Source organism: Pelodiscus sinensis, chromosome 6 (assembly GCF_052426305.1).
Source record: "Pelodiscus sinensis isolate ZL-2025 chromosome 6, ASM5242630v1, whole genome shotgun sequence".
Taxonomy (NCBI): Eukaryota; Metazoa; Chordata; order Testudines; family Trionychidae; genus Pelodiscus; species Pelodiscus sinensis.
In genome coordinates, this window is record NC_143057.1 from 64042239 (window position 1) to 64186417 (window position 144179).

At 42.5% G+C, this 144179-nt stretch overlaps 1 protein-coding gene and 1 long non-coding RNA gene across 11 annotated transcripts; both read left to right on the forward strand.

Moving 5' to 3' along the window:
* The first annotated feature begins 28670 nt into the window (after nucleotides 1-28670).
* On the forward strand, nucleotides 28671-103419 carry PJA2 (praja ring finger ubiquitin ligase 2). 10 transcript variants are annotated; one of them, XM_075932038.2, is made up of 10 exons: nucleotides 28687-28743; nucleotides 50821-51065; nucleotides 51456-51546; nucleotides 55788-56844; nucleotides 65864-66049; nucleotides 75738-75923; nucleotides 78372-78483; nucleotides 98768-98882; nucleotides 99199-99320; nucleotides 102752-103419. In XM_075932038.2, the coding sequence occupies exons 2-10, from the start codon at nucleotides 51057-51059 to the stop codon at nucleotides 102881-102883; spliced, it is 2010 nt and encodes a 669-aa protein (XP_075788153.2). In that variant the 5' UTR covers nucleotides 28687-28743; nucleotides 50821-51056; the 3' UTR covers nucleotides 102884-103419. The 10 variants fall into 10 exon arrangements, with proteins under 10 accessions (XP_075788151.2, XP_075788153.2, XP_075788150.2 ...); XM_075932035.2 differs by having other exon boundaries at nucleotides 28689-28743; nucleotides 51456-51656; XM_075932036.2 differs by lacking the exon at nucleotides 50821-51065 and having other exon boundaries at nucleotides 28671-28743; nucleotides 51456-51656.
* A 24922-nt stretch (nucleotides 103420-128341) lies between these two features.
* On the forward strand, nucleotides 128342-131408 carry LOC149524157 (uncharacterized). The gene is made up of 2 exons (XR_016349799.1): nucleotides 128342-128680; nucleotides 131361-131408. It is a non-coding gene; the product is annotated as an uncharacterized LOC149524157 (long non-coding RNA).
* The last annotated feature ends 12771 nt before the right edge of the window (nucleotides 131409-144179 follow it).

The window sequence follows — 144179 nt, forward strand, 5'->3', positions numbered from 1 at the left end:
CATTTGGTCTGACTCATTATGGCCATTCTATTCTTATGTTCTTATGTTAGTTTCTTGCATAACATTGTAGTATCAAATATGTGATACTTTCCATTTGAGGCAGGTACTGAATCTTGAATGCACATTCTCAGAAATAAACAACTTGCACATGTCAGCATTTTTCTTCACCATTTTTTTGTTTTTTGCAGACCTGTACAAAGGAAGCAAATTATTCAACAAACTGTGCACAAATTCACATTAAAAATATCATATTAACAGATATAATGATCCATACACTAGAACTGATGCCAACAGCAATAGCCATAAAAACAATTCACTATTTATATGGAGGTTGAAAATATAGCTTATGAATTTGGGTCTAGTGTCTTTTTCACTGTCTAAGGCATTATAATCTTGATACATTTACTGATTAACTGTATAGGTAGAAGGATATTTCCATGAAGAAAGGAATACAGATATCAGAAAAGATCTTTTAACATATTGATAACTGAAATATTAGCTGTGGATAGCTCTGGTAGCAAAATATATCAGTAATACTGTACACGAACACAAATTCACCACAACGGTGTGCTTTCTTTGAAATTTCAGCATGGCATCTAACATTAGACTGCTATGTAACATGAAACAATGCCAAACTATAAAGGGAACATAGCTGATAATACTAAACTATTTTATATAGCCTGCTGTCATGGGGGAGATACATCCCATTTCCTTTTGGTGAGGGGAAGAGATATATAGCATCCCCACAGCTAAGTCTGAAAAGGTGTCCCATGTCTCCAGATGGTGTGGTCTAGGGCTCGTGTCATTTACCACTTCCCTATTCCAAATCCATCTTGTTAGGTAGTGAGACACAGTGGCCAGAGTCACTAAATGGCAGGCCAGACCATCACCCCAAGTAGGTGGTGGCCAGCGTAGGGAAACCTAGACCTCCCGATTCAACTTAGTTCTGACTTCGGGCTCTATCAGTGGATTCACTTGCCACTGATTCAGCATGGTTCCACCCACAACATGCCCAGCCTTAAGCCAATCCTAATAGCGTTTCCCCACTAAATTCTCTTGGGCCTCTTCCTACCCAAGTCTGAAGTATATGGCATCTATGGTCTGATAGTCTCTGTAGCCACTGCAATGTCCCCTATCTCGATTCCTAGATCTGGTCTCATTTGTCTGGCTTTCAAGCCTTGGAGTCCAAGTGACTCACTTGCTGGAGCTCACAATGCATTTCCTTCTCCTCCAGCAGTCAGCCCAGACTGAGCTCCTCTCAGGCCTTCTATACTTTGGTTCCAACTGGAGGATACCTAGCAAGCAGAGAGTGTGTAGCTTCTTCTGCTAACAAAGATGGGTTTAACCCCTGGGCTACGTCTACACTGGCCACAATTTCCGGAAAAGCCATGCAAATCAGGTAAGTCAGGATAGTAGGAATAAGAGAGCCTCCGGAAAAGGGCTTTATTCCAGAGGATCGCGCCAGTCTAGATCGCGCTGGAAAAAAAGCAGCGGACATGTTTATTTAAATCCGCGGGGGATATTTAAATCCCCCACGGATTTCCCTATTCTGACTTACCTGATTTGCATGGCTTTTCCAGAAATTGTGGCCAGTGTAGACGTAGCCCTGGTGTGTCAGTGTGGGGCAAATACACCCCATCACACCTGCCCATACAGACAGTGTTCCTAACGTTAGTGCCTTCCCTGCCTGCAGAAAGATGCATAGAAAGCAACTTATTCCAGAAGGGATTGGTACAAACCATATAACACTTATGTAAGGGAGAAAAACTCTTGTATGCACCCCAGTTGGACAGAGTATTGGTGGACTGTGTGGCCAAAGCAAGGGATGCATGGAGACTGAGTAACCATGGGGAAAATCAGGCACAGATCACTTGGACTTCAGAGCAGCTGTGTGCTGCTTTCCTGATTCTGCTTAACCCCTGACCCCTTAGTCCAGCACTGGCAGCACCCTTGATAGAGGGGGTTATTACTGTCCTGAGCAGCAGTAATGTATACTCTGTAATATATGCCTTTTGGAGAGGAGTCCATGCAGTACATAGCAGCTGTTACCTGATCCATACTCCCAGCAGTTAGATCAGATATCCTTTAGAGATGATTAAGTGGTATCGAGGGGCTACTAATGGTTAATATAGTGACTAGGAGCATACTGCATAGCCAACTTACAACTACTTCTGCAAAGTTCCTTAGCCACTCCATCCAATTTTCCTGTTTGTAACATTTTATTTGACATCAGGAAGGGGGGTTAGGAAGGGGTAAGTGGAAGGATATGAGGGAGGAATGAGGCACAAGCCCCCAGTGGGGCAGACCAGGGAGGCTCTTAGTGCTCCTCATGGTGGAAACTCTCCCGCAGGTCCTCCTGGATACTGATAGCCCCCCATTGGACCTCCCGGATGGCAGCCTGCAGAAAGTGCAGCCAGGCTCTCAACAACGCGTCCACAAGAAGCACCAGAGTGCCCAGGGGCAGCTCTGGCTCCATGTTGCAGAGTGCTGTGGTGTTCCACCTCAGATAGCCTCAGGCAGCAGCCACACAAAGTAACTTCTGACTTGATGCCCTGCTGGACCAGGTTCCAGCTGGCCTTAAATGCGATTCAGCGTCCACTCAGCATTTTGCTATATCGAAATGTATTTTGCGTGTATACGTGTTCTTTTGAAATAACTTATTTCGAATTAACTATTTTGAAATAAGATATTTCGAAATAACACTGTAGTGTAGACATACCTTTAAAGAACAAAGTAATACAAGACAAGAAATATATTTAAGAAACAAGCATATACAGACATTGATATAAAGCGTTCCATTACAAAGCCAATAGTGGGAGAAAGAGTAGGATGCATAGGCAAGAGAGAAAAGATAAGTTTTAAAATGAGATTTGAAATGAGATAGGGAGTTAAAAAGTCAGGGAAACACAGATGGCCAGAAATGCAAAATAAATAAATAAATAAATCTGGCACCAATAGCTTGAAGATTGTAGGAATAGAATACAAGAGGAAGAAGCTTAAAAAGCAGAGGGAGGGTGGAGGAAAAAAGTCGAAAAGGTAAGCTGAAGTAAAGCCACATGGATTTTTTTTTTTTAAAAGGAGACATTTTTGAACTGGATTCTGAGATGAATGTGGAATGAAGTTGAGGAATCCCAGGATAGGGACGATAAGTTTCCACTTTGTCTAAATAATAAGGTGGGTAGCAACATTCAGCACATACTAGAGGGCAAAGAAATGGGAAGATGATAGAGATGTGAGTTAAGGAGTGAAGGAATGTCGAGATGAGGATTGCAGAAGAGCAAGACTCAAGGCAGTTGAACAGCGGAAGAGGTGATTGGGAGATTTACAGAACTAGGAGATGACAGTAGAAGAAGGAGAATTCAGAAGCAAAAATGATGTCAAGCTTAAGAATAATGGACTCATAATGAGTTCAGAGATCAGTAAAGTGATGGAATGATATTCCCAGATGTTTCTCTTATTGTTATATGGTGGAATATCTATCGGTATTTGTTCCAAAATGAAGGAAAACAAACAATGAACAAAAACAAAGTAAATTTTCAAGTTATCCATATGGTTTCTGACTGTGGATGTATTCTGTATTCAGCGAGGCCAAGAGCCACCACAGACCCAAGTTATGGAGTGGGGATGTTAAATTTTGATTAATCAGCTAATTGAGTAGTCGATGGAATTTCCATCAGCTACACGATTAGTCAATAAGGGGGTGCGCACTAGCCTACTGTGCCTCTCCTTTTGAAATGTACAAGAGCCGCGCATGGCGTTTGTATATTTCAAAGGGAGAGATGCAGCAGGTTCCCTCTGCCTCTCTGCCTCTGCCCCTCTGAAATAAACAGGTGCCATGGCAGCTCCTGTACATTTCAAAGGGAGAGAGGCAGCAGGAACCTGCACTAGCGGGAAGCAAAGCTGTCCACACTGGCATGGTGACTCTTGTACATTCCAAAGGGACAGGAGCAGCAGTGGGACCCACGCAAGCAAGACTGTTTCAATCCCTGCTGCCGCCATTTCCCTGATGCCCCTGCCTCCTGCAGAGATGGTGGGGAGGGGGAACTGCCTTTCTCTGATAGAGGCAGGAAGGGTTGGGGGGAAGTGACTAGTCGAGTTCCTACTCGACTACCCAATAAGCATTTGCTTATCAGGTAGTCGACTAGTTGCTTACAGCCCTAGTATGCAGGGGCCCAACTCTGCACCCCTGGAAGTGGTGGGGCCTTGGGCAGAAGGGGTGGTCTGAGGATAGTCAGCCCTTAGCACCGCCAAGCCCTCAGAGTCGCACAAAGCAGTGCTTCAGTGCTCTGGTGGCAATTCTAAAGGACCCAGGACTCTGGCCACTGTGCTGCCACAGTAGCGGCAACAGCAGCCAGGAGCTCCAGGCCCCTTTTGAATCTATTTGCCCCAGGGCAGTTGCTTCCTTTTCCTCCTTCTGTTGGCAGGCCTATCCCTATTAAGTATAAATGTGTAAATTAACTTCAAGTTATTGGTTATCAGCCTATCACATCTCTAACTTAAATACATATCTCTGATTGAAATGACAATGAAAAGCTAGAGCCTCTTTTAAAATAATCATTTACTATTATGTTCTTCCTTGTTTTGTTAGCGTAACCTAAGTAGTTTTGAGCTGAGGGTTTTATTTATTATATTCTTCGGTCCCATGAAGCCACGAATCCATACATTTCTAAAAGTCAATTAGCCAGAAAGCTGACTGGAGGATAAGTATTCTGTGGTTTAGAGAAGAGAGAGTTAACGTCCTGTTGCTAGGCAATAGGTTTCTAGGCCCTTCTCTCTCCCTTCTTAAAAGCCCAGGCAAGAGTGGTGTTTTATTTATACAATGAAATGTATTTTACTAATCAGAATAACTGTACACAGAAATTGCTCTTTTAAAAGATTGAAAAGTCAAAATAAAAAGCCTCAAATTGGTCCTTTAAGAAGAGACATTAAGTCCCCCTCCCTTCTCAGAAACAGGGGATACTTAGTCTTCTTTCAGCTTTCTGACTCAGTAACTTCTCAACATGTTGATTTCTTGGTCTTTCAGCCATATGTCTGCTGACTTTATGGAGTGTTGCTTTTATGACATTCGACCATGTGATTAGATCCTATGCTCAGAGCAGCAGTTCCCAGTAGTAGATTATTGTAGCAGCCTCAGAGACCTGCCGCTGCTCTCCATGTTCAGTTATACAACTAAACTCTCACACATCATAATTTCCTCTCTCTACTGTGTACCAAGAGTTCCAGAAGTGACCTGTTTGGAAGTCATATACGCTTCAGATATTTACTTCCCCAATAGCAGTTTTAATTCTAATATAAATTGCTTGTGTTAGCTATGTCTCTGGTGTACGGATAGCAGTAATCTCTATATGTAATCCTCTTTTTACTGACATGTGATTGGTACTTTATTCCCTACTCCAGAAAAAAACGTCAGTAAAATTGTTGTCATATCATTAAATTCAGATTATGTATGTTATAAATGCATATATGCCCTTTCTGTATTGGTTTATGCGAACCAAAATAAAGTGGGCTTTGCAAATCTTTCACAGGAAGGATATAGTTTAAAGTGATTTAAATACACTAGAGAATAGATTATCTACACATTTCTGGTGTACTTATCACCATAGCCTCCCTGTACCATGCTTAGAGAAACACCTATAAATAAATACCCGTTTCACATGTACTTGGTATCCTCATACCTTTTACTGCTCTTTCGCACAAATGCAATATTCCCTTGAAATGTCATACCAGGAACTATATAACGTTGTTTCTGGCACTGTACTAGAATCCAGTACTTCATAAAATTATATTACAAAAGAGTGAGGGGAAATTTCACCACCACAAGTAGGAAATGACAAAGCTAACAAATTATCCTCTGTCCCCTTAATAAAGAAACAAAACCTCCCAGTTACCTAAATATTTAGTAAGATTCCTGCAATATCCCTTACCTATCTAAACACTTTTATCACATCCACTTACCCTTAGGATAGGGTTTTAATTTTTTTCTTTTAACCTGTTCTAGTGAATTTTAGTGTTTGTGAAAAGTGCTGTACTGACAGCCCCAGAGACTGTTTACTCACATAACAAGTACCATGCTGAAAACTTCAGCAAAAATGCAAGTTGTTATGCATTCACACTTTCGTATCTTAAGCTTCAAGAACATGCATTGTCAGCTCCCAAAACTAAAGATGTTGAGTTTGTGCCCTTATCCTCACCCACACAGCAGATGGTATGTACACCCTGCTCTCTGAGCTCACAGCCCTGTGGTGTTTCAACTCTCAGTTCCTTTTTAAAAGCTGCTGGCACAAGAGCTCACAGTGATGGTTTCTCCTTCTGTTGTTTATTGTTGGTTAAAATAAATTTCTTGGGTATTTTCAGGAGTTTTACACTCCTTTGCCGTTAGGTAAAAGTAAACAGAGAGCACAGTGATATTATACTATATGTTAATATTCCCTCCCCTCCCCCCACTTCCTCCCTGCCTAAGGCTCTGGCTGCTGGGCAGGGGAATTGGGTGCAGGCTGTGGGAGGGAGTTTGGGAACTGGAGATGGTGTGCGGGAGAGTTTGGTACAGCCTCTGGGAGGGAGTGGGATGTGCAAGAGAGTGAAGGGGGAAAGGGTGGGGATTGCAGTGTTTACCTGGGGCAACACGGTGGGGGAGGCAGCGGTTCTCCATGTGCTTCTCCTTCCCAAGGGTGCTTGAGGTGGGAGGAGTGTGCAGAGGCACTCTTTGCCCCTCTCCCCACCGTGGGGCCACAGGGACGTGATGGCAGCTGCACAGAGCTAGTAGCAGGAAGCCATTCTAGCTCCACCGCACTACCATACGGGCAGTGGGGGCCTCAAGCCATTTTAAATCACCCAGATGTGTCAGGCAGGGCTGGGGGAACATCCCGGGTGGCAGGTGGGGCCAGAGGACATCTGGAGATGGGGAAGAGCATGTTGGGGCAGTAGATAGGGCCAGGGGAGAGACACAGCACCAAAATTTGGTGGCACAGTGTCCCCAGGCCAGGAATATTCCTGTTGCCTGAGCCCCACAGGCCCATATAACTTGCTGTCTATCTATTTAGGGATAGGAATCCCTCCTGTTGAAACCATCCTAGGGAGTATGAAATGCTTACAACCAGTCAACCATCAAGAGAAGACCAAGAAAAGGTATCTCAGGTGGAAAGTGAGAGAGTTGGGTTCAAAACCCTGCTCTGAATTAGGCAGGGTGGATGTTTGAATCCTGGTTCCCCACAGACTGGATGAGTGCTCTCACCATTGTGATATTAAGCTTAAGGGGCAGTAGCACTGCCTGCCTGTTTTTCTTTGAGAAAAGGGCTGACCAGTTTAGGACTTAATTTCAGGTGAGGGTTCATGGCTGAGAGAATCTGGAGCAAAGTTGGGCCTCTCTACCCCAAAGTTAATGCCTGACTCCCTTTGTGGGGCAAGGTTTCAGCCACACTCCTGTCCCAGGCATTTCGTATCGGCTAACTTAGATATGCTGGATCCTCTGAAACTGTTCTTTGGGCACATACATCTCCCTATGCATTGTACAGGGATCCTGGGCACCAAACTTGGACTTGTGAATTCCACTAGATGGCAAAGCTTCAAGAACCCCTTAGTCTCTTGTGAATGTAGCTCTTGAAAGCTTATTCAGTTCCACTTTGGTACTTTGATTCTCTTCTCTGGACTATGCCTGAACTCAGATTAGTAGATTATACTCAGCTATTGCCTCATTGTGTTTCACAAGATCTGAGAAGCAGGCAGAAACACTATCTCATTAAGGGGTAAAGCAGCTAAAATCTTTCCCTCTAGGTATTAAGACAACAGCAAAGATTCACCGACTGAAAGATATTGGTGAAAGTTTGATGCTTTGATTGGAGCTTCAAGACATTGGCTCAGCACCTTTTATGAGAAGCACTAGCACAGAATCACCATGATCCACTATTTAATGAGTAGTAGGTCATGTATTTTGACTGGTCTTCCAAAACTTTCAAAGAATTGAAATTTCAAACCTCTGTATATTCAGTTCTGCTGCCCCCCGAGTCTGAGACATTGACAAATATAGACCTTTGGTTCCACATTTGGGACATTACTTAGGACAGATATCAAAGCAGCCCCTTCTGTAGGTTCTGAGGCTTCAACACAGCAGCATCTTCTAACGCCTGTCATTTCCACACACTTTTATTTCTAAGCATAGAAGTCTTGAATCAGTTGCCTCCTGAGACAAATGTGTAGGTGAGGGTTTGTTGTACCTTTGCCTCCAAGTACAAGTTGGAGCTCCCTAGTCCAACACCCTAGTGACCTGACTGGTCCCAAAGGAGGGAGTTTGCCAGATCAGGGGAGGTTGGCTCCTCGGCTAATGGACTCCAGGTCTTCAGCAGATTGTCAGGCTCCCCTGCCCCAGGCAACCAGGCTTCTAGCTCTGTGGCCAGCCCTGGGGAGCCGGGCTCTGCTGCCTCAGGACACCAAGGCTCTGCAGCCCTAGAGCCACTGGGGCTCAGCTGCCTCAGGGCCACCAGCACTCTAAAGCTACTCCCGGGTAACCATGCTCCACTGCCCTGGGGCCAGAAGGGCTCCATGGCAAGCTGCTCCCTGCCACCAACTTCCTAGGGCTTTCTGGATGTTGCTGGACCAGAGAATCCCAAATCAAAGAGGTTCAACCTGAATGTAGGCTTCTATATAGCGATGAAGCCTTGGTGCAGCATTCTTTCCTGACTGAGATATGGATGGATTTCTAAGTTTGAAAACTCCAATGTACCATTACTACTTGAATCCCAAGCTCCAGCCCACCTTTGTTTCTAGGTATAGATCCTCACTCACATCATTGCTTCCTAACTGAGGCAGCAGGACACTTTGGTTTGTGCTCCTTAAAGCTGCAGAGAATTGTAGCTTCTTCACTCCAGTGCACTTAATTTGTTGTCTATAATGAAGTCTAATACAGGCTCTAGAACCAAGACACATGCATCATTCCTGCACTAAAAAGTCCAGCATAGCTTTCATTCTGAAACTAAAGCCCTGGTGTTCTGGTGCCCAATGAGAAAGACTCTAAAATTATGCTGGTTACAGAAATTGAAGCATTGATGTGTTTTGTCCCAGACATTGTGATTCAGTCATAGTGTAACCTCTGACCTTTAAAATACCAGACAGTGTTGCCTTCTGGCATTGTGATTAAGTACTGACATTGGCTCAGGAGGGCAAAGGCTTCCACACAGCTTAGTCTCTAATAAGGGATGCAGTGTTATCTCCCAACAGACATGCCCCGTGTAAGTTGTGCCCCATGTAAGACTGCAATATTTATCCCCTCCAATTACACTTGTATTGAATACATCCCGTCTAGGTGGGTTTTAGTTTGGAGGGGGGCGCACACTGTTTTGATTCACATATAGATAGCGGCTCAGCACATGGATAATGGACTGAGGCCTTAGGTTGTTGTTACACCCTAAGTTTGGGAAGACCAGAAGGATTTGGATTTTTGTGGTTATTTGACTTCATTTTTAAATGGAAACATTTAATCATATTCACAAATCTTTTAGAGGTGGATTGAAGTAGCTTCCTCTGGGATATCCTGCAGTATTTTCTGCAGGTAAAATATCTAAAATCCATTGCCCATTAAATCCTGCTTAGGAAGGATCAGTGTCTATCTTATATGAATTAATATTTTAAGTATATGTAATGCCAACAGGCGGAACCGAACCTGGGAACCTCTAAAGCTTAGTGAATGAGCTTCCGTTACATGGAGTAAAAGCCAGCGGAGTCCCAGCTAAGGCTGAAGAGCAGACTCATTACTCTCTCTGTAAGTAGTATCAGTACCACTAGACGGGACAGTGCACGACACTTAGAAGGTGTGTGGGTTACATATACAGTAAACTTACTGCTATGGTAGCTACCAAAGAGCATTGTGGAAGGATCTCACTTTGCAGCACAGCCAGTCCTATTGGCAGGATGGACTGATTTAAAGCAAGATTATTTAATCATTGATTTAAATTGTGATTTAAAGCCCCCCCCCCCCGAAAAAAATTAATTGATTTAACTCAAGTTTCCCACTGATACTTCACATATTTCTTAAACAAATCTGGTCATGCAAACATGTTAATTTACAGCTCAACACAGGGTTTTATAACATCTAAGAGGGCATACTTCGTGTATTTTTTTTAGATAACTTGATCTTTATTAATTCAGAAAATAGTACATAATACTCATTACCTGTGTCTAGTTGCAGGAATGGTAGAAATGGTAAGAACAAAATCATACATGCAAACATAACAGAACTTATATTTTAGTCAATGAAATCTTAAATCTTGTATATATAGTGTGGAAGCAGGACATTAACATAAGTGGAGGCAGGTCAAAGGGGAATACTGAGTGGTGGCAGGATAAGCATGTTTAGGTGGGAAAAGAAAAAGTAACTGTAACATGTTTGGCTCGCCAAGCATGGTAGCTGCTGTATCTTGCCCAGCAACAAGTTTGGCCATGACAAGTAGTGGTTGTTTACTGCACTGTATAAAAGAGTTCACCTGGCTGCGTCCAGTAGAAATCCCCTTGTGATTTCTCCACAGCGCTGTGTAATAAAGTTCGGTTCATCAGGTCTCCGGCCTCCATCTTGACTTTTCTTCAACAATAGTGAAGAGAAATCATGTGTTTACCTGTGAGTCTATCCATTTATCTGTCTGTGAGTCTGTTTGTTCAAGAACTCCTAAATGGTAAGAGCTAGGACTACCAAATTTGGTATGCAGCTTCCTCTTATCCTAACTTAATGCAAGGTTAGGGTTTGGGTGTGCCAGGAAAATAGGCCTTGTCTGGAATGGGATTATTTTACATGACATGGAAACAGAGGTAGCTTATCGGAAGACAGTAATACTGCAGAGCGATCACTGGAAGCAGCAAGCACCGGCAGGAGAATGGCCAGCTGGGTACAGGGCTTCACTTTGCTGGTAACTGGACCAGGTAAGTGCCCCCACACAGCTCTAAGGCTATGGCTACACTGTAGCCTTCTTCCAGAAAAGCTTATGCAAATGAAGAGCGGCGTGGAATATTGCCATGCTTCATTTGCATAATTAATTAGCAGCTGCTTTTGCACAAGAGGCTTTTGCGCAAGAGCCGTTCTTCCTCATTTTTTCCATGATATTCCACACCATGCTTCATTTGCATAAGCTTTTTCGCAAGAAGGCTATAGTGTAGCCGTAGCCTAATAGTGCTGGACTGGGAGTGGGTGTGAAGAGCCCAGCATCCTTAACCTGCTGTGACTACAGCCCCCCCATATCCAAATCCCTCCACCTCCTGCCCTGAACCTCCTATTCCCTTCCCAGCCCTCTGCCCTCACTCCTGCATTCCAACCCTTTTTTATTTTAGCAAACATTGTCTACCAACAAGCTCTACCTAATGTTTGACTATTTGATCTGAGGAAGTGGGTCTGGCCCACGAAAGCTCATCATCTAATAAACCATCTTGTTAGTCTTTAAAGTGCTACATTGTCCTGCATTTTGCTTCAGCTACCCCAGACTAACACGGCTACATTTCTATCACTATACCTAATGTTTGAATCACTTTTCTTCTTTTATTAATACAAACTTTATTCCTTCATTTTTGAAAATAGTCATTTACATAAAGCATGCACATTTTCTTTTTATTTTCCAAACACACCCCAAAACCTATTACTTTGCTTAAAGACCCAAGCAACACAGGAGACATCTGCTAGTATTACATAAATGTTTCATATTTGCAACTGAAGCAAATCTCCTGAGTTAGTGTCTGACAACTGTCCTTTAATTCTTTTTTTAAATTTTTAAAATGTTATTAACTCTAACAGGCAAGTCCTTGGAGCACTAAAACTAGTTCTCCTCTTCCCCACTCCCACACTGTCATTTTGATGCAAATATGATTCCAAGTAACTATAAAAGCTAAGACTGACTGTGATTAGGGTACAGATAATTTTGGAGTAAGACCTATTGAAAACAAGTATAGGATAGCAAAATGCAGGACTATGTAGCACTTTAAAGACTAACAAGACAGTTTATTAGATGATGATCATCATCTAATAAACCATCTTGTTAGTCTTTAAAGTGCTACATAGTCCTGCATTTTGCTTCAGCTACACCAGACTAACACGGCTACATTTCTATTACTAAGTATAGGATAGGATTCTTTTTGGAAAGCTGAGTTATGCTGAAGTAAAATAGGGAATAGATTTATGGCATCACTATTATGGTCTGTGACCATGATGTTCCAAAATAAAAAGTATATATTATGTATTATGTAATATAAAATAAGAAAAAGACACTCAGTAGCAACTGGCAACTCTAGATTTATCTTACTGCAGCTTTGTACCTATATACTTGGGTGATATAATCTAAAACTAGTTAACTAATTAAATAAACCACAAGGATTAGCTAAGCTAAACTTTTTTTCCAGCTTCAGAGGGGTAGCCGAGTTAGTCTGTAACAGGAAAAACTTGAAAAACAACAAATAGACTAGTAACATCTTAAAGACTAACAAAACATGTAGATGGTATCATGAGCTTTTGAGGGCTCAACCTACTTCTTCAAATGACAGGAGTATTAGAAGTCCAGGTCCAAGAATAAATAAGGAAAGGGAGCAGTGGAGAGAAAAAAAGAGAAAAAAAAAGGAGGGGGATAGGAGAAAAAAAAGAGCGAGACAGTGAGTAGATGGTTCAAATAGTTACAACAGGCTGATAAGAACCATTAGCACCTCCATTGTCTGGTTGATAGTTTAAGTCATAGGATGTGGAAGGTAACGTGTGAGCCAGCCAATGTCTTTGTTCATAACGTTTCCATAAGAATTAAACTTGTAAATGAAGTTAAGTTCCAATCCTTCTCTGTGTATTTGGCTTTTGAAATTGGCCTGAAGCAAAACAGTGACTTGGAGATCCATTAAGGAGTGTCCAGGTAGATTAAAGTGTTCTCCAACAGGTTTTTGTATATTGCCTTTTTGGATATCTGATTTGTGTGCATTAATTCTTTCCCGTAGAGACTGTCCAGTTTGGCCAATATACATGGCAGTGGGGCATTGTTGGCATGTGATGGCATAGATCACATTAGTGGCTGTGTAGTTAAATGAGCCTCTGATATGGTGGCTGATGTGGTTGAGTCCAGTGATGAAAACAACATCCAATATAGCAAACAGCTTAGAATTTACTTGTTAAATTATACTTATACTAAAAGGCATAAAGAAAATCTTGAAGAATAATGAATAGCAAAGTTGATCCACATTGTTCTTCAGACATATCCACATCTTCATCTACCTCATTTTCTCCTAATAAGCAGTTTTCTTTATGATGTTACACTGTTGCTGATAGACCCTGCATCTTCTTCTTGTATGGCTTACACTTGATACGCTTTCCTTTTTCACCCAATGAATGAATTTCTTCAAAATATTCCTAGTTTCTTTTATACCCAGAAGCCATGACAGTTTTTCTATAGAAAAAGTGTAGGGCTGTGGTCACCAACCAGTTAATTGTGATTAAGTGGTCAATTGCTGGGGCACTGCCAGTCGATCACGAGGCAGTATTCCCAGCCCCCTCTTTGTTCTCCTATCCCCAACGAGGAGCCTGCACTGGCGCTATATCCTCCTGCAAAAATAGAGCTAGCTTCGGCTTGCTGAGGCATGGGGGGGGCGGGCAGTCCTGTGGCTCCATGCCAGATCCAGAGCCAGATCTGGCACAGAGCCTCAGGACTTCCCCCACCATGCCTCAGGAAGGAAGGAAGGAAGGAAGGAAGGAAGGAAGGAAGGAAGGAAGGAAGGAAGGAAAGACAAGAAAGTGCATACTCCTCCCCTGCCCACAATAGTGTGCATGCTTTCTTGTCTTCCCTTCCTTTCCCGTGTTCCAGGGAGGCGGCAGGAGGGCGGGGGGTGGTTTAAGATGGTGGCACAGGATTCGGAGCAGCTGGATTTCTTAAAGAAGCCATATGTGCACGTCTTTCAGTGCTGCCTGCAGATCTTTCCCCAGAGATCCTTGTCCCTGGAGACCCTCAGGTACCGGCCGATCTGCTCCTGCCCTCTCTCTCCTGGCTAGACCTCCACCAGCACCCTGCCCCTTGGCCAGACCCCCGCCAGCACCCTAGCCATTGCCCCCTGGCCATACCAACCCCCCCCCACCAGCACCCTGCCCTGCTGCCTGGCCAGACAGCATCCCACACCCTGCCCAGACACCAACTAGCACCCTGTCCCCTGGCCAGACACCATCCAGCACCCTGCTCCTGCCCCCTTGCCAGACACTCACCAGTGCTCTGCTCCTGCCCCTTCCCTCCTGGCCAGACACCTACCACCAGCTTGCTCCTGTACCCTACCTTCCACCCAGATTCTGCACCCTATCCCTATCCTACTCACTGGCAGCTCTGTCCCGCACACTGGATCTCTCATTTTTGGCCCCACCCCAGAGCGTAGAGGGGCCCACAAAATCCACTAATCCTGGAACTCAGAAGAGTTAATCTGACCTGAGGCCTTGAAACTCAGTCCTAACTACCTCCTCCTTCCCCCATGGGACTGGAGTGCCAGGGGAGTGAGGTGTATCAGCTGGGGCCACATCAGTGAGGCTTGGGAGGGTTTGGCGAGGTTGTTTTTTGGTCCCTGATGGGATTTTTCTGTGGATCAGTGGCCACTGACCTAAAACAGGTCCCCCACATAAATAAAGACAACGCTGAAACATTTTGTGTTGGACATAATATTTTATTTAAAAACGAAGCCTGGCCAACAAGCCCCCAATTGGGGCCAACCCTCCATTTGTCTGAAGCATCATAACACTCTTGCACCTCCCACAAACCCCAACCCTGAGTCCATCATACACCTGAAACTCCTGTCCTGAGCCCCTCACATCTCCAAACTCCTGTACCTCCATATCCTCAGTCTTCCGCCACAATGCTTCTACACCACCCACACACCACAAACCTGTGCCCTGATCCCATCATACACCCAACCCCCTGCCCTGAGCCCCTCATACAGCCCAACCCAAACTCCTGCACCCTCACATCCACAAGCCTCCACCTTACTCAGCACCCCAACCCTCCACCTGACCCCAAAACTGTCCAGCCTGGAGCCCCTCCTGGAGCCAGCATTTCCTTCTCCACCTCCTCCTGCATTCAAATTCCCTCCCAGAGCTTGCACCTCTCACCCCTTCCCACACCCAAATCCCCCACCTCTTGTCTCAACCCAGTGAGAGAGAGGCAATGTCTAGGCAAAGTCTAGACTACGGAGTTTTTCCGGGATACCAGAGGTATCCCGGAAAAACTCTGCCGCGTCCAGGGAACGCGTCTGCTCTTCTGACATTTTTTGTGGAAGAGGAGATGCACTCTTTTGGAAGCCCTGTATTCCACAGTTTATGAGGAATAAGGGCTCTTCCAAAAGAGGAGGTTTTTCCAAAATTTGGCCCAGCATAGATGGGCTAAATTTTGGAAAAGCCTCTTCCGAAAAAACAATTGGAAAAAGATACGCAAATTGCGTAGTGCAATTTGCATACTTTTTTTTTATAAAACTCCATAGTCTAGATAGAGTAAAGGCTGGGGACAGCAAATAATGAAGAGGAGAGGAATGGAGAGGGCGGAACCTTAAGGAAGAGGTGGGGTCTTGGGAAAGAGGTGGGGTATATATCTTGGCTTGCCTTGACATTTAAACAGTGGTCTTGGGTGTAAAAAGGTTGAAGACCACTCGTATAGGGGAATATAGGAAGCCGTGTGTGTTCTGAATGTCTTCTCCTTTTTTCACAGTCCACTCCACCATTCCTTTCTCTGCTGTGTCTGTCCTTTCCTATATATTGTCTTTTTGTCTTTAGATAATGTCCTAACTAACTCTCCTGTGATTGGCCCAGGTCCACCACCACATAAACACAGAAGAAAAACAGTCCTATCCAGCCTGGCTCTGTATTTGCACGTTAGTCTTCTGAGAAACAGAAATTGAAGACCCAGACTTTCAAGAAATAAGAGCTGGTTGTTAGGCTGGACAGACTAGAACCATTAATCCATTATTATGAGACTATTAGGGTAGGTGTTTGTGATAACTTTTAATTGTCACTGTTATTTTTAAATGAGAAAATTAATATTTTATCACTGATTTAAAAAATAAAACACCAGATTTAAATTTAAAAAGAAGAACATAATTTGTTGGACAAAAGTCAGCATGGTTTCTGTAAAAGGAAATCATCAGGGCTCACCAAACCGCAGCAAGCCCCGCTCGCCAGCCGCGCTGTCCAGCATTCTGCGCATGCACAGATCTCCTGAACCCGGCTCTTCTGGGTTGCAATCTACTCACCAATGGCAAGTAGATTGCATTATTTGTCGAGCCCTGGAAATCATGTTTTACTAATCTATTAGAGTTCTTTGAAGGGGTTAACAAACATGTAGATTAGGGGGATCCACTAGATATAGTATACTTAGATTTTCAGAAAGCATTTGACAAGGTCCCTCACCAAAGGCTCTTGTGTAAATTACATTGTCATGGAATAAGAGGGAAGGTCCTTTCATGGATTGAAAACTGGTTAAAAGACATGAAACAAAGGGTAGGAATAAATGGTACATTTTCAGAATGGAGAGGGGTAACTAGTGGTGTCCCCAAAGGTCAGTCCTGGGACCAATCCTGTTCAACTTATTCATAAATGATCTGAAGAAAGGGGTAAGCAGTGAGGTGGTAAAGTTTGCGGATGATACTAAACTGTTCAAGATAGTCAAGACAGAAGCAGACTGTGAAGAACTTCAAAAATATCTCACCAAACTGAGTGACTGGGCAACAAAATGGCAAATGAAATTTAATGTGGATAAGTGTAAAGTAATGCATATTGGAAAAAATAACCCCAACTAAACGTACCATATAATGGGGACTAATTTGGCTATGACAAATCAGGAAAGAGATCTTGAAGTTATCGTGGATCGTTCTCTGAAAACTTCCACACAGTGTGCAGCGGTGGTCAAAAAGGCAAATAGGATGTTAGGAATTATTAAGTAAGGGATAGAAAATAAGACACAGAATATCTTACTTCCCATGTATAAAACTATGGTACGCCCACATCTTGAATACTGTGTACAAATGTGGTCTCCTCACCTCAAAAAAGATATTTTGGCCTTGGAAAGGGTTCAGAAAAGGGCAACTAAAATGATTCGGGGTTTGGAACGGGTCCCATGTGAACAGAGGCTAAAGCAACTGAGACTTTTCATTTTAGAAAAGAGGAGACTGAGGGGGGATATGAGAGAGGTCTATAAAATCATGAGTGGTTTGGACAGGGTGAATAAAGAAGTTATTTATTAGTTCCTATAATAGAAGAACTAGAGGACACCAAATGAAATTAATGGGTATCAGGTTTAAAACTAATAAAATAAAGTTCTTCTTCACACAATGCATAGTCAACCTGTGGAAGTCCTTGCCGGAGGAGGCTGTGAAGGCTAGGACTATAACAGAGTTTAAAGAGAAGCTAGATAATTTCATGGATGTTAGGTCCATAAAAGGCTATTAGCCAGGGGATAGAAGTGGTGTCCCTGGCCTCTGTTGTCAGAGGCTGGAGATGGATGGTACGAGACAAATCGCTTGATCATTTTCTTTGGTCCACCCCCTCTGGGGCACCTGGCACTGGCCACTGTCGGCAGACAGGCTACTGGGCTAGATGGACCTTTGGTCTGACCCAGTACGGCCATTCTTATGTTCTTAAAAAAAGAATTGTTTTTTATCTACCCTGCTTGCTGGGATAATATTTTTGCAGTGAATCAGCAGTTATCAGCATGTGCTTTCATGTAACTTTAATTTAACTGAGCATGAAAAAATTGCCAAGTGATTTCAAGTCACTGACTTAGAACCTTTTGCTGTTTTGGCTTTCTGTGTTGTCTGTTCCTTAAATTCCCCCAATGGAGTGTGTTTTTTCCAGTACATAGTCACAGACACAATTTAGCTGAGTATACATTTTCCTGGTATGGGTCTGGTCAGCTGAGTTGCTTTGAATTTTGTCCTTTTCCTTCCCTAAGCTTGGCTGACATGGCTTTTCAGTTTGGTACGTCTACACAGCAGTGCTATTTTGGAATGACTGATGTTATTCTGAAATAACAAAGTGCATCTACACAGCAAGCCATTATTCTGAAATAATGGCGAGCTGTAGTACTTCTTACTCCAACTCCTGTAACCCTCATTTCACAAGGAATAAGGGAAGTCGAAGGAAGATTGTTCTTCCTTCAACTTCCAGCTGTGTAGACAGAACCAAAAGCCTAATTAAGCTATTTCGACTTCAGCTACACAATTGATGTAGCTGAATTTGCGTAGCTTAATTCGACTTTTTCCTTGCTGTGTAGACATGCCCTGCATTAAACTGTGTGAAATCCATCCAAGCTGTGGGGTTTGTCAGCCTAGCACAGGACAGCTCTGATCTGCCTGATCTCTTCTGGCTGAGAAGATGGAGTTATTTTCTTCTTGCCCTGAAGTCCTTTGACGCTCTTTGCTGATTAAAGTTGTCTCTGTAGAGAAGAGCGTCAAAGGACACTCAGTATATATTGCCTCTTTTCTCTTAGCACCTATAAGTTTTTAAATTCTGAGAATATTTGCTATTGAGATATTTGCTCATCTATGATATATATATCTGATCTTGTCATTCTTTAATGCTGGATTTTTTGGCTCATGGGTAATCTCTGTGGTTTAATGTAAGATGTTTAATTTTGTGACATAGCATTATGATTTCTCCTTCAAAATGGAAGAGGTAAAATATACACGGAGGTTTTACTAGAGGCCTCCAGGATTTCCTTCAGACGTAGTTGAGTACTGGGCCTATTAGGGAATGTTTACTAAGAAATTATTTTGAAATAACTTATTTTGAAATAATAATTCCCTAAATAACTATTTCAAAATAGTGCATCCACACAACATGGAAGTCTTGAAATTAGTATGAGAAAGGCTCCCTTAATATGAATGCGGTACCTCTACTTAGAGCCCCAGAAAGCACTGGCGAGTAGTTACTTTGAATGACTCTGGGGAGTAGTTATTTCACAATAGCATCAGTGAAAAGCAGGTGTTATTATTTCAAAATAACCAGCCCCTTATTTCAAAATAATAGGGTTGGATGCTCTGCTTGTTATTTCCAAATAAAGGGAATTATTTTGAAATAACTCCCTAGTGTAGATTATGGCTCAGAGATTAATGCAATCTTCAGGTTCTTGATTCAACACCAATTTGTAACATGGAGGAATTGAGGAAAATAGGTTTTTTTCAACATTTTGGTTGGGATTAGCTTGAATCAAAGCCTACAAGCAGCTGACTTTTAATGACAAGCTTCAGGAGTAATTGAGAATAGATTGCCTGTTCTATTTCTTTAAAAACATGTTTGTGTTTACATAACCTTAGATTAGGTATGATGTTATCACACACTATCTCACTTCACTTGTCTGACTGTCAGCTCTTCAGAACAACATACTGCACTCTTCAGAACAGGGACCCTCTTTTCTTTCTGTTTAGAATAAACACTAAGCAATTATGGATGCTATTGTATGCTTGCCATGGGATTAACATACTCATTAGAGTTCCTACAGGTTATCTGAATCGTGGTGCATGCTGGACTGGCTGTTGTTGCTTTGAATCTGATTAGAGGCACAGATGCTTGTATTCTCCCATATGCTTGGTAAAGGGCAAGAATCTCAATATTAACAACTTGTTAGCACTGGCTCTCCACATAATAATGTAACTCTTTCACATTTGCATTTGTGTATATATCTGCCAACAGCAGTGATGCGAGGGGGCCCAAGAGGCAGCATGCCCTCCATCCCAAATGCCAAGGGTGGGAGGGCAAGGGGCTGGCCATCAGCAGGGTCAGAGCCCCTGGGTCGCCTGGGGACAACTGGGAGATGGGAGGCCTGGAACACGCAACAAGAATCCAGTCCTTCCGCCTGCTACACACACACTCACCGGCATGACAGGAGAAATGGAGCACTGTAACCCCAGCATAGCTCTGTTTTCCTGGCATACTGCTCAGCGAAGGAATGGGACCACCCCCACATTCACTGGTAGGAAGTGGAACTATATGGCTGGTGCAGCAGAGAGAGTTGGGGCCATGTTGCTCTACTTCCCCTGCCACTGCCAGTGAATGCAGAGGGGTGTGTGTGGACTCCCAATGCCAGTGATGGCCCTGCTAATCCCCTGGGCTGTATCAGTTGGGGAAGGAGGCGGGCCTGGATAGGGCAAGTGTGGGGAAGGGACGGGGAGAGGGCAAAGCAAGGACAGGGAGAGGTGAGGCCTGGGATGGAGAAGAGTTGTCCGGTACTTCCCTGGGCTGGGGAAGACACATAGTCAGTGCCCAGCCCCCCGTCTCCCTTCACCAGTCACCCCTCCTCCAAACTGTAGTTTCCCTTTCATACATCTGATGAAGTGAGCTCCAGCCCATGAAATCTTATGCCCATTATAAGTCTGATAGTATTTAAGGTGCCATAGACTCCTTGATGTTTTTGCTGAAACAAGCTAATATGGATACCCCTCTAACTCTCAATATTAATAATGATGGGAAATAGCTGTTGGCAGATTTTTCTCCTATTCAGAAATAAGTGAAATGTAGCTGCTATGGAGACATCCCTTGGCTGTTTTCTTTTCAACCCTGGGACTATTAAAACTTGTATTACTGAAAAGACACCAGACACCATTTTAAAAATGAGGGGAAAACAATAAAAAGAGATCTATAGAAAGGTCACATGTTAGAACAGGAGTTCTCAAACTTCATTGCACTTGGCCTCCTGACAACACATTTTAAATATCCATACCCAAGGTATTGCATTGCCAGTAAAGGCACTGCCCATGATGATAGTTTTGACCTCCACTGTCTGGTTGAGTGCCTCAGAGTAATGTGTTTTGGCATGGTCCACAGTTCTCCCTATCTGTGTTTATACCTCAGATGGCCAATCCTGATATGCCTTTGGGCATCGGCCACCAACTCCTCGATCTTTGCCTGCAGGGCCAGTAGGCCCTCCTCTAGGTACTTACTTCCACTATGCCACTCAGGATCCCATGTTAGGTTACCCGTCATTGCCGAAGTGCAGTACAGCCGTGTCCCATCAACTGTCAGGATCTCCTGGTGAGGGTCCGTTATGCACATGGATGGATATGTAGAGGGGCAGGACCTTCCATTTAGTTCAATGGAGTGGTCTGTCTGGGCGGTCAAAGACCAGTAGGTATCATTCATTTGGACCTGCTCTGCATGCATTTGTTTCTCTGTGATGACCACTTCAAACCTAGACAGATTTGTCATGATGTTATATAGGCAGATACATAAGATTTCCTTATCAGAGTGGGTGGAACAGTCTCTAGGGTACAGGGTGCCCCCTACACCCTCGGAATAAGCGATACCCTCGACTCTAACAATATGTCCCTGCTTTTGAACAAGCAGGGAAGTTACCATTCTGGCTTGCTATGAGTGGGAAATACCCAAGGGAGCCAACAGGCAAAAGATTATACTATAGCTTGTCCAGGTAGGCCTCTGAATCCTCATAGATTCTCTGCTTCCACACTCCCATGGATGGGTACGAGGGAGATGGGGACTCACCACTTTCATGAGAGCTGGGTGTACTCAACCGTCCAAAAGGTTTGTTACTATTCCCATGGTAGTTGTGGCTAAAGCTTGCCCTGTTCTCCAACACTGGTCTTCTAACTCCTTTAATTTAGTACCGTTAATTAGCAACCTAGGGCAAAGCGCACCTCGATCTTGTAAGTGTGGAACACCACCGAGGTGAGGACTGGCAACACTGGTCCTATAATTACCAGCCCTGGCTCTGGGACATGATGCACAATCGGGAGGCTCTATTTTGTTGATGATATCCAAATGAGGGCAAGTTAGCGATGGCCATTGTTGAATGAATGATTGCCATGCCTTAGGAGTTACCTCTGTCTTGGCGTTAAGTGGTAAACCCCAGTGGGAGTCCACAGGTCTTATCTCGAAGGGTACCTTGTCAGTGTAGTTGGTGCATGATCTGATATTAGGATTTGGTTTCTCCCCCCACAATATCCCATACAAATTCTAATACTGAGGACTGTGTGTTCCTTGTTCTCATAGTGTCCAAATTATGTGTGAAGGAGGGGCGGCCCATTGCCTTGTATTCCCCATTGCTATTAGTGTTTATTTGTCCTTCTACGTATATGATTTGAAGGCAGGTTACATTGACTGGAGTCACTGTTTCTCTTATGGCACCACAACATGGTTCACGGATGGTTTGATTATTAATAGGAGCCCATGCAAATCCATGATTCTTTCCAGGTATTCTTGAGGCCTTTTAAGGCATCAGGTACCTGGCACCAATTGGTAGCAGGGCAATTGGCTATTATTACAATGTTGAGGTTACTAGTATTTTTATTGTTGTGGGCAATGGTGTTTTGGGCATCTTTACTTAAATATTCTGAAGTCCTTCTTGCCCGTGTTGTTTCAGATTTCTTGTTATTTCTGGCCAAACCACTTTCATTGGTTTGTGTGCAAGTTTGCAAAGACTAAATATTTCATTTGTGTGGCCATTAAAGCAAAGCGAACCCAGTGGAGGAAGGTTGGTACCCCACTCCGAGTCCTCCTTTTCACATGGCACACTCCTTGCTCCCTTTCTCCAGCTCCATAGGAGTAGCAGGAACAGCCCCACGGTTACCTTCCAGTTCCTTTTTATTCACCTGTGGAGACATCGTTAGCATTTACCTAGCATAAACAATTACCAAACTATTATCCTTCCACTAGATTTTAGAGTTGCCAATTGATTGGGCTCAATTATTAATTTTATTTTGTTTAAACTCACGCTTCTTGGACAGAACACAAACACAAACTCATTATGTCATGAGAGCGGAACCATGGTTTTTTCTTCAGTTGCTCTTCAGCTGGTACCAGCACTTTCTGATGTTCTGAAAGATAAAGAAAACATTTCTACCCCTGTGGGAGTAGCACATTATATTTTAGAATACTTTTCTTTTACAGATGTTCTTGCAGATTTTTGATCAGCCTGCTGTTACTCAATGATATGCTTTTATTTTGTACACCAATTTCAGAGAGTTTAGGTGAATTACTTCATTATTCAATTATTAAGTTAAAGGTGATATGCCTCAGTTTCCCTTTTGTACCGCGGACCAGGTTTTTAATGTGTGAAGCATCAAATTATTCATGGGTGGTAACTGAGAGGCTTTACGGCTATAGAAATGTTCCTTAGTACTAGGTGTTTGCCAGTTACCATTCCAACAAACAAAAAGGTTTTCTTTTCCTGAAAAAGAATCATATACAATGTTACAGGTTTACTTATTAGATCTATGTTAATAATATTAGCATTAAAATGTTCAAATAGATACTTATGAATATCTTGTTTTTATTCAGATAATTTACTTGAGGGGACAGTGGGTGGTTTTTGTTTGTTTAAATAGCCAGGCAGCCTGTATTCATATACAACTTTAGATCTGAAAGCAAGCCAAAAAGTATTATCAATCAGCCTTGAAAAAAGACACAGTGAAGTTCCAGAGCTTGGATTCTTAAAATAATAATTTATTTTCTAAGAAAGCAATTTTAACCTTAAGGGTTAAATGCTCCAATACAAGCAGCACTAGTCAATTTGTGCCTTGTCTGATTGTAAATTTGTAAATCTGTTTTGCAAGTTTCAAATGAATTTGTTTTAATTGTTTTGGACAATGCCCTCTCACTTAAAATTCCAATGTATAGATTTTATTCTTTTTATTCAGTTAACCAGTTAAGTTTCAGCAGAATCCCTTATTTCCCATTTCTTGTTTAATTATTAAATTAAACCCTATTTTCCCCTTAGCAGATTTAACAAGTATCCGAGGCCAAATATTTAAATTTGGTTGTTTCTTTGCCTGGATTATTTACACATTTCTTAAGAAAGAGGCCGCAAGAAACAAGGAGTCTTTTTTTTTAAGAAGGTTTTCTCCTCACACACTACAACGATTGCTTAATTCCTTCCACATTCCCAGGGAGTCAACTTTTCACCTCGCATACCCTTAATTGCTTGCTTTGTTCTTCAAATGAAAACTTTCCTCATTCAAATTAATTTAACTTTCCAATGCCTGTATTACTGCTTTCCTTATTCCTTCTACTTTGCCCAAACCTCTTACCCTCTTTTCACATGCTTTTTCCTTCTTATGGTCTGTCTTGATTCCTGCTAAATGGCTTTTTCCAATGACACAGGTTTTGTTCATAACTAATTTAGCAAGCAGGATGTGCTTCTTAATTATCCATCATACCTTCTGATTCCTTTACTTGGGTAAAAATCCAAATGTTTATTATTGCAGTCAGCTAATAATAGTTATTTTTTAAACTCCTCAATACAGGGTTTTTTATAACAGCGAGACTGAAGCAGTATTTCTTTTAATTGAGATTAAGGGTTTGTAAACCAATAAATATTTCATCAATTTGCTTAAAACCTCTGCATGGTATTGTCAGATCATGGGTTGTGCTTAAACTCTTGCAATATTTGTTCCAAAGATATAGTATACCTTTTCTACTTTTCATGAGGGGTTTGTAAATGTTTGCCAATTTGCATCAAGGTCTGCTGGCTATGGGGTGGATTACTCCCCCAAATTCTGTAAAGAGATCTATGCCGCAAATTGTGTTTCCTCTCCTCGTTTGGGGCAGACAGTGATTACCTTTTTAAATTTTGATTGCCACTAGCTGGCTTATGGTAGCTTTTAATTTACCTCCCCCCATGCTCTCGAACCAAATATAATAGCGTGTGAGGGGAAGGTTTTAGTATTTATCGATACTGAGGCACTGGTATCAGTTAACATTTTGCCTGGCTGCCCCTCCCCTTCATGTTCACTCAAGTGTTAAGAAACATCCTTGGGTTGCCTGCGGTTCCAGCCACAGAGGCTGTTGTTTTTATTTGCTAGCCAGGAGCTCAAGAATCTCCTGGAGTTGCTTGAGTTGCTTGGAAGCTTTCTCCTGCTTCTGCGTGTTGTTCTGTGTGTCCGGTGTGCTAGGGGTGATGGGTTTGTTCTTTTTGCTCGGCCACTGCTCTGTCTTACCCCCTCCAGGGTGGAAGCATTTTGTCTTAGTGTGGCCAGTCTTTTTGCAGTTGGTATAAAGTTTGAGCTTCCTTTTGTGCCCACAGTCCCATGTTATGTGCCCCGGCTTTCCACAGGTATAGCAGAGAGTAGCCTGGATTGATACTTTCTTTCCCTTCCTGTTCTCTAAATCTGTAGCCCACTTCATTATGTCTCTGTAAGTGTTTCCAATCGAGATGCCTAGGGCCAGTATGGTTTGGTGGTCAGCAGACATTCCTTCCTTCAGAATTTGGAAGAACACTTCCCCAAAGCTGTTAAGCTTATCCCAAAACTCACTGTTGCACTTTGGATCAGGCAGATCTGTTACTAGAGCCTGTTTTTCAAGAGGGAAGAGCTGGTCCCTTTCAATGATCTTTTGTGCCTCCTCTCTATCTTCAATTATGTGTGGCAATGGTCCATATGGGGCTGAGCATAGAGAGAGGTTGATGGTGTTGCATTATGGAGCTAAATCCTCCCCTAAGTTAGGGAGAGGTGGTGCAGGTATTATAGGTGTGCCTGCTTAGAGATCCTTTTCTCTCACTTCTAGTGTGTTTTCTTGGCACAGAAGTACTGCTGCTGCTTGTGGTTTACATTTCTCACTGCGGGGAGGATTTTTGCTCTTCGGAGCTTCAATCTCATCCCTTAGAGCTTTAATTTCTTTCTCTTTTAATGCGAGGTTTTTTAACAATATTATTACTGCCTTCTCAGTTTTTCCACTTTCCTTTTCAGTCCCCCACTTGATCAAATCCTTCTCTGGTGCATGTTTGTAGTTTAGATGTTCCCATGGACTAGCTCTCCCTTCTCCCTGTGATGTCATGGCTTCTGTCTGGCTTAGCCCTCAATCTCTTCTTCCTTTCTTGTTTTTATTTTTTTGTTTGTTTGTTTTGTGTCATTTTTTTCTTTCTGGGAATGTACATCTCCACCTTCTTTTCCCTTTTCTTTTGTTTTCCAACCTTGATCATGTGGGCACAGGCCACTCCGGATCAAGCGTTGGGGTTTTACAGAGGTTGCGCGCAGCTTTCCTCCCTTGGATGTCACAGCCACTGACACCTCACTCACTGGGAATTTTGGGAATCTCTCCCTCCTTTTTTTGCATAAAGGTTTGCTGTCCCACGTCCCAAAGGGCACATCCACAGATCAGCTTTCCCACACTTCTGTATACGGTTTATACCACTGCGGTTCTCATGCCTCTTGGTACCCTTCCCACTGTCAACTGGAATGGGGACTTGCACTATTCAAAGGTGTATACATCACATGCCTGTTGGGGGGCTTCCATCAGGTCTTGCAATGTTACATGCAATGAGGGAGTGGACCACCAGTTTGTACTGCCTGCCGCCTTGCATACCCAGCCAATTCTGAGCTTAACATACGGCTCAATAACTCCCTGGTGGTTTATCCAGTCCCTCCGTAAGAGCCCCTTAGCTAAAACAGTATACTGCCCTCTTGTGCTTGTCCCCACATGTGTCCCCCCTCAGGCCTGCCTCTTATGCTTGGTTCACACATGTCCAGGTGTCTTGTGTCTCAAATGGGAATGGACCCAGGATGTGTCTGAAGGGAATGAGAGACTTCAACCCCGGCCTAATGAGGTGGTATAATAAACATACTCACCTCTCTTTGGGTAGCAGTCTCCGATTCCCGAACAGCTCACAAGCCTGGATCCCGGATGAGCCCCCAAACTGTAGGGAATAATTCTGAACACTCTGGATGCAGGTGAAAACAAGTCAGAGGATTTATTAAACACTCTGTGCTGGTGAAGTGGTTAACCTGGTGAACACTGGTTAATCAAAACATTACAATAGATTATATAGGTGGCAGATGGACGGAGGAGAAGCAATTTGATAGGGTCTGGTGGCAAGACGGAATGTGCACGTAAGCCAATCAACTACGAAGGTTACATAGTATCTCCGCCCATCGCCAATTAAACACTTTATCAATATTACAGGTAGTTATTCCTAACAAGCTAAATAAGCCAACATAAACAAGATAAGCATTTTAATAGCAACTTTGTTGAAATTATGACGCATCTACTGTGAGATGATACTGCCTCGTATTGGCGTAGTCCTTGGATCTCAGGCTTAGTATCTAGGATTAAAGGAGACAGTGAGAACAGCTTCTGTGAAGTTTGTTTTGGTACCAGCCAGGTTCTTATCGGAGTGAGGCCCTCTTGGAATGTGGTTGCCAGGGCAACCAGGGTCATGTTAGCTGCTTGTTCTGTGTGTTCCCAAGCCTTGCCTCAAATTTAGGATTTGAATAAGAGTTCTTAGCAAAATACCATGGACTGCCTCAGTTTATCTCTACAGTCAGTATCATCTTTGAATATGCAGATTAGCCTACTATCACTCAAGCCATCTTCCTAGTTTTGTAATGGACAGTCATGGTTATTGGATGAAAATATGGAGGCCGAGTTGAGGTGTGCTATCAGTGAAAAGTTTTTGCCCTGATTTCAGAGGTTGAGCAGGGAAACAAAATTGTTAAGTGTCCCACTAAGGGAATGTCTACATTACAGAGTTCTTTTCAGAAAAACGGACATTTTTTCAAAAAAACTTCTATTACGCCCACATTGCAATTGCGTTCCTTCGAAAGAAAATCAAAAGAAAAGAGGAGTTTTTCCAACATTGGTAAACCTCTTTCTACGAGAAAGAAGTCTTTTTCCAAACAAACTCTTTCGGAAAAAGGCATGTGTGGACAAGGGAAGAGGCAGTTCATTCTTAAGAAGAGGAAAGAGGAAAAAGCACAGATGCCCTGGTGGCCACCCATAGTAATCACAGCTTACATGTGAGATAGCATCCATTCAGTCTGGACACTAACTTGCGAAAAAACAGATCCTTTTTTGATGAGCTTTCGCAGTGATGCTCTCTTTCGGAAGAAGTTTTTTTGGAAGCTGTTTTCCAGAAAAGCTTCTTCTGAAAGAAGCCTGCAGTCTAGACATAGCCTGATTTAATTTATGTGAAATATGATTATTTCTGTTGATTAAAACCAATGTTGAAGCGTTCTGTTGACATTAAAAGACAAGTATTGGTATGTTCAGAGAGTATTACAAAATTATTTACATTTTTGGAATAATGTGGCTAGTGGCTACTGCTTTGGAACTGGTTGGACACAATAGTTGTAGTTGTGTGAGCCTAGTTCTTGGAAAGTATATAGCTGGGTATGTAACCCAGGAGCGGCCTGAGGCTGGCTGCGGCAGCTGGCACCCCAGCCAGAAGGCGCAATTGGCGCCCCCACCTTCACAGCCGTCAATGGCCGTGACGTCATCATCGGGTGCCTGGGCCGGCAGCACCCTAGACAAATTCCTAGTTTGCCTTGGCTCACTGGCCGTCCCTGATGTAACCTTGTGTATAATGGAAACCACTTGCAGGACTACACCTGTAGGTGTGTGTGTGTGTGTCTCCAGGACGGAATGTCATTGTCTCTGTTTTGGGGGCTAGGGAACAGTGTAGTTCTGTGTGTATCTCAAGGGAGGGCTGCTGGGGGTGAGTGTTGCTGTGAGTGTGTGCGTGTGGCTGGAGGGAGAGCTGCGGCGGTACGGGAGTGGGAGGCTGTGTAGGAAGAACTGCAGCTGTGTGCAGTGCTTAGCTCAGTTATTTCCCATCCCTGAAGCCTGCAGCAGCCAGCGGAGGGGCGGGGCCATCCGTGCAGAGCTTCTCTCCTCTCTGCCAGGATTGGCTGGCGTCTCCTCAGGGCGGGCCGGGATTGGCCGGCTCTGGCGGGGTAGCCGGACGGGATTGGCCTGGCCGGCTGGCGCTGAGGCCGCGGGGTGGGCGCTGGGGTGCCGGCCCGGCCTGGAGGCGGCGGGTGACACGGGACCGGGGAGGGGTAAGTGCCAGGCCCGGCCTGGGCGCGGGGCAGCCCCCACCAAGCGGCATCGCGGCTCGGGTCGGTTGGGTCCAGCGGCTCCGTGTCGCGGCCTGTCAAAGCGGCGGGGGGAGCCCCGGCCCGTCGCGCCCGGCCCTTGCTGGTTCTCCCGGCGGGGACTCTGGCCCTCGGCCGGGTCTCCGGCGGGGCAGCCTGGGCCGGAACCGCTCCCCGGGGACAGGCCCCCTCCCCCGGCCTTGGCAGCGGGTCTGGTCCGCGCCCCGCCAGGCTTGTGCAGGCCCAGGCGGGGGACGGGCCAGTGCTGCGGGCAGCGGTGGGCTGGGGGCTGGGGAAGGTCTGTGCATGGCCCAGGCGATCCGGGAGGGATGTGGCAGGCAGCGGGGCACTAGTGGCCCATTGAGTGGGCAGTAGGTAAGCGGGGGGCCTCGGCAGGCGTGGTTGGGAACAGGGGCCGTGGGTGGGCGCATTGTGTAATGGGTGCCGAGGCTTAGCCCCCATCCTGTAGGCTGCATGGCAAGTTCACAGCACTGGCAACGGCAGCGTTGGGCTTGCTGCAATAGTTGTGAATGTTTTAAAAAAAACCTGCTCGAGTCTTGGTATCTGAATGCTTGAGGAGAGGACTGGCACCTCTTTCGTTACCAGTTAAGCCCCGTGGGGCATTGGGTTGTCAAGTCTTGGTGACAGTCAGTGAACACATTAGGGCCTCCATTGTGCAGACTCTTCCCTATGTGCCAGGAATCACTTTACTCAAATGGTGCTGCTCTTGTAAATAACGTTAACTATAGAATCATAAACAAGTAGGGTTAGAAGGGGCCTTGAGTTCATCCAGTTATTTCTATACTTCCAGCATATCCTGGTGTCTGCAGAATTAGGGCCATAAGCACAAGCATATTCATAAATGTGAAGGATTATATAGTGTCTATATAAATCCAGGGGTGTAGGCCCACATTTTGAATACTGTGTGCAGATCTAGTTGTCCTATCTCAAAAATATATTGGAATGGAAAAAAGGACAGAAAAAGACAAAAATTATTAGTGAGGAAGAGTTTCCATTTGAGGAGAGATTGATAAGACTGGGACTTTTCAGGTTGAGAAAGAGATGATTAAGGGGAGATATGAAAAAGGTCTATAAAATCATAACTGGTATAGAGACATTAAATAAGGAAGTGTTATTTATTCTTCGCATAACACAAGAACTGAAGAGTCACCACATGAAATTAATAGGCTGCAGGTGTAAAACAAATAAAAGGAAGTATTTCTTCACACAATGCAGAGGCAACCAGTGGAAGTGTTGGCTAGAGGATGTTGTGAATACCAAGACTATGACAGGGTTCAGTGAAGAACTACATAAGTTCATGGAGAATGGTTCTATCAGTAACTGTTAACCAAGGTGAACAGAGATGCAAAAATGTTCTCTGAAGTATTGCAAGCCTCTTCGCTGGAAGGTGGGAATGGGTGATGGGGTGAATCATTTGATGCTTACCTGTTGTGTTAATTCCCCATGAAGCACCTAGTATTGGCCACTGTTAGAAGATCATATACTGACTAGATGGTCATTGGTTAGACTCATTATGGTTGTTTTTATGGTAATAGTCTGTATCCATGGTATCTAACCAGTTCTGAAGCAATAGCCATTATAGTGGCTACTGCTATAGCAAACTAGCCACACTCAACTGACCAAATAGCCACATTTGGCTAGTGGTTAGCTTGTTGGACACCCACAGGTCTATTCGTACTTATGTTATGCCTGTGCCAGGGGTGGCCAAACTGAGGCTTCTAAGCCACATGCCTCTCTTACTGTTGGGCTGTGACTACATTGGCATGATTTTGCGCAAAAACATGCTGCCTGTCTACACTGGCGAGGAGTTTTTGCGCAAGAACACTGACATTCTAATGTGCGAAATTAGTGCTTCTTGCACAAGAACTATGATGCTCCCACTCAGGAATAAGCCCTCTTGTGCAACTGTTTTTGCGCAAGAGGCCAGTGTAGACAGACAACATTAATTTCTTGCGCAAGAAAGCCTGATGGCTAAAATGGCCATCAGAGCTTTCTTGCGGAAGAGACCGTCTACACTGGCATGGATGCTCTTGCGCAAAAACACATCTCTTGTGTAGACACTCTCTTGCGCAAATACTTTAACGCAAGAACTCTTGCGTTAAAGAGTATTTGCGCAAGATCATGCCAGTGTAGACGTAGCCTTAAAGTTCAGTTCATGGAGTCCCTCACGGCCCGTCTTATTGTCCACTGGGGTGGAGGGGAAGCTCAGGACCTCTACATGCAGTGGGGTGGTGGAATAGGGGCTTCTCCCCAGTGGGAAGGACTTTTGTGGCTTTCTGCTCCATAAGGTGCACCTGCTGGGATTAGAATTTTACCAGAAACAGGGCATACCCTGGAACTGCAGACCCCTAAAAAATTTTGAATGGAAGTGTGGATTCTTTTGGAAATCTGAGACCTAGTTTGTGGTACTGGATACTCAAGGGTTCCCAGACCAGAGTTTGAAAATCATTGCTATGTTAGATCCACCTGCTTGCTCAACAGGAAGTAACTGGGTCTATTGGGGTGTCAGCAGGTAGACGAATACACAATTAACCGATAAATCTAGGCTTATCTGTTAATCCTTTTGACTACGTGCATCCTCTCCACCCTTGCTGCCTCTGTAATCTCGCCTTGCGGACTGGCTCCACGCTGCTGCTTCGGATACAGAGGCAGCAGCGCTGGGTGACGGGGCTTGCCAGGAGTGCACTGGCTGCCAGCACTGGTCCCAGGGACTATTGAATAGTTGTGTAACTGCTAAGAATTCATGTGGTTACACGACTATTCAGGTACACAATATCTAATACCCCTAGGGTCGGTGGAAGAATTTTTCCATTGATTTAGTGATGTCTGTATTGGTGCATACATTGGCTTAACTATGTCTTTCAGGGGTATGATTTTTTTTTTTTGTAGACTTCTGGGCGTAGGCTGTAGCTCTGACTCTAGGATCCTTCAGGGTGGGTCCAGCCTGAGCCCTGGGATCCTGCTCAGCAATGAAACAGACCTGGAGCCTGAGTCCCCTGAGCGTTGGTTGGCACAGGCTAGCTGCAGGTTTTTCTTGTCTGTATAAACATATCCTATTTATAGTGGAATTAAAGTTATTTTAAAATAAAAAACACTTCAAATGCTTAAGTTTATAATATTTAAAATTCATAATTTTAGACCAACTACCACTAAGTGTTTTAACAGACTTGAGTTGTACATTCTTGCAAATACACATTGCACAATCTCTGCATATTAATATTCTGAAAACAATGTTTCAGAAAATTCTAAATTGTCAACAGATTTAGTTTAGTATCCAGGTGATACTATATAATTCATATAGGAGCCAGGTCTCTCTCAGTTACTCACTTGCATGGGTTTAAGATGCAGCTCTGTGTGTTTAGTGGCTCTGCAGACACAACAATTTTCTGGTGTGGCTCTTGAACTGTTAGCAGTTTATATATACTTAGCCCTCAACTTTACTACCTTTGGGACTAAAACTGTGCTGCATGTGAATTTCTTTTGTTACGTTTGATAAAATTCTGTTTGATCGTCGGGAGCAGGGGGGTAATGGTGCCTTCCAGCAGCAAAGAGAACTTTGAGATTTTATTTTTATGCTCTGATGACTTTTTTAAAAATTCTGTACTTCATGGACTTGATATTCATATAAATTAGTGACATGATTGAAAAAATTATTTAATAATAAGCTCTGCAAATATTGATGCATCTGTAATGCAGTTCACCAAATACAAGCCATTTAGTTTATTGGATTGTACGTGTATATGCAGATTGAACCTCTCTAGTCGGGCACCCTCCGGAACCTGACTGACACCAAACCAGAGAATTTGCCGGACCACAAGAGGTCAGTGTTGTCTCGCAGTGTTATCAAAACTTCCACTGCTTACTGGGCTCTTTTAAGACATTTAGGGGTAAATAACAGTACAGAACATTGCAAGCCAGGTCTGGTGGCTGTAAATAAACTTTATGGGACTGGGGAAACTTGACCACACCCATAATCAGTGGACATATGGCTAGCTAAAATCATGCTGGACCAGAATAGTGCTGGACTAGAGAGGTTTGACCTGTATTTGAATCGGAGATTGTATAGAAGTTATTTTCCCTAATATTGCTAATGCACAATAAATATTAAAAATTAACACATGTTGCTCTGAAAGCAACAGTATCTCCACCTTACCAGTAGAGTGCTGCACAGATACAAACTTAAACCAGTGGATGCAGATAACAGTAGATGATAAATTGGTATCTATGGAACTGCAGGCCTCTCCTGGGAACTGCAGCGGTGAAAGGAGCAGAACATAGGGCTGCTGCTCCCAGGAGCCAGTTCCCCATGCTGACTGCTCTTCTGATGCAGCTGCACTGCACCCCACCCTGCCTGCTAGGGCTGGTACCGGGTTCACTAGCACGGTCTTGCACAGGAGACTCAGACAGCTGCTTGGAAAGGATGGGGGCAGGGCTGGACCCAGTACACCCGCGCCAGAGGATCTCGCTCTTGGGAGCCATGGCCACACGTTCTGCTCTTTTTGCCACTGCAGTTCCTAGGAGAGCCCTGCAATTCCACAGACAATGATTTATATCTGTGAAAATCCACATCCACAGGTTCAAATTTGTATCTGTGCAGGGCCCTGCTTTCCTCTCAGATCACCTTTCTATTTAACACACAGCATTTTTTTCTCAGTATAGACATCTGTAAAAATGTGTTTGACAAGGTCTACAGATTCCTCCCTCCCCCTTCCTGTATCGGAGGCAGCAAGGGGCTGGTGAAGCAGGAGCCAGTGCTCTGGGGTATCCAACTTAAAAGATGGCTCGATGGTGCCACCTGCCTCCACTTGTGTTGCTGCTTCAGAGAGGCAGCAGCATGGGGGGTGTCGGTACGCTGCCATGAAGCAGCTGTTGCCCACAGCAGACCCAGGCTGGCCGCAGGCAGAGGCTGCTTTTCAGCAGCAGCCCAGGTCTGCGGGGGATCTCAGAGGGGAGCTGGAAACCCCCTCCCCCATGATAGGGGCTGCTTTGGCCAGACAGGCAGCCCAGCTCAGTGTTGGCTCATGCCAGGTCTGGAATGTACAAGAGCCCCAGTGGATGACTCGAAGTCCCCCGCTGACCCCCAGACTCCATGCTGTACTGCCAATTTGAAATGCCACGTGGAGGCGGGGTCAGCTGAGGACTCGAGGGGGGGCTCTTGTACTTTTCAAAAAAGGATTGTGTAAGTCCCTATCAACTAGTTGAGTAGTCGATGGAAATTCCATCGATCACTCGACTAGTCAATTAACGGTTACTTAACATCCTTACCAGGGGAGTAAGGTGTTGCAGTTGGGGGACGACATCAGTGAGGGTTGTAGGGGTTTTTTTTTCTCACTTTTCTGTGGTCCCTGATTGATTTCTTTTTTTCTGAGAGTCAAGGTCCAAAAAAGGTTCCCCACCCCGCCATAAATAAAGACAATATTTAAACCTTTCGTGTTGGACATATTTTATTTTATTGAAAATGAAGCCTGGCCAAGAAGACCCCAATCTGACAGCATAAAACTATGCAAAAAGTCCCCATCTGGCTGCAGCATCCTGTACCTGGCCTTGATCCTGGAGCGGGCCCCACGCTCCAGCCCCCATCTGGCCACAGGGCAGGGCGTTTGGTGGTGGCACCTGTCCTGTTGTGGCCTGGGTGGGGGGAGAAGCCATGACCTAGCTGAGGTGATCCTGGCCCAGCCCCTTGCTTGGTCCATCCCTTGGGGCAGTACTCTGGCTGCTCCCGGGGTGCGTGGAGCGACTTGGGCCTACAGCTCTGCCTTCCCCAGGCAAATGCCCTATTCCCTAAGCCACTCAAGAACCCACTCCACCTCCTTACCTTCAGAGGGTCCCTTATCCTCCCTTCCTAATACAGAACTCAGCTCCATCGCTGGGACAACCAGTGTTGGCTGCCCCGGTGCTGCCTGAGTGGGATCTAGTTCATTGGAGATCCCACCTCATCTCCCTACCTTCAGCGGGTCCCTTATCCTGCCTTCCTAATACAAAAGCCAGCTTCATCCCTGAAGCAACCTGTGTTGGCTGTCCGGGACTCAAGCCCCCAACCCTGCTCTCCCCGGGTGCAGCAGCCCATCTCTGGCCAGGTAATGTAATCCAACTCCATCCTCCCCGTCCCGCTGGCACTCTTTCCCACCCCCATCACCCTGCCCTGCCTCCTTCCACACACTCCAAACCCCTGCTTTGACCCCCTCATATACTTCTACCCTGACTCCTGCACCCCCAGCAGCAGCAGAAGTCCCATTCAATAAAGTCTGCGACTACAGTGTTTCATTTATGCTATTACGAATCATCATACGAATTGTCAATAATATTAAATTGTATATTTTCAGTTATGCAAATAGGCATTCTTATACTGGCTCTTTGTTGACCACTTGTTCTGAATTTTGATGTAGTTGGGCACTTTGGTTTGAAAAGGTTGCCGACCCCTGTCCTAACTACACCATCATAAACCCTACAACTTGTGGAGGTGAATTTAAGTCCATATAGAAGAGCACTTATATCAACAGGTGCATGAGTACACTGACAAAATTAGTGTACATGAATTATCTTGTGTTGACCTAACTCTGTAGTGTCAACCAAGCCTATATTCACAGTTGATGGAGTTCAGAGGCAGTCTGCAAGGTGGTGTCCTTTCTGATTAAACTGTCATCTGGTGGTCTCTTTGGGGGAAGATAGTTTTCTCAAGGGCTCTTGCATGATGTAATGATGTCACCATCAGTAAGATATTTGTGCAATATAGTCACAATTTTAACCAAGATTTTAGGAAACTTCAGCTTTTGTATATTTTCCTGTGGCTAATGGACAATTTTGCCTGACGGATTCAAGCATCACTATGATACTGTTTTTGAACATGCTTTTTAGACTTTTTGCATAGTTTTATGCTGTCAGACAACTCTGTAGTATCATTTTCATGTGGAAGGTGCTCTGTTAACAATAATACTATACTTAGTAGACAACTTTTGGTTGGGAGTAACAATTCTGCTTGGGGTAGAAGCTGTTGTATCTTCTACAAAAAGACCTTGGTTGAGTAGAAAGGTGATGTTTGTGTTGTGGGTATCCTAATGGAAAATATTTGTGAAGTTGGTGAAAAAGCATGCAGAAAAGATTGTCTGATCTCTATGAAAGACCCACAGCTTCTGAGGATCATTTTTCTTTCTGTAGATACAGAAAGAACTTGGCCTCTGTTGAAACAAAGTGTTAGAGATAGTAGAGGAATACGTAGGCAAGAGGCTTGACACAGGGCCACCCTATTGGTGCACATTCCAAAATTCATGTAGGGTAGGTGGAATTGAGGGGTTTGTAGTGCTGGAGGGGACTCAGCGCTAGGGCAGAGGGGCTGGGTTGCAGGGAAGTGAGGTTTCTGGCTGGGGGTGTGGGTTCTGGGGTGGGAATGAAGATGGGGGGCTCCGCATTGGGGCAGAGAGTTGAGGTGTGGGGGTCTGAGAGTGCCCTCTGGGCATATGAGCTCTAAGGTGGGGCTGAGGATAACGGGTTTGGTGTGCAGGCTGTCCCGGGAATACAGCAGGGATAGAGGACTTTTCCCAGTTCCCTCCCCCTGCAGCGGTACCTGGAGTGTGGGGAGAGGGAGAGAGGCACCTCTTTCTCCACTATGGCAGTGCAGAGCTAAGTTGGGGCTGCGAGAGGGCAGCTTCATCATCCCTTATGGTAGGTCTGGGCTGGGGCCAATAGGGAGAGGCATTTTTTGTGCTGTCCTGGGACTGGAGGAGAGGCATCTCACCCGACCACAGTCCTAATTGCGTGTGCTGTGCTGAATAGCTGCTGTGCAGGTGCACAGCTAAACGAGAACTTAGGTCAAGGTTTTAGAAAATACAATTGAATCCATTAGATGAGTCACCCTGTCAGTAGGTTGATATATCTGTCATGTTTAGGGTGTGGGTTTGGTATTCTACAGTCCCACAGTCTCAAATACTCCCATGTTTCAAGCTTTGGTCCACACCATAGTCTCAGATACTGGGATAGCATAGCCTGGCAGCTAGAGTCATTAATGCAGCCCTCTTTCTCAGGACAGGATGGCCTAGCTGCCCATGGCAAAGCTCCTTGTGTCAAGGCAGCAGAGCCTAGTGGCCAGAGCCAATCGTCCAGGGTGAGGGGCCACCGCCTCAGAGGGACTGATGGTGGCAGGGATAGGGCTGGCTTCTCTACAGGGTCCCAACCCTCCTCAGCTACGAGAGTGGCACTAGCTCTTGCAGCACCAGTACCTGTCATACACCCACGTTAATTAGCTTCAGTTATGGGGCAGGATAACATTTTTAGACTCTAGATAAAACTTACTGCAGACTGATGGATAACAGAAGAAGATTACACAGATTGTACTTTATCCCCTAAACTCCTTGAAATTAAAAAAGGTGGTGTCCTTTCTGAAATGGAAAAAAAGAGTGTGTTGACCCCTGTATAACTTCCTTGAAAGGAGTGCAGTAAGACCATGTGAGTGGCATTTTCTGTTGTGTTGGAACACAAGAACTTAAATAAAATGAAGTTGTTTTTGTTCCTGATATTGCAGTAGCACCTAAGAGTCCCAGTTTCCTAAGAAAGGGATAGAAAGGGATAGAAAATAAGACCCAGAATATCTTACTGCCCCTGTATAAAACTATGGTACGCCCACATCTTGAATACTTGTACAGATGTGGTCTCCTCACCTCAAAAAAGATATTTTGGCCTTGGAAAGGGTTCAAAAAAGGGCAACTAAAATGATTAGGGGTTTGGAATGGGTCCCATATGAGGAGAGGTTAAAGCAACTGGGACTTTTCAGTTTAGAAAAGAGGAGACTGAGGGGGGATATGACAGAAGTATATAAAATCATGAGTGGTGTGGAGAGGGCAGATAAAGAAAAGTTATTTATTAGTTCCCATAATAGAAGAACTAGAGGACACCAAATGAACTTAATGGGTAGCAGGTTTAAAACTAATAAAAGAAAGTTCTTCTTCACACTGTGTGTAGTCAGCCTGTGGAACTCCTTGCCAGAGGAGGCTGTGAAGGCTAGGACTATAACAGAGTTTAAAGAGAAGTTAGATAAAGTCATGGAGGTTAGGTCCATAAAAGGCTATTAGCCAGGGGATAGAAGTGGTGTCCCTGGCCTCTGTTTGTCAGAGGCAGGAGAAGGATGGCAGGAGACAAATTGCTGATCGTTGTCTTTGGTCCACCATCTCTGGGGCACCTGGTGCTGGCCACTGTCGGCAGACAGACTACTGGGCTAGATGGACCTTTGGTCTGACCCAGAACGGCCGTTCTTATGTTCAGTTGTTCACCAGAGCCCTGTTGTGCTAGAGATTATATAGTTTGGGCTACAGTTGCCCACAGTGCTGGGTGTGACTGCTGACACCTCCAGGAGGGGGTAAGAATGGAGTGCTGGGCAATGCCAGAGGGCAGTGACCTGAAAAGGGTGCCGTGGTTGAGGTGGCACTATGGGTCCAGATAGTGGCGGTAGTGGAGAATGATGGGCAAGATGCTGTCCAGAAGATGGCGTTCTCCAATTGACAGAACTAATTCCCAGTGTGACCAGTAGGAAGTGCCACGCTGGTGAGTCAGTGCAGTTATAGGGAGACATATGATAGGTTGTCTGTTAATTGTACTCCTCCAGACTTCTTGACCCAAATTAGCTCAGGAGAAAATATCAGTCAGGAGTCCAGTATATTTGAGGAAAATATACTATACTTGTTTCTTGAGATCGGTAATAAATCCCAAATCTATAAATAGTAATGTAATAATTATGCTTCTCAAAATTTACTGCAAAACCAAAACAATTTTTTTAATGTTACAGTATAAGGCAGATTTTTACAATTCCAAATGCTACCAGAGTTAATAGATGTGAGACTGAATTAATGGTCTAATCTTCAGAGATTAGTTTAGCAAACAGCTTAGGGGAACCTGCTGGCCTACAATATAAGACTAGATGAATAGTAATTTAACACAAGGGTTTTAAAGGCATTTTAAAAATAGCAGAGTAAGAACTACCCTGTAGTTCTTTGTGAAGTACATGTGCCTATGTAGTTTCAAACTTCTTAAGGTGGTTTTATTATTTTTTTAAAATAGCATTTCTTAGTAAATACATTTTCTAGGAGCAACTTGGAGGAGAAAGTTGCCTTCTTCGTATAAAATTGAAATAATTGTGATACCTTTTCTTGCATTTATATTAAGACATTTATTTATTTATTTCAAAAGTCACAGGAAATATACCTGTCATCTTCCAAGAGAAAGTATGGCATACTCTTTATGGTAGAATAGTGCTTACAAGGTGGAAGAGAACTGAAGAATTAAAGCTAAACTGTGTCCTTATTTTCCACTTAGAAACCAGAGCAGTAGAGGTTCACAACTCATATATAAGTGCATAGAAAGATTGTCACCATGGGGGAGAAGTGCTTGCTTATATTGGCAAATGAATCTGAAGAGCAGTACCATTCTAACTTTCATACTGTTTTAATAACCATGATAGTGGATCTTTTGTTTTCTAATACTGCTTTTGAAAGAAGAATTCTAGACATAGTGGAAGTGGAGGAGTTACTCTGTCCACAGGAATAATTGCAGATGAACAAAATTATGAATCTGATGTCAGAATATAAACCCTCTATGGTCTACATAAATTCTTATTGACATTTATGAGAGTCAAGACTTCTTGTTAGTATGGGAAATTCATCTGAGTTTCTCATGCATAGGCTTATCTAAAATATATTTGAGAAGGATTAAAGATATTTGTGAGATGAAGAAAGTCCTTTGATAATAGTTTAATGTCTATAAGGACAAAACTGATCTTCCAAAAGTTACTGTTTTGTGGGTAGGAAGGAAAGTGTCACAGCCTGGAGGTGCAATAAAGACCAGTAAGGGGCTGTGTCACCATTTGTCCTGCAGCCCTGAGTGCCTTATAATGTTTTACTGCTGTAGCTTCCAGCCTGCTTTCAAATGAAACTATATCTAGAAGAATAAAACTCAGTCTAACAAGGTACTGCCTTTTTTTAAGATGGTTTCTCTCAACAATCTTTCTTCCCAGCCTTGGCTGACTTTCACTTTAGTCAGGACAAAAGTACAAAGATTCTGGTTCCTTTTATCTTCCTAGGTGAATGATGTTTCTTTAAGCAGGTTTCCCACCTATATGCAGTTCTCAGAGACTTCTGGCTTCCCCCTACTCCTCTGTTTAGTTGAAGGACCCCTCTTTCTCAGCTTGCCAGGGCTGTTTACTTGTCTAATGATGGGTGTCGAAGATGACTTCTGCCTTTGCTTAGATCTTCCTAAGTCCAATAATTGTGTTTCAAGATGCTGGATAACCTTATGAGATTTTTCCCCTTTGTGTGGGCTTCCCACCCCTCTCTATGTAAATTGGGTTTCCATTGTTTTGATTCCTCCATGCTTCATTTTCAGAGGAGACCGGTGAATAGTTGTGGTGATCCCTTGTTTGTGGGAGAGACCTATTTTCCATTTGTTTAGACACAGAGGTATAAAGTCTAATATCTGAATATTCATAATTCCATGTAGAGTATTAATACATACATTTTTCCAGCGTGGGGTGCCAGGTGGGAGTTGGTCCTCAAGGGAAGCCAGTTTATAAACTGGCTCCCTGTCGTCCTGCACTGCTGCCTCTGATACAGAGGCAGGAGCACAGGGTGGCAGCATCCCCTGTACAGGGGAGGGGCTGAGCTCCCGGATCCAGTACGAGCAAGAACTGAGCCGGGCTGCCTGTCCACCTGGCTCATAATTCACTTTAAATACAGAGCCACAGCGGGAGTAGGTCTAGGACCCGAAGCGAGTCAGGACTTAGTTGGGCTGCTGGTCAGCTTGCTAAAAATTTACTGGCAGGTGGTGGAGGAAATGCATGTAGTCTATAGCATTAACCTATAAGCTTTACCTTAGTAGTTAATGGATTAATTGACTATACTATTACATCCGTAACAGATACTATAAAATGTTTCTCTATCAGTTCCCCTTGAGAGAAAATATGTGACTTTGTGGTGGGAGGAGCAAGTCTAAGTGTGTAATTTAAGATCTGATTACAACATCTAAACCAACCTTCCCTGTGCCCATTTCTTTCTTCAGACCTTGCTGCAGAAAGATGGCAGAGGCCTGTTGTAGGCATGGGGAGTGAAAGATAGTGGGAGGGAAATATGACCAACCTGTAATTCATGTTTTTGCTTGAATTCTGAAGGCATCTCCCATCATGTTTTGTATGCGATACAGCCTTTTGCAACTCATCTTCATTGTAGAAGGATAACTCTGTTCAGGCCTTTTGACAGAGATGGAGTAAATGGCTTAGTCTCACAAAATCTTTATCACTTCTGTTGAGATTGTAGGCTATTTATCTCTTTGGTGACACTGATTGAAACTGCACAACAATATAATTTCTTAAAACAAGATCTGTTCAAAACAGAAAATGAATTTAAAACAAATTTCGCATATCTAGAGCTACCCTTTTTATAAACTGAACAAGATTATGCCTTCTTAATGTAGGTAAGGGAATAAATCAGATTGTCTTCTAAGAGCAAGTCCTGTCTTTAACCTGCTGTATGAAAGTTCTTTCCCCATGTTCAGATTTTTTTCCATCCCAAAGTCGGGTTACTTGTATGCTAATGACTTTCCCTATTTCTGAGCCAAAGTAGAGCACAGGAGATCTCAAACAGGTTTGTGAGGTTGTTATGAGGAAGACTACAAACTGTCAGCTTCCACCCCAAGCCCTGCTTCACCTTCAGCATTTCTAATAATGTTAAATACTTTTTAAAAAGTGTTTCTAATGTATTTATCACATTCAGAGGCTTGCTATGTGAAAGGGGTCACTAGCACAAAAGTTTGAGAACCACTGGCTATAGCACTTTACAGCTTGTTCTGAAAATATCTACCTGACCCATCAAGTTGATTGCTTTTTGGTGAGCATTTATGTTGGTTTTCAAGGAAGATAGTTTCATTTGCCTGGGTGAAGCTGTTTGTGGGAGCTTCTCTATGGTTAAAAGACTGTGCTACTATAAGCCTCAGTGTTGATTATACTACACTGATGGAAGGGATTCTACTTTCAGCATAGGTAATCTGCCCTTCCAAGAGGTAGCAGCTAGGTGGATGTAAGAATTCTTCCATCAAGATAGTGTTGTCTATGCAGGGATTTAAATCAGCTTAGTTATGCAACTCAGGGATGTTCATATTTCTGACTGAAGTAGTTAAGCCAAACTTATTTTCTGGTGTAGATCAGGTCAGGGTCTAAAACTTGCCTTCTTGGATATGAAATATTAATTTACTGATTATAATCTCTCAACACAAACTGTTACAATGGAAGAAATGTGTCTTTAATTGTTAAATAATGTGGTATTACCTAGAAGCTCTGACTGCAATCCTAGTTCCCATTTTGCTAGGCATTATACTAACAGGTAGTGAGAGATGATCGCTACCTCAAACAGTTTAGTCTAAATACAAAAGACAGGCAGATGGGTGGGGGTGTGTGTGTGTGTGTGTGTGTGTGTGTACACATACACGTACACATGTGTACACACAGAGAAAGGGAAGTGACTTGTTCAAAATCACAAAAGAAGACCGTGACAGAGCCAGGAATAGAATATACGTCTCCTGAGTCCTAGTTCAGTATATCAGTAAGTACTAGCTGGAGTTACCCGGCGTTGCTCGGGAAACTGGAGGAACAAAATGTAGAAAAACAGTAGTCCATTATCTTTTTTTGAACGGTAGAAAAGTTGCACTGATTTTTATAGGGATTAAAATATAGGTCTGCGTCATCCCTGGAGGGGGGGGAGCAACCTCGGGTGGAGGGGAGGTTACACGTGGGAGGGGCGCCCCAGCTCACGCCCGGGGCTGCAGGTGCTGCGGGGGGCAGGCAGGTGCCCAAGCTGTTGTGCGCGTGGGGGTCTGGGCACTGTGTGCCAATGCAGGGGAGAGGGGGAAAGAGCGTCACTTATGTAACCTCGCAGGCAGGAAGGGGCAAGTCCTGGATGGCGCTGGGGGCTGCAGGTGGCGGGCACGGAACCTAGGGTGGGTGGGGCGGCTCGCGCAGCGTGGCTGGTTACTTCTTTATTTTTACAGCTTGAGCTCGGGCCCAATCGGGTCCAAAAGTACCTTAAAATCTTTTCCTGGATGAAAGGTTATCCCATGCAACGTTTGGTCACGGTAGCTCTTATAGTGTCCAAGTTATTAGAGCACAAACATACAAACATTCTCCTTTATATATTTGATATATAACATCATCATACTATGTGCTGTTATGTAGATTTTAAAAAGACAAAGTTCCTTTTCCAGAGAGCTAAGTGTTGTTTAATTTTTTATTATAGCAGACGTAGGAATGATAGGGAAAAGAGAGAGGACAATTAAAAACACATCATCTTACATACAGGAGTCTTATTTTTTATTTTTTTTTTTTAGGTAAAATGCATCCATCACTTCAGTCCCCATTTATTATCTAACTTTCAGTTGCAAAAGCAACATGCAAGGAATTACTAGTTGAGCACACTTTAGTTAAGTTTTAATCTTTTGTTTATAAAAGAATTCTTCTGTCAGAATTGGAGTAAGGAGCAAAGCACCAAAAACTTAGCTAGTGTTTGAGAGCAGTTATGGCTGCCCCCAAATTAGCAAATTGTACAGCTCCTCTGTGGTGACTGCTGGGCAGCCCACTCTGCATTTTTTTTCTTTTTTAGAATTTTTTATAACATGTAGACTGGTTTTCTGATAACCAAAACCAGTCTATATTTAGACATCATAATTATTGTATATGCACAGTAGTTACTTCTGAAAGCTCTCAGTACTTCAATTATTTAATCGCCTTTCTTTTCCTGAATAATAGAACAGGTTTAGTCTAAAATGTTTCACTTTCTAATCTGAGTAATTTTGCTTTATAAATGCAAAAATCCTACAGAATATTTTTGCACTTACTGACTCTACCAGCTTTTAAGAAGCAAGAGGTTTTTTTTATATACACTGAAGTTGAAAATTTGTATATGCAGTTCTCTTCCCGGAGCTATTAAAGATGTATTGTAAGTCTCTCTGGTGATTATTTTGGGACAAATTTAGGATTATACAAAAGTTCAATTATTTTGCAGTTCACTTAGATAAAAAGTGCATGACTGCCAAATGAATTAATCATAGGGGAGAAAAACTGTAATGATCAGTGATTGTGAATTTGTACTTTGGGGTTAAAATGTGCGGTAGGAAAGCAGTGAGATGAATGTAATGTTCATGTATTTAATAACACTGACGATAAATGCTGAGCTCACGTAACTTGATTGCATCACATATATAGACCATAGGTTGAACCTCTCCAGTCTGGCACCCTTGGGACCTGAACGGTGCCAAGTCAGAGAATTTGACAGACCATGAGAAATCAATATTGTCTAGTAGCATTATTAACACTTCTATTATTTACTGGGCTCTTAGAAGACATTTACAGGTAAATTAGAGCTAAATAACAGCAAAGAAGACTGGAAGCTAGGGCTGGTGTGTGTAAACAAATTTTATGGGACCGTGGGAAACTTGACCCAACTATGATAAGTGGACATCAGGCTAACTAAAATCATGATGGACCACAGATGTTGCTGGAGTAGAGAGATTTAGCCTATATTTATCTTGAATTGTGTTAGACATTCTAGAAATGTAATGCGACAGTGTTTATAAGGGTACTGATAATCTGATATTGGAGCATTTCTATGTTTTTTTAAGTTCTTTTTGTCACTTGGTACTAAAAATCTCTGTTCATCAAAATGGAGTTTCACCTGCTAAGAAGAGGAAAAGGAAATGTGTTAATGTAATCTGGTAGGATATTGGATTATAGAAATATTTTTTTCTGAAAGTGTAAATAGGGGAAACTTGTATTACAATAATCTTCTTTGACAGGAAGGGAAAAAAAATAACCTTTTCTGGACAAACCATTTCAGGGAAAATGTGGTTCCTGCCTATTAGCAAGGAAGCAAGTTTTCTCTACTTTTACACTTCAACTTCTTTTCTTTTGTGCTAATAAAACTCCTTTAAACCAAAACTCCTTTTATTTTGTGTTAACAAAAGTCTAATAATGGACTTTTTAGGAGGCGTTCTTTCCTATTACTGAAAAGCATTTAATGGCAAACCCTGTATTATGAGCCTTACCCAGAGCCACAGAAATTTATGAGAATCTTGCCATTGACTTCACTGGCTTCTGGATCAGGCGTTGTATATTTCTGGAGAAGATGCAGACAAGTCCCCAAACATGGTTTGTCCCACAGATTTCCTGTTCCTTTTGACAGGGCATCAGTGGATTTGTTGGTGTAATGCGTATGAAGTAACAAACCCCCACTGTGTGGCCAGGCAAAAGGGTACTTACGAAATGTACTGCAAACTAACTCAGCAACAGTGTCATGTCCAATGAAACTGACCAAATGGAAATATCCCATGAAGCATGAAACCTACAGTGGAGAGGGGCAATATTGTGGAGTTACAAATAAAAAAGATTAGTTTATAATGGTCATAGTATGTGTTTCGTCAAAATTCTAAATTTCTGTTTTATGCCAAAAATACATACGATAATCTTTCTTGTACCTATGTTTGAAAATGAAATTGTTATCCTTAGTAACCCAGACTGTCAAGAATTAACAAAACGAAGTACCCATAACCTTTCTTGCACCAATACTGCTGTTGAAATTACAGCTAAAATAATTCCTAGAAAGAACATGCATTTAATTGATATTAGTAATGACAAGGCCTAAGTGGAACAAACATGAATAAGTTATTAGATAGAGCAGATGAAGTATTAGCAAGACTTTTGTGAATGAAAATTGGATTAAAAAGAATTGTCCAAGGTAGTGTGATAATGATGATTGTTTGTGTTGTATGGCAGGAAGGATTATAATATAGTCACCATATCAAGAAATACGAAAAAATAAGCCTCAATTGAGTAATACTATACCTATTTTTTTTCAACCACAATTGTCAACTGTATAAACCATCCCAAGTTATGGATAGGTACACACCAGCAGAATAAAAGATTAGAAAGCACCAACATATTCATGTTTTCATCCAGTGGCAACAACCAGTTAAAAACAGTTTACCAACCACTAGAAACTCCATTTAAAAATGAAATACCACTATCAATGTTTGTCCACTAATGTATATAATTGTGTTGCATGTAAAGCTGATACATTGCAGTATATTTCCCATTAACCCTATACCAATAAAGTGTAAGATTATAGTAGAAGATGTATTAAGTGCTGCTAATCTGGAAACTGACAATGCTCTGGAAAATATGCTGAAATGTCTTAGTTAATATCACAATATGCCCGATAACATTTTTTGGGATTCTGTAATAACTTCAAGATGCTATGGTAATACATTGACAGGTATTAATGAGAATAAGGGAAATTTAAGCGGGTAGCCAGTGAGAAATGGGGCACCCATAAATTAGTGGTATAGAAATTGGAATAAGGAAAACTGGTTAAAATCCTAACTCATATGCATGAACCTTAGCAGGCATAAGCATAACTCAGAGTAAAAATATGTTGCCTGGCTAGCGTAATGATGGAGGAGGAATGTACAGAGAGCCTCAGGATGACCGTGAGATAAGACAACTAACCTTTCAGGGTCCCATAGCAGACGATATGAAATGTGAGCTATAAGTGGTTGGTGCCAATTGTAGGAGTAAACATTTTGCACTCTCTCTGTTTACTCTTGTATTGTAGTACTTGTGGAATTGTTTACCTGAGTAATGGATTTGTTAGTAAATGGACTTGTGATGTACTGCAATTTGTTGTGCTTCTAGGATTTGTTATTCTAATGATACTGATGATGATATTCCTGATTCTGTAGCTCTGGGAAGACCAAATGTTTATTGATGACTATGATCTAAAAGATTGGTAACTTATTAATTAATATCAATCTGTTGTTAAAGCTACACTAGAGTCTATCAGTTAATGCAGTCTGACTCTTCCTCTGAGAATGAGCCTGTCACAGAATGTCTTATTTGATATTCCATGGTCAGAGACGAGGGAATATTTCTTTCCATTTCCCTAGAATGCACTAGGGATGTGAACGACTATTGGATAAGCAAATGCTTATTCAATAATTGAGACATGAATCACTCCTTTCCTCCCCTGCTGCCTCTATCAGAAAGAGGCAGCAAGGTGGAGGTGGAGGGGAAAAGAAAGGGTGCTTCAAAGTGGCACGCTGCGTGGGGCCTGCGAGCAATGGGGGAATGTTGAATCCCCCACTGGCTCTGTGCTCCCTGCAGTGCTTTTGCCTTTGAAGTGCAACAACAGCTCTGGGGCCGTGGGCCTTTATCAACTAATCGAATAGTCTCTGCATGTTGCATCAACTATTCAGTTAGCTGATTAATCTAAATTCAACATCCCTAGAATGTACAGTTTGCACTCCAGAGCCCAGGAAGTGGCCCCCGGGCCATATTTTGCCCAGGCCTGATGTAATCCCTAGAAGAGGCCCATCACAGAGCAGAATTAAGGCATATTAAGAGAAAAGTATAGGGAAGTTGGCTCTTTGCACTGTTCATGCTGCACATCACTAGATAAACAGAGGACCCCAGCTTCCATGACTTCTGATTTAGTACCTTCCCTGAATGCTAAAGTCACTTCAGCTCTGAAAAATAGGCAGAGGAAATTATCCTGAATATCTGTCTCTGTCTTCAGGAATTCTCATAAAACTCATGAAACTTGATATGAGTTTAACGTAGATTAAAGTATATGTAAGTTGAAATACTGCTCCAAAGTGAGACTAGGTCACTCCTAATGGCTCTCCGTTAATGAAGCATAAATAATGTCTTCAGTAATGAAGCATAAATAATAAAATGATTCCTTATTTAAATAGTTTATTTAATATGTTGTTTGCTTTATATAACTTGTCAGAAAAAGCACAGGTAACAAGATCCAAACTCAATAATGCCTTTCTTAAAGATGATGTTCAAACACAAGAGCAGTCCTTAAATTGAAAGAAAATCTCCCAGTGTCTTCCAAATTTATATCTTTCCCAACCTGACCTGAATAGTATATTATATTTATCAATCTGTAATTGATGCTCAACCTGGTTTTTCTTTAAGGCGCTTTATAGATGCGTTGTAACAAAGTTCCTAATTTATATGAAATTATTCCATTAATATTTACTTTGCATGCGCTGTGTGTGTGTGTTCAACGTAAATTTTATTAAAAGTTTGACTTTTAATACTGAAAACAATAGAATCATTTTTTCCACAGAAAAACTTCTAGTACCTAGATTACACTTTAAAATCAATAGTTCGTTTTTGAGAATATTGACATATCTACAGCTTTTAGTAGAAGCTGTAGTCCTTAGTTTATAATAGTCGTTCTATATTCATTTCTTCAAATAAAAGTTTTAAAGGGTGATATCTTAGTTGAGAGAAGCACCAGGAAAAAATATAATTTTTCTTTTTTTTTTCGTCTCTCCACATTTTTCCTAAGTGCAGCCTCTGGCTTCATCGTGCTTGGGGGAAAAAAGAATTGCCTCCTTTGGTGTAATTGGGTTGGCAAAATTTTACACACATCAGCAACTATGCGGGTTTTTATGAAAGAGGTAAAAACACCAGCATTCAATCTTCTCAATATTTATGCTACTACCTATGCATTTGTACCATTCCTGACTGACGTTATAGAGGTACTAACTTTGGTAGTGGAAAAACTGCTTGAGTGCATATGTTTTCTCCCTGGTATCAGTGGCATTGTATGTTTAAACAAACAACTTTATGCTGCTTGTGTTCACTGAACTAAGCATGATTTTTAAACAAGCTTGAAAAAAATAAAACTTCCATTTGAACTACAAAAATATTTACTGTTTGTGAATGTGAGCTCTCAGAAACACTAATCTCCTTCTCATCCTTGCCCCATTGACATTTTATTGACTTTCAAGATTACAAAAGCTAGTGTTAATTGACTAACCAGCCAAGTTAAAGATGACCTATGGACTAGAAAAATTGCTTACGTTGACCCTCAAAGAAAGCGTTGAACCTCTGAAGTACTAGACTTTTAATTACGTTAATTGAGGAAATTACTGAATGCCAGCACTTCTACCACAGGCAGACTGCATCTGAAATTAACATTGCACCAGAAACTTTTGTATTATCTACTATATCAGCATTTTTCCTATGCCTTCAACTGTATCTTCTTGGTAAAGTCAGTAGGACTCATTTAGCATTGCTCTTGTTAACCATACTAAGATATCACATAGATTATTACCTTGCATGGCTGTGCTTAGTGAAGTTACCTAAAGCAAAGAATCCATTACTACCCTGTAATGTTTATTGTAGAAAATGTGGTTTGGCTACTGATATTTTTCCCAAACCAGAGAGTAACTAACTTTTGTGTTGTTACAGTTAAAAATAAGCCCAACAGTATTTGAGCTTGTGGTAAAACTTCTTTGAGTGGGTTGTGCAGTGTTCAGTTTTGCCCTTTGACAGTGGTTGTCTGACCTCGCTCATGCAAGTAAATTTTTTTTTCTCTTTGAGGCAATTCTTAAATCAGCACTTAAGAAATACTGGATGTGCACTTCGGTTGTTCTTAACATTTTTCTTAATTCTAATTGTGTAGCATATATTACACCTTTATGACAAAATGTTAAGTTAACTGACACTTTTATATAAACTTTTCTTCTGATTAGTGTGCTACTGTAACTTCTGAACCCTTTTTTATCTACATTAAATAAATGTAGACTGTTCTTTCAGCAAAGCTGTTTCATGTTTTCTTCTGAAAAATAAGTAAAGGTTGGACTTTTCTAGTTCGGCACTCTCTGGTCTGACAATATCCAAGGCCTGGCATGATTTTAGTTAGCCAGATGTCCAATTATCATGGATGTGGCCAAGTTTCCCACAGTCTATAAAATTTGTGTACAACCACCAGTCCTGGCTCTAAGGGTACATTTACACAGCAGTGTTATTCCAGAATAACTATAGTTATTCTGAAATGACATAGTCTGTGTCTACACTACAAGCATTTATTTTGGTATAATGTCAAGCTGGAGGACATCTTACTCTGTTGTAACCCTCATTTTACGAGAAGTAAGGGAAGTCGGAGGAATAGTGTTCTTTCTTGGACTTCCTGCTGTGTAGACCGTGCCAAAAGCTAAAATAAGCTATTTCGACTTGAGCTGTGTCAACTGCATAGCTTAAGTTGTTTAGCTTATTTTGACTTTAGCTGTGTAGACATGTCGTAAGTGTTCTGTGCTTGTATTTAGCTCTGTTTTCCCTCCATAAGTCCTCTAAGTGCCCAGGAACCAGTGAAATAATGCAGCTACACAATATTGACCTTTTATGGTTCAGCCAATTCTCTGATTCAGCACCAGTCAGGTCTCGAGGGTGCTGGACTAGAGAGGTTCAACCTGTATATGTTCTAAATAAGTCTGAATTAAAGCGGTCTTTGGTGCTTCCATCCATTCTGAAGATAACAAGTTCCCTCCCCACTTTCCCGTGCCTTAAATATTTATTTCTCCTTATTGACTTATGAGCAACAACATTACCCTAATATATACTCCTATTTTAATTTATAAGATTGATAATGTGGAAAAATTTAAACGGATAAATAAAGTTTTAAAGGAAAAATTCACAGAAAAATAATCTTTTGGAACATGTACAGTTGAAAAGAGTTTCCTGGGCTCTGCAGTGCTTTGGGTGTCTTATCAAATAATCACCCTCTGATTTTTATGGTGCTGAGCATTCTAGATGGAGGCATTCATGTCATACAGAGATATGAAAAGGCTGAGGAATGATAGTTTTACAGTAATTTTTTCTCTATTCCCTATTTCTAATTCCTGATTTTCTTTTGAACTACACTAGAGATTAATTTGGCCTAGTATTAGTTTTTTAAGCTTTTATTTACTGCAGAGTCTCTTTTTTCCTGACAGACTCTAATCAATAAATATTATTTAAAATAAGGAGAAAAGTCTGATTAAGTATAGTTTTATATGCCATTAGCATCAAAAGAACTAAAATGTAAGTTGTTAGTCTTGACTGATTACCATATATTTAATCATAAGCCAATTTTTTTGGTAAAAAATGACGCTGTAAAGACACATCTGCTTATGTCATTGCATTTTACTATTTTTTTTAACTTTAAGGGAGGTAGTGAGTTCCTAGCCCAGCAGGGCAAACCACTGGTGTGCCGGGACGTTTTAGTACCTGGAGTGTCTGCAGGCACAGAGCAGCTCAACTCCCAGTGAGTGCCATTGACTATTCGTAGCCAATGGGAAGTGGCGCGGGCGAAGGGATGTGCTGGCTACCACTTCCTGACGCTCCGGCTGGCCAGACATGGTGAATCACAGAGAATGAGAGCTGCAGCACTGCATGCCTGCAGATGCTCCAGGTAAACAAAATGTTCCGATATGCCAGTGGCTTGTTCTGACAAGCTGAGACTGGAAGTTTGCAAACTGTCAGTATAGAGTTGGCTTATGAAGGGTCATTGTGATTTTACAGGTTTTTTTTTAACTTGGGGAAGGGGCAGAGGTTGGCATATGAACGAATGGGCTTATGATTGTGTGTATATGGGTGAATATATACATAGATTAAAAAAAAAAATCTTCATGACCATGCACCTGAACATTTTAAAGAGGAAAAGTGGGAAATTTATAGTGGAAAATGATTGCTTACTCAAAGAAATCTACCTTGCATCAAAGCGTGGAGGGGAGGGAATGGATTTTGTTTTCTCATCACTTTTATCTAATGGATTCAGTTTTTCCTGCTTTATCTCTTGTAGCAATGGGTCAAGAAGCTGGCAAACCTTCCTGGCCCAAACCAGCAGGAGGATATCAGACCATTACAGGGAGAAGATATGGAAGGAGACATGCGTACGTCAGTTTTAGACCATCTTTGATGAATCAAGACAGCAATTCAAGCCAACAGAATGGAGAATGTGAAGGATTAGAATTAGACGATGTTCAAAAAGAGAAGTCCTTATGTGCGTGCTCTGTAATTTCAAACAGAGACATTTTCCTTTTGGCGGGAAGGGAGGTATAAATGTAGAGAATGTTTTATTTAATTCATATGTTCTTAAGCAAAAAACTTAATATTGAAGTTTAATGAGAAGTGGTATTTATCTTGAAATGTTTAAATTTAATTGAGAAAATAAAGTACCATAACGAGAGGTTTAATAAAATCTTATAAAATATGTAATTGAAACCTTAAATAAGTCACAGAAATTTTACCATATTTACTAATTTTACCATATTCTTTAATTCCCATGTAAGAGGAAAATACCTAGTGTTTATATGCTGCCTCAAATAGAACTAGAAAACAAAACAAATGAGCCAAATTGTTACATCATGTAAGTCAGTTGACTGAGCAGAGTTACACCCGAAAATGATTTGACAATGTATGAGTATTTAGAAGAAAAATGAGGGAGAAAAAGAAATATTGAAATAGCAAATGGTCATTATTTTCCCTTTGTTCCCATGAATATTCAGTTTTTCTTTGTATGCTAATTTTTAACTTCATCAGTAGTTCATGAGGTTAAAGTAGCATTTTAGAATAATGGAATCTAGAAATTCAAAATGACTGGTTAGATCATGTGTATAGTTCTTTCCCTTTTGAGTCTATTGTAGAGTAATACATGTTTTTAAAAGTCTAATCTTAAATGTTCCAAGTAATGGGAACATTTAAGAGACGATTCCACAAGCAAAAAAACCCTCACTTTTTTGTAAAATCTTCACATAATTTCATTCCATTATTCATGAAACCTTTTTTATTATGCTAAGAAATTCCTGTTCACCTTTTTGTATACCTCTTTTAAATGTTCAGTTGTATGCAAATATTTACCCTATTTTCATTTTAATTATCTGGTAAATCAGTGCTAATCCCATGACTATTTTTATTGTTTTTTTGTCTCAACTCACTTTAGTTTGTAACTATAATAAAGTGGCCACATTTAACATTTTTGGGTATTCAGAGGCGGTAGATGGTAAAATAAATATTACTTCCCTGTTCAGTGATGTGACTTGTTTATAGATGTAGCTCAAAATTTCATTGACTTTTTTGCTGCTTTATTGTCTTTTAAACTTATGTCTAATAGTCATGTGCTGTGCCTTAAGTCTCTTCTTGACATATCTACTTTACATGTTTTTCCCTGTCACTGATTATTTATGTTTTGGATTATTTTATTCCTAGATGTATGAGCTTGCATATTTCCAAGCTGAGTCTCATTTTATACTGGGAGTACTGACCAAAACATAGGTGTTTTTCCCTGGTAAATTCCATGCCCTCTTCAATATCAACTTAAACAATCACAAGAGATAGATGGAAATTGCTTCAGTTTAATGTTTCTTATAAGATGGTCATTCTAACAGTACAGTATCCTTTCAATATTGCAGCAACAACATGACATATAAGCCCAAATTCTAGTGTGGAGAAACTACATCATTCTGTTCCAGAAATGAAAGGGCTATCAACTTATCCATTCTGACATGCCATGTCTATTTTCAGACAACACTTAAGAGAGAAACAAAAATATTGGACGATTATAATTAGAGGTGACATTATCTGTGCCACCTAAATACAAGTTACTGCAGAAATTTGAATCCTATATGATACAAGTATCCCAAGTATCTATCTTAATTTTTATAATAGAAATGTAGGGCAGTCGTCATGTCAAGCCCCTTGTACTGTGGGAGGATCCAGTAAATCTAGCCCATGTCTGGCACGTGTTTATCCAACTTTGGTTTTTAAAGCTTCCAGTGATGAGGAGTCCACTGACCGCCTGTTCCAGAGCTTAACTACCCTATGGTTAGAAAGTTTTTCCTAATATCTAACCTAAATCTCCCTTGCTGTAGATTAAGCCCATTATTTCCTGTCCTACCCTCAGTGGACATGGAGAACAATTGATCACCTTTCTAACAGCCCTTAACATATTGGAAGACTTAACAGATGACTCCTCGGTCTTCTTTTCTCAAGAGTAAACAGGCCCACTTTTTTCAACCTTTCCTCACAGGTGAGGTTTTCTAAACCTTTTATTATTTTTGTTGCTGTCCTCTGGATTCTTTCAAGTTTGTCCCTGTCTTGCTTAAATTGCAGTGTCTAGAACTGGAGTCTCATCAGTACCAAGAAGAGCAGGACAATTACCTTTTGTGTCTTACATACTATACTCTATTATTACTCCCCAGAGTCATATTAGCCTTTTTTGTAACTAAATCATATTGACAGCTCTTACTCCGTTTTGGTCCTCTATAACTTTGTGAGTCTTTCAGCAATACAGGCATTCCCCAGGTTACATGGATCCGACTTACATCGGATCCCTACTTACAAATGGGGTGAGGCAACCCCGCACTAGCTGCTTCCCCCCAGCAGACCAGGGAGACGCGAAGCTAGCGCCCCCCGCCCCCCCCCCAGCAGACCAGGGAGACGCGGAGCGGCTTTTATCAGCAGACACCTCAGCTTGAGAATAAAGGACTGAGGGCAGTGAGGTGTGGGAGAATAAAACTGAGCTCTGGACAAATGTTTGGCTAGAGTTTCCCCTACAATATGTACCAGTTCCGACTTACATACAAATTCAACTTAAGAACAAACCTACAGTCCCTATCTTGTACGTAACCCGGGGACTACCTGTACTATATAGACAGTTATTCCCTATTTTTTGATTTGTGCATTTGATTATTTTTCCTTCCTCAAGTGAAGTACTTTTCACTTGTTTTTATTGATTTCCATCCTACATCCTTCTGTTCAGACCAATTCAACTTGCCAAGGTCATTTTGAATTATAAACCTGTCCTCCAAGATGATTTTATTCCCTCCCACCTTAGTGTCATCTGAAGATTTTTTCAACATACTCTCTATTTCATTATCCAAGTACTTAATTAAATTATAGCATAATTGTACTGTACCCACAACTGATCCCTGTGGGACTCCACTAGATATGCTCTCCCTATTTGACAACAAGCCACTGATCAGTACTTTTTGAGGACTCTTTCAATCAGTTGAGTAATGACGTTATAGTAATTTTCTCTGGACCACATTTCCCTTGTTTGCTTATGTATTTTCACATTGCATAACATTTAATTAGTGAGAGCTTTTTTTTTCTTACAATTTACACCTTATCTATTTGTATCACTCCTTATATTTTTTAAAAAGAATATACAGGAGTACATCTGTTTAACCATGCATATTTCATTCTTCTTTATTCAAAACTCTTTTCTCAGATAGAAGCACAGAAAGCATATATGTATATCACAGTGATTCATTAAATGCACTCACTGAGTTTTCCATGCATCTTGAGGTTTCCATTGCTAACTTGAATATAAATGTGCCAAGCCTGATTTGCATGTGCACCAGTCAGAGGTGTGGAAAAATATATAAACTTCTGAAGATTTGGATCCCAGTTCATTTCAAAACTAACTGGATGCTATACTACTTCAACCTTTTTCTAGTTTTTTCCCCCTCAGTTCTCAAAGTCTGCCATTCTTGATGTTCATTATCATGTTACCATCAAAGGAGTCTAGCCTCACTTTTACTATTAAACCTAACCGCAGTGAAAATCATTGTTGCCAATTGGAGCTTTTACATTTACTTATTAATTTCTCCTTGTAAATCAAGACTGACATTCTTGCTTGCTAATAAAAGATACGCCTATGCAAAAATCCCATTTTTATAGTACTAATAAATGACTTTTTTTAAATCCTTGCAGAATGTGCATTTTAGCCAGTTAGTATCTGGGTAGTCTTATCATTAGCAGCACATTTTTAATTTTCTTAAATTTTGAAACATGCTAAATTCCTATAATTCTCATCCCAAACTTCCATTGTGAGAAAGCAATTTAAAGAGGCTTCCTGCAAATGTGTTTTTGTCTTAGGACACGTAGTCTTTCTTCTCTGAGTGATGCTGAAATAGTATCATTTAGGTTTGTTTATTTGGGCTTAGTTAATAAATGCAACCACAGATATTTGCTGTACATAAGCCCACCTGTGGTAAATTATACCTGATCATTCAATTGCACTTTTGTTCTAGTCAACTGCCAGCTTTTTAATGAGCCAGCATTGTTAATGAGAAATTTTATATCTAGTTTGATCACCCCAATGTATTCTTTCTTGCAATTGTCTATGAAGGTCCCAGTCCATTGCTTCAAGTTTGCTCTGCTTTATCAGACGAGCCTTCATTACAGAATGGTGGATCAGAAGTTCCTGTTTGTAGAACTGTATTGAGGCAAACAGTCGAGACAAACGCATTACCATATTCTCCAGCATGCTACAATCTGGAAGGCAACCAAACTTCAAGAAGCAGTATGAATCCTGATAAAATTCCCGAGGACTGTTCAGAGTATATTTCTGGCAAGTGTAGTGATCTGAAAGGTCAGAATGGAATTGCTTTTGTAAATATTGACTCATATGAGCCAGATAGCAGTGATGGAGAGGACGACGGTGGACAAGTTGATCTTTCCTTAGCAAAAGAGGAAGAAGGCTTATTTCAGGAAACTCTGGATCACATGCTTTCTGAGTTGGAGAAAGAGGTAGAGTCGTTCAGTGGCATACAATCACAATTATCTGCTTTTAATCACTGTACTTCCAGAGAAGTTTTTGAAGAACCAGGGCCAGTGCCTTCAATGAGAGAGTCTATCATAGACTTGGATTCTGGCCTTCAAAATAGGGTATTTGAGAAATCATCTGCTGAAGATAAAGCTGTAATAAAAAATATAAGTGGTAGTGCCAATTGTGAAACACAACAGGGAAAAATTATAGCTGATGTTGCAAGGGCATCTGTAGAGATTTGTAATGAACTGGGTATCAGTGCCGACAAGACTGACCAAGGAAATTCACCTGAACTGGTAGTGAGACCTAAAATTAGAAAACAAAATGCTACAAACCCGTTGGATAGAAAAAAGCTTACTAGTGATGATGAAGAGAAAAGCAATACTAGAAGGAGTGAAATTTTGGAACTACAGCAAGGCAGTGGAGGATGTATCTTGAGAAACAGCAAGGAAAAAATGAATTCCAGTATGTTCTTTGACCCAAGAGACTATGAAAGTGCTCAAAAGAACACAAAAAATGATCTTAAAAAAAAGGTAACCATTCAAGAAAAAACAACTGTTCTAGATGATAGTGCTTTCTGGGATGAATTTGAAGATTGCACCAGGAATTTACCTAGCTCCAGTAAAGATGAAGACAGGTGAGATTTAATACCTACATTAATGTATCATCTTAAGTGGTAAAAATAATGTACTAACTTGAATAACTTTAAATATGGGGTGGTAGTGCAAATGAGTACATGTTGAGTACCTTGTCATGAGTTACCATCTTTTTCTTCCTCAAATTGTGGTGCGATATTTTATTACCTGCTGCTGTACTGAATGCCAGAAAGGCCATATTTCATACAGAGATTTTTAATGCTATAAACTATTAACCAACCATTTTTCTTTCCATTAATGTATAAAGTATTTGTACTTGTCAGAATTGATCACTTAAAACTTCCTTGAAGTATCATTTTCTGTATACTGCAATTTGTAGATAGAGATTACTGCAATAATGACAAGTAAATACTATCTGTAATTTCCTGATGAAGAAGCATGTATTTTACAAGATATGTAGGGTATGCAGAGAGAGAGAGGCTTAGCTGCTACAAATTGTGTATTGAATTAGTTGGTTTTAGATGTCTGAAAAACTGACATTCTTGCTATGCTTTAATGTGTCCGTTTTGCATTCAGCCCAAAGGGTACTGTAAGATGAAGATCTCCACATACCAGGAGACTCCTCAGAAACATGGATTATCATCCTACGTTCCAAAAGAAAATATTTTGAACATTGGTTTGTGGGAATGCAGTTGGGTGGAGTAAGCTTTTTGTTTTTGAAAGCCTATGTAACACTAATATAAAGAGACATTTTTGAAGTTCTCTGTAGTAACCTATATAAAAGGGTGGCCAGACGGCTGCTTGTGAGCCACACATGGCATTTTTTACCATCAGAGTGTGGCTCATAAAGCTCCTTGTAAGTAGGTATTATCCTCATGTTGCAGATGAAGAATTGAGTGACTATGAGTAACATTTTTTCAAAAGCATTTTCATTCTATTAAAAGTGAATGGGACTTAAGTGCTTTTCATAATTTTACCCAAAGAAGCAACATGGCCAAAATGACACATCTTTTTCAGAGATGGAAATGGAAAGCAATTGCAATTTTCAGTGCATTGAACCACAGATCTAATCTTCTCTCTCAATATATAATTGGCCTTGTAATTTTTTACTACTTTATGCTCCTTGGCCAGACTCATTTACCAGTTCATGTTTTTACCACTTATGAGGGATTTACTATACTGTATAAAAAATTACCTGCATAAATTCTTGTAACTAAAATATTGCAAGAAGTACTGATTGAAAGGGGGAATAAAATCTTCAAGGCCTTATAAAATGGATTCATAAGGTCAAGCCTTTTAAATAATGCCTTTGGGTGGATTTATGAGGAATACTAATATGAAGGTGGATGGGAATAACCTCTAACGGTTATTCTTCTTCAGTTGTGTGTCTGTGTAGGTCCCACTCTAGATACAGATGTGCCTCATGCATGTGAAATGAGGGTTTTTAAATAGCATCTGTTAAGGCTGTGCATGTGTCCCCTGTGGCTTCACGCTCCCATAGTTGAGCATAAAAGGTGAGGCATCTGCTGAACATGGCAGCAAGATGGATTTCTAGCTGATGGCTGACTCACTATACTTGAGGTCTGGCTAATTTTCTCTAATGATACTTCAAGCACTCTGAAGTTGTTCAGAACTATCTTGTCTGTTCTAGCATTTGTCCAACAGAAGTTGCTTGCAGATGCTCCTGTACAACTATTTTCCCATAGATAACCTTGTGTATGGACTCTTAACACAAGTGGCTCAAAACTGCAGGCTAGTAGTGGGCTAGTTCAAATTAAGGACAGGTACAGTAAGTAACTTTTCTTGAGAGAGTCTTGCATTAAACCAGGTACTTTGTCTGCCTTTCCTTTTCTGAAAGCATCTGCAAGTTGAAGAACGTGAGGCTGAAGCTCCATCTTCTGGAGCAGTCTCAAAGTGGGCCTGGCTCCAGAAAAGCCAAGCTTGAAGATCTTTCTAAAGCAGGAGTGTGCAATAATTTTTGAGTGGGAACCACTTCAAAAAATTTTGAAATGGTTACGCGCAGCCCTGGAAGGTGAGGAACCTCGGATGGAAGGCATGGAGCCTTTAAATAGCAGGAGTAGAAAGGGCTTATGCCTCCCCTATGGCTCCAAGGCATCACGTTAACTGGAGACGGGAGCTGCAAGCCCTTTCAGTTACTACTATTTAAAGGCCTTGCTGCTCCGAGCCTCACTGCTAGTGCATTGCCTGGGACACGTGAGCCCTTTCAGCTGCTTCTATTTAAAGGGCTTGCCCTTCCCCATGGCTGACAGGCAGTGCAGCCGCCTGGGAGGTGTGAGCCCCTTAATAGCCGGCTCCCCATGCATACTGGCACTCACCAAGACAACTTCCCCATGTTGCTGCCTCTGTATAAGAGGCAGAAGCATGGTGATTGGGGGCAAGCTGGCACTAGCAGGGAGCTCTGCCAGCCTCCCGTGTATAAACATGTAACCATTGAAATTTTCCAGTGGTTATATGTTTACAAAAATAAACATATTTTAACATCCCTGATATGGACCACCTGTAAGTGCACATTTCCCGGTCTCAGAACAATCTGAAACTATGTATGAATATGAAACTGAGAGTCAGCTTGTTGGCTTATAAAGTGATCTTACGAGTCCTTTGAAAGACAGTGGTGAAGATCATGGAATGCAACATATCAGCTACACACTGTATAAACAAGCAGGAACTCACTTAGTCATCCATTTTCAGACTGTCAGTATGAAATGACTCTCATAGCTTTCCATTTATTGGAAGTTAACAGTGACCTAGCAGATTTCTATAGCAAGAATTTAGTTACCAGCAATGAGTGGTCACTGCAAAATCAATCCTGGAATTATGTATCAGAGGGGTAATCATATTAGTCTGGATCTGTAAAAGCGACAAGGAGTCCTGTGGCACCTTATACACTAACAGATGTATTGGAGCATAAGCTTTTGTGGGTAAAGACCCACTTGGTCAGATGCATGTAGTGGAAATTTCCAGAGGCAGGTATAAATATGCAGGCAAGAATAAGGCTAGAGATAACGAGGTTAATTCAGTCAGGGATGGTGAGGCCCACTTCTAGCAGCTGATGTGGAGGTGTGAACACCAAGAGAGGAGAAACTGCTTTTGTCGTTGGCTAGCCATTCACGGTCTTTGTTTAATATTAAAATGATGGTGTCAAATTTGCAGATGAACTGTAGCTCAGCAGTTTCTCTTTGAAGTCTGGTCTTGAAGTTTTTTTGCTGCAGGATGGCTACCTTTAAATCTGCTACTGTGTGTCCAGGGAGATAGAAGTGTTCTCCTACACGTTTTTGTACATTGCCATTCCTAATACCTGATTTGTGTCCATTTATTCTTTTACGTAGAGATTGTCCAGTTTGGCCGACATATATAGCAGAGGGGCATTGCTGGCACGTGATGGCATATATTACATTGGTAGATGTGCAGGTGAATGAACCAGTGATGGTGTGGCTGATCTGGTTAGGTCCTGTGATGGTGTCGCTGGTGTAGATATGTGGGCAAAGTTTGCACCGAGGTTTGTTGCATGGATTGGTTCCTGAGTTAGAGTTACTATGGTGCGGTGTATAGTTGCTGGTGAGAATTTGCTTAAGGTTGGTGGGTTGTCTGTGGGTGAGGACTGGCCTGCCTCCCAAGGCCTGTGAAAGTGAGGGATCGTTGTCCAGGATGGGTCGTAGATCACTTATGATGAGAGGTTTTAGTTGAAGACTGTTGGTGATGGCCAGTGGTATTCTGTTGGTTTCCTTTTTAGGCTTGTCTTGTAGTAGGAAGCTTCTGGGTACACGTCTGGCTCTGTTAGTTTGTTTCCTCACTTCATTGTATCGGTATCGTAGTTTCAAGAATTCTGGGTGAAGATCTTGTAGGCGTTGGTCTCTGACTGAGGGGTTGGAGTAAATGTGGTTGTACCTTAGTGCTTGGCTGTAGACAATGGATCGTGTGGTGTGTCCGGGATAGAAGCTAGAGGCATGAAAGTAGGCATAGCTGTCTGTAGGTTTTCGGTATAGGGTGGTGTTTATGTGACCATCATTTATTTGTACCGTGGTGCCCAGGAAGTGGACCTCCCATGTGGACTGGTCTATGCTGAGGTTGATGGTGGGGTGGAAGCTGTTGAAATTGTGGTGGAATTCTTCCAGAGTCTCCTTCCCATGGGTCCAGATGATGAAGATGTCATCAATATAGCGTAGGTAGAGAAAGGGCATTAGTGGACAAGAGCTGAGGAAGCATTGTTCCAGGTCAGCCATTAAAATGTTGCTTCTAGGTCACTGCAGAACTGTGTCATGTTGTGGGGGTGGTGGAGCAAAAAGAGAGTCCCCGAGATAGGACAGACTCTTCTGCCGGGCTGAGTGTGTAGTTGGATAGATTGACGATATTACTGGGTGAGTTAGGGATACAACTGTTGTGGCCTCATGTGGCAGGTAGGATTCTAGACAGCCTACAGTCCTTTTTCCTCTGTAGAGAAGTGAAGTGTGTCTTATTTTAGTAAAGATCCTGGAATTGTTATTCTACCAGTGGAAACTTGCATTGTAGACCTTTTCAACATGGTGTATAGTACCAAGCATAAGGACTTATGCCTTTCCACCAATCGCTAGGATTGTTATCTAAAACCAGATAAGGCAGAGCTATGATCATCATGATACTAGTTTGTCTGTGTGGTTGTATTTCCACATCTCCATCAACTGACCTGCCAACCCCCTTCCCCAATCCCTTCCCATCTGTCCAGAAATAGTCTGGCAGAAAGAGAGTTAAATATTGTACCTGGACCAACAGCCATTGCATCTGAGAGCCAGACTGAAAACTGGTCATTGTAGATCCAGGAGAGAGTTCTATAGATTCAGAAACCCTCCACCAAGAAGATATGTTCTTCAAAGTAAAGATTTTCCATATGGGCAGTACAGAATGAACCCAGTTGAGTCCCTTGTAGCCAAAATACTTGACTACAGTATTGCTTCTGAATCAAGGAGGAGTAACCTTCAGGTCCCTTAAAGTCTACCTGGCAGCAATATCGGACAGCCACACTGCAATACAAAAACACTTGGTCTTTCACACTCTGTGATGTCAAGATTCTTCAGGAACTTTCTCCATATCTGACATCTAGTTTGAGACTGTGTTTCCATGTGGAAGCTTAATGTTCTCTTATAACTCATTTGAACCATTAGTGAAATGTTTACTCTATCATCTCCAATATTAGGACTGCTGTCTTCAGAGCTATCACATCTGCATGGAGACTCTGTGAGCTGCAAGTTCTCATTCTGCCATTCTTTCACATGGGTGAAGTGGTGATGAGACCACATGCTAAGCCTTAAAATGGCTTTCAGAATTCCACCCAAACTAGTATGTTATCTTGTCAGTATGCTACCAAAGGCTGTGCTTAATGCCAGGAGAAAGACACTTCCAAAGTATGGAGCTTCTTAAGGCCCTGCTTTATTCATCAACAGGACCTAAGAGTACCCCCCTCATTTTCTTCACACCTCTTTGTGTTGGCCAAATATAGTGCATTAAAAGGTCAAGCTGCCTTTGTCTCAGAATCTGTGGGTGGATTTTATAATATGTTTCTGTCTGCTACAAGTTGACCAGCAACCCTCTTCCTCCAAATATCAAAGCACCATCTATCAGGGCACAGGAAATGTCTCTGGGCTCTTTTAGAAATATGATGATCTCAGAAATTTGTCAGCCAGCCATGCTGAGCAACCCTAGAGACTTTTGTGAAACATTGTGCACTTGATATAACTACATGACTGCCAAGACAGATGCCAATTTTAAAATAGCAATACTTGAATCTGTTTGATAGAGCCGAAATCCTGATTATCGTTATCTGGGGAGTATGCACACTAATGAACACTCAAGAATACAGTATCAGAGGGGTAGCCGTGTTAGTCTGGATCTGCAAAAGCAACAAGGAGACCTGTGGCACCTTATAGACTAACAGATGTAGTACGCTGAATTTTTTTCCTATGTAGTTTAAACTTCTAAAATCTGGGACTCACGGGTCCAGTTGGCCAGATTCAGGGGCTGGGCTGCTGGTGGGAAGCATAGTCCCGGCGGCAGTGGGCCAGTGTGGTGGTGAGCGAAATGGGGCTGGCAGCATGGAGCATAGTCCCAGCACGGACGGAGGCAGCGGGGCTGGGAGACCAGCTCAGACTGGCGCTCTCAGCATTGGGGAGCAGAGCCCCAGATACAGGTAGAAGCGAAGCCCTGGCAGGGATGGATCAGTGGGGCCGGTGGTGGGGAGCAGGGCTGATAGCCAAGATGGGGAGCCTTGACCTCCCCTGGTCTGGCAAACTCTGTAGCTTGGGACACTCAGTTCCTAAGGGTGCTGGACCAGGGATGTCCCACCTGTAGTAACTGTGAGGTTCTTTGAGATGATGTATTCAGTGTCCATTCCCTGACCCACTCTCAACCCAGTTTTTCCTGAGTCCTCTGCTATACAGGCTTTAAATTGCATGGGCATTGAGGGAGGGCTATGACCAGCCCACTCTTTATGCTCTAATATGAGATCACAAGGAGGCAAAAAAATCCAGGTGTGTATGACGCTAGAATGGGATCTGCACTGACTACAGCATCTCAAACCACTCTTATTGTAGAGTTAATAGTTGTATTTTATTTTGAAGGTTACATTGTTGAATATCCTTTTTCAAGCACCATGCTACTACTGTAGATGTGGGGAGGAACTCCATTTATGTACCTTAAGCATGTGTTCTTAAGATGCAATCTGTCTCTTTGCTGTAAAATGGTAAGGAGGGAAAAGTATATAGACCACATACATGTAAATGTTGTCTTAGTGATAGTGGTAATAAATGTACCATTTAAGTAGTAAGCACAGGTGGGTTAAATAACAAATACAGCTTACTGTTTCCTCCTTTGGTCTCAGTTCTGCTGTTGCTGTTACTGATGAGCACCCTTTCATAGGGCTTGGGAAGGCCACATGTTTCTGTTTGCTATGGTGTCAAATATTTAAATGGTTTTGCTGTGATATTTTGTGCTTGTAACACTAGTGGATTCAAACTTTTCAGATGGGATTGCAATTTTGTTTCATGTTGACATTTTCCCATTAAAGCCATTGAATAGACACCAGAGCCATGGGTCAAGCCAGAACCAGGTGTAGAAGTCAAAGCTAAGTGTCAAACCAGAGAGTAGGAACTGGATACTAGCCCACAGGGGCATACCGAAGGCAATGGTCATAAGTCAAAGCCATTGTCAAGCTGAAGGTCAGGAATTGGAGTGAGGCAGGGAAGGACATAGGCAAGACTGGGAGCCAGACAGGAGTAGCAGGAACAAGGTAATATAGGAACAGGTATGGTGGATGTTGGTGGATGTTGAGGAGCTAGCCTGCAGCTATTGCTGTCTCAAGAACCAGCTTGCTGGCTCCTCCAGCCAATCAGGTGGCATCCCAAATCAGGCTGCCTGCAGCTGCAGGATAACTATATTGATGAGGCTACTGCAGGCTTCATTGGTAAGAGTGTCAGGCTCAAGTTGTCCCTAAATATGGTAAAATATTTATTCTATTACGTTCTATTATGTTCTGCAGGTAAAAATTTTAACTTTTTCACTCAACTGTTAAGCTTTGGGTTGCCTGTGGAATTGGACTATATGCTACAAATTCAAAAAGGATACATTATATTATGCAGTGAAAAGATGGAAATAGATAACTGACTGTGGAAGCTTGGGAATAGATTAGTTGATGTTACTCATCATAAATTCATATATTTGTTTTTAATGTAACTTGTGTTTACATTAGCATTCTATTATGGATATCTCAGATTTCTTTCTCAAATGGAGTCATATTGAATTTGATTGCTTTTTTATTAGTGACTCTTAAAGACAGCTTGAATTGACATTCCCACTTTATGGAACTATTTCCTTTGGGAAATAACTCATCATATGGACAATTGGGAGTATTTATGGCTACTCCTGAGGGACATCTGACTTTACTGGACACTTACTGGATAGCTATTATTTATCTTTATAGTTTCACTACAAATGATGAGAGCCTGGAAAACTGTTGATGTCTCTCTCTTTGGGAGGAGAGGAGATATATAAATGTACGCATTCTGCAACATTTTCCCCTTAGCTCACGTTTATCATGTGTAGCGTCCAATGTACTGCTATTTGGTTAAACATGTTCTTCAGTAAATTCTGTTAGTAAATGTATGTAATATTAGAAGGAAAATTAATTTTCCATTTCACCAAATAAGTTCTGAGGGTGGGAAGAAGACAATATGTCATGTTATATAGCCTTCTGGAAGGTATGTAATATGAATATTTTGAAGGTATGTAATAGACCGGGGTGGGCAGAAGGGTCTCTGTGGGCCAGATTCAGCCCGGTAAGCCAGTTGATCAGGGAGAAGCACATGAAGTTTCCTCCGCCCTGCCCCCATCCTGCAAGGAATGCACGGTGCTTAGAAGTGCCACATGCTCCTGGCAGGGTGGGAGGAGACTTTGCGTGCTCCCCGCCCCTACGCCCCAAGTCCTGATTGGCCTGGGGGCAGAAGGCGGAGGGCACAAAGTCTTCTCCCACTGCCAGGGGCATGGATGCCTAGGGGGAACCTCTGGGAAAAGTGGGGGCAGGGCAAAGACTTCACTCACTGCCTCGCCACCACACCAATCATGGTCTGCAGGTGGGGAAGCAGGGAAATGTCTTGGCCCCGCCCCTTCTGTCTGAGGCCCTGCCCCTTCCGGAGTGGCCTGTGACCACTTCAAAAATTTCGGAAGTGGCCCTTGGTAAAAAATTATTGCCCACCCCGTAATAGACTCTGCAAACATGGATGGAGGAGGGGAAAATTAAAAATTGTGCCAGATAATACAGACATCGTTTTTAAAAATCATATTGTTACACCAACATAAATAAACCCTCCTTTTTACAAAGAAGCATCATCTTCTATTCATGATGGCAAGATACATGAAATGGTACACAATTAATATATTTCAGAAATATTGTTTGCATTTAGAAACCATTCTCTCTCCTTATAGTGAAATAGCAAATAATGGATTTTAACTTTTGGCTTTATTTATTTTGAGGCTGTTAAAGCTTTAAACACAACATTGGCTTGTCTCAAATTGCAGTTCTGAATGCAGTGATGGGGAGTGGTCTGCATCTTTGCCCTCCTATTTTGCTGCTACAGAAAAAGACCAATCCTCCAGCGATGAAAGCTGGGAAACTCTGCCTGGTAGAGAGGAACGTGAACCTGAAGTGCAGAGCAACAGCAGTGGCCTGGAAGAGGAAAACACAGAATTCTGTTTCCAAGGCGGGTAAGCTTTTTTTTTTTTTTTTTTTTTTTTTAAATTTCAGAAAGTGATTTCTACCAGTGTGTGAGAACTAATATGTGTACCAACAGTGTATATAATTGTTGCCATTTTTAATAAACCTTAATTTACCAGCAATTACTATGGTTATATCAGAATGTAGTATTTACCTATATTTAGAACAAGAAACAGCTCTGGTGTTTCATGTAGACCCACTGTTGGTAATTGTTGATTTCTGAATGGCAGCCATAGTAATACTATTCTATGGAGGGAGGGGGGGAACACTGATTACACAAGCAACAACAGAGACTTAATTGACTAAACAGATTGGATTTTGTATCATCTTTGTCCAAATTCATTGTAATGAGCACTCGTTCTTTACTATGTATTTACTATTTTCAGATATTTTCTCCTCCAAATCCACTTCCCTGATTTTTCTTTCCGATTAGTCTCTTTACCTGGCTGCTCTTCCTCCTGTCATGGAATTTGCCATTATCAGTTTTGTTTATTCAGTCTTATGTATTGATGGCCATGATAACTTTTCTTCAAAGCAAAATGGGAAGACTTCCAACTGAGAACCAGATAAAACTTGAGCCAGTCAGTATTGTTTCTTAATTGGCTAGAGAGTTTGTGAGTGCTGATCTAAATGAAAAGGCAGAATGCTTAAAATGGGGGAGTGTACTTAAAGGAGCAAAACATTTGTCTGGGTCTCTCTCTCTCACACACACACGCACACTACCCTTCCAGCACATACTTTTATTACTATTGTTGCTTCTTCATGATTTTTCAAAATATGTTAGGTTTTTTTTATTGCTCTGTGCATTTCATAATTATTTCTCTGTGATGTGTAAATGTAATTCTTTGAGTTGTAAGTTCTAAATGCCTAACCTGTCCTGCATATACCTATGGTAAATTTTAAAAAAATATATCTAGTTTTAGTGTATATATTGGTGATCCACATCCGCACATAAGCTTGATATGTTGCACATAAAATTCATTCTGCACATGGATGGGAAAAATGAGAAGGAACGCTGTTATTCAGTATATATTTTGAGGATGAAAGTATGTGGCTTTCCATGACTCTTTTTAGCCTGTTTGTGTCAAGAATTTTGATCATGAGTACCTAAATTTTATTACTTATATCTATTTTAGGCATCCAAGTCAGAAAAGCCTTATTCCACAGACTCTGAGGATTAGAAATGTTCAACATTTCAAACAATAAAAAAAATCAGACCTGTCTCATTTAGGTGCCTAAATAAGAATACAGATGACCAAATATAGTCACTGATGTTTGAAAATGTTGATTTTGATACTTGAAAAAAAATGGTACACCTTACATACTACTAATATATTAGTGACAATAATATAGTGGTGGTGAATAATTTTCTAAGTCAGCAGTTGCTAAATTGATCTACAGAGCTTCTTCTGTCACAATGGTTAAGCATGTGCAATTGAAGTAAGAGGTAATTCTGTATCTTGGAAAGTTTTGTGTGTGTCTGAAAAAGTCTTCAGGCATTGTAGTCTGTTTCGTTCCTGTGTGAGATCTCTTGTATGACTCTGTGTCCAGGTTGTTGTGCAAGAATCTGCATATTAATTTGTTGTGGGTTTTTTTCCAGTGCAAACTCAGCTGTGTTCAAATTTCATCAAGTAGGACAAAAAAATAAATTGCAAGACTTGAAGAACAGTAACAGCCTGGAGAGATTAGAGCAGAGCGGAATGTAGACAATAAAGGGATATTTGGTACTAATAAAGGCTCTAAAGTCAGAAAGAAGAAACAAATAGCAAATTATTGTATCAGATTAGGAACATAAATCAATTTTAATACTACTTAGTTACATTATTTTGAATGTTGTTGCAGAATTTTTTCTATTAAGCAAAAACGAAATGTGTTGAAAGTATGTGATTTGAAAGTTGAAAGGACAGTGTACCCTCAGGTGGATATTTAGCTTAAAAAGAAGTCTATAATGTACAATCTCTTCAACAAAACTGTGATTTTTCTCTTAGGGGTTGTTATTCATGGCCTGGGCTGGGGCAGAAGGAGAGGGGATTTTTTTTTATAATTAAAACACAAATATCTCATGAGTGACTGATTTTGTATTTTCCCAATATGGCATGGGCTTTCATTTAGTTGTGCTGTCTGTCAGAGTTGGAAGATTAGTAAGCATTCAGGACAAGAGTAGAGAGGTCATTGATGATGCCTAAGGAAATGGATTAAAGTAAAACTAGATTGTTTTATCCAAGACATTTACTGTAGTGTGCATTCAGTTACCTTACTGAATAAAAGAACTAGTCTTATAAAAGCCATTAAAATGTGTTCTTGAGGAGGGTATCATCAATAAACTCTGATTTAATTATTATTTTGTATTCCTTAGAGTATTTTCTGTATTTGTTATATAAAATAGAATTATCTGAATATACCTAATGTTTTTAAAATAGCTTTTTTTCTGACAAGCACTAGAGTGCCATCGATTTGTTGCAAAATATGGTTTGTGGCCAGCATACTGCACACGCTCTGACATGGTAAATTGAACATCTGAATTTTGCTTTTCATCAAAGTAGTGCCTATGGCTTATCATGTTCCATAGTGTTGTGCTCAACAGCCACACGATACTCCTAGTCTAACCGGTGCTGGTGGTCTCTACAGGGCCTCTGCTTTCTCTTGTGAATGAATAAAAATGTTGCTTAACTAGCATCAGAAGAGAGGTAAATAACCTGTTACAAACAACTGCTGAGATTTAGTGTGATAGATCCTCTTCATATGTTGAATTTTTTTATAAATAGGAATAAAAATATAGACTTAAGTGCTTGTATCTTTTTCCTGACTAAACTGTGAACAGTTGAAAGAGAATTTTGCATTCTCTTTAGAAATCATGCTGTTTTGCATTGCATAGCCAAGTAGCTGTGACTTCTGCAGTGTGTGTCAGAAGTGAAGGTCATATTTTCTAAGAACAACATATAGTACAGATTTAAAAGGGCAGTTACCCTTGATAATTTCCTGATACGCATGCAGCACACTCAAAGTAGGTCAGGGCCAGTATGGCTGCTATTTAAAAAAAAAAAAAAAAAGCCATGAGATTGAACACAATTTAAAAATTTGAAGGGCCCCTCTAATCCCCTAATTGCAATGGGAGAGAGTGCACCTGCTGCCCCTAGAATGGAATTCCATCTAGGTCTGTGAGCAGCAATTGAATGATAGCAGAGGGCAGGATTACACTCCTGTATACAGGCAGTCCCCGACTTACGCGGATCCGACTTATGTCGGATCCGCACTTACGAACGGGGCTTTCTCGCCCCGGAGCTCACAGGCAGCGGTCAGCCACCTCGACCTCCGGGGCGAGAAAAGCTGCGCCCGGTGCCCCTGGTCTGCTGGGGACCGTCTCCAGCAGACCAGGGGCATCGGGAGCAAAGCCACAGCCCCGGCGGGTTTGCTCACGGTGCCCCTGGTCTGCTGGAGACGGTCCCCAGCAGACCAGGGGCACCACGAGCAAACCCGCAGGGGACCCCGCCGCGGCTGCGGGTTTGCTCGCGGTGCCCCTGGTCTGCTGGGGACCGTCCCCAGCAGACCAGGGACACCGCGAGCAAAGCGGTCCCGCGCCAGAGCAAAGCCTCAGAGGCGAGGCACCCCCCCCCGCTGCCGCTTTGCTCCCTGTGTCCCTGGTCTGCGGGGGGGGGCGCAGCTAGTGTGCTCCCCTCCCCCCAGCAGGCCAGGCTTTTGTTGTGGACCCTGGGGCAGAGCACTACTGGACCAACCCGGCAGCACCCCAGCTGCTCTGCCCCAGGCGTCCTGATTCAGCCGCTGCTGGTCAGTTTCAGTAGCGGCTGAATCAGGACTCCTGGGGCAGAGCAGCTGGGGTGCTGATGGGTTGGTCCAGTAGCGCCGAGGAGTGGTGCTACTGGAGCAACCCAGCAGCACCCCAGCTGCTCTGCCCCAGACGTCCCCAAGTCAGCCGTTGCTGAAACTGACCAGTGCTGACTACAGGAAGCCCGAGGCACAGTTGCTCTGCCCCGGGCTTCCTGGAATCAGCTGCTGATCAGTTTCAGCAGCAGCTAACTTGGGGTTCTTAAGTTGAATCTGTATGTAAGTCAGAACTGGCGGTCAGTTTCAGCAGCGGCTGAATCTGGACGCCAGTCCCGACTTACATACAGATTCAACTTAAGAACAAACCTACAGTCCCTATCTTGTACGTAACCTGGGGACTGCCTGTATTCCAAATGCTGTAGCACTGGGGAACAGCATTTGCAAAATATACTAATAAGGGGGAAAGAGAGTAAGAAACTGAAGCAATAATCAAGGGACCCATTTCTCTTCTGCCCTCTTCCCTTCTGCCAGACATCTCCATGGGCACTAATAGCTTTGTGAGAATGTTAAACTGTAGCCCAGTGGGCCCAACCTTTTGGAGCTGCCAGGCACCCCGGGGCGGGGCCACTCGTGTGCCCGGGGGTGGCGGCCCCGTGCGCTGCACGTCCTGGCGCGGGGCCGCATATTCGCTGTGCGCCTGGGGCCAGCGCCCCCCAAAGCCGCGCATCCAGGAGCAAAGCTGCAGATTTGCCGCGTGCCCAGGGCCGGTGGTCCCCATGCACCGTGTGCAGAGCCACCCATGTGCCACGCACCCAGGGCCGGTGCTCCCTATGCGCAGGAACGCCCATTTGCTGCGTGCCCAGGGGCTGGGGCTGCCAATGCGCTGCTCTCCCGGGGCCGGGGCCATCCATGCGCCTGGGACCAGTGCCGCACATGCGCGGCACGCCCGGGACCTGCACCACGCATGTGCCGCATGCCTGGGGGGGGAGGCAGCCCCAAGCACTTGGCGGGTGCATGTAAATGCCCCAGTGGGCGCCATGGCACCCGCGGGCACCGCGTTGGGGACCACTGCTTTAACCTCTGCACGGAGTTTAGAGAGTGCTGTAGCCTACCAAATGCATGAATTCAAATATGAATTGCTCGCTGTCTTCTGCTACAAACATGGTTATCCCATGGTTTTCACTGCAGTGGAACAGCCTATTTGAAGTGTAGTATATGGTGAGCAGAGCTGTGGCTTTTATTTACCCAGAACAGGCAGTCCCCAGGTTACGTACAAGATAGGGACTGTAGGTTTGTTCTTAAGTTGAATCTGTATGTAAGTCGGAACTGGTGTCCAGATTCAGCCGCTGCTGAAACTGACCAGTGGCTGACCACAGGAAGCCCGAGGCAGAGTTCAGCCTCTGATCAGTTTAAACAGGCTGAATCTGGACGCCATTTCTTACATACAGATTCAACTTAAGAACCCCAGGCGTCCCCAAGTCAGCTGCTGCTGAAACTGATCAGCGGCTGATTCCAGGAAGCCCGGGGCAGAGCAACTCTGCCTCGGGCTTCCTGTAGTCAGCACTGGTCAGTTTCAGCAGCGGCTGACTTGGGGACGCCTGGGGCAGAGCAGCTGGGGTGCTGCTCTGCCCCAGGCTTCCTGATTCAGCCGATGCTGAAACTGACCGTCAGCGGCTGAATCAGGACGCCTGGGGCAGAGCAGCTGGGGTGCTGCCGGGTTGGTCCAGTAGCGCCCAGAGCAGCGCTGCGGGACCAACTGGCAGCGCCCCAGCTGCTCTACCACAGGCGTCCGGAGAAAAGCCTGGTCTGCTGGGGGAGGGGGGAGGGGCGTACTAGCAGCGCCCCCCCCCCCCAGCAGACCAAGGAGACGCAGGCGGCGGACCGAGACGCACCGCGGTCCCACCGCCCGGGTCCTCCGCAGCTTTGCTCCGCGTCTCCCTAGTCTGCTGGAGACCAGCAGACCAGGGAGACGGGGAGCAAAGCCTCTGAGGACGCCGGCAGCGGGACAGCCGCGGCGCGTCTGGGCTGCCCGCGTGCTCTGCGGCTTTGCTCCCCGTCTCCCTAGTCGGCTGGTTTCCAGCAGACCAGGGAGATGCGGAGCAAACCCCGCTTGTAACTGCGGATCCGACATAAGTCGGATCCGCGTAACTCAGGGACTTCCTGTATACCTTCTCTATCTCTACTCCTGTCAGACACAGATTCCGCTTCACCACCCTTTTGATAGGGAGGGTAGCTGAGCAGTGTTTTCTCCCTTGTTAAAAGGGATTACCAGATTGCGACAAGAAGCCAAGATAACTGTGAATGTAACAGAAAGGAGAGAATGGGGAAGATAAGATCACGGATTATTATCCTGGACAGAGCTGACCATTTCCTCATGGCACAACTTGTTTTGTTTTTTTGTAAGTTCTAACAGTGCCATCATTAAGGTAGCATATGGGGGAGTTAGTTCTCAGGATGGAGGAGGAGACTATAGGCAAGTGACATTTCAGGGATTTTGTTGGTGCCTGTTCTCTTATATTCAGGTACTAGTATTAAGCCCAGCATGGCAATATTGGAATGTCTGATGATGGCTCCTGGATGCCCATGACCCTTATCTTCCATTGCAGAAATACTTTAAAATGCTCATAATTGACAATTACAGAACTTGACCCTTGTCTGGCAAAATAAGTATTCCAGTAGAACCAAACACAAACACTTGAAAATTAATTTCTTTAAACGCTCAGAAGACTATCTTATTTATCTTGAAAGAACAGTAATTTACGTGATGCTGCTCTATTCATTTTGCTTTTGTCCACAGTTATGGATCTAGGAATTTATCAAATTTAATCTTGGTGTCCCTTTGAGAGAAAAATTAATTGAAAACGTATAGTTCTTTTTTAAAAGTGAGAAAGGGTTTAATCACTCTCTAGACCGGGGGGGAGGGCACCTTTTATGGGTCGGGGGCCACTGACTCTCAGAAAAATTAGTCAGGGTGCCCCGCACAATTGAGAGGCAAAAAAAAAAAAAACCAAAGCAAACTCTCACTGGCATGGCCCCCAGCTGAGAAGGAGAAAAATATTCCTCACATCCCCCTAGCACAATAGAGCCTAGGAGGGACCTACGCTAGTAGACTAGTGCACAAACACAGGCTCCCCAATACTGGAGGGGGAGCCCTTAGCCTTGGAAGCTAGATCCAGGTAAGCCAGGGCCTGCATCTGGCCCCCAGGCCTGAGGGTCCCCACCTTTGCTCTAGACTAAGCCAAAAAAAATTCAGTTTTTCACCTTTTTAACTCAACTTCACTTATAATTTGACCTTCTAAAATCAAGCTGAAGGTGTGTATATATTTGTGTTACATGAAGTGATCAGTTGGACTAATTTGTATGAAGAAAGTGTCTACTTCTCTACACTAAGCAAGGCTTTAGAGGCCAGTTGTGATAACAGTTGGCAAATGATAATTCTTATTAGCTTCTTAAGTAACTCCACCTGTCATGCACCTCCTGCTCAGTGTCACATTGTACTAGTCAGGCACAGTCCAGCCAAGTTCCCGTTGTCCAAATTGCAGGGTTTCCACCACTTATCTTGTGAGATGAGTGCACAGGTTGAACTATTATGTAAAAAACTTCCTGAAATTTAGCCTAACATTGCTTTGTTGGTTTCACCTCATTTCTCTTTGTTGTAGCGGTACTGTCCTAATGAACTTTTCTTTCTTGATTTTTACATCCTTAACATATTGGCTCTTTAGTCTTAAGTGAATTTCTGATTGCTGAGGTTGATTTTTCTCTGAACTTTCTCCAAATTGTCACTATCTTTCTAATAAAAAAAAATTCAGGATTCTGTATGATGCTAAAGGTGAAGTTACTTCAGAACGTAAAATGCAGAGTTTAGTTATCTCCTAGCAGATGAAACAATATCAGGAGATCTGAAATTGGCACCTATTAGCTCAAGTAGCTATACACTTGTGGCAAAAAATGAGAACAGACACTAAATCCTATGCTTTTCCTTTTATTGTGTGCCAGACTATGATGAGATGTGTGCCAGTTGTTTAATTGGGCTTGCTTCTAACAGCTGGAGCTGGTGCTTTTCCTGTAGTAGCCCCATCTTGATTTCCAGAATCTAAGCTTTCATTTAAAACACAGTTTAGCTTTTCTACTCTAAAGGCTGGATATTTAATTTTGAAAAAGAGGGTAACCAATGCAGTTTTGCATCCCTAGGTCTCTAGGTACCCTGAAATAATAGCACTAAGAATTCTGAGCACCCTTTCTTCATTTAACTGGTGTGCTAACTCTGGAGTTGCTTGATTTAAATGTTAGTTTAAGTATTTCATTACTGATGAAAACATGCAAGAAAGGAGGGCAGTCCTATTATTGTTATCCTCTCAATTTAGTATGCGAAGCATCTCACTTTGGCAACAGTAGTATGTAGTTCTTGGACTAATAGTGAGTGGAGCTTGGGAGAATGCTGTATCCTTCCATTCCCCATCTGACTCCTACTTAGTATTTGGATTCCAGAATCATTTAAATGTATGGAAGCTGTTTTCACAAGAGATTTGCCAAAGGAACAGCTATATTAAAATAGTATATTAATATAGCATAGGTATGGTAGTGTATTAATATCTGTAGCTGATGCATTTTTGCATGTCCACTACAGTAGATTTTAGGTCCCCAAAGATAAGCATATTATTCAGTCAGGTGGAAATAGAAGAAGAGAAACATCAACAAGTTTGGAAATTGGAATGCAAGTGTTTATAAAAGATAAACCAAAAGTGAACATGACACAAAACATACTGTTAAGAAGCTGAAAATACTAGAATATATTTGTACCTTAAATTACTCAGTATCCATCTCTATGTGAATCACACTTCATTCACTTATAGCAATTTTGATCTGAAAGCACTTTACAAATATCTCAAAATAATTCCATATTATCCCTTCTAGGAGTAGGTACTTTTAATCTCAGATAAAGGACATCTGAAGCATAAAGATAAAAATAAGTTCACTCATGGTCATTCAACAAGTCCAGTAGCAGAACCAAATAGACCCTTAATTCCACTCCCACATACTGATGACTGCACATATATATACTTTGTTAGCCAGTTCAATTTTGAGGTTTTTGTAAACATATATTATGCTGATTAGACATCACACAATCAATCCAAAAGAGTTATGATCAAAGTATCAATTTCCCCCCGTTATTAATCCTGTACAAAAGAACACATTTTGGGGAAACAAAGTGTAAATTTAAAATTATTAATTTTTGATTTTTCCCTTAGAACCATAATTTACCTATGATTTTTTTCCCCCGATTCCTATAGAACAACATATACAAATCTGAGAAAATGGAGTTCCTCTCTCTGTCTGCTTGGTATTAATAGCAGCAGAGGAACTGGAATGCTATTCTCTAGCATCCCATTGACCAGCCTACCATTTTGGTTCTCTCAGTTCCTCTGTTGCAAGCTTGGTCACTCTCGCTTCCTGGCTCCATGAAACATTTAAAAAAGCATGCATTGTAATCCAGTTAACTGCCCTCTTCTAGGGACAGTTGAATAGCAAAATTCAGCAGGATAGCAGGTCCTGGAAGGGCAGGGAGATAGACAAATGCCTGATTCTGGCTGCACCAAAATTGCAAATTCTGCAGCAAATATGCTAATTTCTGTAGCATCTTGGGGGACCAGCCTAATTCTACGAACTCTAAATTGTGCCTCTTACAGGACTGATTTTTGGTAAATGGATCAGGGGGTACTCTCAGAGCTGTTGTTTTAGGATCCTGGCAGTCATCATTTGATTCAGAGTCTAAATCTTCTGAGTTGGAGAGAGGTGCATTTCCAGCCCTTAAGAGTAAAATAAGTATTCTCCATTATTTATATTTACTTAAGTAATTATATTGATTATTACAGTTTTTCTAATATTTGTTTGTAGGGAACAGACCTCTCTAGAGGAGGGAGAGATTCCTTGGCTACAGTACCATGAAGAAATTGAAAGTAGCAGTGATGAGGAAAATGATCCAGTTAGCCATTTTGTGCATCCAGGATTTTTCATGTTGGATGGGAACAACAACCTTGAGGATGACTCCAGTATGAGTGAAGACTTAGACATGGAGTGGAGGTATGCATCAGTACCTATTAACAATCTGTGCAAGAACCTATTAACAATTAGTTATTCTGTCATCTTGCACTTCATGGTATATTTAGGAGGCCACAAATTGAGCATCATTTCTCTGTTTAAACAAGCTGCTGATACTGCAGTTTCAGGCTTTTCTTGCAATATGTACTGTTTCTTCCAACAAGAAGACTAAGACATCGTGTCTTATTGATCAGGTTAAAATTTAAGGTAGTTCTGATACACCACATTTCAAATTGGGAATCCTGGAGATATAATTTTGGATTTGTTTCCAAACTAATAAATGCCCTCTATAAATCTTTCTTACGCACTTTTTTGATTACATAAATATTTGAATCTAGTTGAATGTTGAAGTATATATGATCTTAGTAATGTTTATGTTGCCATTACTACTTTGCAATTATAGGGATTTAGATCTACATTATAACCTTCTCTTATTTCTCTCTTCAGTGCTAGGCACGTAGAAGTCATTTTTATGATGCTCTTTTAACAAGTTTCTTCTTTATTTCGAAATATTGGAAAATACCTAGATAATTCAAGTAGGAGTAGAGAGAAGACTTTACCTCCGTACACCATTCATATGACTAATCCATATAATCTGATATCCACATTTTTAAAAGAACATTGAAAAAGTAGAGTGCAGAAAAGAGTATTAAAATTATTTGAGGGCTAGAGAAAATGCCATATAATGCAAGACTTAAGGAGTTCGATCAGTTTATCTTATCCAAAAGGAGCTGAGATATGGCTTGATTACAGTGTATCAGTAAGTTCTGGGGAGAAAATAATAGATGCCAAAGAGCTATTTAATCTAGCATAGAAAGGCTTTAAAAGAACCAGTGGCTGGATCTGAAGCCAAACTAATTGAAAATAAAAATTAGTATCCATTTCTCACAATGAGGGTAATTAACAAGTAGAACAAACTATCACAGGAAGTGGTGCATTTTTTATCTGTTGATGTCTAAATTGAGACTGGCTCAAGCGTATCTTCTAGGGATGCTAAAATACGTTTATTTTTGTAAACATGTAACCACTGAAAAATTTCAGTGGTTACACATTTTATATGCAAGGAGGCAGGTGGGGAGCTTTCCACAAACACCGGCTTTACCCTCCCTCCCCCATACTGCTCCTCTATCAGGAGGAAGCAGCTCCATGGGAGCTGGCACTCCTGGGGAGCCAGATCTAAAGCTGGCTCCCTATGTGTACCGGCTCCTGCCTGCCGCCCCCATCCTCCTGCGATGCTGTCTGTAACACAGAGGCAGCAGTGGGCAAGGGGGCAGTCGGTTTGGTGGGAGCCAGTACCCACAGGGAGCTGGCGTACCCACAGGGAGCTGGCGTGAAAGTCAGCTCTCCGTGTGTACTGGCTCCATTTGTCTCTCTCCCTCGCCCCCTCTCCCCCACCCACAGTGCTGCCTCTGTGGGATGCAGCAGCACAGGTGAGGAAGGGTGTAGAAGAGGTGCTGACACAGAGGTAGTGGGGGGGTGTATGTGTGTGTGCGTGCATGTAACTGTGAAGGTTATCTGATGCGTCCACGCATGTACACGGGTACATGTTAACATCCTAATTTCTTCCGGAAAGGCAACCAAACACAAGTTATGCTTGAGTGAAACACCCTTGTAATAAGCCCAATAAACTGTATCTGGATTCAATTCCATGGCCTGGGATGCATAGGAAATCAGATTAAGGCGAGGGAAAAAAAATTAGATCTAAACAGATTCATAGAGTTTCATGGAGAATCTGGTAACAGTCATAGGGTATGTGGTTTTGTGTTCAATTTTTTTAACCTGAGAATATCATCCAGTTTGTTATTGCAAAGTTTGTCTGAAGGATCACTTTGTGAGGAGGAGTCTGAAAAAATACAATTAATTTTCAGTCCTTTATTGAAAAGACAGCATGTTGAATTTTTCAAATAGTCTTCATTAAAAAATTACAAGTGTTCAACATGTGAAAAAACAGAATTTTAAGCAGAAATTTTACAAATCTGATCTCTTCAATAGTTCATTTTCCTTGTTCTGATGATGATGTAAGTACCTTGCAAGCAAGACAGGACACATTGTTTTGTCTGTCTGAACGTCTGTATGCAGAGACATGAAGCATAACATTTTCAAATGGTCTCACTCCTAACTGATTCACAGACATCTTCTAATTGACGTACATTATCCCAGTTGTTATGAACGCCTAAGTATTTTTATACATTCGTTCTAGCTGTGTCAGGTCTAGGATATTAGGGAGACAAGGAGGATGGGTTAATTTGTTTGTTTGTTTTGAATCAATGTCTTTGGTTCAGTAAAAATATATTACCTCACACACCTTGTCTCTCTCATTGGGGTTTGTTTGTTTTGTCTAACAAATGAAAGTCATTTTTAATTAAATATTATTAAAACAGCAGTTAAAATGCAGGCTCCATTTCCATTTTGTATTTTTGATATTTTCAGACTACTTGATGAATTTGGTGATGGCCTAGGAGTAGCTCAAGCCATTTCTTACGTGGATCCTCAGTTTCTCACGTATATGGCACTGGAGGAGCGCTTGGCACAGGCCATGGAGGTATTGAAATACTGTTTCTAAGATCTGTGTAAAATGAAAAACTGAGCATGTTAAATAACTAAAACGATGTCACTATGAACTGCAGACAAACTTAAAGGCGCCTAAAGGCAACGATTTTTTATTTTGTTTAGAGTACATTTAGAATAATTAGTCTGAAATCAAAAGGATGAAATTCAGTAAAGAAAAATGAAATGCACTACACATAAGAGAGAGAAATCCCACACAAATACAAAAATGGTAAATAATTGTTTAGGTGACAGAACTGCTGCATGCTATCGTGGACTGTTATAGTTTGTTGTCGCCCTTATCCCCAGTTTGGAAAAGAGTCCTCCTCACACCTTTGGTACTAGTCCCGAAAGACCAATGCTCTGAGAGGGAAGGGAGACCTGGGCCTCCCTCACTCCAGGTCTCAGCCGAGGACCCTAAGAACAGGTTCAATCGTTACCTGTTCGGCCGGTGGGGTCCATAACAAAACTCACCGGCCTGTGGGCAATATCCTGCCCCGTCCTGAACTGCTTCCTTCCCTCTCGTTGGCTTCCGTGGCTCCACTGCCCCTCTCATCCTTAGTCCTGCTGCCTCATCTGGCTTGGGATGCCACCTCTTCTCCTCCTTCTGGCTCTCTGTTCCCTCTTCCCTCTCCTGGGCCAGGATCCTCCCTTTTGAAAGCTGGTGCCCTCTCTTCAGGGGCCGGTGCCTCCATCCCCACCTGGAGTGGCAGGGCTGGGGCTTCCTGCTCATGCGCATGCCGCGGCTTCCAAGCAAGCCCGGCATAGCCACTTGCTCCCCGCCGTGCTGGAGCCAAGTGCGTGTTTAGTGCGGGGAGCAGGGGTTTTCCCTTCAAACCCCACCACCCCGTCACATGCACCAAAAATTGAATATGGGCCAGCAGTGTGAGACAATTGCAAAAACTCAAATATAATGCTAGGGTGTATTAACAGGCATGTTATATGTACTGTAAAAGTCCCATCTGCAGTGTTGCATCCAATTTTGGGCACTCAAACATAAAGATGTGGAAAAATAAGAAACTCCAGAGGAGACGTGCAAAACTGATACCTTGTTTAGAAAACCTGACTTTTAAGGAAAGGTTTAAAAAAATGTAGTATGTTTAGTCTGGAGAAAAAGATTGAAGAGGGACACGATGTGTCTTCATATATGCACAATGATTGATGGCGCTTCATGTCCAGGATGAGAAGTAATCAATTTAATCTGTAGCAGGGAAGATTTGGGTGAGATATTAGGGAATACTTTCAAATTCTAAGAGTAAGTCCTCAATTACCTTTTGTACCTCAGCAGCTGTATCTGAATTCTGAGCCAGCATGGGCTGTTGTTTGGCCAGGTTTGAAGCAAGCTACCAAGGGAGGTTGTAGAATCCCTGTGTCTGGAGGTTTTTCTTAAAGTTTTTGCATCCAGGTATTCCACTCAGGTATGTACTAGTCCAGCACACCAAAGCTAGAAAACTTGGTTAGCAGTACCTGTACAGGTGATATTCCTACCCCTGCCTGCCTCAGTTCCTTTTCATTGCCTGGAACTTGATTCAGAGCACTCATAATGGCTTTTATCTTATGTCTTGTTCCATAGTGCTATCTGTGCAGCTTTTCCTGTGTCCAGTTATGAGTTGAACTTTATTTGGTAGTACTCCTAGGTTTAGTTTACTAATAGTAATTCACCTGGTGTAGAGCCATTACTGAGATTAAAAACTTTCTGTGGAGTGGTGAAGGGAACCTGTATCGTGACCCCAGACTTGTTGGGGAAGGACATGTTAAAAAAATCTTCAAGTCATTCAGGAAGAGAAACACAGCTGGCCAGAAGCTTTTAATTTGAACCAGTACCTCTTCTGGAGCAGTCCATGAGTTCTGTTTCAGCAGTAGGGACCTCCACAGATTGTCGGACCCCTTACTGGGCATCTGACCATCTGAAAGAGTCTGCACCTGCAGAAAACGAAGAAATGGGGAATGGAAACGCATTATCCAGTCCCACAGTGCTTAGGGCTCACTTGTTCATAGATGTTGACTCCCAAGATCTGAAGAGATGGGATAGCCCACCTCCCCAAGTGGAGGGGAGATGACTTGAAAAATGATGACTGGAATGCTGATTACAGAAAGAGATTCACATTGACTGCCTGCTCAAAACAGAAGAAAGATAGACTGCCTAGGTGCAATTAGGACCAGAAGACCTTTTGCTTGACTTAAGCCCCTTTCTGGAGAAGTCCTGATTGATTTTTAATGGCATATTCTGACATGAAGAACTGCTGATGGCGATTGAAGTCTCTTTACTGCTGGAGTTACAAAATACCCAATGAGCACAATGTAGCTTTAGTGTTGTTAAAGGAATGTAATGTTTTGTCAGTTTTCTGAAAAAACAAAAATTGGCCATCGGAGGGTAAGTCCACAGTTACCCATCGGAGAGTAAGTCCTAAGTTACCTTTTGTATCTCCACAGCTTTATCAGAATTCTTAGCCATCATGGGCTGTTGTTTGGCTAGATTTGGATTTCTCTTCCAGGAGGGAAGAGACTGTCTCTCTTCCTCTGATTTTTCCCAGACAAAGATATCATAAAATATGACCAGGGCCATTCCAGAGCTAGGAAAGGTTTCTTCTCCCTTTTTAAGAGGTTTGCAGACCAGCACCATGATTCATGTGGTGCAGCTTCCTGTATTAGGCCACATATGCGATCCATATGTCCATAGAGGTTAGAGCAATTCATCCATAGCCCAATTATATTGATCACATTGCTCAATATTGTTTCAGTATTGGACATTTGCAAGGCAATTACCTTGCAGTGTTTACTTTTATCACACACTTTGGTATCTTGTCTGCATCTAAGTCAGATGCAAACTTTGGGAAGGTGGTCCTGTAATTGTTCTTAAAATAGACTCTGATCCTACATCCTACTGCTCATTTGGCTTGTGGGTCAACTGATCTGCCGCTACTTAAAGAATAAAAGAGAGTTTACTGGGTACCGAATAGCATTTTGATTAATACATTTGAATGATATAAAATGAACATGGCATACATTAAATTGATTAATAACTAGATAATTGCTAGGTCTCAATGTAATTATAAGTGGGAAGTCATCATCAAGCATCTGTTTCCCTGGGATCCCACAGGAATCAGTTCTTGATCCTCTGTTGAACCTTTTTATCAATATCCTGGAAAAAATATTAAATCATCTCTAATAAAGTTTACAGATGACACCCAGATTGGGGGAAGTGGTGAATGAAGAAGAGGACTGGTCTTGAACAGCCAGAATCACGTGATAAAATGGACACACGCAAATAATATGAGCTTTAATGGGAGTAAGTGTAAATATGTACATCTAGGAAAAAATTATAGAGCATACTTACAAGATGGAATACTATATCCAAGGAAGTAGTGACAGAAAAAGATTTGGAAGTCATGGTAGATAATCAGCTGAACATGAGCTCCAAGTGTGTCACTATGGCCAAAAGAGCCAGTATGACCCTAGGATGCATAAACAGGGGAATCTGAAGTAGGAATAGAGGCATTACTTTACTTCTGTATTTGGCACTGTTGTGTTTCCTATCCTAGTGTTCACAATTCCAGAAGGAAGTTAATACATTTCAGAGGGTTGAGGGAATAGCACCAGAATGATGAAAGGTTTAAAAAACAAAAATTCAAGGAGTTCTATCTATTTAGCTTAACATATTATGGGGTGACTTAATGCCAGTCAGTAAATATCTACATAGGGAACAAAATTACTTTGCTGTTCCTAATTAAGAGTCGATAATCAATGATACATTCATATACATACAGTTTAAACTATTCTGGGAATTTAGGCAAATTTGTTATATTCACAATCTGAGATGGACTCTGACCAGAAAGATATAAGAAAGTAGTAGAAGGCAAAACTATCCTGACTCCAATTAACCTGCAAAGAATCAGTTGAGGTTGTTAGCCTAATGGAGGTACCTGGACCCAATGAAGGCCCCACTCATACTATTTAAAAACTCTCCTTCCAATCTGTCTTGAGGGAAGGAGCTAGAGGACAGGCAGTGTTACCAGAGAATTTAGAAGTATAAATATCAACAAGCTACAGGGAAGGAAGCCCTTAGGTAAGGGCGAAGGAGGTGTGAATGAGGGAATCATGGGAAAGTGGCCCAGGGAATTGTATCGGTAAAGATGCATTAACAAGAGTGTTGTGAGCAAGGCATGAGAAATCATTCTTCTGCTCTACTCTGCGCTGATTAGGGATGTTAAGGAGTAGTTGACTATCCGATAAGCAAATGCTTATCAGATAGTCAGTTGCCTAATCGACTAGTCAATCCCCCCCCCCTTTTGCTGCCTCTATCAGATAGACACAGCAAGGGGGTGCGGAGGAAGGGATATTTCAAAGCGCCAGCGCTGCAAAGCTAAGCCATGCATTAGCTGTGCGGGGCTGCCCATTTAAAATACCAAAGCGCACGGAGCCTGGGGTTAGATAGGGATTCCCCAGCTGACTGCAGGGCATGCAGCTGGTGTGTCAGTGGGGGACTCTGAGTCCCTCACTGGCTCCATGGCTTTGAAATGCACAAGAGCCCCAGGTGAAAGACTCTTGTACATTTCAAAGCAGGCACCGCACCAGCCCTGGCTGCATGCAGAGTTCTGCATTCCAGTGGAGGCTCTTGTACATTTCAAAGGAAGAATGCAGAAGTGCCTGTTGAGTAGTCAATGGAAATTCTATCGACTACTCGACTAGTCAGTTAATTACAATTTAACATCCTTAGAGCTGATTAGATCTCAATTGGAATAGTGTGTCCAATTATGGCACAACATTTCAAGGAAGATGTGGAGAAATTGGAGAAGGTCCAGAGAAGAGTAACAAAAATGATGAAAGGTCTAGAAAACATGAGGGAAGACTTATGAGGGAAGACTGAAAGAATTGGGCTTGTTTAGTGTAGAAAAGAGAAGACTGAGTGAGGACATGATAGCAATTTTCAAGTGAAATGCTGTTACAAGGAGGAGGGAGAAAAATTGTTCTCCTTGGCCTCTGAGGATAGGACACGAAGCAATGGGCTTAAATTACAGCAAGGGAGGTTTAGGTTGGACATTAGGAAAAACTTCCTAACTGTCAGGGTAGTAAAACACTGGAATAAATTGCTTAGGGATCTTGTGGAATCTATCACTGGAGATATTTAAGGGCAGGTTAGACTAACACCTGATAGGGATGATCTAGATAGTGCTTGGTCCTGCTGTGAGGACAGGGGACTGGACTTGATGATCTGTTGAGGTCCCGTCCAGTGCTATGTTTTTGTGATTCTGTGAAGGGAAAACACTGCCAACACCTGCTGCCATTAGGGTCCTTGGGATAGAACCTACAGTACAGGGTGGGCCTGGGTTTCCTCCAGTCCCCAATTCACTATAGGAAAATGCCCCTGAGAAGGAAGACAGACTGCTGGTGGGATAGGAAGTTGAACTGCTCCGATTAACCCTCAAGGGGCAACAAACTGTGAATTTTCTCACCAGCTCCCTTTCTGGCCTATGATAAAAGAGGCTCAGTAGGCTTTGACCATTAATGCTAGAGAGAGAGGGGTTAGGTTAAGGGTCATAGCAAGCCCCTGAGGCAAATGTAATCCACAGTCTTAATTACCTTGCTCTAGTAGACAATTATATGTATAAATCATGATCATAAAAAATTGGATGAGATGGAGCTTGATTAAAGGTTAAATGTTAGAGGTCAGGATGAGACCTAATGTGAGAATATCCCACACTTGCCTGCTGTGGGCTTCTTCGCTTTTGCAGGATGGGGGGCAGCTGATGCTGGTCACTGTCAAACAGGATACGGAGTTACAAAGACTGAGTCTCACCCAGTATAGCAATTCGTGTGGTCCTAGGTACCTCAACTTTATATTCTACAAAATAAGTGCATAAGTGGTGCTTTTAGATGTGCAATGTACTGTTGTAAAATAATTACTGTAGTGAGTACTTGGTATGTGATCCTGTAGAGCAGGAGCAATATCATTTGAGTATCGATCCATTAATTCAAAGGGTTGAACTCAATAGACTTCTTGATTTGTAATCCACATTGAGTCATAATACCAAGGAGAATGTTTTAAATCTTTAGAGCTCACTCCTTAATTTATTGATCATGGAGCTCTTCAGTTCTCTCCTGGGTATATCATGGCAGGAGATCTGAGAAATGAAAAACCCAGGACCCCTTCATGACTATTCTTCACATCATTTCATCAGGGAGCAGAGGTTGTAACTCCCTTTATATCAGCAGTGATTTTGTTCCCATGCCATCCTGAGAGCCACTGGAAATTAGGATCATACAAACAAGTCATACCTGTGCATCTGCTTCAGGCCCTCTACTGCTCAGCTCCACCCAGGTCCTTGACACCTGATCTCAGTTGGAGACAAATTGTCAGGGCTTTGCACAAACATTGTTCTTTAAGGGGTATCCCCTAATGTATAGGGAGCTGCAGAATAGTTAATAGCTACCTTAACTTTCCATCAGTGTTTTTCTTGTGTGTGTGGTATGAGAGAGAAGTGCATCTCCCCCTCCTAACTTAGTCAGTCTTTTGCCTAGTCAGAGGTTTTCTTTTTACCAGGGTTGGGGGTTTGGGACTGGGGAACAGAGGTAACTTGAATTGCTACTTTGCTCAAAAATAGGGGGAGCCTGCATGTAGAGGGAAAATCCTTCATGTTGATTATATTTGCCAGATGATCTTGTTGTATCTGTAATTGTATTCATTTGCCAGATGATCTTAATACCTGACCCAGAAGTCTGGGGATGTTGAGTCTACAAAAAATTGTCTGTAGTACTGGTGTGCAACAGATTTAAGCTCTTCTGTCAGGGGAGAAAAAGTATGAGCCCTTTAAAGGCAATCCTTGTGGGGCTGAATGCATGGTTGACTAAGAGCGCTGCTATGATTATGGTAGTATCCTTGGGAGCTGTGTTCAGCATTCTGTCCATTTAGTAAATCATGGATGACTGTAAACAAGTTCTTATTTAGTCTGAGAGCGACACAAGTCCTATCTAGTCAATTTGGATATCTGACAAAAGGGAAAGACAATTCCCTTAGACTGTATCAGTGTTTAAAATTAGGTTTAAAATTAGGTCTCGGTTGTCTGAAACCTTATGGCAAACAAAAGAGCCTGGTACAATTGATTTTTGTCAGCATTACAGAAATGCCCAATAGGGTGTGTCAGCAGCATAGAGGTCTTTAATAACTGGTTGACACTTTTAGGGCACGTACATTACTTCTCTGTTTCTTCAAATACCCCATTGTGAGATTTTATTTTTCTCATGTATAAATTCAAGTACCTCTTTAAAGATATGGACTCTATGCTTCTGGGTACACCAAGTTAGCAATCCTGTATTATGTTGCCAATTTTGACATAATGTATGTGTTGATACAATACAGGTTAAACCTTTGTGGTCCAGGACTCTCTGGTCCAGCATTGTTTCTGGAATACAGTGGCAGAGGTTGCCGGCAGCTGGGAGTAGAGCACAGTCAACAGGGCCAGCAGGGCTGCTGAGCCTGAGAGACACCAGAGCCCACAGCTGGCTGGGCAGAGAAGCCAGCGGGGCTGTGGAGGTAGCGGGGCTGCCCTGGTTGACGGAATTCGTGGGGCCACAGAGTCCACAGCCCATGGGGCTGCTGTGAGAGCCAGCAATGGCCACTGCAAGGGCTGCTGTTGCAGCTGGGGGGTTGGGGGCAGCAGTGCTAGGTGACTGGGGAGAGGACCCCAGCAGGAAGACTGTTCCCTACTTTTCCACTCCCTGACAGGTCCAGCAAACTCCCTTGTTCCAAGACCTGTAAGGTCTCAACGGTGCCAGACCAGGGAAGTCCTACCTGTACCATATTCACGGAGCCTCTACAATAGTCAGGGTTCAGACTACCCTCGCTAAAATATCAACACCTTTTTCTAGTTTTATGTTATCAGGGACATCAGGATTGTTCTGCATCTACAAGCAAGTCTAGAACTAATGTAAATGCATCTCCTGAAGGAGGAAAAAATAGCTTATAAGCTATTAAATAGCTTATTGGAGAGCTGATACGTTTGAAACTTGCCATTTTATCTATTGCACTTTCTCTAGTCAGTGTTCTCTTTATTGTTACCAGCATACTTCTAGGTGTTGCCATATTTATGATTCTTTGTTTTCAATAATTCCATAATCACATTCTTTGCCTATTTTCACTAATTTCATAATCTTGTCCTAATTTTATTAATGCCAAGAATCAACAGTACATGTGCAATATTTGCCTGCCAAGCTGGAACAAAGATGGCTTTCACTATCAAAGGAAGCAAACTTTCACACATAATTAACATCAGTACAGAGAACCTGATTTATTATAAACATGATTATAAAGTGGTGTAAGGAAAAAACAAAACACAACAATTTCTGCATTCTGATTAATAACTGAGCCTAATAAAAATTAGTGATTTTGAGTCCTAGTATACACTTACGCCTTTGCATTAAACATTTTATGATGTAAAGAATAGCTGTCCATGCAAATCACTTGTAAAACTGTATTGACATATCCAGTTAAGATTTGTATTTTCAGTAATCATGAAAGGGAAACCATAGGAGTCATATTTTTAAAGATCTTTTCTTTAAATTCTGTGACTTGATTCAGTGCACTTCTGCCCATCTCTGTCCTTCTAAGAGCTGCTTCCTTTTAATATGGCTAATGTTAGTGCCTCTTCCTCTCCAAACTTAAATCCAGGATGCAATTTGAAAAAAAATATTGCCAATTTCTGGTTATTCAGCTGTATTTGCTTCTTTTATTGGATTGAACACCTGGCATATATCCAGGATTGTAATTTGCTACCATCTTTTCTTCTTCGAGTGATGTCCCCATGGGTGCTCCACTGTAGGTGCTGGGCTTTCCCTGGCACCGTAGGACAGAGATGTTCAAAGCTGTACCCCATGTGTGGCAGGGCATCTCGCGGCATTTGCAATCTCCCATGCTGCGCGATCTGGTCCCAACCAGTTCCTCTTCCACCGCCTCAGGCTGCAGACAGAGCAGATCTTCTCTCCTTGTTATCCATTGTTTGTGAGACAAAACTGTTAAATTCTTCAACTTACCTTTAGTTAATACCTGTACGGTTTTCTTCTCCTTTAAAAAAAATTATCTTCTTAATAGCTTGTTCGATCTTTTCTACGGCTAAGTTCCCGTTCTCCCCTTACCAAGTTATCCATTGTTGTATATACTTAAAAAAAAAAAAAAAAAAAAAAAAAACACAAAGAAAAGAAGTTTTTCATTCTTGGCTAAAATGCCTGGGTCCCTGGGTTTTGAAAAATGCTTCCTATGTCATGATGCCATGCTGGCCTTGGACCTCTGTGAGGCATGTATCCACTGCCTGGGAGAGAGCCACATGCCGCAGAAATGCATGTATTGCTCTAAGCTAACGGCTAGGGCTTGCCACGATCGTGAAATGCGGCTGAGGATGTTTTTAATTGACAAAGTCGTTCAGCCCCAGGGATCATCCTCACCGCTGAGCACAAGTCAACAGCCGCAAAAGAGGAGTGCCTTCTCCCCAACTCGGGCACCCCCAAAGAAGTCCAAGCCATCCGCAACCAGATCGCTGCCCTTGACATCTCAGGGCAAGCCTAGCTCAGGAGTGAAGTCAGCCGCTTCCTCCACCAGTGCTCGACCTTCCTCTAAAGTTCCCAAAAGGACAGAATTGTCTGGAACATCGAGCCACTTAGCTGCTGCTTGCACAACGGCGGCACCGACAGTTTTGGCACTGCAGCCATCAGCACTGTCCGCGGTGACGGAACCACAAGCACAGTTGTCACTGACCAGAGCTCCTCTAGCACCAGAGCTGGACTCGGCACCGACTCGGGCACGGGAGCAAACAAACTGGACGCTGGCACGGGAGCTCATGGAACTGGGCCCAGCGTGAGACCACATGGCACCGTCTACAGCACGGAACCGAGAGCCGCTAACTCCTCTGCAGCACTGTCGGCATGCGGCCCTGATGCATAACGAAAACGGGATGCACTGTCTCAGCCTCATTACCCCACACACACACACACACACACACACACACACACACACACACACACACACACACCCCTCAGTGCTGGAACACACGGCACCGGCTTCAGCACGCCCAGCACCCTTGGCACCGAAGACATGGGCACCGGCTAAAGCATGGGCGCAGACTCATCACCTCCGTAGCCCATCGCCGCCTTTAGCATTCTCGCCAGCTCCATCTAGTAGGAGATCTCCATGGCTTTCCCGGTGATAGGTTACCATCACCGTTCCTAATGTCTCCAAGGGCTCCCAGAAAAGACTCTCATTGTTTCTCTGCATCACCATCACTTCTTCCCAAACAATCTTTTTCTCCGTCTCAGTCTCCGTCACTTCATTCTTGTAAATCCTATTCCAGACATGATTATCCCAGGTACCACCCCTATAGGCGCTCTCCATCATGGTCCTCACACCATCATCAGGACAGCCGTGACTATTATTGACATCGCAGGGACTACTCACCTCATTACCATCATTCCCACTATTCGCCCACATCCCCACTGAGATCCACGACGGGCTATTCATCCTCCAGCACTCTCCACACTCAACTCCTGAATTCTCAGAACAAGATCCGTCTCCCGCCCATCCTCCCCCTTCTGATCCAGGGTCAGATGCAATTGAATACAGCGGATGCACAGACACCAGAAGCGTCCCCAACGGATCAGTCTTCCTCACCGATGAGGCTGTTATACCTGGTGATGTTTCTCCACCAGACAATGTGAGGCAATTTCAAGACCTTTTTAAAAGAGTTGTGGCATCACAACAAATACAATTACAATCACAAGAAATTAAAGAAAAACAGAATTGCCTGTTAAAAAATTTACAAACAACCCAGAGCGCCAAACTAGCTATACATCTGGATGAGGCAATATTAGAGGTGGCAAATGAATTGTGGCAGACACCTGCTTCGACCCTCTCAAGTAACAAGCACGCCGATAAGAAGTACTTTGTCCCCCCCAGGGGCTCCGAGTTCTTGTTTTTTCACCTATAACCTAACTCCCTTGTGGTTGATGTGGCCCATCAAAGGGCAAAGCCGCCTCAATATAAAACTAGTGCATCAGACAAGAAGGTGAAAAGACTTGATATATTTGGTAGAAAGGTCTACACTTCTTTGAGACTATTCCTAAGGATAGCGAATTACCTTGTTCACCTATCCAACCATAATTTTGACAATTATACTAAATTGACTCCATTAATGGAAGCGTTGCCAGAGTCCAAAAGGTCGCATCTTAAATCCATCGTCCAGGAGGGTTATGCATCTACACGAGCAAGTCTACAAATGGCGATGGATGTTGCCGACACCGTAGCTGTTACTGTGGTTGAGAGACGGGCCACTTTCCTGCAGTCAGCTGGAGTTCCTAGAGAGTTACAAACAAAAGTAGAAGATTTACCCTTTGATAAAGACAAATTATTTGGTGAGTAGACCGATTCTGTGCTACATTCCAGTAAGGACTCTAGAACAACACTTAGATTACTAGGAATGTACACCCCACCATTCAGAAGAAATTATACTCCCATTTCAAAGATGTTATGATTACTTTCATACAAGACAGCAGTGGCAGCATCAGCCATGACAATTTGATCAACCACGTCACCCCCAATGTCCGAGACCTCTGAGACATAGGAATCTGGCCAACCGTGTGCAAACTCAATCGAGTAACAAGCAGCACATTTGACGTGTTAGTCGAGAGCAGGCAGACAATCCCACCAAACCTCCATATGTTTCACCACCAGCTGAAGCCTTTCTACCATCAATGGCTCAACATTACCACCAACAGATGGGTTCCAGAAATAATTCGGTCAGGATACGCTGTCCCATTCCTATCTCTACGTCCCACAAACCCACCATCTCCATCCCTTTTCAGGGACTCATCTCACAAGGACTTATTACACACCAAGATTATTCACTTACTTCATATCGGTGCCATAGAAAAGGTTCCTCCTCAATTCCAAGGGAGAGGGTTTTACTCCCGCTACTTTCTGGTTCAAAAGAAAACTGGTGGATGGAGACCTATATTGGACCTCCAACAACTAAACACATACTTCCACAAGCAATGCTTCAAGATGGTGACCTTGGTCTCTATACTCCCCACTCTGGAGTGGGGCGATTTGTTTGCTGCTCTCGACCTCAAGGACGCTTATTTTCACATAACAATTCATACCGCCCACAGGAAATTTCTATGATTCACAGTTGGTACAGATCACTTTCAGTACCGAGTCTTGCCCTTCGGCCTTGCGTCAGCGCCCAGGGTCTTCACAAAGACATTAGCAGTGGTTGCTGTGCATCTTCAATGCAAGGGGGTGATAATATACCCTTACATAGACGATTGCCTTCTGAAAGCAGGCTCGTCAAGGGAAGCATCAGAAATGCTGCAACTTATAATCGAAACCTTCCTTCTCTTGGGCTTCCTTATCAACAATGACAAATCCATTCTTCAACCAACCCAAAATATAGAATTCATAGGGGCTCGTCTGGACTCCATTTCCGCAAGAGCTTACCTGAATGCCGACAGATTTCAAGCAATACAAACACTGCTGGACAGTGTACTACATAAATTGTCAAGGCGGTGCATGACCCCACTCACTCTACAGAGAGTCAACCCGATTATGGAATTGGTGCATTGCCAACAGCATAGCCCTTGTGACATCCTACTTACCTGGCATCACCAACACAATAGCAGATTCCCTCAGCAGGAATTTCGCAATAGACCACAAATGGGAGATGCACCAAGGAGTCTTTCATTCCATATCTCGGCAATGGGGCACTCTTCAAGTAGACCTATTCGCCACCAATACCAACAAAAAGTGTCTCCGCTACTGCTCCAGAGCCGGTCTCGGCCCCAATTCTCTGGGAGACGCCTTCCTACACGACTGGGGGGAGGGGTCCCCTCATGTACGCTTTCCCACCTACACCTCATCTCCAAAGTCCTCAAAAAGATCAAAATAGACAAAGCAACCATGATATTAATAGCACCTGTGTGGGCATGCCAACATTGGTATCCATTCCTCCTACAACTACCCTCCATACCATCTCCCGTTAATTCCAAACCTCCTCACTCAGGAGCAAAGCTCTCTTCTGCACCCACAGTTACACTCCCTGCACCTTGCAGCATGGTACCTAGTTGGCTAAACGCTTCTGAAACCCTTTGCTCTGACCAAATAAAGAACATTCCCATTCACAGCAGAAAGCACAACACACAATCTACTTACCTTGCAAAGTGGACACGATTTACTTCTTGATGCTCTCAGCAACGTGTGGATACTCAGACATCTCCCATCCATGTTATCCTGGACTATATAATGCACCTGAAAAGGAATGGACTGGCCTTAGCATCTCTTAGAGTTCATCTTGCGGCACTCACAGCCTTTCGCCATCCGATTGATGGCGTGTCGGTGTTTTCCCACCCTCTCCCTAAGAGATTCCTGAAGGGCCTAATGAACATAGATCCACCCACACGGCCTCCCCCTCCTTTGTGGAATCTAGACTTGGTCCTTTGGGCTCTTACAGCACCACCCTTTGAGCCTCTAGCTACGATTCCTCTTTAGACCCTCACAATGAAGTTGGTCTTCCTCATAACCATCACCTCTGTGTGATGAGTGAGTGAGATTTCAGCTCTTATGGCAGTACCTCCATATACCATACTTCAACAGAGACGGTGTGATCCTCAGACATCACCCCAGCATTCATCCCTAAGGTGTCCTCAGAATTCCACCTTAATGAACCAGTGGTGCAACCCACTTTCTTCCCGAAACCTCATGCATCGCCACATGAGACACTCTTCCAACCACTTGACGTCTGTAGGGCTCTAGCCTTTTACATAGAATGCACAAAGACCCTTAGGAAAATGGATAGGTTAATAATCTCCCTTGCTGAATGCCCTTGACTTCACAGTGTATTTCCAACATTTCCTGCATCACCCAATGCTATGCTGCACGAAATGTGCCACTCGCAAAGCACCCTAGAGCCCATTCTACAAGGGCAGTAGCTACCTCCACCGCTTTCTTAAAAGTTGTACCTCTTTCTGATATTTGTAGGGCAGCCACTTGGGCCTCTCACGGCATGTTTGTCAAACACTATGCCATTCAGTGCAGGTGGCTTCCGGATACTTCTGTGGCATCTGCTGTCCTTTCTTCCATTAATAAATAGGAGCCTCCAATCCCCACCTTCCTTTCCATGGGTGGGTACTGCTACTCAGTCACATACAGTGGAGCATCCACGGGGACATCACTCGAAGAAGAAAGCAAAGTTACTCACCTCAGTGCAGTAACTGTTGTTCTTCGAGATGTGTATCCCCGTGGTTGCTCCACTACCCACCGGCCTCCCTGCTTCGGAGTCTGTTTCTCTTTATTGCAGATCCTGAGGCGGGTCAGAGGAACTGATTGGGACCGGATCGTGCAGCATGGGAGACTGCAAACACCGCGAGACGCCATGTCGCGCATGCACAGTCCGGTCAGGTACAGCTTGGAACATCTCTGTCCCGCGGCGCCAGGGCAAACCCAGCACCTACAGTGGAGCACCCATGGGGACACGCATCTCGAAGAACGACAGTTATTGAACCTATGTGAGTAACTTCACTTTCCAAAAGAACAGACTTACCACATTGGTTTACTGAAGGAGGGAAATGTTTAATCTGTGATCTAACCATCATTAGATATGTTACATTCCAGACCCTATACTCTGTAGCTATACTGGGAAGATTTCTGATCAATAGAGCATCATATGTATTTCTGCAGATTTACTACATTCAGAAGTACAGAATATTTTCCAGGCAGTTCACGTTTTCAGAAATAGTTGAAATTGGTGAGGATAGCAAAATAGCAAAAACAAACATAAAACAAACAAAAAAATCCATTCATCTAAATTATTTGATTGTACCGGAATCAAAATATGTACTCCAGATGGATCACATCTGCTCCCAATTTCAAGATAGTTACAAACAGTGGCTAGAAAACAGCAAAAATTATCCAACATTGCTTTTTTTTTAAATTTGGAAACATTTTGTTTGTACCTACTTGAACTTGAAAAAGAAACTAACTAAAACCTGTGTCACACAGGCTACATCTACACTGTGGAGCTATTTCTGATACCTCCGGTATCCCAAAATAGCTATTCCGCATCTTAAGAGCAAGCCTGTTACATCAAAATATAATGGTCTCACTATTCCAATATTCCCTGTAAACCTCATTGCACGAGGGTTAAGGAATGTTTTGGAATAGCACTTTATTTTGAAACTACCTCAAAATAAACTACTCAATTTGAATAGTTTATTTCAAGATAAGGGTGTTGTGTAGACACACCCAAAGAGGATGGCGTATGTTCAGGAATCATCTGGATTTTGATCTGCTAAGGTCTCCCTGTTTGAGTGTAGCCTTATTTAGAAACAGGAAATATATTTTAAAATCTGTTACAAATAGTTCTAGAAAATAGATCTAATGTGATTTGGCTGACTAGTGTTACCTGAACTAAGGCAAGGTACCTAGGATAGGACATTGTGGAACAGGTGTGTCCCCATCCCATGTTGACCAGGCACACACTGCTAGAAATGTTCTTGATGCTGTTTTCGAACCAAGTTTAAATGATTCCTTATCATGCTTTTAGGTTATTGTAGATAGAGCCTTTAAATGGTGCACCATGCAACTGGAAAATCGAAAAGTATAAAACAATTTTAAAAACCAACTTGGAACAGAGAATGACTTCTATTTTCAAAATACTGACAATGGTACAAAGGTTCTCTTTCCTATTTAATATCACTGTCATAATGCCCACAAACATTCCAGCCCTGGAAATACATTTTTCTGAAAAAATAACCTGTTAGGTTAGCTTGATCTGGGATACAAACTGTTAAGATTCCTGTACTCCCCTTCACTAACCTGACTCTTTCCAAATTCAGGTAACAAACATGTTCATAGAAATGACATATCACCATTTACAGGTATCAGTAATTTGAGTACCTACAGATAGGGAACTTGGGAAATACTTTAAATAGGGGATAGCAAATATCATTTTGTTCTTTAGCTTTAAAAGGCAGCCTGTCTGCTTCCTGTCAGAATACAATGATGTGTCCAGGAGGTTCACAGTATGGCAGCATTTTGCACGTCGGTTTGATGTGTTCTCAGAGCCTAACTACTGACCTGAAATACTATGTACCAATTTTTGATAATTGAGGAACTGATAGTTTGAATATATTATCAATAAAATCCTATCTGTCTTATGATGGTGTAATGGATTCTTTCAGTGTTACTGATTTATTTAAACCCTCCTTCCTCAATCTACCCAAAATTTCTCATGTTTCATTAGCTAGAGATCTTTCGCTTATGACAATATAACTTTTATCTAAATCGTCTAAAGCTCAGAAGTTACTTAGAAAATCTCTCTACCTAGCAAAACCAATTTGCTATAGCTAAGTAGCACCTGAAAGGGTCATAAACCTGTAGTGCTGCAAAAATCCAAGTTTATCTCACTCTGGAAAAGCGGGAGACTGAACTGCCACAATTAAGCACAATTCTATTAATTTTTCCCCCTTAAATTGGTAGATTAGTTAATTGTTTGTTAATAGGTTCCAGAATTGTATTTAATGTCAAAAAAAGCTCTGCTTCTGTGTCTAGACAACTTAATAATATAAACAATTTGTGGTAATTTTATACCTGTTCTCTAATTAAGATATAGAACAAATTCTGGTTTCCACTTGTTTCAGAGTAAAAGATAGGTTGCAGACCTGGGTAGGAGGATGAGTGCAGAAACCTGGCTGGAAGCCTGTGGACAGGAGGTGTAAAGAAAGCTTTAAAATAAGCAATAATTAGGAAATGTGCAAGTCAGGGGAAGTAGATGCTTGAGGTTGATTCCCAGGTGCTCTCATTAACTGTTTTTAATAACATCCGCTACTAAATTTCTTGGGACTACTTCATTGGGGCGTGTAGGGAAGCATCAAATGAATTGTAATCCATTCCTCCTTCCTTCTCCCCTGCCATATTTCACATTTTTATTTTCATGGTTTTCCAAATGTTTTGTCCCCTTTTTTCTTTTTGTTATTTTCCATCTTAAAATTGTTATAAATACCGCATTTAAAGATTTCAACTTTTTTTTCTGATTAGCAGTCAAAGATATTATCATTTAGAGGAACATAGTTTAAACCAATTCTAACCCTATAGAACATTGAAATAGGTTCTGTAAACTCTCCCTATGTAAAGATTGAGATGGACGCTCAAAATAAATCCAAATATAATCCAACATACTAGTGCTTTAGTGTTTTCAGAGCTTTCCCCTTTAGTATTTCACATTAATTAGTAATTATACTCCTGTAGATTTCAGGAAAAATGTCTCTAAATAAACCCTAGTACTAATATTTAAATCTGATAAATGTTGTGTACATTAGAATACATACATAAATGGTGTTTGCCAAAAACTTCAATGCCGTGTGTGTGTGTGTGTGTGTGTGTGTGTGTGTGTGTGTGTGTGTGTGTGTTTTGAAGTGGCATTTTTAGCTGTTCCGTTTTAATTACTTTTGTTAGGTCCATCCTACAATTGAAGTCTATCATGTTTGGATCACAAGTAGTTGTGGGGGAGGCTGGTTGCGGGGTTTTTGTTGTTGTTGTACTATGGCTCTTCTTACCATCTAGTGTGCACCTTATGGAATAATAGTTGTTGTTTTGCCTCAGTTTGCTGATGTCTTGGAATTTGAAGAATTTGCCATTTGACCTAAATGTTTATGCAAATCTAAACCAGTTCTTCTGTTTTTGATGGATTTTGAAAGGTATTAAATTGATGCCTCGTCTCAGACTTCTTATTTTAAATACTAGCCCTACGTTTCTTAAAGTGTGTTCCACAGCACACCGGTATGCCATGAGGCAGTATGCCAATTCTGCTCCCTAGACCCCTGCAGAGCCCGTAGACAGCTCCCACTGTGGCTTGCCTCCTCTCCCCCGCATCCTCTGCAGGACAGCCCCGTCCCACAGGGCCTCCCGTGCTGCGCCGCCGCCTCCTCCATGTGTACAGGTGGCAGCTTTTACAGTGGCTGCCGCTGCTGCTGCTGCTGGGAGGGGGAGGAGTGACTGGAGCTGAGGAGCCGCTCTCGGATCTCAGCGTTTTAAAACTGCTGCCTGCAGGGAACCTGGCTCAGGCTCCGCTGCCGTCCCCCCTCCCCCCACCACCACAACCACCTGGGACGCGCTCTGGTTCTGCTGCCCCCCGCCGCCACCTGTGGTGCGCTCGGGCTCTGCTGCTCTCTTTCCCCTGCGCTCCTCCCCAGCCTGTTGGAGAAGTGGCAGAGTTTAATCTGGTGGGGACGGTCGGGGTTTCTACTGTCCCTTCTGCCCACCCTGCCAGTGAGAAGCCTGGCCTGGTGCTGTAACTGCGCTGGGTTCCACATGGCATGGGAGGAGGGGAACTGAGACACATGCACACAGGCATATGCTCTCTGGAGGCTTTCCCTGCAGGGTGCCAAGCTAGGTAAGCGTGCACTGACCCCCATACCCAAACCCCCCTCACTCCCCTCCCCCTGCCAAAACCCCGCATTCCCAGCTTACTCTGACACCTGCCCCAAGTCTCCTCCTGCACCCTCCCTCCTGGCCAGACACATGACCTTATTTAGCATTTGTTTATTATTATCCTTTCTTTTTTGTGGTCTATGTTTTCAGACTGTTGTTAGGGCAGTCTTTTTGTTTGTTTGACTTCATACTAGACATGCATATTCCAGCATCTGACAACCTTAACTTTGAATCTGTCCAAATGCCATTTTAGTACATTAGTGTGCTGTGCTTAAAAGTAAAATATACTTTTTTTGAGTAGTTAGTGCTTACATATTTTGTCATAAGCTGGACGGCTTTTTAGTGATGCTGTATATGTCTGGGTGGAAGAATCAAGGAGCTATAGCGTAATAGGGCTTAGCTCGTTTTGGTTTTTTGTGTTTGAATGTTTGTCATATGGAACGTATACAGAAATGTTTGTGTTAATACATGTTGATATTTATTTCTCAATAAGAATCTCTTTTTAAAGAAAGAATATTATAATAATTGACAATACTAGGCATTAAAAGCCATGTGATACCAGTTGAATAAAATATTTGTAGCCAGATTCACACACCTGCTTGTGCCACACAGGCTCCATGGAAAAAGGAGTATGTGTGGTGTGTGAGCTCCTGCATATCGCTTTGCCCCACAAGGAATGTAATAAGGGAGCTTTGATATAGCTACGTGATCCACAGCTGCCAAAATAGTTTTTGGGGCAAATGGTAACTAATAAGTGAGCGCATAGCCAAAAAGTTGCAAAACTTCTTGCGTTTCTTGAGTCGTTCTGAAATGCCACTCATCTCCATAAAAGTCTAGATCAGTACTACTCAACTTTAGAAGCCCCGGGGGCCACAATGATATTCACAGCACATGCTGGGGGCCGCAACTTAAGTGTGGTCACGTATATATGGAAATATCTTCTTTCACACTGATGGGCATGAATACAAAAATTAAGGCAACTACACAACACACAGGCCCCATTTAAGCCAGTTCTGCTGATATTAATAAAATGCAATATTTACCTGATTTCTACCCTGTGACTTAATGAGCATTGACAGTCCAGGAATTTAACTACTAAAACGCATATCAACAGATTGACTACTTTTTTGTTTTAGATCCCACCCATGGGCCTCGTGTTGAGCCCCATGTAAACCCAAACCACACCGTGGGCCACAAACAAACAAGCTGCGGGCCTCATGTGGCCCACGGGCCGTGTGTTGAGTAGCCCTGGTCTAGATGTATTCTGTTCTGCTTTCCTCCTGAAAACTTGTATTGTGGCTGATACATAGGCAAGCCCATTACTAGCCTTAGTTTCTACTTTGCAGTTTGGGACTATGCTGTAGTTGAAACCAGGAAATTTGTTATCATGCCATTGGCACTACTTTCAAAACAGGTGAAAATAGAAGTGTGTTACTAAGGAAACAATCAGTTCTGATCTTCAGCATCCTCCAAATCATTCTTGAAAAGTTATTTTCTTTGCCATTTTGTTCAGCCACTTTATAATTTGGGTAAATATTCATTAGGGAATAGATTGATATCAAACTCTTTGCTCATAAGCTAACTAGTATTTGAAACCAGGGTTCCAGAAATAACTAACTAATTCATTAACTTTTTATTCCAGCTGACCTGTAAAAATCCAACAGTAATATTGCTCTTCTTAACTTGCATAATCCTTTTGCTTAATAAAGTAACACATTATTAGCTATAAAATTTTGTGTGTTTGGTTTTTTAAATGTGAAGTATCTGTTATGAGTAAGGAAACATAACCTTTTTTTTCCCAAACGTCCTTTTTTAGACTGCTTTGGCTCATCTGGAGTCTCTTGCAGTTGATGTTGAGCAAGCTCATCCACCAGCCAGCAAAGAAAGCATAGACTGTCTGCCACAGATTATTATTACAGAAAATCACAATGGTATGAAAAAACTGGCTCGCTTAAAAATTTGTATTTATGCAAAATGTAATACTTAATCTTAAGCTTCTTGTATGGTAATGTACATAGAGTTTTTAAAGGAAAATGACATGGTGGCATGTACCACACTATGGTGTAGTAAATTTAGAAATATGTTTACTCTGAGTAGAACTTAAGGGCATTTTATAAAATGATTTGCTCGCTTTGGTAAACTGTATCGTTCTATAATTAGCCTCTGAAATCTTCTAATTAACATATTTCACTTTATTTTTAATTACATTTACATTTTAAATTTGATATCTTTTTTCCCCCCCTCAAGCTGTTGGTCAGGAGCAGTGTTGTGCTATCTGTTGCAGTGAGTATGTGAAAGATGAAATAATAACTGAGCTACCATGTCACCATTTCTTTCACAAACCCTGTGTAACTCTTTGGTTGCAGAAGGTGAGTTCTTTGTTTGCTTGTTGCTTGCTTGCATGATTAGTGGAGAATCTGTGCCCTTCTGGTTAGAACAACATGCAGCTTTTTCTGAAAACTTACTGTGATATTTATTAAATTGACTATTTTTTGAAATATTTCAAGATTTTTAGGAAACAATTTTGTTGGTGAGAAGTGATCTCTAGGAGTACGCACACAAAAAAGAGTTGTAATACAAGGAGCAAAATTGATAAATGCTTAAAACTAAATATATTTGAAATATATTAATAAACTAAACAATTCAGACATTGTTTGCAATGTGTGTAGAGCATGATGGTTGCAGTGCATCAGGAATGGTGCCCGATTTTTTTATAATGACTGTCAGGGCTGATCCCCCCACTCTGTCACTTGCAGAAGGTGGGGGCTCATAAGAGACCTTAAAAAAAAAAGCCACATCCTTTACCTCTACAAGCTCTGCTTACAAAAACTCCCCAGAATCACACATTCACTGACTTGGGGTGGGGAGGAGGTGTTAATGTGATAGCTGCCACCCTCAAGTGATTTATCCCTAAAAACAGGGGGGAACACTTGAGTTTTGCCCCAGGGGCATCCCACGCTCCTTTACCATGAGAGAGCTTGAAAAACATGGGAAGAGAAAAACAAACTGCAGTCTCTGGTAGCTGACGTCTTAGTCTAAGGCATGCTATTACCTTTCAGGGCACAAGAATCAAATCATCACCTTTAACGTGATTTTGATTAGAAAACAAAAGATATACTTGATTGATAAGTGTTACAGAACAACTAAGGAAGACAAATTAAAAATACGGAGAAAATCTCTGGGAACAATTCTTAGAAGGTAAACGTGGAAGGGAGGCATAGATTCACACAGAGCAGTTCAAATCAGCCCACAAAATAAAGAAAAATATCCTGATCGTGACTAGATTCACTTTTTCCCTTTATTTACTCACAATCCCTTCTTGGTTCAGTCTGCTTCCATGCCCCAAATTCCTTGGAGGTATGGTAGTCCTGCCTGGGTTTAAATCATTCTGTATCTCTCTCAACTCCTAGTTTAACTTTCCCACACAAAGAAAACAGGCAAGGTATCTTATACAATTGAAATTTCAGCACTCTATCCCCATTGGTTCCTCTGGCTCCCTGCCAACAACCTTGCTAGCTACCTGAGTTTAACCCTATAGTCACCAGGTGCTGACCAGCACTACTCCTACCCATCACAATGACCAACCCTAAGAACACCATACTGTGTTTAAATGGGTTAGATAAAAAATTCTTCCTGGGTTGCAATAATTGATTTGTTCAATTTTAATTTTTTCCTCATAACTTGCCCAGAAAGAAAGAATAGCAAACTGCAAGAGTGAAGAGCGCAACATCACTGGAAATTACTAAATATAAGGAATTGTTTAAGGTAGAGATATGAACAAGTAGTCAGTTAATCGATAAGCCTAGGCTTTTTGGTTAATCTAGTCAACTACTTACTTTTCCCCTACGCTTGCTGCCTCTATATGAAAGGCAGCAAGGGAGGCTGGGGAAGCAGGAGCCAGTGCTTTGGGGAGCTGTCTTAAAAGCTGGTTCTCCCCTCTATCCCCCCAGCACCAGCTTCATGGTGCCACCTAGCCCTCGCCCCCATGCTGCTTTCTCTGTTAGAGGCAGCAGTGCGTCATGGGGGCAAGGGAGGCTGCTTCGTGGCAGTGGGCCCAAGTTTGCCACGGAGCAGCCTCTGTACATGGTGAGCCTGGGCCCACCATGGGCAGAGACTGCTCTGGCAGCAGCCCCTGTCCATGGGGACTGGGAACCCCCTTGGACAGGGGCTGCCACCGCGAAGAGAGGCAGCAGTGTGGAGTGGCAGGGCGCTCCCTGGGAGTGGGGCTAGATTGCACTGGCTGCTGGCCCCACCCCCAGGGATTATAGTCAACTAATGGCTAAGAGTTCATGCGGTTAGTCGACTATTCAATTAACTGATAGCTAACATCCCTAGTTTAATGTGGTTCAGGGCAATTTTAGTAGAAGTAATACTGTTAAATTGCACTGAAAACTTAGGCTGAGGTCTGGCTGGTTGTCGAGTTGTCCCCTCAACGCAGGAATGAAATCTTTATCGGTTGAGACGTTTACAAGATGGGGAAAAAAAGCAGTTGAGAATTGCTATTGGGAAAACACTCCTGCAATGGTACGGAAGTGGACAAGACAGCATAGTATCTTCTCAAACTAATATCCCATTCTGAAGTACTTGTAAACTGTTAGCATTATTTAGTCCAGTAATGAAGAAAGATGACTGTCAACCAAATAGACACTCCTTTTAACTCATGAATTTATCTTTATTCTGAGTTGAATTATTTGCAATTCTGAGTATTATTCCAATATGGATGTTTCCTGAAATAGAGCATGCTGAGCATAGTCTTTCAACTCCACATAAGGGGACTAATTATTTTTGTAGTCTGATGTAAAGCTTGTGTTTGTGCCACACCAGAGTGCCAAGAGAACCCAATGAAGATCAAGGCCCCATTATGTTAGGTACTGTATAAACGTAAAAACATGGCTCTGAACTAATAAGTTTACAGTCAAAGAATAAATAACTGCCAGAATTGATCACAGTAATCCTATTTTTAATACCAATTATGTTAAATATCAGAATTTTTATGAAAATATTTAGAAAATAACCAAGTTTAGATCTGTCTCTCCTACTACTGGTGGTTTGTTTTGGTTTTGTTTCAGTTTATAATCTTACTTTCAGTTTGAATTTCTCTATAAAAATGCAGGATAAACACTAAGAATCCTGAGCCACTCAGCGTGCATGGTGAGATATATGTGTAGATAGATACAACTATAGAGGCTCAAATTCAATAGTGTTTATGTGCATGCTTAACTTTTTAAACATGTGAATAATGTCATCGCACTTTCTGAACAATGTATTTTATGTGAGTAGTTGCTTTGAAGTTGGGCAGGCTCATGCCTTGCTTAAGTGATAGGCTGAATAGAGTTAGAGACTTAACTTTATGTGCGTTACTACTCTGGTGAATCAAGGCCAAATTAGGAAGTCCCTTGTAACAGGCACACCTCTTTGTAAGTAGTAGCCCACTTGTGAAAATAAACTTTGTGTATTTTATTGAAAAATAGAGATTATTTGAGTGTATTTTAAGCTAACCAGTTTAGAAAAGTTTTTAAATATAGTATTAAATGCCTTTCCTATAGTCATTTTGTCCAAGTTATTGCATTTCTGGAGGTTCATGTCTTTGATTTATTTTACCTTGGTTGAGGATGATGGTGCTTCAAGATAAAATACTGCTTTCATTTGAGATGACCTAATTTTAACTAACTTGTTGCTCTGCTTCAAATTTTAAAATGAAATATTACTATATTAAGACACAGGGCATTTTTCATTTCAGAAATGTTATCTGTAGGCTCACACACTTTTCAATTAACCTGTTTCTTTTTATCTTTTCTAGTCGGGAACATGCCCTGTGTGCCGTCATGTGCTTGCACCTGTACTCCCTGAAGCAGCTGCTGCTGCTGCTACTTCCTTTCTCTCTGATCATGATTCCCCTCCTTCAGTCCACAGTGCAGCAGGAACACAATAAAATTAGCTTCTGAAATGAGATGTTGACCCATCAAACTAAAAATGTAAATTTCTTTGGTTATAATTACAATGTGAAAACAATTATATATAAAATATATTATATATAAATGCTATATATAGTATATATTTTAGTTTAGAAAGAGAATGTAAGACTTTCTAAACTGTTTAGATTTACAATATTAGCTAACATTTTCAAACTGAAAGTTAGAAAAATTTGCATCAGTTTTCTGCAGTAGAACATTTCGCTGTTAACTGTGATATCTAAAGCTTGTATTACATTAAATTTGTCAAAAAATCATTAATGTGGCACTTTATGTGTTCAAGTTCTTGAAACTGCAGTGCAGTTGGAGCTTATTAAAGTTATGCTTCTATCCTATTTTACATAATATAACTGAATTTGTTTTTGTTTTTGTCAAAGATCATGGCACCAAGTGATTTTGTAATTGATCTCTCATATTTGCATCAAATGTGAAGACGTTCTGTGATCACAGCAGTAGTAAAATTTGGTTTCACTGGAAATAAACTAAATAAATAGTACACTTTTTTATCTTATGACTTTTTTCATAATACTCTTTTCATATGTGTTATGGATACAATAGTGTGAAGTTTTTAGAAATATCTGCGGTTATGCTTGAGCATATTGCCTGGCATTAAAAAAATAGGTAGAGTATGAATTTAATGGGGATTTTCAAAGAAGTATAAGGAATTAAGTCAAGGGGAGTCAAATACCTAATTCCTTTTCATCCCTTATGCAAATCCCATTCTAAATATTTTGAATTTTCAGGGGCTATGGTGATGTTTGCTCAGCTATGCGTAGAGATGTTTAAAATAGTTTCTTGTCTTTGTGAATCTTTGTCTGAAAGCTTAAGACTGAACTGAGAAAAATCCAGTATATTTTAATAACCACATTAAGGCAAAATATGGAATATGATAATGGAATAAGCTGTTCAGTTGGATAATTACAGCAAAGTTATTATTGGTAGTATAAACATATGATTAGACTTCCACTGTTTCTGCTGATTGCAATGGACTGTACTACATTTAATACTTTAAAGCAAACCATGAAACTGTAATGGGACTTCTCAGATTATACTGCATTTCCTCAATAATCTTTCATATTCATCTTTTTCCGTATACAGGTTGCACTTTGTTGGTCCAGCACCCTTGAGACCTGACTGGTCCCAAACAAGGGGATTTGCTGGACCAAGGAAGGTCCCTCCCCTCATGGCCAATGCTGCCACTGGGCTAGGGCTCCAGCCTGCCCCTACTACTGTACCAGCCCCCCAGGGCTCTCTAGATGCCACCAGCCCCACTGCTGCAGGGTTAGAGCACCACAGCTAGAGCTCCGCAGCCGCGTGGCTCCACGGCTAGGGCCAGAGCTTCCTAGCTGCTGCTGGGGTTGGAGCTCTCTGGCCACTGCCGGGCTGGAGCTTTCTGGCCACTGGGACCACGAAGCTCCGCTGGAGCCAGAATCATCCCATGCTATCTTTCCCTTACCCCTTGACCCTGGACTCCCAGCTGAGTCGCTGGTGCCCCCTGTGGAGCTCCTTGCCCCACTGCCAGACCTCTCTGTTCCTGGGCTCTGTGGTCCAGGAACACCTGTGGTCTGTGGTCCATGCCAGACAACGCATGATGCTGGACCACGGAGTCCCAGTTAAGAGAGGTACAACTTGTACTGAAAGTAAATCTTACATGGCAAAAATGTAGGGCTCAAGGAATTGTACGTTACCTCTAACAACCAACTCTCAAAAACTTCCCATGGTTATAAATTAGATGTATTGCTCCCATGGAATCCTATATCTGGGGTCTAGTTGAGCTCCCACTAAAATCAATGGCAGTTGAATTTATTTTAATTGGAGGTGGCTGGGCCCTTGGAGAAAAGTTACATTTGGAAAATAACCTGTTTTTCATACATATTCTGGTCTCATTTTTCAGATACTCAAACATACTCCTGATTTATGACCACACAGTAAAAATTCAATCTCTTTACAAATTTTCACAATGCTGCTCTGAGACAAAGTATTATTTTCACTTTACAGAAGGACAGTGAAATAAGGTGACTTGTCTAAAGGTCACACACAAAGTATGTAGCAGGTTAAAGAGTCCAATCTAGATTTCCTGAGTCCCTGCTAAGTGACTTACTTACAGAACTATTATTCCTTTGCCTTGGAGTACAGTGAAGCCAAAGCAGTTGGATCCGCCAGTTAACACAGTTTCACAGTATGATTTTCCTTTTTGTGGAAAGTACCTAGATCTGAATTATACTGAAGGTGAGCTTCCACAATAATTTTTAGAAAGCAGAATAAGGTGGGAACAGGTGATAACTACTGTGGAACGGTATGTTTTTTTGTTTTGTTTTGTTTTTGAGACCTATCAGCTTTCCTATACTAACAGACCTATATTCAGTACTGATCCAAGAAGCACTTACTCTTACAGAATATTTGCTATAAGTTGCCACTTTGGAGTAAATGGCAAGTTGGGCATTGACAACACAGATCCCGATGGTGCCATAGTAAGACGAGGCAGATATGTAATCCTTACAGCTTTTCCAAGGTCCACATCAATCTGGGGCATTTGAACAATCAGAAAAGACAGAGGAGAAGTGTCATATTTAAAATGGACTACTGTTCCCTTCATGGGAAAAACATGCACAGAGGTGCATATAGTTAGGTGGGGCTGAGTTCGCTCCTTGTTGATGTCATTGTTCTGTGTACTAGTGCAAAAATGCAGTTGATGATACTAGATTTTTTTACAAGCCTATAATGTATACCCTTTGGCTATGTTGCATACTGTCTCTGTACTGTAAGATGCCCTTTATTTCCTTTTCCTAAAGTAGAACAGTTGTTTCAAAGTGCATTATCCCAGTTTGTGTGTTGATTTAGAAACTGCTTGCCAGTTGTTTAAAGTTTTCAATTTTAAACTCAACTAGCAGTGTTGAGAGCTGAGCGTGGAAGATCTGGTAGGTTGGAGGTTTTTTCCTTGCTGTCTGTTGCTGGCCTCAGCCCTTGGCTCCCTGTTAGCTCTAAACAGCTGGTTCACAAAAGTGTTTTAAAGATTGCTTTTTTTTAATCTGTATTTGTAAGTCTCCCTTACATACATACCTTTCAGAGTCATGGTCCTTAATTGAGGGATAACGCGCACACTCTCTCCAGAATTAGTGGTTGAATCAATAAATATGACATTATAATCAAAGATTACCAGTTGAATTATATTGGACATATATAAGATGAAGAATCAAATGATGAACTGCTATCCAAATCTCATAGCTGCTGTTTTGTTTATTATGAAAGCAATATCCTGTGAATGCACAAGTTTCTGCTTTCAGTATAAAAATATATCTGGCCAAAATAGATGTAAGTGCTCTGAAAAACACTGTATTCTGTCTCTCTGGCCATACCTTTGTTGCCAGAGAATTATCCACTTGTCTTAAGGAACTGCCATCCACCATCATACTAAATACTTCTTCCCTGTCATGTAAAGCAAAATTTCAGGGTCGGTCTTCTTTACCTATGTAGACAGATTAACATAAATTACACTCATTTATTTACAGTACTTCATCTTAGTTGTCTGTGCATACAGCAATATATTGCAGTGTCCTTAAGAAAAAAAACACAAAATAGCAGCATAACCAATTACCTCATTTTGAATATTTGTCAAGAATACAATATTTGTTCTTAAAAGCAGTTAAATAGGCAATATTAACTGCACTTAATACAGTAATAAAACATCTCTAGTTACAAAATTAGAACACAGATTTTTGTTAGCCAAAAATCTATTAGTCGCTTTAGTTCTCTCTTCTTCCTCTCCTCTCTATCCCTCCTTGAAAAAAGATACTTGATAGGGGTTAGAAAAGATACCTGAAGAAAGTAAGTTCTCTATTTGAACATCAAAGTTGATCTGGCTGGAGTAGTGCAAGCTTTCCCCTTGCTTAAACTTATGAAAGATACTTTGAGACTGATATTGCTGTTTATTGCAGAGGTTTATTATATGTGTCAAGAAAGCCCTTCAAGATATGTATATTGTAAGTAAATCACTAGGAGTATTTTTATCCCTGAAGAAATTTCAGTCCAGGTATCGCAATTGAAATGGCAGCTAGTTAGAGAGTGGCATTGTGCTTTTAGAATTTTTCGTTGTTACACACACGTGTGCATGCGCACAAAATCCTACAGTATTAATATCCCCTAACTACTAAAACAGGCTTACCAAGCCCAGCCAATCTAACTGAAGATCAGGTAGTAAAACAAAATAATGAAAACCATTGATTTAGGTGTAGCTTGTAGGAAAAATCAGTTATACATATTTCTGTCTAGGTCAGTCATCCTCCAAGCCAAATAAACTATTTACATCAAGAATTATTTTCATTGGAGTTTTAGTGAAGCATTGTTAAAAATTTGATATTCTACTAGTAGATTTACCTGGTGTTGCTTGGCTCCTTAATTCAATTAAGGGTTTTGCGGGGTTTTTTGGAAAATAAAATGAAAATGTATATGCTTTGTTAAATTATTGTATTTTTCAACAATTAAGGAAAAATAAGCTTGTATTAATAAAAGAATTAAAGTGATTCAAACAGAGCTTCTTGGTAGAAAATATTTTCAGTTTTTCTCTGTTCTAGCAAAAAAAAAACAGATTTTTCCCACTTTCCACTCTTGATATAGCAGCATTTAGTTGCCCATGTCAAAGCAATCTGCTCTCTCTCACATGTTCACACATCAGTGCCAGGGGACAGCCTGACCTATTTACAAAAGGGCTAGGTTTAGTTTAACTTTTGTTACTTCTGAGTCAGGGAGCGAAAGCATAGGTGAACAGCCCAAGACGTCTCTGCTTAGCTCCCAGTTTCCACAAAACTGCTGAGGGGTCTATGAGATGGCTTAGGTAGCTCCAGCTCTGGAGACACCAGTGGGCAGAGTCAGAAAATCAACCTGGTGCCAGTTACCTATCACCAGCTAATACCTCCCCATGATTCTTGACCAGAGAGCCAGAAGAAGACCGTGCCCCTCCTAAGAGTGACAGTATTGTGAGGGAACCCTGTGTCTGTGTGTGTGCTTTTTTTTCCAAGACAAATGTTTACCCATCTCCAAACTCATCCTATGCAAACCTCCTAAGAAGGTACCGGAGAACAAGTAGGGAACAGGGGTGTACTTGTGAATATTGGGAGGGGGAATTCATTATATTGTTGATGTTGTAGCTTTTAATTACATTTCACCCTTTCCTTTTCTAGAATCTTTTTCCTTTGCCCAGTAAAGTTCCCCTTTGTATACTATTGTTTTTGTGTGGCATTTCTTGTGTAGAAGATTGTATTTTTGTATTTCATTTCTTGAGAACTGGGTTATATTTCTTGTATCATTTTGATTTTTTGTTGGGTAATAAAAAAGGCTATAGTCAATTTAGTTTCCAATAATATTTTCTTCCAGTTTTCAAACTTCAAGCATTGCCTTAGCTATGCCAAAACAGAGCCAAATTTCTGCATTTTATCTTTTTTTTTTTTCCTGAGAAGTAATCCTGTTCCGGGTTCATCCTGTTTTTCTGGCTCATCTTGGTTCAGTCTCTTTCAACACTCACTTAGTTATGTCAATTTTGAGTCCTATACTTGCATTGATGATTGTCTTTTCTGTTTGATTTTAGGAAAAACAGTCCCATTCCAGGCACATCCAGTTTTCCTAACAACCGTACCCTTGTGTTGCTTTTAAATTGTTAAAAAAAAAAAAAAAAAAAAGGCAAGCAATCTGTATACTGAATTTGTTTGTCCTAGCTCTTACAGTGGAGGAGTTCTTGATCAAACAGACAAACGTATAGTAGATGACGGGGATTTTCAAAAAAGCTCAGCTCTTAGGATACGTCTACATTTGCTCCCTAGTTCGAACTAGGGATGCAAATGTAGCCGACCGAAATTGCTAATGAAGCGGGGATTTAAATATCCCGTGCTTCATTAGCATAATCTCGCCCACTCCTCATTGGGAGTAACGTTAGTTCAAACCAAAGGGTTTGATTTGAACTAATGTGTTCCGGAGCGCACTTCCTGGTTCAAATCAGCTGGCGAGCGGAATAGCGTGCAGGAGAGATTATGCTAATGAAACATAGGATATTTAAATCCCCACTTCATTAGCAATTTCGGTTGGCTACATTTGCATCCCAAGTTCGAACTAGGGAGCAAGTGTAGACGTACCCTCAGTGACTTTCAGTGAGATTTGAGCATCTTTCTTTCTTCCTTATGTGCTTTTGAAAATCCTAATCAGTATGTCACTTTTTACAAGTGTTTTTGGCAATGAAACACAGTTCCAGAATTTGTCTACATCTTATCATAGAGTTGGAAGAGACCTTAGGAGTTCATCAAGTCCAGCCCCCTGCCCAAAGCAGGACCAATTTTTTTTAATCCCAACTAAATCATCCCAGTCAGAGCTTTGTCAAGCCAAGACTTAAAAATCTCTAGGGGTAGAGATTTCACCACCTCCCTAGGTAACCCATTCCACTACTCCACTACCCTCCTAGTGAAATAGTTCTTCCTAATATCAAACCTAGACCTCCCCCACTGTAACCTGAGACAATTGCTCTTTGTTCTGCCATCCATCACTACTGAGAACAGCCTTTCTCCATCCTCTTTGGAACCTCCCTTCAGGAAATGGAAGGCTGCTATCAAATCTCTCCCCCCCCCCCCCACTCTTCTCTTCTGCAGAATAAATAACCCCAAAACCCTCAGCCTCTCCTCATAGGTCATGTGCTCCAGCCCCCTAATCATTCTGGTTGCCCTTCACTGGATGCTCTTCAATGTGTCCGTATCCTTTCTGTAATGGGGGGCCCAGAATTAGACACAGTACTCCAGATGTGGCTTCACCAGTGGCAAATAAAGGGGAATAATAACTTCTCTAGATCTGCTGGCATTGCTGCTCCTAACATAACCTAACAGTCTATTCCCTTTATTGTTTACAAGAGCACACTGTTTACTCATATCCAGCTTCATATCCACTGTAATCCCCAGGTCCTTTTCTGCAGAACTGCTACTTACCCAGTTGGTCCCCAGCCTGTAACAATGCTTGGGATTCTTCTGTCCCAAGTGCAGGACTCTCCAGTTGTCCTTGTTGAACCTCATCAGATTCTTTTGGCCCAATCGTCTAACCTGTCTAGGTCACGCTGGACCCTATCCCTGCCCTCCCAACATATCTACCTCTCTCCCTAGCTTAGTGTCATCCGCAAACTTGCTGAGGGTACAATCCATCCCCTTATCCAGGTCATGAATAAACATGTTGAACAAAACCAGCCCTTGAACCAATCCGTGGGGCACTCCACTTGAAACTGACCTCCAACCTGACATCAAGCTACTGATCACTACCCATTGGGCCCAACAATCTAGACAGCTTTCTATCCACCTTACAGTCCATTTATCCAATCCATACTTCCTTAACTTGCTGGCAAGAATATTGTGGGAGATTGTATCAAAAGCTTCGCTAAAGTCAAGATATATCACATCCACAGACATCCCCATGTCGACAGAGCCAGTTACCTCATCATAGAAGTAATAAGATTGGTCAGGCATGACTTGGCCTTAGTAAATCCATGTAGACTATTCCTGATCACTTTCCCCTCTTCCAAATGTTTCAAAATGGATTCCTTGAGGATCTCCTCCATGATTTTTCCGGGACTGAACTAAGGCTGACTGGTTTGTAGTTCCCTGATTTGTCCTTCCCTTTATTAAAGATGGGCACTACATTTGCCTTTTTCCAATCATCCGGGATCGCTTCCGATTTCCATGATTTTTCAAAGAGAATGGCCAAAGGCTCTGCAATGACACTTGCTAACTCCCTCAGTACCCTCGGATGTATTAAATCTGGACCCATGGATTTGTGTATGTCTAGTTTTTCTAAATAGTTCTTAACCTGTTCTTTTTCCACCGAGGGCTGCCCACCTTCCCATACTGCATTGCCTAGTGTAGTAGTCTGAGAGCTGACCTTGTCTGTGAAGACAGACAAAAAAAATTGAGTACTTCAGCGTTTCCTACATCATATATCACTAGGGTACCTCCCTCATCTAGTAAGGGCCCCACCCCTCTCTGATCACCCTCTTATTGCTAACATGCCCATAGAAACCCCTTTTGCTCCCTTTCACATTCCTTGCCAGCTGCAATTCCGGTTGTGCTTTCGCCTTCCTGATTACTGCCCTGCATTCTTGAACAATATATTTATACTCCTCCCTACTCGTTTATCCAAGTTTCCACCACTTATAAGCTTCCTTTTTTTATTTAAGTTCACCAAGGATTTCTCTGGTAAGCCAATCTGGTTGCCTATCATATTTGCTTTTCTTACTGCGCATCAGGACAGTTTCTTCCTAGGCCTTTAATAAGGCTTCTTTAAAATACTGCCAGCTCTCCTGGACCTCTTTCCCCCTTCATGTTAGGGGATCCTGCCCATCAGTTCTATGAGGGAGTCAGTCTGCTTTTCTGGAATACAGGGTGTGTATTTTGCTACTCCCTTCTTCCTTTTGTCAGGATCTTGAAATCTACCATCTCATGATCACTACTTTCCAGGTTGCCACCCACATCTACTTCTCCTACTAGTTTCTCCCTGTTTGTGAGCAGCAGGTCAAGCTGTGCATGGCCCCTTGTCGGTTTCTTCAGCACTTGTACCAGGAAGTTATCCCCAACATTCTAAAAAAACTTCCTGGATTGTCTGTGTATTGCTGTATTTGTCTCCTAACAGATGTCAGGGTGATTATAATCCCCCATGAGAACCAGACCCTGTGATCTGGAAACTTCTCTCAGGGTACATCTAGACTACATGCCTCTGTCGCCAGAGGCATGTAGATTAGGCTACCAGGCATAGGAAAATAAAGCGGCGATTTAAATAATCGCCGCTTCATTTAAATTTACATGGCTGCTGCGCTGAGCCGACAAACAGCTGATCAGCTGTTTGTCGTCTCAGCGCGGTAGTCTGGATGCGCGGGTGTCGACATCAAAGGCATTTGTCGACCACCCAGGTATGCCTGATCAGCTGTTTGTCGGCTCGGCGCGGCAGCCATGTAAATTGAAATGAAGCGGCAGTTATTTAAATCGCCGCTTCATTTTCCTATGCCTGGTAGCCTAATCTACATGCCTCTGGTGACAGAGGCATGTAGTCTAGACGTACCCTCAGTTGTCTGAAGAAAGCCTTGTCTACCTCATCCACCTGATCCGGTGGTCTATAGTAGACAACAAGCACAACGTCATCCCTGTTGCTTCCGCCTCTAAACTTAACCCATAGACTCTCAAGAGGCTTTTCTCCCTCTATATACTGGAGCTGTGAGCAATTATACTGCTCTCTTACATACAGGACAACTCCTCCTTCTTTTCTCCCCTGCCTGTTCTTCTTGAACAGTTTATACCCTTCCATGACAGTGCTTCAGTCATGTAAGTCATCTCACCAAGTCTCCGTTATTCCAATCAAATCATAGTTCTTTAACTGGGCCAGAGCTTCTAATTATTCCTGTTTGTTTCCCAGGTTTCTTGCATCCGTGTACAAATACTTTAGATAACCGGCTGATTGCCCTACCTTCTCCATTCAAATCAGGGGTCCTCCTTTATTGCTCCTTCCTCCTTGTGTGGCTTCCCGGTATCCCACTTTCTCACTTACCTCAGGGTTTAGGTTACCATCCTCCAACAAACTTAGTTTAAAGTCCTCCTCACTAGGTTTGCAAGCCTACCTGCGAAGATGCTCTTTCCTCTCTTGGTTAGGTGGAACCCATCTCTTCCTAGCAATCCTTGTGCCCGGAACAGAGTCCCGTGGTCGAAGAAACCAAAGCCCTCTCTCCGACACCACATGCACAACCACGCATTTACTTCCTCAATTCGATGATCCCTACCCAGTCCTTTCCCTTCAACAGGGAGGATGGATGAGAACACCACTTGTGCTTCAAATTCGTTGATCCTTCTTCCCAGTGCTACGTAATCTGCAGTGACCTGCTCAAGGTCATTTCTTGGCAGTATTGTTAGTTCCCACATGGAGAAGCAGGAAGGGGTAGCGATCCAAAGGTTTGATCAGATTTGGAAGACTCTTGGTCACATTCTGAATTCGAGCTCCTGGTTAGCAGCACACTTCTCCAGATTCCAGGTCTGGATGGCAGATGGATGACTCCATTCCTCTGAGGAGGGATTCCCCAACAACTACCACACATTTTATTCCATCACACATTTTTTGATAGGCCACAAGAAGAACTACATCAACAAAAATGAAATTACTAATTTTCTGGTGGATTCATAAGCTCTTCTAAGCTTTCTTTTTAACATTTTATTGTTTAAGTGGAAATATTAGCATAATAAATTTTTTAACTTCATTTGTAATTTTGGCTGTATCTAGTCTTGGACATGGTATCATTTCCTTGTACTTTACTACTAGTGAGCCTCCATCAAAAGTCTGAAATTATTTGGGAGCCCTCTTTTTGCATTTCCTTAGGCACTGTTTAACACAATATGCTAGGATATTCAATCCCCAAACAATCTTTGGTTGTGTGTTTATTAGGGCTGTCAAGCGATTAAAAAATGTAATTGCGATTAATAGCGTGCGCCTCCCCAGTATCCAGCTGACCCTGGGCTCCATGCAGTGTTGCACCTTTGAAGTTCTGGGGCAGCGTTTCTAAGGGGGCAGTGCGAGGCGGAGCCCGGGGTCAGATGGATTCCCCAGCTGATCCCAGGTTCCATGGCTGTGCTGCCTCTGGTGTTTCAAAGGGGCAGCCATGGAGCCCAGGGTCATCTGGAGACTCCCCAGATGATCCCAGGTTCTGGGGAAATGCCATGCGGAACTGGGGACTCCCCAGCTGACCCCGGGCTCCACTGCCCTTCTGAAACGTGCAGAGGCAGCATTTCAAAGGAGCAGTCACTGCACAGCTGGGCCGGGGATCAGCTATGTGGCGGCTGCTCCTTTGAAACGCTGCTTCAGAGCATTTCAAAGGGGCAGTGGAGCCCTGGGGACTCCCCAGCTGATCCTGGGCTCTGCATTGTGCTGCCCCTTTGATGCACCGCAGCGGCACTTGCAAGGGGCAGTGCAGCATTAATACCTGCAATAAACGTGTTTAAAAAAATTAACGCATTAATCCTGGACGCCGTTAATCACAGGAATTAATGCATGTTATTTGACAGTCCTAGTGTTTATATCAAACTTAATGTGCATTATCTGTCAGCTCTGTATGTACCCTATCAGTTTCTTTCTTGTTCAGCATTGTTTATTTTTCTCTTGTTTTACTTCCTAATTTATATTCATTTTTAAATATCATGTTTGGAGACAGGTGAATTTCACTAGATGGCATGTGTATTCCTCTCTTTTTCTAGTATAACAAAATCACAGAAAATTCATCTGTATTTGCAAATTTTGTTTCAATGCTGAAACTTCATATCAGAAATAATTTTTTAACTATTGGCTTTTAAACATTTGAGTAGATGTAGAATTTACCCTTTTACTTTTTGAGGTAGATGTTCTTGGTATCAATACTGTTTATTATTAAGCGCTTTAGTTTAATGGTGCCATACATTAAAAGCTAAAACATAATAGGTCAGATTTTCATTTACACTAAGGTTCCTCTGCATAGGTTTGGCAACATAAACTGTCTTAAAGTGTATGTAAAAATAATTTATGATGTTATAGCAGTACAAAGCAATCATGTAAATGTGAATCCGGCTCAGTGCTTCTTAAACAGCCTTTAAACAAAGGTGAAAATAGAATTGATGGGCACAATTTTCAGCTGTGAAACAATAATTTCGCCTATTCAGAAAGAAGCTTTCCCAGAGGCTTCAAAGAAAGTCATTAACACTTTATTGTAGGAGCAAGGTAATATTTTCAAAGTTTAAAGTTAGGTACTTTGCATTAAGTTCTTTTATTACAGAAAACAAAAGATTAAAGGTTTAATATTTTAACAATACTTTGTAACAGTCCTTGTTAACTGCTTATGTTAAACAATGTTCCTTCCTGTATTCAGCTGCAGCATTTTCCTAAACTTTAACAAGAGGTCTGTGTCAGCTCAAAAGCTTCTCTTTCACACCAGTACAGGTTGGACCTCCCAAAACCAGAACTCCTTTATCCAGCAACATCCGTGGGCCAGCAGGACCACAGCAGCCCCAGTAGCAGGGCCAGGCACGTGGCAGCTGTGATAATGGGGTCAGGGCTAGATACACAGCAGCTGTAGTAGCGGGGCTGGGCTTGGGGCTGCAGCAACCTGGCAGGGGGTGTGGCTGGGGCCAGCAGTGAGCAGGGAAGGTAGTCTGGGGACCTCCTCCGGTCTGGCAAATTACCTCATTTGGGATCAGTCAGGTCCTGAGGGTGCTGAATCAGAGAGGTCCAACCTGTAGAAGGTTGTCAAATAAATACTACCTTATCTACCTTCTCTCTAACACCAAGTACAGCTAGAAGTTAGGGGCTGCTTGGTGTCGTACCTCGGTGTCTTGTACCTCGGTATCTTCGGTGGTCTGAACTGTCAGTGTCAGCGTCGTCTGGTCAGGATTGTCCTGGCGCGGTCCTGACAGGACCTTTACTCCGTTGGTGATGATAAACTTTCGGCTGTGTGCGTAACAATCGTTTCTCGCTTTATCTAGAGTGTTAGACCCCGTGCACTTGGGTTAACATAAGAGATCTCTGAGAGGCCCCGGAAACGACAGATGCAGGCAAGGTTTGAAATCAATGGAACAAATTTATTGTCAAATGCGAAGCTCTACCAGTTGGTAACAGAGATGAGTACAATGTTACACCACTGGGCACTATGGCCCGCGCTGACAAGGTACCAACACCAGGCACGCCTATTGCCATATAACAGATATTAACAGCAGTTAGTCAAAGTTAAGCTACTGTGCATTCTGTAAGTTTAGGCAATAACACCTGCCGTTCAGGTGTCTAGTGCGCCGCCCCCCCAGGTCGGCCAGAGAGCACCCTTTGCGGTGTCCTTTTATAGACAGGTACAAACAACTTACATCATTTCTTTACGTACCAGGTTGTCACCCTCTGTTGCCTAGATACCACCCCTCACCTTATGGAAGGGGGGCTTACTTACTATCCTTCATGCTGTCAATCTCGACCCAGTCCTGAACCTAGGTCGGTATGCGCATTAGTTTTGGGGAGTTTTTGTACCAAGACATTTCTTATTAAGATGTTCTGTTACTCCCCTTTGGCTTACAGTTTGTACCCAGTGCCTCCCTGTGTCCTTCCACGCTCGACCTAACTTACACAGTTATCAGTAGGGCCTCTTTCTTGGCTCCTGTGTTACTGAACCAAAGTCTTGCTCATTAGGTTGCAGGCCTGTTGCTGTTTTCATGTTACAGGCCTCTATTCAGGCCTGCTGACTCCATGTTACTGACCCTAAATTTACTGCACTTGGTAGTCCTGAAATAGGAAAATCAGGTGACTTTTTCCCCTCAAGTATAATAAAGGAGTATTTTTGTCTTGTAAATTGAATAACTGTATTCTACTGTGACATGTTAATGTGTAAGATGATTGCTCTAAAATTGGAGATAAGCTTCATTGCACATGAGAATTCTTGTAACACAAATCTGAAGTTATGGTGTGTTTTTTCTAATCCATCTTAAAAATTATAGTATACTAGCTGCAACAATATTTGCATATATTTGAAAGAAATATATTTACTTATGCCAATCAATTCCTTATAATGCAAATTTCTGTTTTAAACCTGAATTTTGATTACATTTGTTAGCTTAGAAAGATGCCACACCAGCATGAGCAGTATTAGAAGTAGATTGCTTGTTCAAATCACCATAAATGAGTGCATTACTAGTGAGCTACACCCATTCATGCATCTCAGATTGTATCTGTTTTAGTGACACGGGATGAGATAATAAGGAAACCAGCTTCTATTGGTAAGAGACAAGCTTTCAAGATACAAAGACTTCATCTGTCTTATTTTGTTATTTTACAAACTTAAAGTAGGAAAAGGAATTTGGAATGTTTGCTGATTAAGCCATAAAAATGAGACCTATTCTCAATTTTTGAAATCAATTAATGTAATTTTAACCTAGGGAGACATGCCTCTGTGTTTTAAATATCTAGTTAAAAATTCACCAGACCTGGCTCTGCAGCAGAGGCACTGGGGATGAGAAGTCATTTCAGTGAAGGAGGCGAGTTGTGTACATGGTGCTACTTTGTTATTACAGTACTTATAAAAATAGATTTAGAAAACAATGCCAATTTATAAACCAAATTATTTTTTGAAATGCAGAATCACTGAGGTGTATATAATTAACCAAAGCAACCAGATTAACATGTTTCTGTCTCTGTCTGGTTTCACTTTGTCATCACATATTTTGTAAGTTTTCAGCCAGAATGTGTGGTTGAATTTTCAGCCAGAATGTGGGGTTGAAAAGGGACCCTTGCAGCTCTATTCAGCATCATTGACTGCGCTATTAAAAATGCAGTTGATGGTGCAGCAGGGCAAAAGAAGGTAACCAGCCTGCCCTACTCCACATGGTTCCCAGAAGCAGCCAGCAAGCCCTTGTAATCTCTAGGCACAGATGCAATCAGGGAAGCTCCATACACTGCCGCCTCACTGCCTCACTGAGCGTCAGCTCCTCAGCTTCCAATGGTTGGGAACCATAGCCAATGGGAATTGCCAAGGTGACTCCTGCAAGTATGGGCAGCATGCACCATGAACAGCCGCCTAGCTGCCGCTGGCCTAGGAATCTGACATGCCGGCTGCTTCAGGTGGCCATGCAGAGCTAAGTCAGGAAGGAAGATGGATTCAGTGTTGGTGTGCCACAAACTGGGAGCTTCCTGAGGAAAGCACGGCCTAGCTGGAGCACAACTTCCCCATCTGCATCGCAACCTCCTGCCTGAGGTTGGAACTCCCTCCTGCAACCTAATTCCCATCCAGAACCTGCACCCCAATTCCCATCCCAGCCTTGAGACCCTTCCTGCATCCAAATTCCTTCCCTGGGCCTACCCCAGCCCTGAGCTTGCTCTCCTCTCCAAATGGCTCAGTTCTAGCCCTCTGCACCTCAAACCCCTCATCCATAACTCCAGCTGAAGTCTGCATCTCAATCCCCTCCCACAGCCTGAATCCCTCATTTCTGCCCCCAGTTGGAATCCTCGTATCCTCCTGTATCACAGCTGTCTGCTCCAGCCCAATGCAAATGAGTGAGGGTCAAGGGAAGTGAGAAGCAGAGGAAAGGGAGATGGAGAGAGTGGGGCCTCAGAAGGGGCAGGGCTTCAGGGAAGGGGTGGGACAAGGGCGTTCTGTTTTCTTCTATTAAAAGGTTGGCAACCTCAATACTTTGTGTATAGTCAAAATTTAGGCCCAAATCCTGCATATATTGGTGGAGGAGCAGAACTTTACTACTATGAGTGAAGCTCGCTTCAGTGGAACTACTTGCAACATTTGAAGTTTCATTCATTTGTCTAGAAAGTACCAAAATAATATTTAGTACTAGTGAGTGTCCTAATTCCATAGGTTCAGATTTAACCCAACATGTGTCCAGTTTAGTCATTAAACATTCAGGCTGCGTCTAGACTGGCAAGTTTTTCCGCAAAAGCAATCGTTTTTGCGGAAAAACTTGCCAGCTGTCTACGCTGGCTGCTTGAATTTCTGCAAGAACACTGACGATCTCATGTAAGATTGTCAGTGTTCTTGCGGAAATGCTATGCTGCTCCCATTTGGGCAAAAGCCCTTTTCCAGAAATGCTTTTGCGCAAGAGGGCCAGTGTAGACAACGCGGTATTGTTTTGCACAAAAAAGCCCCGATGGTGAAAATGGCGATCGGGGCTTTCTTGCACAAAACCGTGTCTAGATTGGCACGGATGCTTTTCTGCAAAAAGTGCTTTTGCGGAAAAGCGTCCGTGCCAATCTAGATGCTCTTTTCCACAAATGCTTTTAACAGAAAAACCTTTCCGTTAAAAGCATTTGCGGAAAATCATGCCAGTCTAGACCTAGCCTCAGATTTTACCATACTTCCAGTGAGAGAGTTTGATACTTTGGAAGTAAGGGAAGGAATATACCTAGCCCCTAATTCAGATTTAAATGTGGGGAAGGAGACATGGAGTAAGACACATAAAACTGTGCATTTACTAAAGGTAAAATCCTAAATTGAAGGGGTTCAGACTCCCCTTCTATAAATCTTTGGGGAAAGATATCTCTCTCAGCATACTGATGCCAAAGGAAATGTAAACACTCTGCTTCTATATTCACTTTGATGTTTGGTTTTCATGCCTTTAGGTCAGATTATTTTCTGTCACTCTTGCAACTTCTCACTCTGTAAATCTTCCATTTTGCATATAACACCTTCTGTCTGGGGCAATAGTTCTAGAAAGAGTAATTGTTTGCCTCTTTACTTTGCCTTTTTGTTTTCTTCCTGTATTTTCTGGTTCCTTCTGTATTCCCTTTTCTCTGGTTTTTTTTTTTTTTAACTCTTCCCTTCTATCTTCTGCCCGCAATCACTTACATGCAGCTGCACAAATGTCCCATTTGTACGTACATAAAACATGCATGTATGAACTCACCACATAGGAAACCCACTTATGTGTAAATCATATGCTGACAGTGAAATGGATTGTATCTGAGAATTTCTCTACTTTCTCTGCTATTTTAAAATTTGGCTCTTAAATTTATTTATTACATTTATTTTAATTCATGACATGCAATCAATCAAACTGTTTCAATCACGGCTATGTGAGAGAAGGGGAAAAAGCTCAACCATAACTATGAATGGAAAATTTGCAGATTTCTGTACAAAAAAATCAGAACTTAAGCAATAAATGTAGTAATGAGGTGAGTAACTTGGGATAATGGTGAGTGGTCAAACTTCTAAGACATTGTCTTAGCAGAAGAATATTCAAAGAGCAAATGAATACTCAATATGTGCCTATAGACAAATATATATACTGAAAGTTATATGGCAAAACCAACATGGAAATAATAGGCTGCTACTGTGTTGTCATTTTGGTTTTTTTTTTCCCCTTTTCTGTGTGATTGAAGGGGAATAGGAAAACATTTATTATTTACATTTCAAAGCTGGATCAATTGGCTTGTTTAGTGAAGCACAATCCTATATTAAAATTATTTTCTACTACTTTACAGAAGACATACTGGTGAATTACGGGATATGAGGTGTTAAGAGATGAAATATAGAAGGCATAATATTGTAATATATATAGTCATTATGCATACTCAAGAAAAACTGTCATTTTGCATGAAGATCCAGAAATTTCATACTTCCCCATCCATATGTCAGTGAATGAAGATAGTTCTTTCTATGCAGAAATGACTCTAGACTGTAGTATACCAAGGCATCGTGCAGATGTTTCATCTTGACGGCTAGCAAATAGTTATCAGAAAATTCAATTTACAGTAATTAGATTTTAAACAATTATAGTTTCTTTTTCTTTTTTGGGGGGCAAGGGGTGAATGCCATTCACTCTGTGGCTACAACTACACTGGCCAGTCTTGCGCAAGAACATATGCAAATGAGGAACGGCAATGAATATTGCTGTCTCATTTGAATACTTAATGAGCCACCATTTTGCACAAGAACGAGCAGTTAACACTGCTGTTTCTTGTGCAAAAACCCCCTCTTGCACAAGAGCCATTCTGCCTGAAAATAAGCAGCAGAACGGTTCTTGCACAAGAGGGGATTTTTGCACAAAAATAGCTGTTCTAAGTATGCAAATGAGGCATGGGGATATTCAATGCCTCGCCTCATTTGCATATGTTCTTGTGCAAGAGAGTGCAATGTAGACGTAGCCTGTATGTTTAAGAGATCACCTAGTAGGGTAAGAATAAGGGTTAAAGTGCCCAGTTTTAGTGCCAGTCTCCTCCTTCCATGAGAGTTTGTCTAGAATAGGATTGAAGAAGATGTTCTTTATCCACTAATCGACACACAACAAATTTAAGTTTTACCTGGGTTTGTTGAACCCTAGAAACGAGCATGTGTAACTAAATGTGTGGGCAGTTTTCTACCTATGGCTACATCTAGACTACAGACTTCTTTCGCAAGCTTTTTTTGGAAGAGATCTTCCAAAAAAAGGTCTTCCAAAAGAGTGTGTCCACACACAAAAGCACATTGAAAAAGCGATCTGCTTTTTTGAAAGAGAGCATCCAGTCTGAAAGAGAGCATCCAGACTGATTGGACACTCTCTTGCATAAAAGGCCACCTGGAACCTCTTCAGCCAGGGCTTTAGGTCACCAGTTGCTTCCGAGGGCTGGTGCCGGAGCCTTGCTGGGATATGCACTTAAAGGGACCTCCCTCGACAGCTGTTTCTTTGCTTCTGCTGCATGCTTGCTACCTCTTCAAGGGACAGCAAAGCTCTCACAGTGCCTGCTATGGTTGCCGTGCTTTTGTGGATGCCACAGCTTTTTCCTTTGTGCCATGGAGCCGGAGCTGCCCCAGGCATGTGATGGCCCCACACGGCCATGCTGCAGTTTTTCCAGCACTTTCTGCCAGATGCCTTCCTGGTTCTGCACGAGCTTGATCCTGAGCTCATTCTGGGAATCCTCTCCCTGGGTGCGGGAGTTACACTCTGGTAACTGCACCCCACAGTGGAAAGTGTTTCTGGAGGCTGGACACCAGTTCAGACCAGCGGGACCGGCTGGTCATGGAGCAGTGGGACGACCAGCAGTGGCTCCAAAACTTCCGCATACAGAAAGCCACCTTTTTGGAGCTAGGTGCCTGGCTCGCCCCTGCCCTGTGGAGATGCAGCTCACACCTGCGGCCCATCATCCCCTTGGAGAAGCGGGTTGCAATGGGCCTCCGGAAGGTCGCCACCCCCAACTGTTACCAGTCAGTGGGCAACCAGTTTGGCACGGGGAAGTCCGCTGTTGGAGCCCTCCTCATAGAGGTAAGGCAGTCTCGGACTGCAGTCTCTGCACAGGGAAGGGGAGGGAGGAGTCCTGTTAAAGGGGGACCCTCAGGAAAGGGCAGTTGGAGGGTGTGGGGGGTGGAGTGAGGGTCGGGAAAAGCCTCATCCGCAGGGGGTTGTGCTGCCCCGTTCTCTCACAGCCCTGCTGCTGTGGAGGGTGGGGGGTAGCTCATGCAGGTAGCTCCTGTGGTACTTGAAGGGAGGGTGAGGGTGGGAGGGGGACAGGTACCTCCCACGGGCTCAGGCACTCCCTCTCATTCTCTGTTTTGTGTATGTGTTTGTCTCCTTCTATAGGTGGTGAAGGCCATCAACTCCGTCCTACTGTGGAGGGTCATCTGCCTTGGAGACCTGGACCCGATCATGGCCAGATTTGTTGCCCTGGGGTTCCCGAACTGTGGTGGAGAGATTGATGGGACCCACATACCTATCCATGCACTGGAGCATTGACCAGCCCAATACATCAGTCACACAGGCTACGTCTCGATAGTGCTACAGGCCCTGCCTGACTACTGTGGACACTTCATGGACATTTTTGTTGGATGGTCGGGCAGGGCACACGATGCCCATGTCTTCAGGAAGTCTAGCCTGTAAGGGAAGCTGGAGGCGGGCACATTTTTCCCTTTCTGTAACTTTGCGGCTGGGGATGTACAGATGCCATTGTCATCATGGGGGACACGGCTTACCTCTGATGCTGTGGCTAATGAAGCTGTACACAGGCCACCTGAACCCCAGAAGGGACCAGTTTAATGCCCACCTCAGCCAGGCCAAAATCCAATTTGAGTGCACTTTTGGGCACCTGCAGGCACAGTTTAGGTGCCTGCTGACCTGCCTCAACGTTGGGGAGTACAACTTCCCCGAGGTGGTCACAGCATGTTGTGTTTTCCACAACATTGTGGAGAGTAAGGGGGAGGCCTCCTTTGTGAGCATGCCCTCCTCTGTGAGCAGCGACCAACAGTCCAGAGGAGGGGGATATCTCAGGAGCAAGGCTATTTGTGGCCTGCACAGTGGGTCATGCCTCACAGGGGCCCTGAGTTGCCCAAGGGACCATACTGTCTACTTCCCAACCTCCCCTGGCCCATGGACAAGCAGGCAAGGGAAATGTCCAGCCACAGAGGAATCCCCCATGGGAGGCAGAGGAGCCTGGAGCAGCCTGGCCCTCCCTGGGGTTGGCACACACACCGACTCGCAGCGCTGCCTGTGGGAGAGGGTGGTGCCTCACATGTGTAGGCATACCCATGTGCTGTGTGTGGCACTCCTCGGGGCGTCTGGAGTCATGCCTGTGCCCTTTTGGCTAGCCTTCATCCTCTGGCAGGACGTGTGTGGCCTTCCCTGAGCATGGCAGCAGGATCCCACCTGTGCTCAGCGGCTGTCTGCTGCATCTGTGTGCCACACACTAACGCTGCACATGGTTGCATGTGCGTGGACCACAGCACGATGTCCAGCCCAAGCAGCCCGAGTGACACTTGCACCCCACCCCCTGTGCACCCGCCTCCCCCACCCTGTGTGTGTTACAAACTGAGACCACTCATGAGACCACTCATCTGAAGATTCCTCCCCAGCATCCGGCGAGGCCTGCGAGACATCCTGGCTTACTAGCAGCAGCATCAGGGACAGGGTGACGATCTCCATCTCTTTCTCCTCTGGCTGGCCCTGGTCCTCTTACTCCTCCTCTGCAATGACCTCTGGCTGGGCAACAAGGGGGGGTCTCAAGGCTGGAGTCGATGACGATGGGTGGGGAAGACTTTTCCCCATCCCCCAGGATTTGGTGCAGCTCCTGGTAGTAGAGGCAGGTGTGGGGTCCTGCCCCTGAGCATGAGCTGCTTTCTCTGACCCGAACATATCAGGGCCAGAGCTCTTTTGGAAAAAGGTTTCTTCCTTGTAGAAAGATGATTACCAACGCCAGAAAAACCCCTCCGTTCTTTCGATTTACTTTCAGAAGAATGTAATTCCAGTGTGCATATAACAGGCTTTGTTGGAAAAATGGCCGTTTTTCCGACAAAACTCTGTAGTGTAGATATACCCCAGAGGTGAGCCTAAGCTTTGGCTCTGTTAAGCCAACTTGTACTTGGCATGTCTTTATCTCCATTGTGATTTTCATTTAAACATACTAACATACTAAAATCAATTTGACTCTAGTCTAGACTTACCCAAAATTACAGAAGGTGTCAAATTCAGGAAAGCTGCATCAGTGGAACTAGCTGGCTCGTCAATGTGACACAGGCCAGTATTTCCAGAAGCAGACAGTGGAGCCAAGCAGCTGGATAGGGCTGTAGCTGTATTGGGGGGATGGGGCCAGGACCGGGCAAGCACAGCCGGATATTATCCCAATTAAGTTGGCTCAGCCTTTACACAATTTCAATGCTCATGGGAAAACCTTCTGACTCCTCTAACATATGATAATAGCACCTGCCCAGATTTAAATGTCTGAATAATATTTATAACTTCACAGATAACCTGTCTGTAAACAAGGTTTCATTTTTGCACTGCAATATAGTACAGTTCTTATTTTTTGTTTTAAAGCTGTGAGGATGTTAAATTCTAGGAGCCTTTATGCAATTGGGAAGAAAGTGCTTTAGAGGTTCAAGAAGTTTATTGAAAAAAAGTAAGCTGATATTGCAGCTGGATTAATTTTGTTCAAGTATTATTTTCAGCGTGAAGTGACCTAATGCAAATTTGAGCTAACATTAGATGGCCCTTGTCAAAACTGATTTGTTCAGGTACATTTTGTATCCACATAAGAACCAAGTTTCGGCAAGAATTTAATGCTCCAAAATCCCTGTCACCCTTTTAATGAATCAAATCAGTATTCATTTATAATCCCAAATGCAAAAGCCCATTGCACTCTTGCATCACAGTGGTCTTGATATTAAAATAGAATACTGCTAGGGTAAAAAAGATGCAAAGCCTTTATCTTTAAATTAGTAAGTCTTTTTTTTTCTTTGACAACTAATTTTGAGTAAATTACTTATACTGGCTTTGCTTACTGGTTAACATTGTGAAAGTTGAGTTTTAAATCTTTAAAATAATATCAATTGCAAAAGAAGTGTATAGGCTTGTAAGAATTTACATTTTTACCTGTGCCACTTAAGGATATCTCTAAACTGCATATTTCTCACAGTGGCTTGTAGAGTATATATGCTCCTTGTCTTCCTAGCATGGGTAAATAGCAGTGTGGAGGGTGAAGTACTAATTTGGCAAATAAAGATACACCTGCACCTCAGAGCAGCCTAAACAATTCTTTATGTACCCAAGCAGTGCTGTCCACACCACCATCTATGCTGCTATTTTTGGCTAAGTAGGGTCCTGCTGTTGGAGCCTTTTCCCACTGCAAAGAAAGGCTCTAACAATAGTAGAAAAGCTCTGACATTTCCCTCTTATAGAGGTCTTTTCCTGTGCTAGGGGGCTGCTCTAGCCTTTCCCTGCCCCAGAAAACAACTCTGGCACCTTTCTGCTGGTGAAGCCTTTCCCCTTCCCCTACTGGCTTCCATTGCTGAGCCACAATGTGGAAAGAGTCTGCTCTTCGCTGTCACTGCCAGTGGTGAACAGTGTGGACATACCTTGAGGGAAAGAAAAGTATTTTTCTCCCAGTATTAATCTAAACCCAGGATCAAAATACTTCATCATAGTTTCCAAACATGACAAGTACATTTCAGATTGATAATCTAGCTGCACTGAAAACAAATCACTAAACTCCCGTTGTGGTGGAGTGAAATGCCGTTGCTGGTTAGAAATGGTTATGATCTATTGGTTACATCTATTGCAAGTGTACTTTAATCAGTTACTTCTCCGCCCAGGGACTCGGTGCTAGACCTGAAACATTTGGAGTGCAGGAGCAGCCTCAGGGCTGGGGCAGGGCTCCAGATGGGAGTTTAGATGCAGGAAGAGTCTCACGGCTGGGGTATGATGGTGGGGTGCAGCCAATGGATGGGAATTCAAGTGTGGGAGGGGTCTTAATGAAGCTGTGCAGGCTGGAAACCTGTGGCTGCCCGACCCCCAGCTCCAACTAGCCTGCCCTCCAACCAGCTGTGTTGGCCTCAATCTGGGTCTGGCCCCATCCAGCTACAGCAGCCTGGCCCTGACCATGATCCTGAAGCAGGCCTTAATGGCCTGGGCCCTCTCTGGCCACAGCAGCCTCGCTGTAGTGCTCCACCCTGTCTCCCTCACACGGCTGCTGTGGCCCAACCCTGGCCCTCATTTGGCCTCATCTCTGTCCCCAATCTGGCCATGGCCCCCATTTGGCTCCATGATGTTCCCCTACACCCAAGTGCTATTGCGAGGAGAGAAAGCTGGGTGAAGTCCTCTGTCCTCACAGTAGCCCGAGAGCAACCGCCTTCATCTCAAACCTTTTCAGAACCCAGCCCCACCCCACTAGCTGCAGCCCCAGCCTTTTGCACCTCAACCTGCTCCAGCCCTGAGCCCTTCATCCCCCATGTAGAGCCTGCACTCCTCGCTGGAGCCCTGGCACTCAACCTTTTGTCTCACCCCTTCGTTCCTCATCCACTGTCCCACCCCAAAGACTGCATCCCCCAGCCAGAGCCCGCACAGCCTTGCGCCCCAGGCTTCAGCCCTTAGCCTCAGATTCCCCCCATACTATGAACCCTTAACCCCACTCCTGCCACATTCATTTTGTTATCTGCACCAATATTAATATGATGTGTTGCACATCACCTCCATATTGATGTACATAAAAAATTAGAGGGAAGACTGTTCAAGACTGGAGTAACTGAGAAAGGAGAGGGAGGTTGATTTGATAAGATACTTTAGACCTTATTTAGTGCCTTACTTGGACCTTACTTTGTGCTAAAGGGATATGAAGTAGGGATGTGAACAACTAGGCGACTAGTTGCTTTCCCCCCTTGCTGCCTCTATCAGAAAGAGGCAGCAAGGGGGGAGAAGAGAAGGGGGTACTTCAAAGCAGCAGCACCCATGGATCCTGGGACCAGACCCCAGGTTCCACGTCATGCTGCCGCTTTGAAGCACTGTGTGCAGCCCAGGGCCAGCTGGGGTGTCCCCAGGCTCCACGGGGTGTTTCAAAGCGGCAGTGCCTCATGGAGCCTAGGGTCAGCAGGGGAGACCCCAGCTGATCCTGGGCTCAGTCTGGCACTTTTGCCTTTGAAGGGCTGTTGCTACACTTCCAAGACAGAGGCACCATATTGACTATAAAAATAGTCAATGCAAAATGCATTGACTATTCGATTAGTCAATTACTCAAAATTTAACATCCCTAATATGATCTAGACACCTCAGATAGAGAACTGAATTGCACTGAAAGGCAGATGCCCTGTAGGGGGTGCTAGAGACAAAGGATCCTGCACCATTCTGCCCTGACCCAAGGGGGCACTGCAGTGGTGAGTGTATGCACCGTAAGTCATTTACTGAAATTTTATCTTTATTATAATGGATTCCTCCATAGCTTACTTTTTGAATATTATATATTTATTAATACATTCAAACCAGTGTTCTCTGTAAGATGAAAGATTCCAGTGTTGCCTAGTCAATTACCAGTTTCTACTGGTGGTGCACAGTCACATATGGCTTGGTGCATGTAACAAAATGTATGCCACACTTGGATGGAAAAAAATGGAGTATTGATTCACACAAACTTTTTTTGGTCCACCTCTTTGTTTTGCATATGATTGGTCTTTTCAGATACTGCAGTATGTTGATTTTGAAATAGTTTCAATATGAAGTTTGTTGAAGAAAATATCACTTTTGTTAAGAACAAATTTATGAATATAGAATTTTACCTACACAAACTATATATTTTCACAGGTACAAGTTTTGTTGCTGAGTTCTGTTTTAAATATTTTGATGTTAAATGCCTTATGGTAGTGGTATTTCAAAATGATATTTTTCCAGTGAATTTTTCATTGTTTTTGTGCAGGATACTTAAGGTTGTCCAAATTCAATAGTATAAATAATTGTGTCACAGAAACCCATGCCTGTACATGTAAGTCTGTTTTGTTTGAAGAATTGCTAGGCTAGTTCATTTATGCTGATATTGTAGGATAGTGCACACAATTAAGAAATAAAAAATACAATTGAATTATCACTATCCTCCCTCTATCATTGTCTTGTACAGCTGGGCATCGTTCTCTTAAAATAGAACATTTGTACAAAGGGGTGGAGAGTGGTTAAGACTCTGAAGCATTCAGTGTGATTATCCTTATCTTTACCATTATCTTAATATCTTCTACCTTGTGATCCAAACTGCCCTTCCTTTATAGCTTGTAGTGAGAAATTGTCAAATCTTGCCTGTGTTAATACCAATTATGTCCTTTGCCTTCTGCACTCTAACTTCTGGGTATTTAAAGTTCCAGGAGATCATGTGACATTGACTTCACTAGCCCGTTTTCTCTCCTAAAGACATAAAGTTCACTGGACAGTGCTAGTCAGCCACCAGTAAGCCTTTGGACTTTTTGAATAAAAACTGAAACCTTTTTCAATGGCTTTGGAATAATGTACTGATAGGTCATAGGTCTCACACTATTTTTACAGTATTTTTATATTCACTGTAGTGGAGCTCAGATGTATCTAGTAGAAAGTTTGTCAAAAAAAAAGGTGCAACAGCAACATGAGTCAGAGCATATATATATATATATATATATGCATGCAGCCCCAGAGTCTTATCTGCAAACTGAGATTTTATTTAATAGTTATCAGGGAGCCTAGAACAGCACCCAGAGAGTGTCTGCTGGCTGGAATGTGCCAAATGTTACAATCCTGCCCGAGCTACTGAGTCCTGTTGTCCCAACAGCTGTGACTTCCACGTGTTGGTTAAAGTGGTGCTGGCTTCCCCCCACTAGACTGCGCTGTTGTGGAGAAGGCAGGATGCCAACATCTTCCTCTCTCTGCTGCTTCTGGCTTCTCCGGCCACTGGCGCGCAGGGGCGTGGCAGAATGAGAAGGAGCGGGGAGAAGCAGGCGGCTGCCTCGGCTCTTTAGGCGCAGCTGCCGCATCTTTAACTGGTCACCATGTGGCAGTGCGGGGCCTGAGGTGAGACCGCGAGGGAGGCGTTATCCCCCCACCAGGGGGCCGTGGGGTGACCATATTTCTCACGGGGAAGCAGGACACCGCGTGGGGCTGCCTCGATTCCCTCCCCCGAGGGCTGGGGTTGCAGCTCTGCTGAGCCCTGCCTGCCCGCCCCGGCACATGGTTGGCTTTGGGGTGGCTGCTGTTCGCTGCTCGCTCAAACCCTGCCTGCAGGGCTGGGGTCGCTGCTGGCCTGAGCCCTGCTTGGCCCCCACACGAGGCTGGAGTAGACATTGTTATTCATTGAGTGCTGCCTGCCCCCACCTCAGCTCTGCCTCCCCCATTGCAGCTTCCTCCCTCCCCTACACCTTCCTCTTCTGCACCCTGCTTTCTTGATAAAAGTGGGCAGTTGCCCCATTTCTTCTTGCTGTCTGATGATCAATACCCCCCCCCTTCCAAAAAAAAAATCCGGATAGCTGGAACAGGGCTGGAAAAATGAATTGTTCTGGCCCACATGAGAGGCATGGTCACCCCACGCCCAAGGCACTCCCAGGGAGGAAGAGAGGAGATAATTTGTAAGAGAGAACAAGGAGGATTGAGAGGAAGAAAGGTGCCCTCCTTAGTTGTTGAAGGGTTGATCTCATGCAGTCGTACCCTAATGAAGCTGGAGAAGCTGGGAAGGACCTCGTGTCCTCTGACATACTTACTGTATGTGAGTAGAAGGCCTCTACATCCCTCATCTCCCGGGAAGACAGCTATAGGTTGCGGGGAGTCTTTGGAATGCTGCTTTGTTCTGTAAGACCTGGTGGTTGAATTAAGTACCCAAGTATCAGGCTTAGTTGAACCCTAAGCCTTTTAATGTTTGTGAATATTTACAGCATCAGATAGAGATATTTTAATGTGGGGTTCTTGGTTTTTAAGCTCCTTATAATTGTTTCCTATTTGCACGTTGCTTTTTATTCCCCCCCAAATGTGCACAACCTTCCAGTCTTTCCCCTCCCCACCCCCCCAGTTAGTAGAGGGGACCTGGGAAAGATGTTTAAATGCTCACTATGTTTTAGATCATGTTTATAACTTTCCAGTAACTTAAAACAGTCTGAAATGTCAGGAAATCAGAAGATTGTATTTTAAATTGTAGCAACAAGAAAATATAGGTACCAGAAAGCATGTAAATGCTCATGAAGGTTCCAGGTGCAACATTAATTCTTCTCTTTTGTAGCCAATCTCAATCTCTCATGTAGCTTTCAGTTACAAGTTTCAAAACTACAACTATTGCATTGAGGAGGCTCAAAGGGAATGTTCCTATATCTAGCCATTTCTGATATAGTAAGGAAAAAAAAGTTAAGCTTTTCCAAGAACAAAATACAAATCCATCTGGAAGCTGGTCCACCTGGCAGGTTGGTCCACCTTAAATTTTGCTAAGTAGTTATTCCCTGGCAGTTGAAAATTTAAACAGTTTTTGGTGAAAAGGATTTAGGCATCATTTATGGTTTTTCACAGCAAAACGTATTGTTACTATACTGTGGTTACTTAAGTAAGAAGAGCAAGGAATAAATGAAGAGCCTGGGGAATAATGGCGCAACACAGTGCTATTGGTTAATTGGTTTATGTTTCTAGAAACAAAGCTAAAAAAATTAGGCTGTTAAATTACTAAAATACTTTTTGAAAAGATGTTGCTTAATTCAGTATAGGTTGTGTGTTAAAATCTGCTCTGAATAGGTAGCTTTCACACTTAGGTAATGATTTGTCCTAACGTATAGGGAGTGGAAAGAGATTAAAGATTTTTTCCTGCTGTCAAAATGTGGATACAGCAATGTAGCTGCAAGTCTCCAATTTATGTCTATAAAGTCAATTGACAGTTTCTGTGGGAAGCAAAGCTCTGGGCAGATCACTGTCCATGAAGTTTACTGCCAACCGTGATAGCGATTAGATTGTTAGGGTGGCTTTTTTTCTATTTTCAGAATCAGCGTTTTTTGGGAGGAGGAGGAGGTAGTATTGTAGAATTTCATTCATTAATATCATTTAATAAAATCACTGGAAAATAGTCCTTTCGAACAGTAAACTATATAAAAATGGGCATTTTAATGCATGTAAACAGATTAAGAAAGCATTACAAAATCGTTGTTTTTTTCAGATATTCATGTAATGAAGAGTCTGTTTAGAAAATGTACTGTCTCTGGGGAACAAGTTTAAAAAAATAGAAAAGAAATGGTCAGCAATTAGCCAGTAACTGAAAAACTAATTAAATGAGAGAGTGGTATGGCCCTCAGGCAAAATTCCTATTGTAATCAATATATTAAAACTCACAAATATTTTTTTAAATAGTATTGCTTGGCTTTCTTCACATAAGTGTCATTTTATCTAGAAACTAGGGATATAAGCGACTAGTCAACGATCTGATAAGCAAAAACTTAGCGGATAGTGGACACACTAGTTGATTAGTTGCTCCTCCCCCTTGTTGCCTCTATCAGAAAGGGGGAGGAAAGGAGGCATCCTGGGGGGAGCCAGCTTAAAAGCCGATTTTTTTTCCCCCCCAGCTCCAGCTATGTGGGAGGAGTCAGGGGGACAGTTTTGTATATTTATTTAGTCTTTGCTTCCACCTGCCTGTCTATTACAAGATGTCAATACTAGTCATCAGGGCAGAGGGTTAAGGAGAGGGCATGATGTCAAAATCTGTGAAGTAACTAAGTGACTTTTTTTACAGGGACAGCATGGGAGGAAGCATGAAAGTGTTTGATTCAAAAGTGGACTGGTAGGTGAGAGTGGCTGGCCTCATTGGTGCTGCATGAGGGTTTTTAGGTTGTACATGCTGTTAAAGTTTCAAAAATTCCTCTCAGTGAAAGTTCAGAATCAGGACTGTAGAATTAGCCACTATGGCCTAAATGTTTTCTTTGGTGCCAACACTGAACAGCATGTGCACTAGGATATATCTGAGGAGGAGAGTAAATATCTAGGGAACTTAAATTTTGATTAATCAGCTAATTGAGTAGTTGATGGAATTTCCTCCTTAGTTGATAAGGAGGGGCACTTGCTGCCATTGCTGTGGGTCTTCATGCCTGGCTCCTACTATATTTAAACTGTAGAGCCCCAGAGGGGTAACCCACGGGCACCGTGAGCCTGGACTAAGCAGTCCCACCTCGCGCTGGCCCTGGGAGCTAACCCTATTGCAGTTCTGCCCTTTAAATGTAGTAAGAGCTGCCAGGCTGTTGCTATATTTAAAAGACAGAGGTGCAGCGAGGGACCTCAGTACCTGACTACTTTTTTTACATCCCAATAAAGATCCTTATGCTGTAATGTGGTTTAGAAGATGCTTGTTATTACTTCTCTAACATTGGGGCTGCAGTAGTACCTATGATGTTGGTCCTCTGAGCTCTTACCTCAGAGATGGGCAAAAGGTCCTCTGCAGGCCGCATCTGGCCCACCAAGTGGGTTGATCCAGCCTGTGGAGGCCCTGCTGCTCCCCCTTCCCCAGGCCAATCAGGGCCTAGGGATGGGGGAGTGCGTGGTGCTAAGAGTCTAAACGCTGCATGCCGGAGGGCAGGGAGCAAGAGACTTTGTGTGCTCCCTCGCCCCCAGCTCAATCAGAGCCCGGGGGAAGGAGACAAGCAGGAAAAGTCTCCTTCCTCCCTGCGAGGGGCGCAGCGCTTCTCAGTGCCACATGCTCCTTGAAGGATGGGGGCAAGGTGGGGGGAGACTTTGTGCACTCCCTCTGCCTCCAGGACAGTCAATGCTTGGGGAGCGCTCAGAGTCTCTTCCCACATTGCAAGGGGCTCGGCACTTAAAGTTCACTCCCAGCTGCTGCTCAGCTGGCAGTTGACTCTAAGTGAGGTGCTCCCTGGTGGGGTGGGGAGCGAGAGACTTCACATGCTTCCCCTCCCCCAGGCCCTGATTGACTTGGGCTCAGGAGAGTGCTCCAAATCTCCTCCTACCTCAGGGGCACAGGCACCTAGAGGGAACCAATCAGGGTCTGTGGGTGGGGAAACAGGGAAGTGTTCTGGCCCCACCCCTTTTGGGGCAGCTCTGGGGCCACTTTAAAAATTTTGTAAGTGACCCCTGGTCAAAAATTATTGCCCACCTCGCCTTACATAGAAGAAATGGTCATTGGGTCTGAATAGCAGTACATCCATTTGGAATTTAAGCTGCCATGTATCCAAATGCGTTCTGCACAATGGCACATATGGGGCTCCCTCACAGATAGATCCTCTGTTGGCTAGTGGCTTGTGTACTCTCTAGATTTGCCTGCCTGTAGAACAGAAGCACTTATTTTGCCCAGGCAGGAAGAGGCAGACGTATTTTGGTGTTCAAAAGGAATCAAGCCAACACTGTTTCAGTCAGTTTTGTGATTTCACTATAGAAAACATTTATCATCTTCTGCATATTTTTGAACTATTGTTTAATGGAAGGCTGAAAGAGTTGTTCTGCTGTCTCTTCATTATGTTGTCATCTTTGATAACGTCTCTTAATTTATCATCTGTCACCTTAGGTATCATAAAAGAGATGGATTATTGTTTAGATTTGTCTACTTAAAAATCAGTGTAATACTATGATGGTTATTCAGACAATATAATCTCAGAATAAATGCAATCTGTTATATTTTATATGTGCAATTGAAGTTAAAGCATCTGCTTTCACTGTCTGTTATTAGTATACAATGTGCATCCATGCATGTAAGTATATATGTGAGAATAGTGAGATGTCAATATTAAGATGAGAAGGCAGTAGAAACAGATGGTATGTTCACTTAAAAGATATTCTGTTGTCAACTTCGGTAAAACTAATGCTCGTGGTGTACTTTCATTTGTAATATTGTGTGTATAAAATATGCATGTACAATATAAACGTATAGCATATATACACAATATTGTATGTATCCCATAAACAGACAGAATATTACAAATGACAGTATGTCAATATATATAAAATAACTCTGAATATTTGTAAACTAGAAGTCTTTATTAATTGTGTGCGCCTAAAGAAAGCATCGTCCAAAATTGCATATTATTTGTCTGTGATACACGTAGTATATTTTATTTTTAAATGAAAAACAAGAAGACCACTTTCAATATTTAATTTATGAAAGCAGTACTAAAACCCTTGAATACATTGATCTTCTGTGTGCATATTTAAACGTATTTGACTAAAGGTATACATACTCCTCAATCCTTGAATTTGCAAGTTATTTATATATCTAAAATTTTTATAGTTTTTAAAACTTTAGAAATGATTTTATTTAGGTTTGTTTGTTTTTGAAATATGATTTATATGTGCTTGATCCTCAACTTGGTGGTTTCTACTTTCATCACATGGGGCTCCTTTCATCTACAAATGGCTGTATTGCCTGAATCATGCATGTCCACGGAAGGCATAGAAAGTTATAGATTTCTTTTTAGTTTTCCCCATGTCAGCCATTAGGTGACTTTTCTATCTTTCTCTAAGGCACTTATCACCTTGGTATCTAAGCAACACAAACAAGTTATGAAAAAAGCATAATACTGTAAATAGTGGATTTTTTCTCTTTTGTCTTCTTCCAAGTGCTAATGTTTATATGTGTGTTGTGTTCAAGGACTTTTTTTAAATGAAAGGGGATAAATCCTTCCCCTTCTAATGGGGAAGGATTTATCTGATGGCATGCTTACATTTTGATTTGAACACTGTCATGCTTCATTGTTCCAGTTCAGATCTTTTCTGGCAAGGAGTTCCATGGCTTAGATTAGGCTGCTGAGAAAATTCTGTTCCATGCATGTAGTTTCTATCTGGCTCATCACTCTGGGGTTTGGCTCTCTTGAAGGATATGTCTACAATCGTGACCCGTATCAGCTGACTTGGGCTCACAGAGCATAGGTTCCAGTACTATAATATTGCAGTATAATCATTTGGGCTCAGGCTGGAGCCCAAGCTCTTGGACCCCTCGGATCCATGTAGGTATGCACAGCAATTTTATAGTTACACAGCCAAAAAACTATGTGAGCGCAAGACAGCTGTCATGGGCCAACTGCAGGTATTCTATTGCAGTGTAGGCACAACAGGATCTCATAGAATCAGGTCGTTTCCAAAGTAACTAGACTCCAAGGGAATTAAGAGCTTTGAATTTTTGGAACAGGACTTAGTCGTGTTTGGAAATGAATGGGAAAGTCAATGAAGTATGTAAAGCTGAAACAGCCCCATGATATGTTCCTGCAAACCTTTGTTGCTATAGTCTGAGGAAGGAGATAAAAGCACGCATCAGTCTAAGAAGGTCTTCATCTTAGCGGAAAGGATGTCATTTTCAGGATAGTCAAAGGTGGAAGAAATATACTTGTCATTGCCTCCATGGAGAGATAATCAAGAATAGGAAGCTTTATGTTGCTTCTGTCCACTTCATTCAACTACTATGCCTGATTCAGAAGGCTCTTATGACCTCTTTTTTTAAATGTGAGTCCCTAAAAATATCCCCTTTATGTTGTTATATTGTAGTTATCTGCCTCCATATTTCAGAGACACTAAACTCTTCATTAAGGTTGAAGCTAATCTTCTGTTATAAACTCAGTTTTTACTGGCCTATCTGTAATCTGCTCCTGCCTGCCTGCAATTTCACATGTGATCTTATGCTGGGATAGCAATTATTCTGCAAAGTTTAAGACTGATTAGTCAAAGCATTTGGGAGTTACAATGGATTGATTTCTACAGTGATCTCACCACTTTTATCTTGTTTGTTTTGGCTCACAGCCAACTTTGAAATGGCTAGACTTATACACTCCAAATGTGTTTGAGTCTGTGTCTTGGTGAGTACTGGAGCCTTTGACTGACCTAGTGGGTGTGAGGAGAGCAGATTTACTTATTTAAATTGATTCCATAAGCTTAGAAACCCCCCAACATTACAAATGAGTATGAGTAGAGGGAGCTACAGGCTGGGGAACAACAGTGGTACAGCAGATGACAGACAATTTATTATGGGTATTTGGGGGGTTGTCCAAGGGGAAATCAGAATATGGCTTGGTGGGAGCTCCTCCTGCTGGTGTAGCTACTCCATCGCTCTGAGAGGCAGTAGCTATGTTGATGGGAGAAACCCTCCCTTCAACATAGTGCTGCCTACGCCAGGGCTTAGGTTGGTGTAATGTTGTTCAAGGCTGTGGATTTTTCACACCCTGGAATGAAGTAGTTACATCACTGTAATTAGCTAATGTAGACAGGGATTCTCAACCTTTCTCTTTGAGTGCTCCCCCTCCCCCCTGCAGCATGTTATAAAACTCCATTGCCTGCCTGTTCCACATAACCTTTTGTGAGCTAGAGCTCAATTTGTCTGATGGATGAAGTTTGATTTCTAAGTTGCTATCTGATGTTCAGAAGAGCTGAGTACCCATTTCTTCATGTGTCTTCAGTATGGTCACTTGTAAATTTCAGATGCACAAGTTTGTAAATATTGGTTAGGACATGTAACTGCACCAAATTATATAAATCCTAATATCTGGTTGACAAAAGTAATGTGGTAGAGGAGATTCTACGGATCTGATTGCAATTCTGTCATCACAATGAGGAGAAGCTTTTGTCATGTGACAATGGTAAAGAATGAGTTACTTTTACTCTCTTTTAACAGGGAAGAATGTACCTGAATCTTTGGTAAGATTTAAAGAAATAGTCTACACATCCTCACAGGTTGCATGGTTGCTTTGCCTCTAATGAAGATTACCAGCAGGGCCGGCCTTTGAGAAAATGGTGTCCTGGGCAAGCTTGTATTTTTATGCCCCTGTTCCTTTCCCCAGACATAGGTGCTCATTTCCTTTGGCTGCGATGGACTCCCCCACCCCTGGATTCCCATCCTCTCTTGCCCCTCCTGCACCCCAACTCCTACACTGTGCCCCCTAACTCCAACATTTTGCCACCTTCACCCCAACCTCTGCACTTACCTTAGCCTGAACCCTCAACCCCAGTCCTGCATTGCCAGTGTGCCTACTACACTGCCTCCCTGCCCAGTAACCCCCATTCCCAGTGGTCTCTCACCCAGAGATAATCCTGTGCCCTCCCACCCACAGACCCTCCACATGGATGGAAAAGAATGCAGAGGGGACAGAAAAGCCTGCCAGCGGGCGGGAAAAAGAGATCAAAGGGGAGGGGTAGAGTCCAAGCCCTTTGCGGTGCCCCCCAGCTACAGCACCCTGAGCCAGATTGCCCAGCCCTAATTACCACTTCCTGTGAACAGTATACTCATCATTGCCAAAGATATCTCGGTGGTTCTTTAAATACTTTTGAAGAACAATATTTGTGTTTGCATCAAATAGCATTTTCCAAACATCACCAGGGGCTACCTAGGATTACTCAGTCCCTCTCCCCCTTCTTTATGGGATATTTCACAGGCTAAGATGGAGAAATGCTTTAGGATTCCCTTGTTTAAAACATTGGCAGCTCACCGGGGGTTGGCAGTTTATACCGTAGCATCTTGAAACCTGGAACTCCCAAGTTCCAAGTGTCATCTCTGCCAGTGTTTGCTTAGGCATAGCACCATAACCTTTCTGTTTGTTTCTATAGCTATAACATTGGGTAATAAAGTTTTGGGATTTGAACACCTAGCACAAAGTTGACCCTAGATAAATAAGTAATAGCTCACAGCAGTGTTGAGATGATTAATTATTAAACTCTTGTACACGCTCTGAAGATGTAAAGAGAGATTTAACTCTAGAATTTGCCTACAAAAATAGGATCCTCATGACTTAAAAGACAGCTTGGATGAAGTTGTATCAAGGTATCTACAACCTCTGTTTCACTGGGAAGCTTGCTGCTGGCTAGCGCAAGATTTAAATCTGTAGCCTGGATACTGTTGTCTGGTATAGGGCAGAGCCTTGTGCAAAAACAGCACACATTCATTAGAGAATCTCAGGACAGCTTTTTGCCGTGGTTGCAATTTTATTCTGACACCACCTCCTTCTAGGGTTGCCAGGTGATTTCAATAAAAATACTGCACACATTTGACATTACATCACAATCTACATTACATCTTATTTAGAAAATATATTTTCTCATTTATATTTTCTCAATTTGTTTCCTGAACAGAAAGGTCAAATACTGGACTTTCCAGTTCAAAAACAGACACCTGGCAACCCTATCTCCTTCCCTATATTTGGGCAATGGAGACAATTCTTGAACCACAGCTACACACACCAAGGCAGAGGGTATAGGTTGGATCAGTGCAGAATCAATTATTTAAAATTTCTTCCCTTCTGTAAAATACAATTTCCTGTCACTTTGCTTTGCTTTTCACGATTCTAACACAAGTGCCAGTGTCATTTCCTTATAGCACTCAAAGGACTTAAAATATTATATAAAGTGGAATACTGATGGATACATTTAATTGAAATGACAGGTCATCTTTGTCTAAGGTTAAACAATAGAAGTAAAGGCTCCTTGTGCATAATATGTATGTAACATATTCTTAATGCCTTTTGAGGTCTGTGACTAATCTTATGAAAGGCCACTCAAAACTATTTTTGAAAGCCATTTTCAAGTTAACATTATTTCAATTGATTTTCATCATCTCTGAAAGTTTTTATTTTCAAAAAGATCAATTGCATCTATTTTACTCTTAATTAACCCCCCCCCCCACCAAGCATTCACTTCAAACTAGGAAGACATTTATTAGTTCCCTAAGACAGAACACTAAATCAGGATTAAGGATGCCATTGAGTAGAGAAGCAAACCTGCTCTGAAAAAACAAGTTTGGATGATTCTGCAGTTTGTTCTGTTTTCTCAATCATTTTTATTTTCTGATTAGTTTAGAAGAAGGGTCCAATAGAAATTCCTTTTCAGATGTCTGGTACAAATTTTTCTTTTAGCAAGACTAATTCATTTGGTAATTGGACTTTTCAGTTGAGTTTCCCAGTTTTTATTTCCTGTTATTGTTTAATTTAAAGGGATGAGCACCAGATGTAGGTAGAAGTGGATCAGTCTTATTATTTGCAAGTTACTAAGCAACAGTGGGGCCCTGCAAAGAGTGGGTTCTACTATTCTGGTTCCAGAGCTGGTGTCAGTGTCCCCCTACCATGACATAACCTCAGAAGAAATGACTAAGCAACTTTTCTTTGTTCCAGTAGAGGACTGGAAGTATTGTGATAAATCTTTTTATATGAGATTTCCAGTAATTCTTTGGGGGATTTGAGTCATAAAATCTCATCACAACCCCTTTTATTATGAGTTATTTATTACAAACTAGTAATGTGCGTTGGCACTGTGCAAAACAAAAATACTAAGACATTCCTCATGTTATGGAGAAGAAAACAGACCAAGAGAAGATGCATAGAGACCTGCAGAGGGAGCTTTTATTCTCCATCTTCCCTCATGCCAATATACCATTTTGCAATTTTTTTAATATTTTCACTCGGCAAGAAATGAGAATTTGAGTGGTGTGGTTGAGGAACAAGTAGATTGGTGCTCTTGAGTCTCAGGGATGGTTTCGTGCATAGCAGGTAGTATGAAAGAAGGCATAACCCAGGAAGCAGTGACGTTTTTCTTTATTTTATACTTTCACTTCCATTTCTGGAAGAGTAGTACAAAAATTAAAATAAAAGCACAAAAAATGAGCAAAGCCTTTTTTAAATATCAGAAAATTTTCAATTTATTTGGGGTTCTTATTTCAGTTCTTGTTTTAATTATGCCACTTTGTCCACCTTCCTTTCTGTAAAAGAAAACTCAAGATTTGGAGAAGTAGGATGTTGGTTTTATCCTCTTGTGAAGCTACGTGTTGTTTCTGGGTGTTATAATGCTCAATGTTTGTAGAAATTTCCTTTGTGGTACTCAGTAGATATACAATAGCTAGGTTAGAAGGTAATTTTCTTTCCTAGGAAGATAGTGTACTTCAAACAGTAGCCCTACTTCCAACATCCTGGGAAATAATAAAAAGCTGTGCTAGTGATTGCTAGCTGGGAAATGTCAAGATGGTTTTAAAAAAGCTCATATAAGCTGCAATACAATTTCATCCTGATATGATGCAATTTGGAAGCTCTTTATGGAATTTAAAATGATGATGGGGTAAAAGAGCATCCTACATACTGGCATACATTTTTTTAATGTTGTGTCACTGTGTGATATATGTAAGTGTATATATAATGTACCACCTAATTTTATATATATATATATATATATATAATAAAAAATTAATTGTAATCTCTTAAATAACATCTCTACCTTCTGTTATTTCTTATATAACTATAATGTTCTGTTCATACCTGAGCTGGTTTTATGTCCAAGTGCAATATTGCTTAAAATGAAATAATAATTTTTTCCATATAGAACAAAAACAGCAATATACATTGTTTTTCTATTGGCCGAGTAACTGAAAGCATTTTATTTTCCGTTGCATGTCTGTCTTTGCTGTTATGTTGGCTTTAAAATAACAGGAAGTCAGAGTAATAAACTGCTCTTACATTTTTAATGAATACTTTTAAGACACTGGTCCACATTGACCTCTGTGGAAACTGTATTGAATTCAGTTGGTATACTAGGTTCAATTTGGCTCATTGTGGCTAGCTTGGAAGAGCACTTTATGTTTATACACTTAACAGATAAGTGATTGCAGGTCAAAAAGAGATTATGCTATTTTCTGACCAGTTCTAGCAGAAAAAATAAAATGTCATTGTGAAGAAACTTGTAAAGTGCTTCCACTGTATATAAATAAAGGAAAAAAGAAAAACTATACACATTTTTCTTTGACAGAAAAGAAATGCTACTTTTTCTACTACTGAGCGCTAGTCAGACATGAGTAAGGAAACTCCAAACTGAAGAATTAGGATATTCATTTCGGAGGAGAAGTGGAAACAGGGTTCTAGATTTTGTGTGTGTGTGTTGGCCATGAGGTTAGGAATTTGTTTAATGGTTTGTTTTCACCTTCCTCCCTGCTTTTTCCATCCTCTGTCGGTCTCTCAGAACTGAACAGTGGAGCAGGTTTCAATGATGGATTTATTTGCAAATATTTAGAAAATTCATTCTGCACTCAGTAAGTACGTGAATTTGGGGAGGATAGACGGTTTTTCACACACAACTCAGAGGTTGAATCTCTGTTGGAAGTGCAAAATGGAACTGAACCTCAGTCATGGAATTATGACTGGCAACCTTCATAGTAAAAGGCAAGGAGGAAAGAAGCTGGTTGTTTGCATTTCACTCCAGCAGGAGGCTTGCGGTGTACATAATAGCTGCCCAGAAAGAAGGGGCAGGGGATGTCTGTAGCAAGCAGTGTGCTTCCCAGGCAGCGTGGCTGGAGGCTGCCTGAGACTCAGGAGCATACTGCTGCCTCATTTCTTTCCTCCCGTCCCAGCACATTACCTGGCAGAGAGAGCGGGGACTCCGTCCCTTTGTGCTGCACCATGTCAGGCAGAGTCTTCTCCCAGGTTGGAGGCTGCCTGAGAGAGTACAGCAGCTGGGTGGGCAGCCTGGCAGGAATAGGATAGGCTCTGGCAAAGCTGTGTTTCCCTAGGGCTGTCCATCTCTTGGGGCACGACCTGTAAAATCGGGACACTCATGTTAAAAACACAAGGCCCTTCATCACTGCTCTTGGACAGCTGAGTAGGTTTTCCTTTGTCCACATAATCCTGCTATACAACTCTCACCAAGAAAATAACTGTCGCTCCACTTAACGGGGAGCAGATGTAACGCTCTGTGAAGGAAGTGGTTCTTCATTCAGTGCAGTCAGCTTGTGGAACTCTTTAAGGGATGTTGCAAGGCCAAAAGCATAAATGGGTTCCAAGGACTAGATAAATTCATGGAGATAGAGCCATCAATGGCTGTTAGCTAAGATGGTCAGGGATGGAACTCCATGCTTCAGGTTTCACTCACCCTGGTGGAAGAAAGAATGTTTTGAACTTACAGAGAATTCTTCTTTAGGTTTGGGAAAGATACTCAGGGTGTCCCCACTAAATACAAGATGGAGCTGATGGTTTAGCATAAGGAGTTTACACATGTTGCAAGGGACTATTCTAGATTCTGCAATCATAGTCCATAGAAGGGTTAGTGGGTTACAGACTGTAAGACTCGAACAGACTATGTCCACACTGCTAGTTTTGCTGGCAGTGAGTATGCAAATGAGGTGTGGATCACCAAATCTCATTTGCATAATTTATGCAAGCCGTTTTTGCAGGGAACAAAGTAGCGTGGACCTTTTTTTTTTTTTTTTTTTTTTTTTTTTTTTTTTGCGCAAAATCCCCATTTTCCACATAAGGATCTTGCAGAGAATGAGGTTTTTGTGCCAAAAAAAAAGGTCTACGGTACTTTTTTCCCTGCAAAAACGGCGTGCATAAATTATGCAAATGAGGTGCAGCGATATGCTAATATACACCTTATTTGCATACTTACTGCCAGCAAAACCGGCAGTGTAGACGAAGCCTAAAATATATTCTCTCATATGTTTTGTTTCTCTAATATCCTGGGACCAACATGGCCACCATAATACTGCAAAGGGTTAATTACAACATTTAAAGTCTCATTAGTCTTTGAAGTCAAGATCTCAGTTCTAGAAGATAGGCATCCTAATGCCATTAAAGGGGAGTTTTATACTTCTCAGGGTCTTTGTTACAGGGTTCCCTGCAGGCTCAGAAAGAAAACATTTAATCAGTGTGCAGTTGGCTCACATTTGGACAATTTTATTTGCAAAACATGAGTGATAAATGTTTTTTTAAGGCAAGCTTAGATTCTGCAAAATCTGGGTATACCATGGAGGCTAAATAGATGTATCAAATGGGCCAGATTTGGCCTGCAGACTGTGTGTGTGAGACATTCTAGTCTAATAGATATTACCATGAGAATGTTATTCCTGATATTTTATTGTTACTAAAATTAAAATTTGATTTTATGAAAAAAGAAAATCAGATGAGCTGCACGTTCATTTAAATTAACTTTGAATGAATGAATTTAACAGTGCAGTGAGTAATCCTGCAATAACATAGTTCTAATTCCAACTTGGTTTGGATACTAAATTAGTGGGTTTAGACCAGCATAGTTTCATGTCTATCCTACTTAAGCAGGAGCCATTCACTAAAGAAAATAGCTACCGTTAGAGTACATTTAGATAGCAGTATTATTTCAGAATAATGGACATTATTCTGAAATAACTTTGCGAGCTCTACACAGCAAGCCCTTTATTTTGAAATAATTTCGAAATAATGGGTGGCTTATGTCGGATTCTGGAAACCTCATTTTATGAGGAATAATGCCTCTTCTGAAATAGCAATAGTGCGTGTGTAAACAGGGCAGCTGGAGTTCGTTAGAAATAAGGGGCCTCCAGCCCTTCCCATAGGTGCCCTGCTGGCTGCTCTGTCCACGCGCATCAGAACTCTGTAGTCTCCCTTCCCATGCAGCCCTTAAAGCTACAGCCGCAGGGGAAAGGGCTTGTGGCAGATAGCAGGCCCTGCTATTCCTCTTCCACATTACATCAGCCTGCATGGCTGTAACGGCTACTCGGAACCACCCCTGTGCTCCATCCGAGCCCTCCATGGCTCCAGCTGAGCAGGCAGCAGGCTCCCAGGACCCTGCCAGGGGCCAAAAGAGGTCCACACCTTCCTGATCTGATACAGAGTTCCTGGGCCTCATTGAGGTCTGAGAGGAGGAGGCAACCATCCAGGATCTCTACACCAGATGCTGGAACGCCAACATGGGTGGCCGCATGGCCGAGAGCATGGGCACCAAGGGCCACATCTGCACTGAGGAGTGGGTGTGGATGAAGGTCAAGGAGCTCTGCCAGGCCTATGCCAAGACCAGGGAGCACAGCCCTTGCTCTAGGGCTGAACCTGCCCCTATTATACAAACCAGCACTGCTCCTAGGGGGTGGGTCAGTTCCTCCCCTTCCTTGGTAGTGGACTCAGGGCTGGAGACACCCATCATCACCCTCCTGGGGGACAGAGATGCAGAGGAGGAGCTGAATGAGGCCAGCACCATCACCATGCTCACCCTGGAGCCGGTACCCTGCGCCCTGGATGTCTCCCAGGCATTGTCCAAGGCTGGGGCAGACCCATTAGGGGAGTGCCAATACTTTTCCTACACGCACAGGGTAGAGGTGGCGGGCAGTGCGGGGCTGTGATGCGCCTCACTTGGCCTTCTTGGCCTATGGATTGTGCAGTGGCCTGTGTACATGAGCACAGGCCCAGAAGGCTGCACTGGAGAACCCTTGTGCTATTGCTCACAGGGTCTGGGAAGGCCTGCCATGCTCCTGACTCTGGGGTGGGACACCCTCCCATCACTAGGAGGCTGGGGACATGGAGAGAGACACACAGACATGTGTGCCTGCATGCTCGGGGCAGCACCCGCTTTTGGGGACAGCACAGGGAGGCGCAGGAGGATCACACACTCCTCCCCCTAGCACCCTGCACCCTTTTCCTCCAGCGGCAGGGATACAAGTTCTCTCCCCGTGGGACACTGCCACTGCTGGATCCAACATGTGCGAGATACAGAGAGAAGCCCAGCCATCTCATGGCGCCTCCACCCCCCCGCCCCCCACAGGTTCCCGGTCTGGCTGGCACCTTCCTATGCTTGATTGTCCCTCGGATGTGGGGGTAGTGAGGCTCCCCCTTGG

What these genes read in the sequence shown, in the direction of transcription:
- PJA2 (XM_075932035.2), top strand. An exon ending in TCAAAAAGAGAAGTCCTTAT is followed by an intron (nt 51,657 to 55,787) that starts GTGCGTGCTCTG and finishes TTGTCTATGAAG; the next exon opens with GTCCCAGTCCATTGCTTCAA. An exon ending in TAACTCTTTGGTTGCAGAAG is followed by an intron (nt 99,321 to 102,751) that starts GTGAGTTCTTTG and finishes TATCTTTTCTAG; the next exon opens with TCGGGAACATGCCCTGTGTG.